We start from the raw sequence: 144179 nt of genomic DNA on the forward strand, positions 1-144179 counted from the left end.
TGTATAGTGTGTGTGTTTATATGTATATATGTGTGTATATGTATATGTATATGTAGTATGTGTGTGTATATATATATCTTTGAAATAAGTTTTTCGAGACATAAGTTAGGCACTTATAAGCTCGTTAGCTTCAGCCTCGACCTTTCCAGCCACTTTCTTCTTTTGTTGAATTATGATTGTTGTATATTTTGCTGATCGAAATAAACTAAATCATCAAAAACATGTAACCTGTTCTATTGTGACTCTGCTGTCAGTGTCTTTACTCTCCACATCACATCATCATCATGTAGTACTTTGGTCTCCAGAAGGATGGAGCTCTGTGTTGTGTGTGAACATGTTCTGAGGAGCTGACTACATGAGTTATTGTATCAGAGTGAAACATGGAGAGCACAGCTCCTCACATCTCTAACATGTCTCACATAGTTAGATAAGCCATATTCATTGTATTTGTACACACTTAAAGCTGATTCTTGCTGTGTTTATGAATATTTAACTTCCTGTAGTCACCACTGTCGCTAATGTGGTATTGTTCAATGTTACGCATAACAGTTGATTGACATGTATGTTTATCCAATAGGAAGCCCTATGTTGGTAGGCTGTGGACCAATAGGATGAGGGAGTGAATGTTGGGGGCGAGGGTCAGATACATAGTGAGCTGGGGAATAAACATGTCAACTTCAGTACACAGTTTGTCTCACGCGCATTACTAAGCGAACTCGACATGGTGTCAGAAGTGCTGTGTAGCTAAAGCAGGATATGTAACAGTTGTACTACTGTAGGGACGTCGGTCAAAGTTCGGAAGAAGAGTTCGGTGAAGTTTGATGAGTGATAACGAGCAGGACGGGGAGGCAGCTAACGTCAGCATGGCGGCTAACACACCCAGCGCTACGTTTAACATCCAGCCGCCGGAGCCCTTTGATTTTTCCAAGCCGAACGACTGGACAAAATGGATTCGAATTTGAGAGATTCCGTCAGGCAAGCAACCTGTCAGCAAGCTCCGAAGTCAACCAGGTGAACACCTTGATATACTGCATGGGAGATGACGCAGATGACGTCTTGAGAGGCTTAAAACTAAGCGCTCCAGACCAGCAAGTATACGCAAAAGTGAGAGATGGATTTGAATCTTTCTTCATTGTTAGAAAGAACATTGTATATGAGCGCGCGCGTTTTAACATGCGCAAACAGGAGGCAAATGAAACAGTGGACGTTTTTGTAACTGCCTTACACGCATTAGCAGAACACTGCAATTATGGGACATTGCATGACGAGCTAATCAGAGATCGCTGAACAATCTTCAGCCACTCACACTGGTCCTTGAGATGTCGATGAGGCCTTTGAGTCCATCTTTTGAACAGGTCCAGACCTTCCCATTACAGATTAAAATGAAATTGTACAGACTTTGGAAGATGCCAAATAGAAGTGTTTATTCAAAAAAGAACATATTTCTCCCTTTAGAACTCTAAACATTTGAAGAAAAGAAAAAACATCTGGCCAGGGGCTAGAACCAATTAAAAAGCACAGACAATAACAACTTTAGACACACAAAAAACATCAGCGACAATTTCTCCTTGAGATGTCGATATGAGGCTGACGGTTGTGGCAGATTATTCACTGCATTGTCCAGCAGTACACTTGTATCAGGGCACTGCAGAGCAAATTCCCTCACTGCAGCTTCCTGGTCCTGTGAACTTGGAAATGGGTTGGTGCCAAAGTCTGACACTCTGTCAGTGAGCCCACTTCCTGGTCGTACCAGTCTGCAGCCACAGATGCATTTGGCAAAAGGTCTGTCGACAGCTTCTTTGGGCATCCATCTCTGGCCAAGTAATTTGGGATCCCCCTCCCTGTAATAATAATTCAATGTGGCTGTCACAACCATGCCATGTATTGCAACATGCTCCTTCTAGTATTTGATTAAACATGTTTAAGAAACATTCAATCGTAAAACATTTTGAAAATAATTATTCAGATTAAAAAAGGCTTGAAAGACCAACCCGAAGACATACCAGGAATCCTGTGTGCATTCCATGCTTGCACAGGTCGGTTAACACCGATCTGGGCCAACTGGCATGTCAAAGATGACACACAGAACCGAGTCATCTGGTCCTCCATGTCCAGCTCCTCCTGATCCACCAGTTGGACCAATGCAGCTTTCAATGGGTAGTTAACCCGGTTGTTGATTTCTGGCCAGATTCTCTCGATTCTGTGATTCTGTCATTGCAAAATAGAGACATTTTCAGATTCTTGATAAACAAATATTTTTCCCCGCCCCCCCAGACTAACTTACTTTCACACATTTCAATATCTTCAGTGAACCATTCTGAATAAGTAATGAAAGTGTGAAATAATTATCTAATTACATGTTGATTGACTTTATAATCAGCAAAACCATTGTATGTTGATCACCTTTGTCGATGGTGTTTGGAGATATGGTGGCCTTTCAGTGTTGTGGCGGTGGCTGGCCAACTTCTCCTGCATGAAAAGAGTGAGGTAGAACTCCTTTCCATGATCCACTCTGACCTGGTCCCACATCCCATATTCCATTACTGCACTCCTGCAAGAAAACATAACATTGGCAGACAGCAGTATGGAGGGTAAGGCTAATGGTGTCAGATACATTTACAAAATGTGTAGTAGGTTTTGTGTTATCAGGTACTGATGAGGTGAGATGAGTTTTAACTTGCTGCTTAAAAAGGGTTTCTGTAGTTTTCAATAAGTTTAATTTAAGTCATTTTTTAGACCAATATGAATGCAATTTAATACGTTGATTCAAATCCAAACTAAAAATATATATATTATGCAGGTTTTCACATGTACCCTAAACATTACAAATCATCCACATTTTATGAGGTGTTTGAACAGGGTGTCTGTGGGTCCTTAAAAACAAAAAAATGCATTTAAAATTAAATATCTTACAATTTCTTGAATACCATTTTGTCAGCTCTGAAAAATGTACTTGATTAGGAAGAGACGCACATTTTCGAAACTGGATTTCAATTCAATATGAAGCATTAATGTATGAAAGAAATGCTCAATTTTGGCATTTTCTTTTCAGCATGCGATTCAAAAGCATATAATCCTAATCAATCAAGCTTTTCAAGAGCTGACAAATATTCAATTATTCAAGAATGTGTTAATATTAAATGCATTTTTTTTTTTTAAGCCACTGACACCCTGTTCAAACACCTCATAAAATGGATGATTTGTAATGTTTAGGTACAAGGACAACAGTCTTTCAATTACCTGTAAACGTCATTGTAGATGGTGAGGTTGTTCTTTACAGGCATAGTAGCTTGTCCAACAATTTTGCTGGAGAAGCCATCTATTGCCAGCACATGAGTCACGCCAAACATGACAATCTTCTCATTTTGGTCCATGTGGATTTTGTGACCCACATAGGCTGCATGGTAAGGAAGAGGGTTGAGGTTCCTTGCTCCCTTAAACACAGACAAAAAAGAACATCATGACCTTATTGAATAGCACAACATATTCTAATTTGAGAAAGAAAAAAAAAACCTGGCATCGTGCCTTATGGTAAGGTGGGTGAATGTTGCGCAAAACAGCTCCAACACGACCCTCTGATGCGAAGACAGCTGCAGCTGCAAGACTCCCAGTCATCATTTTCCTGCCATAGGTAGGACCACCCTGAAGATAAAGAAAGGAATACATGTTGCATTGTAATGTTAAGCCATGAAATGTCAACTTCAACTCCAATTAAATTACAATTAATTGTTAAGTGTTTTGAATTATAGATGATTATGAAAACTAGTTGCAGTTTAAACATATTTTACTCGATACATTTTCATAGTTGTAAGAGACAAATTTAATTAGCAGTAGGCTACATTATTTAGTTGGATTCAGATGTTGACCTTTAATCAGATCTGTGTCTAACTTTAATGTTAAAAGATGTCGTTATCATTTGTTATTGTAATAAATACAAGCAAGTTACAGAATGACGTCACATGGATCACACTTTACGGCAGGTATTTGCGGCTGGAGCTGCGTGGAGCTGCACAGTTTTTGGACCGTGTTACAATAACTATATAACTACTAAATACAATAGCTATTATGGAGTCCCCCCCTCTTTGTAAATGTGGGACAGTCTTTCTTACCATCTGTTTGTATGAACCATCTATATCAGGGGTGCTCACACTTTTTCAGCATGCAAGCTACTTATTATTATTCTCTCTGGCTCTCTCCGAGAAAGGTGCATTTTTCTCTCCCCCCTTCCCATGACCTTCCCTTCCCTGCTTGGCTTCTCTCGTCATGTCTTGTCTGTCTCTATACTGGAGAGACTCTCTACGCATCGCTCTTCGAACTAAAAACCATGGGCGTAATCAACTGGTCCTTAAGCGCAATTGACACCATCTTCTCGGCGAAGCTCGGGTTCGGGGAACCTGCCTGTCCTGCTGGGACGAATGTTGCTGGATACACGATGGGGCGAGCGTGGGCGAAGTGGCGGGTCTTGTGCCTAGCACCACTCTCCGTGGAGGGCGTGAAGACATCTACCTATTCGGAACTATGATTACAGGATTTCTGCTGTTTGGATTTGGCGCTGCCCTGGCTTATCGGAAAATTAAAGAAGCGGTGACAGCTGTAAAAGCCCCCTAAGGCTGCCGACATGATTAAATAGCGTTGGGTAGAGTTGTTGGCACTCAGACTGTGGCATTAAACGCCAGAATGATAACATCGTGGAGAAGCTGACGGCTCTGCAAATGAAAGTGGATCGATTTGAAATCCTATTGGCAAGCGGGAGGAAGATGGAGGAATAGTGGTTGCAAAATTGAAATGCAGCTACTGGAAGACCAAACAATCCCAATCTTATCTGCTTTCGGCTCCCCCTTACCAGACGGGCCCTTGCCCAAGGCCGTTACTGGAACAACAACTCCCGAAGATCACTGAAACGAGAATCTCTCTCATTCCTTCCCCCTATCCACAGACACCTGTGGTTGTTTTCTCCCCAGGACCCTTCAAGGCTATCTCCATGGCAACGACCATCTTGCGGACTGAGAACGTTGTCTGTTGTGGCCTGGGGGAGGACGACATAACAGGCCACGCTCTAACTTAACATACACTGAAATGTATTCACTACCCCTCCCCATCCCACGCCTTCGTCTGCTTGTCCCCCAGTGTGACAGGACGGGCCTGTGATCAGCTGTAATGGCTGAAGGACCGGGCTGGCTGCTTGTCGGTGCTGGTCACCTCCTGCCCCAATGGCTGGGCTTAGATCACCCAGTCTTTGACTTACCTCCCTCCCCTTCCTACTCGTTGCAATTTATGTTTAAGATGTATGTGCTTATGTGCTAAGGTGTTTTTTTCCTGCTCCCACACTGTACCCCTAGGGGCATAGTCGGGGGGTTGTTTTTTTCTCTCTTCCCTCATGTTATGCTGTAATCTTCCATCCCCTTTCTTTTCAATTTCGTTGCTTCTGTACCTGTACTCTATGCAATGACAATAAAACCCATATCATATCATATCATATCATATCATATCATCATATCACAAGTCAAGGCGATCGACCGACAGGGCTAGTGCTAGTGCTTTTTTTTTGCTCCGTCCCGATGCGCGCAAACTGGTGTCGGAGCTCTGCGGCGCACGAGACGGCGGGCAGAGGACTGTTAACGCGACACGTAGAGAGAAATGACGTGCTTCTGCTGTAATGTGGCGCTAAAGAGAAAGTGACAGGGGGGCGGGCCAATTTTTTTTAATATCATGCGATCTACCACACTACGCCGCGATCGACCGGCAGGTCGCGTCGACGATCGATCGCGATCGTATTGAGTACCCCTGATCTTTTTCCTGCCTGTGTGACCATCACCCCACGAGAACCACACTTTACAAATGTTTCTCATTTCCCCCCTAAATACACCTTTATTGGACATGGGACACTAAGGTAAGGCTTTCTTTCATGTCTCTCCTAATAAATATGGTGCTCTAGTACTTCTAATAGACTGGGTGACTGAGAGTGACACACACCCTGTTCAGGGCTCTCAAGTTTTGAAGACAGGCAAGAGTGACATTTCCATCAGCACCCATCAGCATAATTTATGCATATCAACACTATAAATGAACATAACTAAAGTTTACTTTCAGTACAAATCCTTTATGACTCATTTGGCTTGATTTTTAGTGGGTGGGTCATTATGACCCTGAACACAGGTGTCTCATCTCTATTTATCTACATCACCCCATGACATTTTTTTACTAAATGCTAATAAAATGTAGGAGAATATACATGTTATAGTAAACTCATGCAATTTAATTTAGATTTAGATTTTTTCAATGTACCTAAAAAATTGTTTGAACATGTATTTTTCATAAAATCTATGGAGGGGTGAATAACTCAATTCCACTTAAAACTGATTGGATTGTTCGTAATGGTGTTGGTGATGAGGTACAAACTATAGTTATTAGGATTTTTTTGTTTCTGACCACTTTTGGGTCAAACTGACCCGGGAGCATGTGACTGTATGTAAGAAACGAACATAACAGGAGGGTTAAAGTATAACATACTAACCTTACACACACTTATAGTTTCGTTGTATGCATTTTTTCGCGCAAATAAATTAACTGCACCCTACCTGTGTTATTGCATTGGAGACTGCAGCTTCAAGTTGTTGGTCCGTCACTCGATCGCTGTCTTTTTAACCTGTGGTCTTTACAAAACTTCCGAATATTGGCCACGGACGCTCCTCTACGCAAGCCACATTCAAATATCAAGTGTTTTTTTATGTCCACATCACTACAGCCACTATGCATCATTTGTTGTACAATATCTAAGTAAGGTAACAGGCTGGAGTCCATCTTGCGTGCTTCAGTGCAAAAGGGTATATATAGCAGTGGCAAACCTAAACACGTCTACTGCGGGAGATAAACACAGAATAAACTCAGTTACCCAAAATGCAACCCTTTGTAGTGTCAACTACATTTAACCCTCCTGTTATGTTGCGGGTCAAATTGACCATTTGTTTCTTTGTAAATGTGGGACAGTCTTTCTTGCTCCCTCCAACCATATGTTTCAAAACACACACACACACACACCCCGACACACACTCACACATCTTCTCACTTTCCCCCTACTTTATAAGTATTGCTTATTAACCAACCAGGCAGTGTTGCCAGGTCCGCGGTTTACCCGCGGAATTGGGCTACTTTTGAAGTGTTGCCGCGGGTTGAATTTTTTGTCCGCTGGTTCGGGTAGACCTATTTTGCATGCAAATTACATGAATATCTTGAAATAAAAATCCATATTTTAAGTTAAACAAACTAACAAAACGTACACGGACCGATGGGTCCGTGTACGTTTTGTTAGTTTTTTCGTTTCATTCCAAATACGGAATACGGAAATCACGTGGTTTTTTCGTTTTCCGTTTGAAAACCAAAAACGGAAAAACGGAATACCACCTCCGTATTTCGTTTCTGCCATCTGAAACCAAAAACGACAGATCGGAAGTGCTTAAAATGAAAGTCAAAATAAAAGCCAGTGATACATATTCGTATTAACATTAGAAGAATATTAATTAATCAATATAAAGAATAAATAATTAAACGGGGATATTTTAACGATGCAAAGACATAGCAGAAGAATATTTATTAGTCAATATAAATAATAAATAATTAAACCTGGATATTTTAGCGACAGTGGTGACTACAGGAAGTTTAATATTCATGTACACAGCAAGAATCAACTTGTCACTTAATCGTTGCATTGTTTAATGCAACACAGTTCCTAATATAGATTAATCAAAGTAATTTGTCTGTGCAGAGTTGTTGCTGTTATCACATTTATATTTCCACCTCATTCTGCTGCTTCTTGGGCCAACACTGCAGAGCCTGTGTGAGGATACGCAGAGTAAAGGGTTCACCTTTATACCACTAGATGGCAGTAGACCTGTATGTAATACTAGGTTATTACCTTCGCATTGAAAATGCCGGAAGGTTATGTTTTGATCCCCGTGTATTTATTTATTCATTTATTTATTTATTTATTTGTATGCGTGTTATTCGCAAAACTCAAAAAGTATTGAACCGAATCGCATGAAATTTGGTGGGATGATTGTTTATTATCCGGGGACCAGTTGATTAGATTTTGGGATCGATCGGGTCAAAGGTCAAGGTCAAAGGTCATGAACAGGTCAAATCTTCGCAGAACTCAAAAATATAGAACCAGAATCGCATGAAATTTGGTGGGATGATTGTTTATTATCCGGGACCAGTTGATTAGATTTTGGGATCGATCGGGTCAAGGTCAAGGTCAAAGGTCACGAACAGGTCAAAATCTTTCGCAGAACTCAAAAGTATTGAACCGAATACATGAAATTTGGTGGGATGATTGTTTATTATCCGGGACCAGTTGATTAGATTTTGGGATCGATCGGGTCAAGGTCAGGGTCATGAACAGGTCAAAATGTTCTTGAATCGCATGAAATTTGGTGGGATGATTGGTTATTATCCAGGGACCATTTGATTAGATTTTGGGATCAATCGGGTCAAAGGTCAAGGTCAAGGTCATGGAAAGGTCAAACTCTTTTTTTACCATAGCACGATACATTTTTGTCCAATTGGCATGCAACTAATGCCAAAATGTTCATAATTCAATGCCCAATCTTGTGATATGCGAAGGTATGCGCTCTACCGAGTGCCCATTCTAGTTGATACATATGTATTTAATGCCGTTTATTTCCTCTGATATTGAATGTTCATGGTTAACTTCCAGCATAGTTGTATACATCATGTATTTACTTGTTTTATTTGTCATTTTGGAACTAAACATTCCTACATGGATGAGTGAGGATATGATGATTACCAGGCAATACATATTGCCAATTGAAAAATATAGAGACAGTTGATTTATTCTTATTAAGCAGCCTTCAGTTAGCACCCAGTCACAACACCACCTGTGCTTCACCTGTAACCTTCATTACTACTGTCATCATCATCATGTGACCTGTTCTGTTGTGACTCTGCTGTCAGTGTCTTACCACATCACATCATCATAATGTAGTACTTTGGTCTCCAGAAGGATGGAGCTGTGTCGTGTGTGAACACTGTTTTGAAGAGTTGACTACATGAGTTATTGAATCAGACTGAAACATGGAGAGCACAGCTACTCTCACATTTCTAAGATGACAAGTTAATGCAACGATTAAGTGACAAGTTGATTCTTGCTGTGTCCATGAATATTTAACTTCCTGTAGTCACCACTGTCGCTAACATATCCAGGTTTATTGATTTATTATTTATATTGATTAATTAATATTCTTCTAACGTTACCCTGCTATGTGTTTGCATCATATCCATCCATCCATTCTCATCCGCTTATTCCGGGTCGGGTCATGGGGCAGCAGACCCAGCAGGTTGACCCAGACTTCCCTCTCGCCCACAACATTTTCCAGCTCATTCTGGGGGATCCCGAGGCGTTCCCAGGCCAGCCGGGAGATGTAATCCGTCCAGCGTGTCCTGGGTCTTCCCCGGGGTCTCCTCCCAGTTGGACGTGCCTGGAAAACCTCTAACGGGAGTCGTCCAGAAGGCATCCGAATCAGATGCCCGACCCACCTCACCTGACTCCTTTCGATGCGGAGTAGCGGCTCGACTCCAAGCTCCCTCCTGATGTCCGAGCTCCTTACCCTATCTCTAAGGCTGAGCCCGGCCACCCTACGGAGGAAACTCATTTCGGCCACTTGTATTCGCGACCTCGTTCTTTCGGTCACTACCCACAGTTTGTGACCATAGGTGAGGATTTGAACGTAGACCGACCAGTAAATTGAGAGCTTCGCCTTTCGGCTCAGCTCTCTCTTCACCAAGACGGACCGGTGCAGCGCCTGTTTTACTGCTGCAGCTGCACCGATCCGCCTGTCGATCTCCCGCTCCATCTTAGCCTCACTCGTGAACAAGACCCCGAGATACTTGAACTCCTTCGCTTGGGGCAGGCACTCTGTTCCCACCTGGAGGGAGCAATCCACAAGTTTCCGGCAAAGCACCATGGCCTCACTCACCTGTCGGCCGCTTCCACAATAGAGGATTTGAACATGGTCCACTCGGATTGCATGTCCCCAACCTCCCTCGGGATGTGTGAGAAGTTCATCCGGCGGTGGGAGTTGAAGACCTCCCGGACAGGGTCCTCGACCAGACGTTCCCAGTTCACCCGCACTACACGTTTGAGCTTGCCAGGTCTTTCTGGCCGACTCCCCTGCCATCTGATCCAACTCGCCACCAGGTGGTGATCAGTTGACAGCTCTGCTCCTCTCTTCACCCGAGTGTCCAAGACATACAGCCGCAGATCGATGATACGATTATAAAGTCGATCATTGATCTCCGGCCTAAGGTGTTCTGGTACCAAGTACACTTATGAGCCACCTTATGTTCGAACTAGTGCTGTGAAAAATAACGCGTTAACTCAGTTAATTCAATTACAGGTTTAACTAGTTGTTTTTTTAAAACGCATTTAACGCATGCGCAGAATGAGCTTCCAATCCGTCTGTTGTTGGTCGTCGGTACGAAAAAAAGTCACTTGCAAAATGAGCTTCCAATACACCACTTCAATCTGAACTCTGTCCGCTCTCATGCAGACGGTCTGTTCATCGGTAATGATCCTTCCGCAGGTTCACCTACGGAAACCTTGTTTCAACTTTTACTTCCTGTAGATCAGGGTCTCAACACGTCGATCGCGACCTGCCAGTCGATCGCGGCGTAGTGTCGGTAGATCGCATGACATTAAAAAGATTGGCCCACCCCCTGACATGTTCTCTATAGCACGTCTTTGTTCTTTTATTAAACTAAACGTCTGTTGTTGATCGTATCTCCACAGCAGCATGTCATTTCTGTCTCTTCGCGTTGCGTTAACACTTATCGATCTCCGTCTCGCGCGCCGCAGAGCTCCGTGCGCGCATCGGGACCGAGCAAAAAAAAAGTCACTTGTCAATCTGTCCACCTGTCCGTGTCCGGGCCGGTGAGGTTTCAGCTTTGCAGCGGTGTCCCCGCCGTCCCTTTCATCACGGCCCAGTTCATGAAGAAAACCCACACAGTCAGTTTGCCTCAGCAGCTGCTAGAGGAAGACTAGAGGCCTTTAGATTGTATCATGGTGGAGTTAATGGTTGACAAACAAGAGGAAAATGTTCTGTTTAACCCTCCTGTTACCTTTACATTTACTAACATATTTTACCTTCGGGTTCAATTTGACCCCAGCAATTAAAACCTCCAGAAAATTATTAGAATTAATATTGCTTCCCAAGTTTAAGTGTGAGGTACTTTATGTTTGTTTGTTGACTACCTAAATAGCCCTTTAAATAAATAAAAAAGTTGATATTTCTTATATGTTTGACACAGTGAAAAACAGCCTGGGGTCAACTTGACCCCAAAGAACACCGACATTAAACATTGAATGGGGTCAAATTGACCCGAAAGGTAACAGGAGGGTTAAACATTCTGTTTAGGATGAAGATGTATTCATGTTCCATATGGAAGAAAACTGCTAAATAACTGCTGAGTTGCAGCACCATTGTATAGAAGAATGTATAAATGTATATATCCGTCTTTTGTCATAAATCTCTATGTTCTCACAAAATATACCGAGAATATCGGTAATATGTGATAAATCATGATTAATCCACAAAAACCTGTGATTAACCCGATTAAAAATTTTAATCGTTTCACAGCCCTAGTTCGAACTTGGTGCTCGTTATAGACAAGCCGTGGCTAGCACAGAAGTCCAATAACAGAACACCGCTCGGGTTCAGATCGGGCAAGCCGTTCCTCCCAATCACTCCCCGCCAGGTTTCTCTGTCATTGCCCACGTGAGCGTTGAAGTCTCCCAGGAGAACTATGGAGTCTGCAGGCGGTGCCCTCTCCAGGACCCCTCCCACCGACTCCAAGAAGGCCGGATACTCTGAACTGCAGTTTGGTGCATAAGCACAAACCGCAGTCAGAGCCTTACTCCCCGCGACCCGTATGTGCAGGGAGGCGACCCTCTCGTTCTCCGGGGCAAACTCCAACACAGCAGCGCTCAGCCGGGGGCTTGTGAGTATCCCCACTCCCGCCCGGCGCCTCTCACCCTGGGCAACTCCAGAAAAGAAGAAAGTCCAACCCTTCTCCAGGAGCTTGGTTCCAGAGCCAGCGCTGTGCGTGGAGGTGAGCCCAACTAGATCTAGTTGGTACTGCTCCACCTCCCGCACCAGCTCTGGCTCCTTCCCCGCTAGCGAGGTGACGTTCCACGTCCCTAGAGCTAGTCTATGCCGCCGGCGATCGGCGTGCCCAGGGTTGTTGAACCGCTCTTAGTCTGGACTCTCACCCGAGACCTGTTTGCCTTGGGAGACCCTACCAGGGTCTAATGCCCCGGACAACATAGCTCCCGGGATCACTGAGCCTCTCAAACTCCTCCACCACGTTAAGGTGGCGATCCACGGAGGAGTTTGCATCATAGACCACTGTAAATACGCCCTTCCTTTCCACAACATCAGCTCTCTTTGGAGTGAGGAGTTTGATGGGATCAAAGCCACATCTGTGATGTCACACAGTGAGGTCATCAGCTCTCAATTATCAAATTGAACGTGCACATTATTCAACAGAAAATATTTTCCAGAAGTTTAACATATTTTCTATTGAATAATGTGCACGTTCAATTTGATAATTTAATGACTTTTCCTGTAACTAAAAACATAATTTTTCTAACAAAGATATATTATAACATGTAGTAACTTGATATATTTGACAAAAATACATTTTGCTTGATACTTATTAGTGTTGAGTGATCTTCTGTCCCTGCGTTGGGCGTCTCTCGTTCATGCATGCTCTATCAGATCCTGAAACGAAAGGGACAAAATGCAGACAGCGTCCAGTCTCTGCAAGGAGAGTCATTCGTCCTGCTCTCAACACTGAAACGAAAGGGAAAAAGAACGTTGCAGTCAATGCTAGTTTGACCGTTGCGTGACAAGCCACAATAATGCCGGCCTTGACGTTGATGCGATCTTCTCTCCCTGCGTTGGGCGTCTCTCGTCCTGCACTCTGAACCTGATGATGTGGGTCCTACTTACACACTCTGAGAGTGAGTAGTGTGATGTCACTAACGACGTCAGCTCTCTTTGGAGTGAGCAGTTTGATGGGATCAAAGCCACATCGTTGATGTCACACAGTGAGGTCATCAGCTCTCAACCAATGAGTTTTAGTCAAAGGCTCACTGCTCCGTGTACGTTTTGTTCGTTTGTATTTTCGTTTCATTCAAAATACGGAATCCGGAAATAACGTGTTTTGTTCACTTCTGTATTTCGTTTCTGTCGTTTGAATCCAAAAACGATAGAACGGAAGTGCTTAAAATGAAATTCAAAATAAAAGCCAGTGATATGTATTCGTATATGCAGTGTTCTATGATGCAAACACATAGCAGGGTAACGTTAGAAGAATATTAATTAGTCAATAGAAAGAATAAATAATTCAACCTGGATATTTTAACGATGCAAACACATAGCAGGGTAACGCTAGAAGAATATTAATTAGTCAATATAAATATTACATTATTAGGTTTATTTATTTATTATTTATATTGATTAATTAATATTCTTCTAACGTTACCCTGCTATGTGTTTGCATCATAGAACACTGTAAATACGAATATATATCACTGGCTTTTATTTTGACTTTCATTTTAAGCACTTCCGTTCTGTCGTTTTTGGTTTCAGACAGAAACGGAATACGAAAGTGGTTTTCCGTTTCTGGTTTCAAACGGAATACAAAAAACCACGTTATTTCCGTATTCCGTATTTTGAATGAAACGAAAAAACAAACTAACAAAACGTACACGGACCCACATCTGGTCTCAAGCTGGAGCTGCCGGAGCAGTTCTCTTCTGCTGAGGACCTGAGCTTCAAGCGAGGATGGATCAGCCAATCAGAAACGAGAGGCGCTCCTGTAGGTCAGAGGCTGGATGCTTTACAACACAATATACATTTTGTAAAACATTATATCTGACATGAGGTCGAGTATACTTCATGATTGTTGGTCACTCACTGACATTTTTTATTTGCAGGGATCATAATGAACCAAAATTCCTATTGTTTGAAGACATTATACTATTTTACAATGGATAATAATCACCAATGTGATTTGATTATTATGTGAAATGTAATTTCATATTTTGTGTTTCTCCTGCAGACATTAAAGCAAATAATGGCCGCTTAAAGTAACTTCTAATCATATAATTAGAATGTATTTACAACTATGATAATTATATTTCACTATGATCCTTGCAAAAGAGAAATGTCAGTGTAGACCACCAATTATGAAGTATGACACTTGGCCTGATAATGAATTTTAGATATTGGCCTTATAGAAAGTGCTACCAATAAGAATTAAGAATATTTTCAAATTACTTTATTATGATTTATAAATACTGAATATTGAAAAGGGACAATGTGTATTTTTGTAACTGCTTTTTTATGCATATGTTGCGTTAATGCTCCAGAAATCATATTTGACTTGGTGTTTTTAGATAATAAAATGATATTGTCCTGGGTATGGGGACTTTGTAGAAACATCATGAGAAATATTACCCCCCCTCCCCCCAAAAAAAACCCCCTTTATGCAGTGGAGTTAACCCCGTCCATGAAATGCTGCTGAGGCGGGACTTCTCACACGAGCTCACACTGAAGAGGTCAGGCATGAAACTCAAGAGGTGAAGACAGAAAGAAGCGGATGCAGTCACACTAGGGTAGATTGTTTATTAGAATTTGCGATTAGCAATGTATAACATTCACCTACATGGCGCAAAAGGAAGTCATAAATATGCTAATATGCAAATATGCACGCCTTCACTGACATGAGCTCATCTCATCGGGGGATGATATATCCAGGGAGAAGTGGGTGAAACACCTCCACAGGGCTGAACAGGGGGGAATGACAGTAAACCAAAGTAGAAAATCAGCAACAGAGTTTATATCAAATAGTTAGTTACAAATTAAAAACACTTTTTTTTTTTAAAAGTCCAAAGAGCACTGGATATTCAGAGAGTGAGGTGAAAGGAAAAAGAAATGAAGAGCGTTATAATGCACCGCACCCGTAAGAGTCGTGTGTTTCTTTTCGTCCACGAGGAGCTATACAGTACTAAGTTGGCAGAAAAAGGTGCATGGCTTTTGTATTCAAATGAGTCTTCATCTGAAACAATACAGGGACATGATCACGTGAGGATGCATTTATTTTACAGTTATACACTTGTGAACCGATGAGTCCGACACACAACAGAACCCGGCGGTTACGAGGTCAGTTTATGAATAGGTGTCAAAAACTTGGCAATGTTGAGATTCTGTTCGAGGAAACAAAGAAACGAGAGTGTAAAGTATAAAAAAAGAACGATAACGTTGTATCCCTGTCCCAAAGTGGTGTTGTGATATTTATTAGCATGCCGTGCTCCATTAGCGAAGTCCCTTTTTAAACGTGGGAGAGGCCGTCCCACTCGTTTGACTATTCGGATGGCGGCCATTTTGGAGCTGGCCTGAGCTCGCCGTGTGGGAGGGGAGAGGGTGAGCTCAGCGAAAGGCAGTCGTCGTCGTCGGTGTGAGTACAATGATGTCGATGGTGAGGATCCATGGTTGATAAAGGTAAAGGATGGCAGGTCATGCAGCTCGGGGCCCGAGGAGAGGAGGGTTGGAAAAGAGATCCCCATCACGCGGCGGCCCCCGGCCCAGCGGCGCTTTAGGTAGGACACAAGACTGCAGGGGAACAACCGTGGACAAGGATACTGTTAAGTCTCTACTGGAAAAGAAATAACAACGTGACACCGATGTAATGGTGCTTGTTACAATGAGGAAGTTACATCTAGCAAGAAGTGGAAGCAGTAAGTTTCTTTGTTTTCTTTTTCTTTTTTCTTTTTCCTGTTCTGGGGTTTTGTTGTTGCTTGTACGAAATTGTATGTTTTGATCCATGTGTGTGTGTGTGTGTACTGTTTGTGTGCCTGTAGTAGTTGGGAGGGGCGGGGTTAAAGGGTTCGGGGCGGGGCCGTCCAACTCCTCATCTCAGAGGAGCCTACAGACCTCTGTCTTTGGACGGTCCTCCATTCGTACGTTGTTTTTGTTGTCAATGCCTGTCACTATGTACACGTTATGCCTATGCCTATACCTATGGAAAATAAATGACTTACTTACTTACTTAAATTGCAATGCAGGCGTCCAATCGGAGATGCTCAAACCGTCACATGATGCCCTGGTCTGTGCGGCTCTATATTCAAACCGATGTTGTTGTGTTTACCTTTCAATATGTAGTCGGTCAGCAGAGTAGGTACCTTCTCACTGTCCTCCTTCATGGCATAAAGAACTAGCAGGAAGAAAGAAGCACACGTTGTCAACTCCTTCCATTCAGTAATTATGACGAGTTGCACAAATACAAACCTTCTTACTTTTTGTGAGCATCTGCAGGTCGTCAACAGATGGAGGGGAGGCCTTCTTCTCGAATGGAATGACTGTGTTTAGATACTGAAAGCAGAAAAGTTCCACGTTGAGGCAAGTTCAGAGCTGCCGCCTTGGAGAAGCAGTTCATGCTTTTGAAGAGTGCGTCTTGAGTACCCCTGACCCACAGTAGGGGTTAGCAGGTTCAATCCCCACCCAAGTCGATGTGTCCTTGAGTAACATGATTGTAAGTCCCTTTGGATAAAAGCGTCAGCTAAATTAAATGTAATAATGTAATGTAAATGTGCACATTAACAGAACTTAAAAATACTGAACACAACATTCAAACCTGCTATCACTCCCAAACCTATTGATTGATCTTTTAAACCATAGTGGGTTATGTATTTTAGAAACCTTTTTTGGTCATATTTGTTTAAATCTCCCAACAGCAATCAATAAATTAAATAAATCTGTCCTGACAAAAATAAATAATCTAGCATATAATTGTTCCTTTTCTCTCCAATTACTACATCTAAGTTATAATGCTGGTTTAGTTACAGCTAGTAATGCCTGCAAAGACTGGAGCAAAAACACAAACTATATTCTCAACTATCTTCACACGAGAAACAAATAATGCCGAATTCATCAAACCTTTCCAAAAAGCAAAAACAGGGACATGTCTTGCAGTGTACGGTAGCCGCCATAACACTATCAACAGAGATCACATGACACACAGGAGACCAACCACCTCTGTATGACTTCATCTGTGCATTGCACTGGGGCAGTGGGGCACTTCTACGACTGCACTTAGGCTCGTTACCTTAAAGGGCCAGTGCACAGGCTGCCAGAGCACAGCTGGTACACGCCCCTTCCTGCTGTAACGGAGTTGCATCATGTTTATTATGTACCTTCAGACTGTCATGGAGGTACATGTGACCATAAGACTGCAACCACATTTTCAAATACATAAAGAGAGATATTTTGTTTTGTTTATTGTTTTATGTAAATATGTATGTGTGTGTGTGTATTTATGTATGTGTATGTGTATATGTATATATGTGTGTGTGAATATGTATGTATGTATATGTATGTACATGTGTATATGTATATATGTTTATGTTATGTATATGTATATGGTTCTCTGAAATAAGTTTTTTCGTGAAAGGTTAGGGCACTTATAAGCTTGATAGCTTCAGCCTCGACCCTTTCGGTCAGCCACTTTCTTCTTTTGTTGAATTTTGATTTTTTTATATTTTGCTGATCAAAATAAACTAAACTAAACTCAATCTTATTAATAAGTGACCTACGCAAGTTATTTAGAGAAATCATTTGTGAGGATGATTTTTTTTCTCTTTCATTAACTTCATGAAGTCGTGGAGTGATTGTTGGGAAACTCAGTTGTCCAAAGTCTTCATCATGTAACGTAACATGATGAACTATAGCGTTTGACCTTTGACCTCACCTGTTTCTCATTCCCTGTGCTCCCGAATGTCTGTCTGATGCCCGTCTGCAGGATGTTGGACAGTCCCTCCATGCTGAAACGCTGCAGACCAGGACACACACACAGGCCATGAATACAAGATGCAGATCACCGCCTCCTTCATGGAGCTGACCGACAGTTTAGCTCTCACAGTACCGACCTCGCAGCATCTTTATGGCTTATCTTGCATCTTCATCATTTAACCATCTGTACATTCATATTCATTTTCATCCATGCGGCTTCGGGTACCCAGCAGTCACCACATAAAAACACTGCCGCTGCAATGCATGGCGGGAAAGTCCATTAGATGGACTGGACTGTTACTTTATGCAGACGACCGGTCACTTGAGGATCTTTCCTGGAAGATACTCAAGAGGCTAATGGAGCTGAGATCCATTATGCAAACAGTCAGAGGGAGAGCTGTCGGGCACCGTGTCTTCACCTTTTCTCTAATTTACCTCGGTGAAAACAAACGCCGTCGTTGTGGCGTCGTTCACGTTGATGACAGGTTTGCAAAACTCTTCTGTCAAAGGACTTCAAGCTGTGGCACGCACACTCGCAGCCTATCAATAATTCAAAGGTGTGTGAAGCAGACAAGGCCACGCCTCCCCGCCTCTCACCTTGACGGGCATGCTGCTCGTCTTCTCCGCGTTGCCCGTGGCGACGGTGTTCCCTCCGTTCACGGGGGACATCGCCCCCCCCTGCAGGCTCAGGGCCTTGTCCCGGCGGCGGCGCTTGCTGCTGTCCCGTTGCTCCTTCTGCCTGTTCTGCACCTCCATCAGGGCCGTGATGAACGTGTTCTTCACCTCTTTATCGAACTCCAGCTCCTCGCGCCGAGCCAGCTGGCTGACCAGCTCCCCCGAGTACTCGAGGATGGCGGCCTCTACCCTCTGCAGCAGCTCGACGAGCATCGAGCTGGGCATCAGGCTCAGGCCTGCAGAGGAGGTGACGGGGGAGAGAGGGACGGACGGGTTTTATTTAAGTCTTACCCATCGGACATCAGACACAAGGCTGTAAATCATTGGAGCTAAAGGTTACTGTACGGAGTTCAGTTGGTAGATTAGAGCCAGCCGTCTATAGGCAGACTGAAGCAGGACTCAACAACAACTGTCTCTACGCACAACACGATGTGTCACCAATCGGACATCGTGGCATTACCATTCATTTGAAAGAAAGAGCCAGATGTTAGCAGCTGACTTCTTTTAGTTTGTCATTCCAAACTCTTTGTCACGTGTGACGATAAGAAACCGTGGTCTCTTTGTCACATATTATATGTTCTTCATTGTGGGCACTTCATTCACTGGGTGATTTCACCATTGCAGATTGTTTCATTAGAATACCTTTTTAAGGCCCCGCCTACAGGGTTTGATAAGGAGAGGACAATATTTGAGCTTTATCTTCTAACCCCTTGGAGGTTCCCAGCACCCAGATTGACAACCACATTATCAGGTAACAACAGCCACTTCATTAAAATTATATATTATTTTTTTATTATATTATTTATTATAAAAATAAATAAATACATCATCTAATTTAATCATATCTAATCATATTTATATATTATATTTTATATATATTATATTTATATATATATATATATATATATTCAGCTGCCATTCCCTCAGTGAGTCAGATGCAGGGACCACATGGATCTCCAATATGCTCATGGACAGGGCGCCTTATGGCGGATCACTAAGTCACAACCTGGCATGTGAAGCCGTCCTGGTGACTCAGGTGTTTGAAGTCACCATGAATACTGACACTTATCTGTTTAATCTCGACCCATAATTAAGACGTGGACACTGAATATGAGAGTAAACAACGTGTTACATAAAATGCATAGACATTGCAATGTGTGCGTGTTTGTCCTTGACCATGCTCGACCATTGTCCATGCACTCATCATGGCCTTCCTGTTGGATCTCCTTCAACAGGGATTCTTATGGCAGGACTCAGTTGAGGGGGGTCTCAACGTGTAGCCTAAAGGGTTAACCAAGCTGTTTCTTTGGCCAGAAACGATTCACCGAAGAATCTCTACAAGGAACAGTGTTTTAAAAAGAATGTAGCTGTTCACCTCCAGCTGAGAAAATGACCAAGTGTTAGTTCCGCATTAATACATTTGTAAAACAGTGACATCGATTTGATTTCATACCTTCGTAGGAGCAGTTGTTGTTGGAGGCCTGTGACAGCTGCCTGATCTCCTCCAGTAGGGAGGGGTTGGTCCTGGAGGAGCTGTGGCTGCTCTCCTCTTCATCCTCCTCCTCAGTTTCGCCGGGATCCGGAGAGTTCTCCATCATCTCGACTATCTCCTCAATGACCTTGTGGAGAGCGAGAGAGATGGAAGGATACAGAGGGACAGGCGAATGGACAGGAAAGAGGTTAGGAGACGGGGGTAAGGACACACATGCAGAACCATCCATGTGTACAGTCTTTCAGTGGCGTGTGGCCACCAACATGCCAGAAGGCTCCTGTATAAGTGGACAGATCACACTTACATCCAGTATTGATGTCTTCTCAGAGGCAGATGTAGATTTAGGCAGGTGTTGTCTAGCTCCTGTACCAGCGTGATGAAAGAGCAGTCCAACACGCTGTCCCTCTCTTAAAAAATGTATGCAGGCGATGAAGACTAAATCCAAATGGGAATACCACATCAGAGATGCAAAGTTTGTGTCTGGGGTCCCTCAGGGCTCTATTCTTGGTCTTTTTCCTTTCCCCCTTTTGTTATGCTCGTCCATGAGCCAAGATTAGGACCTTTCACTGTGTGATGGACACACTTTTTCTCAGGTCTTTGTCTCCAGCCCTCTAGAATACCAGAACTCCTTATCACCGGATAGAGAGACCCAGAAATCAGTGAACCTGCCAGCTTTTGCAAAATACAGCAGACATCTGGCACATTTGAGCATTCTGGCCTCACTGCACTGGTTCCCTGTGGTGTTGAGAATTGATTTTGTCCTGTATTATTGACCTTTCACCCCATTACACGCCCCCTCCCCCCTTGTCGTCTGCTGACCACCAATAATATGGATGGAAGAGGAAAAGTATGCCTCAAAGAAGATTAAGGTAATTCCAAAAAAGGAAATGACAGTAAACTAAAATGTGCAATGTGTGGGAAGTGGCAGGTAAAAGATGAAAAGGATCCATACAGCATTCAGCGTTTCAAGTTCCACCCTGGTTTCTTTTTTCTTATTATTAAAAACAGGACACGGACAAACTGCTGTTTGATCTTTAACACACACACTCTCTCAAACACACACACACACACATACACGCATACACACACAAACACACCTGATCAGCTGTGATGAGAGGCTCTTCCTTCAGGCAGTTGGCATTGTCATTCTTCTCATTCATCTCCTCCTCCTCTTTTTCGTGGATCTGCAGGATGTGACATGAAACATGTGAACAACAAACAGATTGTCTATGACAGCGTGTCTTACGAGGAAAATGAGGCTAACAAGAGCCATAAGCGGCCTATCTGCGTTGGATAAATAAATTAAATCCACAATCAAATTCTGATAGAACTATACGCTGGGAAGGAGAGATCAGTCACACTCATTTCAAAGTATCTTGCTTAAATATCTGAAAGGTTTTACATTATTTAATATCACTTAAAAAAACTATTTACTATTCCACTTGTAAAAGTGTTTAAATAGTTTATATCTTATGTATTAATTATTTGCAAAAGTGTGATAGTAAAGTTAACAGTATTGCCGATCCAGACGGACCCATTCATAGTTCCCAGACGATGTCCCTTAATAACTTTGACAAATGCCTGACCGCAGTAGTGGTCACACCCTGATGCCACCCATTGGTTGTTCACTTCGGGTTTAAAGCCTGGAGTTTGGCTTTTTTGTTGTTCGCCTCTTGTAGTTTTGCAGCCAGAAGTGACACGAGAGGGTCGAGCGAAGTACAACTGAACACTGAATAAGACGATGTTAGACCAAAATGTTACAATTAACTTCCATGAGCTTAGACACACTGTGAAAAAGTTACAGTGTAAGAAGAAAACACTGCCAACTCCTGGACAGCACCATGGTAGAGACCTGTTAATCACAAAGGCGTTATGGTCTATTCGACTCAAATTACATCATTCGCTAAATGAACATCATGCTGTATTGGTGAATACTTTAAACTAAAGATTGAGACCATACATTCATGTTCACGCCCTGTTCTGCGTCTCCTCTGTTTCTTCGCTGTGTCTCCTCTGTCTCCTTGATTGGTTAATTCCCTGCACCTGCCCTCAGCCACTCTCATCTCGTTAGTGTCTAATGCCGTACACCTGTTTCCCCCGCCTATATATTGTGCCAGTCTTTCTCTTGTCTCTTGCTGGATTGTTGTCTGTAGTTCTGTATTCCGTGATATTAGTGTGTATTCCTGACCTGCCTGTTCTGACCTCCGATTCTCTGCCTGCCCCTTTTTGGACTTGTTTACTTGTTGAAACCTTTAGCCTCAGTAAAGAGAGTTTTAGTTATTCGCATTGATTGCTGTCCTGTTCCTCTACGCATGAGCTCTTGCCCCTCGCCCCCAATGACACTAACAACTGAAATGTTTACTAAAATTGTGAGGTCCTGGGACAGGGATGTTGTATGTGTACAGTTTGTAAAGCCCTCTGAGGCAAATTTGTAATTTGTGATATACTATTTATAATAAATCGAATTTAATTTAATTTAAAATGTGGTCAAGTGATTCAGGTTTCTTTTAAGAGGAATTTAAATCGCAATTGTGATCCCACAACGTCCCGCAATCTAGCGCCATCATATGGTCAACATGACATTACAAAGATGACATTGTACTCCATATCAAAGATGGGGCAGAACAAAACTCTGGTATCTACTCCTTGTCTCCTCAGTGGGCGTGGTGTCAGTGTGTTGAACTCTCTCCGTCCCTCCACCTCATTTAAAGTGTTTCAAACAACACGTGGATGGATCAAAATACAGGAAGCTGACTCCACAGCAAAAATGCTGAACTAAGATGGTGAACATTAAAAAAATTATTCCTGCTAAGCATCAGCATGTAATGATAGGGATGTTACCAACGTTAGCATTTAGCTCACAGCATTGCTGCACCAAACTACGGCCTCAGAGGCTTTTGTCTTACATGGGAGTCCTGCTAATTATTGATTCAGCATGATAGTGAGAACGTATATTGAAAGATTTGCCTCTTGGTATTTGTAAAAAATATATAAATAAATAAAAGAAAGAAGAAGAAATAATAAAAAAGTGTGACTATCATCAGAGACCACTCTATCTCACTGACATCTTTCCTGGAAGCCTGTTTTGGTTTAATCCTTTTGAAACTCAACTGAAGGCAACATGATGCGTTCTCACGAAAGCCTCTGGGGCGGAAACGTCGGCTCTGGCCTTCACCAGCCCAAACATGGCCTTGACTGCTAAGTGCCTGCTGTCCAGTCGGATGTGACTGACAGCCAATCAAGGGAGGGGGGGGGGGGAAGAGGGAGGTCTCTGCTGAATGGCAGACCAGTCAAGGTTGGCCAAGCACTTCTTTAAGAGTCAGCCGGAGAGCAAGCCTCAGGAAGAAGGAACCAGCCTTCGACTAAAACAACAGTGACAAAAAAAAATATATGGCTAAAAGGGTAATACCCAAATGAAATGAATCTTTCCAAAATACATAAAGAATGCTACTTATGATTGGGGCTAATAGTAATAATAATTCAAACTTATATAGCGCTTTTCTAAAAACACAAAGATCTAAAGCATGGAAAGACGTGGTGTGACATGTACCTCTTGTTCAGAAAGATTGCCGTTGAGTCCCTCTGAGTCGGTGCCGTCCCAGGTGGAATTGTAGTTGTCAGTTAGAGCGTCCCACACACTGCAAGGCAATACACACACACATACATGGACACATGTGAGCTAGGACAAGAGAGGAATATAGAAAACAAGTATCCAGACACTGCTTTGGCCTCAACCCTAAAGGAGTGACGCTGCTGCATCCACACACACACACACACACACACACACACACGGTGTGGTAATGTAGTTATATAAGAGCATTAGGCTGGAGGTCGGTGTGTTGTTTCATCTCCGTGGCTAGAAGGAGGTTTACTCAGCCCTGTCTTCAGCAACATAGTCAATATTTCAACGTGGCAAGTCAATACACAGAGCTGGAGGCTGCAGAGGAACAATGCACAACAGAAAGAAAACAGCTTACTACTTAGTAAAAGGTATCCTCAGCAGAGATCTAGATAAAGCTTCTCACATCATTGTGCCAGTGGAGCCTGACTGCAACCCGGAGCCAGCGTCTGTCCGAGGACGAATGACTGAAACTGGGAGAGAAGTCTCCTTTGTGTTGTTCTTTCCTTCCCACTGAGAGGTTGGCTCAGGCCTGCCGCCCTGCTCCCAGTGGCACTGCCCACACTGGACACCATTCAGCCGACCGCTGACCTCACCAGCCATGCCTGCATGTCATTACTGTGTGCACCAGCAACACACTCAACTCTGAGGTGAAAATGAAGTTGTTGTTGTTGTTGTTGTTATTGTTGTTGTCCAGAATGCAAATAAAATGAATCTTATGAAAATATTTCCCTGTCAGATAATTCACTTTGTGCTTTGAATTTTATAATGTGTTGTATTGCTTTCTTACATGTTTATTCTCTGCAGCAGTTTGTATGCAACACAGATATGAAACCAAGTTTACACAAAGGTGAAGCAAAATAAAAATTATACGCAGACCAAAAATTATTTGTTTGTAATAAACCCTGTTGCTGCAGATTGCTCATAAGTCAGTTGTTCCTAACTTGTATCATCTTGAAAACAATGGGTATGCAAGATGTCATGGCTGGTAAGAGCAGAGCCAGGTGAGCTGTATCCTGTTTCTCGTTGCTATGCTAAGCTACGCTAACAGGCTGCCGACTGAAGTTCTGTGTAAGGAACAAAGATTAAATCTGTTTTTCATCTTACTGAGTGTATTTCAAACTTGTAACATTTTCAACTGAAGACCATAAATAAAGTGTCACTTGTCTCATTAAAAGACATAAAAAAATAATAATCTAATCGGTAACCACAACAACACACACACACACACACACACACACACACAGCTCATGCAGGCACAGGGATGTGTTTGGGCACATTTGCCAGCAGGAACTGGAACTCCTGCTGTATTTATTGGCCCACAGCCACTGGAGAGAAATCATCAACTGGGGATGAGGCCAAGATGCACGACAGAAAGTATTCAGCAAAACAGCAGATTTACATTTTGGATGATTATTCATGTGGGTCTAGAAGAGTCTTTCAACGGTGCCTTTAAATCAGACGAGATATGTTCCCTTTATGCCATCACGCAACACAATGTCCTTTGTGATATGAACGTCAGCACGCGTTTCTTAATTTCTATTCGAGAAATCATTGCATGGATTGTGAGAACGGTTATGAACGTGGAGGAACAGTGAGTCGCTGTTAATGGCGACGGTTGTTAATGCTTGACTGGGACGCATCTGCACTGGTTTCCGAATCAGTGCCACAACCAATCAGGGTCAGGCATCAGGTCCATGTCTCGTCATAACATGCAGATGACTGTCTGTGCTCAGTATTCATTCAAAGCTTGAGTCACCAACACCAACTCATATTAACAGCTATTTAATGTTCGACAAATCATGTGATTCTCATCCTGGAAGCTTTCTTTCCTCTTCCACCTACTGTCGGGCTATTTTTAGCACGATTCACATCCCCAGCGTGTGAAGTCGTGTGTGCTCCGCCTCAGAGCCGGCGAGCTGAGGAGGAGGATCCAAATGCAACCAAATGGGACATTTTATTGAACAGTTAAAATATTCTAACAGAAATTCTATAAACAAAAGTTATAAACTCAATTATCTGAGCCAAGGATTATGTTTCTGAAAAATCTAAAAAGGATTTCAGATATTTACCGCACATATATATATAATGTTGGATATTGTTTGTATTGCCAAGTTATATATTTCTAATCCAAGAATACTAATGCAGATGCTTTTTGTGCCAGTTGAGGTCAGAACGAACTGTATCAGATCAATTAACACCACAGTTGTGCACATTGTGGGCTTGAAAACAACATTGTAATGTACTGACGAATGCCACAAAACGCTCTGAATATTAGGAGTGACTCACTCTTCATCCTGCAGCTGCTCCTCATCCTCCTGGTTGTGCGACTGGTTGCGTATGGGCGCCAGGACCTCCGTCTTGGTGTTGTAATTGTGGAAGCACACATTGAGCTTCTCGTCGAACTCGTTCACCAGGTCCTCCATCGACTTGAAGCTCATCATCTCAGAGAAGTTCTCCAGCTCGGAGAAGTCTTCGCGGGTGATGGAGGCCATTGGGACGGTGGTGGTGGTGGAGTAAGAGGTGTGTTTGAGTGGGTAGTCCAGCTCGTCCATGCGGCAGGGCCGGAGGTCCTCAAACTCCTCATCCAAACACACGAGAGGGGCTTCCATGGTGTCCCCGTCTGTTAATTTCTGAGCCCTGCACACGGAGGGCGAGAGAGGGAGAGAGAAAGAAAGAAAGAGAGAGTGAGTGAGCAGGGAGCGTTAAAAGCACCTTTGTTTGCTCAAGTCAGCAAGGCTTATGCAACTAATGTTTCAAATGTCATTACCAGTTGTTTAATGAGAACTGTTGCAGCTCTGGGAATACACTTATGGGCAGTAAGCTGGGTGGGTTGATGAGGTCCAACAACGCATTGGGGGAACCAAACTGTAAGGTTCCCTTTGCTATTAGGTGCCTCAACAAGGCAAAGCCTTCTCATCCATGGATGGCATTGTTGGGGTAAAATTGTCAGTAGCACACCATATAACACAAATCTATTCCACATAAACTATAGAAAGATATTTATAAACTGTCCAAAATGTTCAATGAACTATTCACTCTTTTTTCTTTGGTATTTTTGTCACATGCATATTTGCGATGATGCTTACTGGGTATTAAGTATGTAGAAGTTGTCAATGACAAGTACGTGACCAGGGCCTGTTGTAGTGACGTAACACCACTGGCTAACCAATGGGGAAAGAGAAGAAGTCTCTATCTGTCCTCATCTGTTCGACACACCAACATCCCATAAGGGTGTATTTGGCATCTCCTAAATCATGCCTGCCTCACCTCATGTGGGATGGCACCAGGTTGTCGAGACAGAGGAAATGGAGGTGCCAGAAGGGGACCAGGTCCCAAAGGGGACCATACCAGTTGGCTATGCTGGTAAACCCAGTTAATTAAGTACATCTCTTAGGATTTAAACTGATGAGGTTTCCAAGATTCTGGGACATGAAAGTATAGGAACTGTCGGTGTATAATATATTACAGTCTTTAGTGCCTTTCAGGGGGTTTGATAAATATATATATATATATATATATATTTATTGCACTGATGAGATCTTTGTGGTAGAATATATTCACTATCTTGTAGGAACGTACTTACTACCATGTAAGAACATACTCACTACCATGTAAGAATGTACTTCCTACCATGTAAGAATGTACTCACTACCATGTAAGAATATACTCACTACCATGTAAGAATGTACTCACTACCATGTAAGAATGTACTCACTACCATGTAAGAACATACTCACTACCATGTAAGAATGTACTCACTATCATGTAAGAATGTACTCACTACCATGTAAGAATGTACTTACTACCATGTAAGAATGTACTCACTATCATGTAAGAATGTACTCACTACCATGTAATAATGTACTTACTATCATGTAAGAATGTACTTACTACCATGTAAGAATGTACTCACTACCATGTAAGAATGTACTCACTATCATGTAAGAATGTACTCACTACCATGTAAGAATGTACTCACTACCATGTAAGAATGTACTCACTACCATGTAAGAATGTACTCACTACCATGTAAGAATGTACTCACTATCATGTAAGAATGTACTCACTACCATGTAAGAATGTACTCACTATCATGTAAGAATGTACTCACTACCATGTAAGAATGTACTCACTACCATGTAAGAATGTACTCACTACCATGTAAGAACATACTCACTACCATGTAAGAATATACTCACTACCATGTAAGAATGTACTCACTACCATGTAAGAATGTACTCACTACCATGTAAGAATGTACTCACTACCATGTAAGAATGTACTCACTACCATGTAAGAATGTACTCACTACCATGTAAGAACATACTCACTACCATGTAAGAATATACTCACTATCATGTAAGAATGTACTCACTACCATGTAAGAATGTACTCACTACCATGTAAGAATGTACTCACTACCATGTAAGAATATACTCACTACCATGTAAGAATGTACTCACTACCATGTAAGAATGTACTCACTACCATGTAAGAACATACTCACTACCATGTAAGAATATACTCACTACCATGTAAGAATGTACTCACTACCATGTAAGAATGTACTCACTACCATGTAAGAACATACTCACTACCATGTAAGAATGTACTCACTACCATGTAAGAATGTACTCACTATCATGTAAGAACGTACTCACTACCATGTAATAATGTACTTACTATCATGTAAGAATGTACTCACTACCATGTAAGAATGTACTCACTACCATGTAAGAACATACTCACTACCATGTAATAATGTACTCACTATCATGTAAGAATGTACTCACTATCATGTAAGAACGTACTCACTACCATGTAATAATGTACTTACTATCATGTAAGAATATACTCACTATCATGTAAGAATGTACTCACTACCATGTAAGAATGTACTTACTACCATGTAAGAACATATTCACTACGATGATAGACTGCCTATCGTATATTGATATGCCCTGAAACACCTCTGTGAGCCATTCCTAATTGTAAATGAATATCTGACCGTATCAAACGGAATGCCTGGGTGTGAACCTGCTTCTTATGGAGGACTTTATGCTGCAGCCAGACCTCTTCGAGAAGTTGTCCCTCGGTCAGTTTGTCTGACGCAGCGTAATCACACCGTGAAGGCGAAACTTCCTCCTCTGTGCTTGGCTGGCCTAAGTGGGTGAGTACAGAGGAGCCCATTTAAAAAAGAGGCTTGTGCAAGCCTCTTCCTCATCACGGCACTCAGCAAAGTGCTGCCCAGTTTCCCTTTTTTATTGCGTCTGCTTCATCTTTGTCTCAGCATTTGTCTCCAATGTCTCTGCTGAGAAAGTCACTCCATGTTGAATACATCCTCTCAGCAGAGAAATTAATCATCTCAAAAGATCCAATTAAGGTTTTTGGGACTAGGAGCTGTCGCGGCGGACTCCAACCTTGCCACGGGGGCTCTTGGCATCGACGCACTGTTGCTTGAACATTTGACAGGGTGAAGAAGAAAAAACCACAAATTGAATTTCCTAACAGCCCTTTCCAGTCATGCTGCATCCTGTCTGTTTACTGCCAACTCCGTTGACTCTGGAATGTTTTCCTCCAGCTTAAAGTGAGGGTGTGAAACCACAGCGGCCACATGAAAGCAGACAGCAGCATGTGGGATTGAATATCTGCAATGGTGTGTGTTTTGGGACGTGTGTCAGCTTTCTTTATTTCTGGGGTTTGTGACCTTGGTGGTCTCAGGTGCTTTAAACGCACGCCGGTATGAAAAAGAGCCAATGGCACGTGCTCGTCAAAGGTCGTTTAATGGGATGGAGCCAAAACAGTGCCCGCGGGAGGGGTGACCACAACTACATGACCACACAACACATGACCACACAACACATCCAACATCTATTCCATTGCAGAGTTGGGAAGAATTGGTGACTCCGTCATGTTTGTTATATGCGGAAAGTCCATTTATTTGACACGTTGATTTCTTAAATTCAGAACGAGGACTCTTATTTTGTACAAGGACAATGCCGACACATTGCAAGTTCTATTTTAAACAATCTGCTGTGCATCATGATCGATTATGACCCCTGGCTTAACCCTAATCACGCTCATATTGAGAATGCCTGTGAAATCGTTCTGCCCCACTTATAAATCACTGAAACAGATTCCAATTTACATCATTATTCAGGCCGCTGTGGCAGAAATGGAAATCAAGCAAGTGCATGTCATCAGCTCATCAGAGGGAGGGGGAAGAAAAGAGAGAGTGGGGGAGGGAGAGAAGAGCGAGGACGGAGATGGAGGAAACCATGGTTACGAGGCAGGGATGGTGGAAGATGATGCACAAGGGGGACCTGAGGGAGGTCAGGGCTGGAACAAGGAACAGCGGGATGATGGTGGAGCGGGAGGGAAGATTACCTGCAGTCGATGCGCCGCTGTTGTTCTGGCTCGGTGTGTCGGCAGGACCTTCTCAGACGAGGAGAATCTGTGCCTGAGCCTCCCTCCACTGCAGAACCCACCGAGCAGCAGTCACAGTCATTCCAGGCCCAAAGCGAGAGAAACGGAATCGGGGAGGTGAAGACGGCAGAAGAGACGGCGAGAGCTTCGGTCTGTATCCCTTCCTTCTCCCGTTAGCCCACAGCCAGCCGTATCTGTCCTCCCACAGCCCGTTGTTTTCCAATCAATAGGCAGCCAGCTCGCACTGAGCATGCGCACTGCCAGGCCTCTGACGATGTGAGCTCAGCCCTCCCTCCCCTTCTCCCCTCTCTCCTCTCCTTCTCCCTTTGTCCCTGCCTCCTCCCTACAAGCATTAATTCCCCAATATTCATGAGGACAGAAGGAGGGGGTAGGAGGCAGGAGGTTTGGGGGAAGGAGATGTGTAGCAAGGCGGCATATTGTGTATCGCTGCTCCTCCTTCTACATTTACTCCTGGTTACGTTCCCCTCATCTTGTCCCCGATGTTCATCCTGCCACAGATCAGAGTGGACTGACGTCTCCAGAAGAGAATGTGTTCCTGTGAACCAGAACGGGACAAACATGAATCAATTCCACACTCTGAAGCAGTCAAGCCGAGCTTTGAAAATTAGGTGAAATAGAAAACAGATAGACTTTTTTTTAAATTCGCTTCTTATTTTGAACAAACAAAACAGAACGTGTCAGAAAACAACAAACATGAAAATATAAAATATATATATATTAAAGTCATAACCTAGAAATACTGCTTTAGGCATATAGGCTGCTGGGGGATGTTTTAGGATACATTGAGCACCTCTCTCATCTTCTCTCTCTACTTATGGATGAATGTTCATCCCTCCATCACACATTACACCATCAATTCAATTCAATTCAGTCTCAGAGGGTCCATTGGACCAATGTGTCTGACAAATTACAAATTTGCTGATGCTGATCAAGAATGTTCATAATGCTATTAGCCCTCCAATCTTTATGTATAATCTACATACGGATTATTAGCAATATATACTAAGAGTCAATGTCTTTTAACTTTTATAGATACACAAATAGAAGATTTAAGAATTGCAATGTGTTTCCCTCGGGGCTCTGATTGGGAGATCACACAAACAAAAACTAGCACAAGAGGAAAAAAAACCGGTATCAGATCCTCTTGAAATTAATTCAAATAGCAAAAAAGACAACATATAAAATGGATGATAATAAAAGAAACTGAAAATGTGTTCACAGCATCTGCATAATCCTGCGTTGTGTCTGTGTTTACACCTCCTGTCTGAAAGCCTCGGCCCTACGAGTGTAAACATGTGCAGTCACATGGTATTAACACTCATCAGTGCACTCTGGGAAATATTATAATATGTCTGGGACATCCAGCTCTCATATGTGAGCAGATTTGACAGATTAAGCTTTTTACACCCTGACGGATTTTAAATAATTAAGAAAATAAGCTGTTTGTGTCAGTGATTTTTCATGATCCAGACAATTCAGATTTTTAAACAGGAATTCAGATTGAAAAATGTGCCTCTAAAAATATATATTTTTAAATGCTACCGAAAGGTTTCTAAATACACTTTTGAATATACTCTGGTGTGGTCAGAACAACCTAACAGTGCCCCGCCTCACATATCCAACAGCACTGTGTGGTGAATGAGGTTCACCTGGTCCAACCCTTAGGTATGCTGCTATTGGCTTATAGGCTGCTTATGTGGCGTTTTAGGATACACTGAGCACCTCTCTCCTCGTCTCTCTCCCTATGGATGAATTTTCATCTCTCCATTGCACATTATTAACCCTGTCAGGAGACACATGGACCCCCATCAGGAGACACAGGGACACTGTCAGGAGACACGGGGACCATGTCAGGAGATGCAGGGACACTGTCAGGAGACACAGGGACCCTGTCAGGAGACACAGGGACACTGTCAGGAGACACAGGGACACTGTCAGGAGATGCAGGGACACTGTCAGGAGACACTTAATGAATTGCTCACCCACTTTGTCGACTGAAACAAGCTCTCCATCTTGTCCTGTCTTCACTCGTCCTTCTGGTCGGGTCGGCAGTGAGCGTTTCTTCTTCTTCGTCATGGAAACTCTGGAACACATCTTGTTGAAGTTGAAACTGCTAGGACATTAATGACAACTTTCAGAACTTGCCCTTTATGCATAGTGATGTGGAATCAGCATGAAGCTCTTTTAAATATATATATATATATATATATATATATGTATATATATATAATATGAGTAGACTAACAGTTGTATTAATGTCTGTATGTAACAATATTATTTGTCAGATTTCAAATTGGACTGGATGAACTATAAATAATACATAATCTAAAAATAAATAAATGTTTCAGCTAAAATAATGCATATGCGTTATATAGTAAAAACAATAACAATACAATAAAGTACTTCATTTTAGAAACAAACAATTGAACTGAATTGTCTTTGTTCTGCAGCTTTAAATTATGTTAATACATCTGTGAAAATAAGCCACGATATCCATATATTGTCATCTTCTAATAATAGAAACTTGCATCGGGACTTTATCTGATTATCAAACCTCTTGTTTCAGCTCCATTCTCCTCTCTGTTCACAGTGTTGGACAGTGAATTCATGAGTCAGGATTCTGATCATTTGGGGCTCTGAGGTTTATTTTCTGTGTCTTCATTTCAGATGTGAGTGGATACGTTGGCTCAAAAAAAAAATATATATATATATATATATGTGTGTATATATATATATATATGTATGTATGTATTTATAGCTCCCTTCTTCTGCTGTCTGCATCCCACTCTTGCTGGTGACATCATTCCTCCAGAGGTGCGGGTACCTACCTACTCAGATCTCACTGAACACAATACTTACACCTACACTACATATCTGAAAACTGCAGCGATGTGTGTGTGTGTGTGTGTGTGTGTGTGCATGTGTGTGTGTGTGTGTGTATGTGTGTACAGTCTCCACAGATCATGATTGTGACACATAAACAACCGGCCAACCAGCACCAACTGCATTAGCCTCTGCAAGCAGCCGCTTCTTCTCCTCACGGGAGAATGAAAGGAGGAGAAAAGGAGAGAAAGGAGATCTGGCCTGTCAGAGGCCTCCCATAACTACAGCAACGTAGCTCCCACAGCCCAGCATTGCACAGGCGGCGCTGGTTGCCATGGTTATACTGTGATTGCACAGGCGTCAGAGAGAGAGAGGTGTCAGAGGGGAATACGTAGCCCTTTTCTGCTCGCAGTAAAAGCCACCAGTTAGCATGAAAGGTGCTGGTTTCTACTTCAAACACGTCTACCTGTCTCTTGGACCCCATCCCGACGAGGCTGCTTAAAGACGTTTTGCCTTTAATTGGCAGCTCTCTATTAGATATTATCAATGTGTCTCTGCTAACAGGCCACGTACCACACTCCTTCAAAGTGGCTGTTATTAAACCTCTCCTGAAGAAGCCCACTCTGGATCCAGAGGTGTTGGCTAACTACAGACCGATCTCTAACCTCCCCTTCCTCTCCAAGAACCTTGAGAAAGTGGTCGCAAATCAGTTGTGCGACTTTCTACATCATAATAGTTTATTTGAGAAATTTCAATCAGGATTTAGAAAACACCACAGCACCGAGACGGCACTGGTGAAAATTACAAATGACCTCTTAAAGGCAGCAGATAAAGGACTCATCTCTGTCCTGGTCTTGTTAGACCTTAGTGCTGCATTCGACACCATTGACCATGACATCCTGTTACAGAGACTGGAGCAGTCGATTGGCATTTCAGGCACGGCACTAATTTGGTTTAAATCCTATTTATCAGATCGATCTCAGTTTGTATTTGTAAACGATGACGCCTCGATAACCACCAACGTTAATCACGGAGTTCCACAAGGTTCTGTGCTTGGACCAATTTTATTTACCTTATACATGCTTCCTTTGGGCAATATTATCAGGAAACACTCCATAAACTTTCATTGTTATGCAGATGATACTCAACTATATTTATCGATAAAACCAGAGGAGAGCAACCAACTCGGTAAAATTCAAGCATGTCTTAAAGACATAAAACCATGGATGACCTGCAACTTCTTGATGTTAAACTCAGACAAAACCGAAGTAATTTTAATCGGCCCTGAGCACCTCAGAGATCAATTATCTGGTGATGTGGTTTCTGTAGACGGCATTGCCCTGGCATCCAACACCACTGTAAAGAATCTTGGCGTTATCTTTGATCGGGACTTGTCCTTTAACTCCCACGTAAAGCAAATCTCAAGGACTGCATTCTTTCATCTACGTAATATTTCAAAAATCAGGCACATCTTGTCTCAAAAAGATGCAGAAAAATTGGTTCACGCGTTCGTTACTTCTAGACTAGATTACTGCAACTCCTTATCATCAGGCTGCTCTAATAAGTCTCTTAGGTCCCTCCAGTTAATCCAGAATGCTGCAGCTCGTGTTCTCACTAAAACTAAGAAAAGAGATCACATCACTCCTGCACTAGCTGCTCTGCACTGGCTCCCCGTAAAATCTAGAATCACTTTTAAAATTCTTCTCTTAACCTACAAAGCCTTGATTGGTGATGCACCATCATATCTTAAGGAGCTTGTAGTACCATATTGCCCCACTAGAGAGCTACGCTCACTAAATGCGGGACTACTTGTAGTTCCTAGAGTCTTAAAAAGTAGAATGGGAGCCAGAGCCTTTAGTTATCAAGCTCCTCTTTTATGGAACCAGCTTCCACCTTCAGTCCGGGAGGCAGACACAGTCACCTCATTTAAGAGTCGACTTAAGACTTTCCTCTTTGACAGAGCTTATAGTTAGGGCTGAATCAGGTTCACCTGGTCCAGCCCTTGATATGCTGCTATAGGCTTATAGCTGCCGCGGGACGTTTTAGGATGCACTGAGCACCTATCTCCTCTTTTTCTCTCCTTAAGGATGAATTTTCATCTCTCAATCACACGTTACTAACTCTGCTTTCTCCCCGGAGTCCTTTTGACTTCACGTCTCATGGGGTCATCGGACCCTATGAGACGACATAGATCCTATCTGCCTGATGGATCATCGAGGTCTGGGTCGTGGAATTCCTGCTCCTGACTACGCCACTGTCCTGTTGAGACTCCGCCCACTGTTGAGACTCCGCCCACTCCTCGTCCCCACCACCATCTGCCTGATGGATCGTGGAGGTCTCCATCGTGGAATATGCCTACTATGAACTATTCATACACTCTGTCACATTCATTGAATGTATTTAAACTCTAAATCTGTCTTTCTGTACACATGACATCTATTGCATCTGTCCATCCTGGAGAGGGATCCTCCTCTGTTGCTCTCCTGAAGGTTTCTTCCCTTTTTTTTTACCCCCTGAAGGGTTATTTGGGAGTTTTTCCTGGTCCGATGTGAGGTTTTGGGGCAGGGATGTCTATGTGTACAGATTGTAAAGCACTCTGAGACAAATTTGTAATTTGTGAAATTGGGCTATACAAATAAACTGAATTGAATTGAATTGGTTTCATTTGAGGAGATGGGACGTCGTGTGTGGCCGATTAGCTCTTAATGAAGAGCTAAATGCAGGCCATGTGTGGTCTGTACCAGCATGCTTGGTATGGAAACAGCTGAACTGCAGAAATAAAGTATAGCTGCATATTTTCAGTGACATTTTGATACAAACTCTCAGCATTTCGTGGTAACATTGACAGCTGTCAGAATTGGATGGAAAGAGCTTGAGTGTGCTCAGCCGCTCGTTCCCGAATGAGCACAGCGTCAACCCGCCGATGAGCTACAGTAGGAGAGAGGACACAGGGAACTTTTTGGCCCTGGATTTGGTCTTTAAAGGGCATCCTCTGCTGCATACACGTCTACATCCAGTATGGAGGACTGTAAAAAACAAAAACAAAATGCAAAGAATTATTTTTCAGAAAACGGAGGCCAGTTTGGAGGGTCACGTGACCACGACCCTAGAGTAAGGTCTGACCTGTATCTTCTATGGTTTTTAGCTGTCTTGTCTTAAGGAAGGAGAGCAGCTTCAGTGAGTCACAACTTGTCAAAGGAGGCGATGACAGGACTACAACTATGAGGATTAAAGAACACACTTTAGACTCTGGGAATATGAGACATTGATCATTGTTGATTCTGCAGCTCATGCAAATGCTTTCATTGGGTGAAAAAAATACATACACGTCCTTCAAAATATATAATGCTGAAAATAATATGGTTGGATAGCAACAATGTCTAGTCTGTACTTCACTGACATCTAGTGGTGATGCAGAGACATCACGTGAATAACCTACTCGAGACAAAAAGACGGCGATTTTCAAATATGCCACATAATATCATATTGTACATAATATGATCCTAGAATCAGAAGCGACAGACAATAAAGCTTTAACCCATGACCCCTGGGTGCCCTTACTGTCGGTGGCTCAACAGCAGAGGGCCCCAGTGCAGTTTCATATGCATTGTATTAGTCCTCTTGGAACTACCTGCTAATACAGGGGTGGCCAACCAGTCAGAGACTAAGAGCCACATTTTTTACTGTGTCACCGCAAAGAGCCACATCATACACATATGTGTGCGCGCGCACACGCACACACACACCTCTGATCAGCCAGATTTGTTGTAAATGTCACACACCAACATGATAATGACAGAAATGGACTCCTACAGTACTAAGACAACAGGTCTGTCATGTTCAACAATGAACATTGTGTACACTGTCTCACACACACACACACACACAAACACACATTATCTCAGTTCAACCAAGTCCACAAACAAAAATAGAATAATTTACAATAGCGTTTTTCTTTTACTATGCATGTTGCTTAGTGGGACTTATGGGATTCCTTGCCTTGAACAATCCTCTTCAAATCTGGCTTAATTCCGTTGTTGCCACTCGAAGCAATTCCTTCACATGGTGTCAATCAGAACAGGTGTCCGAAAATCGAACGGTGCACTTGCGCCATGAATGCCGCATTATGGGGGGCTGGAGTAATCAAACGCCCACCAATAAACCACTTTAGCCGAAGAGAGTGTTCGACATTCGGATGCGGTTCTCCGCAACGCTGCTCTTACACCGTGTCCGCTGAATTGAGGGCGGCTGGAGAAAGCGTCACCGTAAACTACTTTAGCCATAGTGCGGGACATCCAGCTGCCCATAATGCGGCGTTCATGGCGTAAGTGCAGTGTTTGATTTTCGGACACTTTCATTCGCGTAACCCACCGTAGAACGGCCCGCTCGACATTCGGATGTGGTCTTTCCGCGTTTGGCCCACGAGTTTGAGACCCGTGCCCTACTGGGAAACTTTGCGTTTTTTTCATCTCACGCATGCGCGTTTGACGAAAAATACCGTATTGAACTCAAGCGAAGCGAACACGCACATACAAAAAAACACAAACTTAGATATGAACGTAAGAGCCGCATGCTGCTCGCGAGCCGCGGGTTGGCCACCCCTGTGCTAATAAGACGTATTACTTCCATAAGGATCATAACAATGAAAGCTGGTTTCCCCTTTAATCCTCTCTCGGTATCAAAGCTGTGCTAGACTCCTCCCACAGTAGGGATCTCTCCACTATCACAACTCTGGTGCACACACACACTGCACTCAAATGTTTCTGATCAGTTTCTATTCTCGGACTGTTGATGCAATCAGGAAACACACGTGTTGTTGAAAAGGAACTTCCAGTTTATTCACAGCAGCTCTCTGTGGAGTCATAAAAGTCATGTACAAGTCGATAGAAACAAAGTAAATGACAAGCTAACCATAGAAAAAACCATAGAAGATACAGGTCAGACCTTACGTCTAGTCGTGGTCATGTGACCCTCCCTTCCAAATATGGTGTCAAACATGAATGCACAGAACTTTCTCAGAGAAGGACAATTCAACATACAATAGATCACATGATCAGTGGTTGAGTCCGGAATCAAACCGCAGCATAGAACCGCGTCTTTCCTCTTTCTTTAAATAAATACAGTTGTGTTATAAGACACAGCAGTGTCTCCTGTCGTCACTCCTTTCTCTCTGCATACTGAAAGTCATGAGGAATGTGTTGGGAAGGAACCTGTTCATATTTGAAATGATATTCCACGTAGTTGGATGTGTATTCCTACCTATGTGCTGAATAATGTTTTTCTATGATTCTGTATTAAAAGTCCCTTCTAAATAATCCCCAAATCAGATGTTAACTTCATTATTATGATCGTCAAAGGAGTTTACAATATTGTTTTTATGGCGATATATCAATAGAAATTGCAAAACATGTATTACGCAATTTAATTACACCGTAAAGTGTAGGGAGACACTGTAACTGTACAAAGACGTGACTTAAGAGGCGGTGCATTACTGAGACCAATATCACCATATGTGCATAGTTCAAATGCTTTCATATTTCATTTTTTCATATCACGATCAATGTCTTCCCGAACATGATTAAGTATAGAGTGACAGCTATTTCCTTTCCGATTGGCCGATGTTTACGATGATCGAAGGCGTAAAACCTTTCACCTGCTCGTCACGTCAGGTTATGTGGTCATGAGTGTTTTCTCATTTCAAATGATGTCAAATATGTCAGACGGTTTATGAGATATCGCCGTACATGAAGGTCGTTATCTTCTCACAGGGTTGTCGACCCTGAAGCCCCCCCCAGTGAAGTGAGGCTTGCTGCTCAGCTGAGGCAGCAGTTCCAGCTGCTCCGCGGTGGTCCTGGTCCGCTGCTCGCTGAGGACACACACACACACACACACACACACTAATGTGACCTGCATCAAAAGAACACATCAATAACACTTCATTAAGATGACAAAGATCAACTCACCTGTGAAGCTTTTTCTGGCTGAGGTATTTCTTCTTTGTGTTTGCCAGCTCATTGGCTAATCTTTGATTCTCACTTTTGTACTCGTTCATCTTCGAGTCGAGCATTCTTAGCTCTGCTATCAACGCCTGTGGAGTCAGAAAAAGGTGACATCATCCTGTGTTAGAATGTGTATATATACACTACCGTACAAAAGTTTGGGGTCACTGAGAAATGTCTTTATTTTTCAAAGAAAAGCACTGTTTTTTCAATAAAGATAACATTAATCAAAAATACACTCGATACATTGTTAATGTGGTAAATGAATATTCTAGGTGGAAACGTCTGGTTTCTAATGAAATATCTCCATAGGTGTATAGAGGCCCATTTCCATCAACTATCACTCCAGTGTTCTAATGGTACATTGTGTTTGCTAATCGCCTTAGAAGACTAATATCTGATTAGAAAACCCTTGTGCAATTATGTTAGCACAGCTGAAAACAGTTATGCTGGTGATATAAGCTATACAACTGGCCTTCCTTTGAGCTTGAAGAACAAAATTAATACTTCAAATATTAATCATTATTTCTAACCTTGTCAATGTCTTGACTATGTTCTATTCAATTTTCAATTCATTTGATAAATAAAAGTGAGTTTTCATGGAAGACACGAAATTGTCTGAATGACTCCAAACTTTTGAACAGTAGTGTATATATATATATATATTAAATATACATATATATATATATACATGTATGTATATGCGTGTCACGTCTTAAGATACGCATGGACAGTTAAATAGTGTTTTCGTGAAGATCACTTTATACGTTGATACAATTTGTTCTACGTGATCAAAATAATTTAACCAACATTCAATAAGAATCCTTCATCCCAACAGAAACCTGTTGGAGCTTTTCATTCTGATGAAGGCCTTCGTTCAGGTCATTTATTTATTATATGTACACAGCGAGACAACACCTCCAGTCTTTATGACACAGAGGGTTTACAAGAGGCCTGAATGCATGTAAGGAGAAAAGAAAGAAAAAAAAGTCTGATCGAAATAGTTGTCTCTCCTGTGTTTATGACTTAAAATGAGAACATTAAAAGATTTGCCTAAATAATGTTTTTGAGTTACTTTTTTCACATCTGTAAAAAGAGGTGATAGAAAGGTTTTGGCAGGTAATTTGTTGTTTTTCATACTAATTGTGCACCACTATACCCCATGTTCTGAATAAGGTTAGTTTTTATTTTGCATAACTTGCTAACACACAATAAGTGTAGCTGGTGTTTCGAGTGCATGGAGAAATTAAGATAACATGAATGATTTTCGTCTGATTTCGACCACGGGGTAGTGCAACAACAACAAACTATTTCTTTTCATCTGTTCTTAAGTCAGATCAGTTAGAAGATGCAATTATTGATCTTGCCTCTCAAGGCTGGTAGGATTGTGAGGGAATGAGGAAGATATAGTTGATTTGAGAAAACCAGAACCTAATTGGGTCAAATACAAAAATGCTAAAACATGAAGGCGTGGGAACAAGAAACACAACACAAAGCCATCGGTCTGCTTCGGCTAGCACAAAAGGGGCGTGTGTGTGATGACCTTGAGCTTCTTAGTTCTCTCTCTGACGGTCCACTGGCACTGCTGGAGCTGCTCGGCTGCCTCTGGACCCGGCTGCCGGACCATGATGTGCTTCAGCTCCACATACAGCTTCTCCTTTTCCTTGATGGGGAAAAGAGGGAAGGGGATCCAACAGATGATGGAGAGGAAGAATGAGTGAGTGAGAGAGTGAGCGAGTGAGCGAGCCTACATGCTTTTCATAGTCTGTTTGTTTTGAGGGTTTACCTGCAGCAGCAGCTCGTGCTCCTCCAGCTCCTGGGTCTTATTGATCAGTCGTTTTTGTAAGGACTGAATCTTCTGGATGAGCTCGTATTTGCCGGGATCACTGCCCTGCAGAGGGAGAGTCGTTTCTATGTTATTCCTCTTGGAGTGATGACATGTTTGAAGCTTGAAGTGTGTGGATGGTGAGTATAAAAACCCTAACTGCTGATGTCACTGACGGGAGAGAACAGACCGAGTGGTTGGGTTCTATCGGCTAAGCTATTCCACTCAGACTCTATTCACCTCCAGTCGCCTCCATCGGTGAATATTTATGGGCTTCAGCGATTCCTCCAGGACGCTGTTCCTCGTCCTCTCTCTCAGCAGCAACCTCTGCAGGTGGAACAACTCTCGCCTGCGACACAACAACTCGGGTTTCACACGGTTCTCATGTGCGACATTATCCAAACGAGTGGCACACGATTCTGAGTTTAGTCGTGCAGCCAGCTCAACACGCGCCTGAATTAAGGCCTGCGGAGCATCTGAGCTTCTCACAAATATTCACTGATAAATGCAATATTGACATGCCTGAGGATTTCACAAAGAAGGCCAATTAGAAACAGGAGGTCTTAAAAAAATCTAGATTTGAGTACATTTTTAATTTTGAATTTTTGCTTTTTTATACTGCATATAACACTCGACTTCTTTCTTTCCACGGCTCATAAAGAGGCAATAAAGTATCCATGAATATGAGGTATGAGTTTACAGTTAATAACAATCCCTCCTCAGCATTGTGGTGGTTGGTTATTGCCTTCTTCGCAGTTCATTAAATAATAATAATAATAATAATAATAATAATAATGATATTATTATTATTTTGTCAACAAAATAAATAAGCTCTTTATTAAAAATATTGTTGGGACACTAGAATAAATGTGCATGAACACATTTTATTTTGTTGTGAACTGGTTGTAATATATTTTGTGACGTCAGTGACCTTTGACCTCTACATTCTCATCACGTCACCCTTGAGTCTGAGTGGATATTTGTGCCAAATGTAAAGATCATCCCTTGATCTCGAGGACTCCTCAGATGTTTCCGTCAACTAAAATCATAATGCCTCTGGTTACGGCTACTGCCGACACCGGGGCATAACATGACATCAGAACATGTACGTAAGAACAACAACAGGCTCACTCACGTTATGGAAGCTAGAAGTCCAAACGAAGTCCTTCCTACCTCTGGATCTCTCTCCGAGCTTAATCTTTCTCTCAATCGTTCACTTCTACTCTCAACACTGCTCTTCGTGGGTCACCTCCTTCTGCCTCCATCCTGTCCTCCTTCTCTCCTCCTTCACTGCTGACTGTCTCTGCTCGAGGACCTCCACTTGTCTTTATCCTCCCCTCTCTTTTACCTCAGGTCGTCTGTGTTGGGAATAGTCTTGTCCAGGATGCTCTTCTTGCGCCGGAGCCTCTTGATCTCCAGCCTGAGCAGGCGGATGTCCTCCAGCTGCTGCTTGTAGTGGAAGTCCCCCTTGCTCAGGATGGATTGCTGGATCCTGATCTTCTCATAGAGCAGCGCACGCTCGTCGTTGCGCTGCAGCAGCTGTTTGCCCAGATTGTCCCGCTCCCTGAACACCTGAGAGAAGTTATGCAGACAAAGAAATCAGATTTCCTTTGTCTACTCGTCCTCCTGTGTCCCTACTCCTACTTGTCTACCTCCTTCTCTTTGTCTACCTGGTCCATTTGTTTCTTCTGTTGGACCTGCTCAGCTTCGCCGTCGGCTATAATCTTCTGCAGCTTCTGCTGCTCTGCTTTCTGAGTGTCGACGCGCTGCTTTGTTTCTTCAAGCTGGAGCTTCATCAGCTGCAGCTCCCCCTGTAGCGGGACACAGAGATGCACACATGCACATCACTTCACCAGCCATGGTTAATGGCTGGTTAATCGGTAGATACGAAGTGGGTTCAATGTTCCCAGTGCCCGCCATCCACAAACTTTCAACAAATTAAAATATTAGTCGTAAATACGTACATAGTATTCATTCATTGCTTGGGTTTTTGTTGTTAAAGGAAAAGTTTAAGTGTGAGAGGAGCTCTGGTGTTGTGTAGTTTGTTTGACTGACATCAATACCTTCCCCTTTATACCCCCTAATTCATTTAATCAATGTGTTCATTGTTTAATCTGAAAACAACAACAACAAAAACATAAAAAGTTAGTAAACATAAAACTTGAAAACAATATTAATTCTAATAATTCTTAAATTTTAATTGTTACTGGCCAAAAGTTGAAAAGGGTAAAAATATGTTAGTAAATATAAAGGTAAACAGGGAGGTGAAACATTGAATCGGGGTCAAAAAAGGCCAGGCCGCGGGGAGGGTGTAATATTGATTCGAAAAAAATGCCCTAAAACGCTAGGGGTTAGGGTGGTGTCTAGAAGGCAGGTAGCCTACCTCCTGACTTAACCTCTCCTCACACCTCTCCAAGCCGGTTGGGAGGAGAACTACGGAGGCTAGGGTGGGGCTAGGCTTTTATTTCGTCAAACAAAATTTTGCTACTTTTATTTTTTCAAACAAATACATTCTGAACAGGATGAGATGTTAATTCAGTTATTTTGAAAATATATTGTTTCTAGACCAGCAACGTCACCATTTAAAGGAATTAATATTTCACTGGAAACAAATCTACAATGTCAATAAAATAAATGGCATTTCTGAGTGAAGTTTCTAAATGAAATGGATTGTACTTGCATAGATCTTTTCTAGTCTTGCGACCACTCAAAGCTCTTTAACACTACGCATCATTCACTGATTGGACGGGACACCATGCAAGGTGCCACCTGCCCGTAAGGACTATGTGACATTCATGCAACATTCACACAACATATGCACAGCTGGGGGAGCAATTTGGGGTGAAGGACACATAAAGATGGACTAGGGAATCGAACCACCGATCCTCTGATTTAAGGACGACCCTCAGCTCAGCCACAGTTGCCAGCAATGAAGAACACAGACTTTAGACAGAAGTCATTATTCCTGTCTGCTGTCTTCCTATCGTGTGTGTGTGTGTGTGTGTGTGTGTGTGTGTGTGTGTGTGTGTGTGTGTGTGTGTGTAAGCACTGATGCCCGTTTCGAGTATTGTACGCATCCCTACCTTTCGGTAATTTAAAAACACCAAAGGCTCTCCCTAGAGCCGGTGTTCATTAGTGTTTGTCCGTTCTCGGTTGCCGTAGAAACATGACAGTGCCGAAAGTGCAGAATTCGTGGAAGAGATAGAAATGTATTTTGCTAAGCTAACAAAAACATAATTATCTTTAGTGTCTAGTGTTTATACACTTATATGTGTTAGTGTATTTATTTTCAATTGAAGCCGATTAATCTCCCAACATGTTACACACAGTTTGTTTAAATGATGACGAGGAACCCCAAACCACAGCGCACTATGAACCGAGGAGGCAGGCTGCCATACCTTGAGGGCCTCATTATCCTTCTCCAAACGCCTGTGCTCCTGCTGGTCCTTGGAAAGGGCGAGCTCCTTCCCAGTGATCTCATCTCTCAGTCGGGTGACCTGGTTGTTCATGGTCTTCATCTTCCTCCTCATCTCGGCAATCTCTTCCTGAGAAGACGAGACGGGTAGTGAAAGTGGGGGCGGGAAAGAAAGAAAGAAACCAAAAGACAATTTGATCCTATTTTTATTTCTCTGAAATTGTCATAACTATTCAATTTAATTCAGTTCATTTGTATAGCCCATTTTCACAAATTACAAATTTGTCTCAGAGTGCTTTACAATCTGTACACATAGACATCCCTGTCCCAAAACCTAACATCAGATCAGGAAAAACTCCCAAACAACTCTTCACTGGGAAAAAAGGGAAGAAACCTTTAGGAGAGCAACAGAGGAGGATCCCTCTCCAGGATGGACAGGTGTAATAGATGTAATGTGTACAGAAGGAATTATTATACACAAATTAAAACAGAGTAACAACACAATCAATGAATCTGACAGAGTGTATGAATAGTTGGTAGTAGGCATATTCCAGGATCGAGACCTCCACGATCCATCAGGCAGATGGAGGTAGAGAGGAGGAGTGGGCGGAGTCTCAACAGGGCCATGGCATAGTTGGTAGTCATATTCCACGATCCAGACCTCGATGATCCATCAGGCAGACAGGATCTATGCCATCTCATAGGGTCATCGATGACCCTATGAGACGTGACGTCAAAAGGACTCCGGGGAGAAAACAGAGTTAGTAATGTGCAATAGAGATGAAAATTCATCCACAAGGAGGGAGAAAATAGCAGATAGGTGCTCAGTGTATCCTAAACGTCCCCCAGCAGCCTATAAGCCTATAGCAGCATATCAAGGGGCTGGACCAGGTGAACCTGATTCAGCCCTAACTATAAGCTCTGTCAAAGAGGAAAGTCTTAAGTCTACTCTTAAACGAGGTGACTGTGTCTGCCTCCAGGACTGAAGGTGGAAGCTGGATCCATAAAAGAGGAGCTTGATAACTGAAGGCTCTGACTTTCATCCTACTTTTTAAGACTCTCGGGACCACAAGTAGCCCCGCATTTAGAGAGCTGCGCTCTCTAGTGTCTAACTCGCATATAAAGGTCACAGTGACCTTTGACCAGCAAATTAAAATCAGTTCATCTGACGTTTGTGCCAAACTTGAAGAAATTCCTTCCATCGTGTTCACGATGGATAACCTGAAAACCTGTGGTCACAACAGTCGCCGGGTGGAGGCATATTAATATCACTCATACATTTTCCATTTCCTGGTAACTATGATGTAATGCACACTTTGACAGGTGGACAGGAGGAGCCGGGGATGGAACCACCAACCCTGTTGATGAAGCTGTGTCCCTCCTGTGATCGGCGTACCTGAGCCTCGATGAGGTTTTTGCTGTAGAGGTTCCTTTCAGACACGAGCGACTCCAGCAGGTTCTCTTGCTGTTTGAGCTTGCACTCCGCCTCGGTGACCTTCTTCCGCCAATCAAAGATTTCCGTCTCTCTTACTTCGACGTCACTCATTTTTTGTTGCACCTGAGGACCAGAGGAGGGTTCCCTTCAGACAGACACACAAACACTGATGGCAGGTTCCCCAAGCGTGTGATGATGAACAGATTAACATCATTGGGTGACACTGACAATACGTCCAAGTGATGAAATGCAGTGAGTCAGCTCTCTTCTGCATCACTTGCCTTCTGCATGAGGTTGCTGGTCTCGTTGATGTGGCGGTCGCGCTCCTTCTCCAGCTGCTGGATGATCTTGCGCTGCTTCTGGGCCTCCTGGCGGTAGCCGCTGATCTCGTGCTCCAGGGTCTTCTTGTCCTGCTCCAGGAGCTTCACGAGGTTCTGCTGTTTCTCAGTGGACTGCGCGGCTTTGATGGTGTTCTATTGAATGGGATCATGCACACCGATACAGGAGCATAAGGAGGAACACTGTAGATAACCGGATGAATACCCTGTGGGTCACTGCTGTTCTCCAGATACAGATCAGTACATCAGTGCCTCTGGTACCTTATTCAAGATGTCTCTCTCCCGGATTAGCTCGTCGATGGCTTTCTTGTCCGTTTCAACTTGCTTTTGGGAAGATTCAAGATCTGTGGAGGGAGACAGGTGGGACCAGTTTGTATCGATGGCCAACGCTAATAGTGTCAACTCATTTTCATATGAACTAGTTGTGTCTGATACCACCATGGCCGTGGTAACACTTTTCAATGCGACCTTTGTCATGCGTTCATACCCGGACGGAGGAACTGTCAAGTCTGAAGGCGTCAAGATAAGATCTCACTGGCATTGGGATCTGATCAACCAGACCACGTGTCGAGGTGACCCGCCTCACGGGAAGTTAGGATCTCAGTGAGGCGGAAACAGCATGAAGACACAATCCAGACAATTTGAGGGAAATGGGTTAGGGGTAGAGGAGAGCAAAGGGAAGAGAGGAGGAAAAGGGGTTAGGGGTAGGAGGAGAGCAAAGGGAAGAGAGGAGGAAAAGGGGTTAGGGGTAGAGGAGAGCAAAGGGAAGAGAGGAGGAGAAGGGGTTAGGGGTAGAGGAGAGCAAAGGGAAGAGAGGAGGAAAAGGGGTTAGGGGTAGAGGAGAGCAAAGGGAAGAGAGGAGGAAAAGGGGTTAGGGGTAGAGGAGAGCAAAGGGAAGAGAGGAGGAAAAGGGGTTAGGGGTAGAGGAGAGCAAAGGGAAGAGAGGAGGAAAAAGGGTTAGGGGTCGAGGAGAGCAAAGGGAAGAGAGGAGGAATAACCTGGAGCCTCGCTGCCTTAGTCCCGTTAAGGTACTGCTGATGAAATGCAGCAACAGTTTCCTCATGTTGCTACTTCAACAAGCTTTGTTGTGAAGAATTTATGGGAAAATGTGTTGATCACCACATTAGCGGAACTTTCTTGGCGGCTTTTCAGGCTCACAGCCAGGGACCAAGACAGAGCTGCACCGAGCGAGAGAGAGAGAGAGGAGGACGTGTGAAGTGTGTGCGTGATTCGCCGTGGCCCTCTACCTTTCTCCAGACCAGCGATCTGAGCTCTCAGTGTCTCCTTCTGCACGTCCACGTCAGCTTTCTGATCCTCCATCTGGTGGAGCTTCTTCTGGGTGGCTTCCCTCATCTTTGCTTGTTTGGCAATCTCCTGACGCATCTGACCCACCTCCTCTTCTCTCATCTGTTGTATTACAAAGAAGTTGGGGAGTGGGGAACAAGAAGCTACTGTGAGTTAAGGGCCAGAAGTCAAAGGTGGCCTGTCTCTCTGACCACACCCCCTCACACTTTTCTAAATAGTTCAGATGATATACAGTACACTACCATTCAAAAGTTTGCGGTCACTTAGAAATGTCTTTATTTTTCAAAGAAAAGCACTGTTTTTTCAATAAAGATAACATTAATCAAAAATACACACTATACATTGTTAATGTGGTAAATGACTATTCTAGGTGGAAACATCTGGTTTCTAATGAAATATCTCCATAGGTGTATAGAGGCCCATTTCCATCAACTATCACTCCAGTGTTCTAATGGTACATTGTGTTTGCTAATCGCCTTAGAAGACTAATGTCTGATTAGAAAACCCTTGTGCAATTATGTTAGCACAGCTGAAAACAGTTATGCTGGTGATATAAGCTATACAACTGGCCTTCCTTTGAGCTTGAAGTTTGAAGAACAAAATTAATACTTCAAATATTAATCATTATTTCTAACCTTGTCAATGTCTTGACTATATGTTCTATTCAATTTTCAATTCATTTGATAAATAAAAGTGGGTTTTCATGGAAGACACGAAATTGTCTGGATGACCCTAAACTTTTGAACGGTAGTGTACATCATAACCCTTCCCCTTTTTTGGAGGATATAGAGCACACACAGTGGACCGGTTTCTGATATACTCAGAGTAGTGCCCTCTTGTGGTTCTATAGGACAGACTACTTTCTACTGTGTGTAGGCTTAGAACATATTGTGAATGAGGAGTTAGTAAGTCTCGCTGTTCACTCCGCATGAAGGATGTCTGCCAAGCATGTCTGGTTCCAGAGTAAAGAAGTGAGTTGAGGAAGATTTCTAAAACAAAAGGTGTCATTAGGAAAATATCAAATAATATTCATTATTACCTCCAAAAATATATATATTTATTTGTTTTTATATGGTATTTGCCAAAGTAAGCTGCCTATAAAAGCATGTGTGGACTAACAGCTCACGCTCGCATATCCATGTGGTATGACTCAGTGTCAACTCTCTATCACTTCTCTTACTCCACCCCTCTCTCTATGCTATTCACAATCCCAGTCATACACACACACACACACACACTGTGCTACTACACACAACCCACCAGGCTTATGTCTTTCTATCCTCCTGTTGTCTGTCTTCCTGTCGTGTGAGTGTGTGTGTGTGTGTGTGTGTGTGTGTGTGTGTGTGTGTGTGTGTGTAGGCTCCATTGATCATAAGTGAGACGGGTCATGTGTGTGTGTGAGCAACATGTACCTTGAGCTCATTTGCGTTCTGCTGACTTTCCAGGGAGAGATGCTCTTTGACTGAAGAGAGCTGCTCACACTCCTGCAGCAGCCGGTTGTTCTTCCCCTGCGTCTGCTCCAGCTCCCTGGTGCATCGCTCATTCAAGATCTGCAGTGGGAAGAAAATGATGCTTATTATCTATCCATGGGATGTTATTAACCATGGAATTTCATGGAAAGTTCGTTTTACAGTGTTGGGGTCAACCATCCTGAATAAAACATTGTATACAAAAGATTCCCAAAGTGTCCTTTAGTACATTTGAGTTTGATTTGATTTATTTTTTTATATATGTATATATACATACATATAATATATAAATATACGCGTATGATTAAATTACAGGATTAATTTCTCCGATTCGGCGTGCGCGCACATCGGACGAAAAATAATATATATATATATATATATATATATATATATATATATATGGAATCATAGGTTAGGCACTTATAAGCTGGTGATTCTGCAAAAAACTCCCACCCGTTGGAGGTCGGCGATTCATAATCATACTCGCCGATGAATCGAGCGCTTAGATGTCACGTGACAATGTTTGTGAAAGCAGGATAAGGAGGTGAAATATATATATATATATAATATATATATTTACATTAATCATGATTAATCCACTAATATATATATATAAGTATGTATATATATGTACTTGTTAACAAATTAATAATAAAACTCCAGACAGGACACAAGGTTATTACATTTTATGCATTAAGCATTTACCAGACCTCAGATTGGATATCAATATAATAGCAGTTAGTTCCTTAAAACAAGACATATTAAAGCGTATGCGTCCCACTCCTTGACTCACCTTAAACTCTTTCAGCTGCTGCTCCAGTCTCTGCTGCTCCTCTTTGGCCCGTTGGCCCTGCAGACTCAGGGCCTTGATGTCCCCCATCTTGGCCTCTGTGTCGACGTGCAGCTGCTTCACCTCGTTCTCCAGCTTTTCCTTCAACCTCCTCTCCCGTGAAATCTCATTCTGTTGCACCTGGAGCTCCTGCTGGAGCTGGATGTTGACGCTCAGAGGAGCAAACAGGATGTAACTTCACGTTCAGCAATGTGTACTCATACTATATACATTATGGTCACCTGCAGACTCAGTGATGTGGGACAAATATTGCCAAAAACAAGGAACACAAGTTAAAACTACCTTCAGAAGATTGGCATTGAATTATGAACATTTTGGCATTAGTCGCATGCCAATTGGATAAAAATTTACCGCGCTATGGTAAAAAGAAGATTTTGACTTTTTCATGACCCTGACTTTGAGCTTTGACCCGATCAATCCCAAAATCTAATCAGATGGTCCCCGGATAATAACCAATCATCCCATCCAATTTCATGCGATTCGGTTTAATACTTTTTGAGTTATGCGAGTAACACGCATACAAATAAATAAATAAATACACAGCGATCAAAACATAACCTTCCGCATTTTCAATGCGAAGGTAATTACAAATCAGATTATCCTTAACTTCGCCACACTGATCACCATCTGATGTACTGTTGCAAAATATGGTATAGTTAAGGCAATCTGTTCATGAATTCAAATGTCAAAAGATCATTTTCTTGCAGTCAAGGGCAGAGTCTCCATCACAGAGAACTCCTTGTGTCTCCACGAAGGTCGAGCAACACCGTCTCTGAGTCTCACCTGAGAGATATTCTCTGAGGCACGATCTCGTTGGGCCTCTATCTCCTGCTGGGATGCGATGGCCTTGTTTAGTTTTTCTCTCAGGCTCTCCACGGTCGACAGCAATCCGTCCCTCTCCTCCGACAACTCCTCATTCATTTTTAGTAGATTGCTGAAAAAAAACAGACTTCAGTTGGTTCCATCCACACAATAAACGATTAAGAGCACGGGGGTCGGGAACACATCACCTCTGCTCTCTGTCCACAGAGGAGCCGGTTTGATGCTCAGCCATTTTCATCAGTTTGGAAACTTCTTCTTTCAAATCCCTGATGCTCTCTTTGTCTCTTCTCTCTTTATCATGAGCGGCGTCGACCATTTTCCAGCCTTTATCCAGCTCCTACGGTGAAATGTACGGACCATTTTTAGCACAACAATTCAGAGTTATGGCATCTAAAGGCGTCCAGAAGAGTGTTGAATGATAAACCTTCATGATTAAAATGAAATATAACTTTCTACAGCACACAGAATTCCATCAATTTGCATTCCTGGTCCTTTATTTCATACACTATTTGTGACATAACCTCCATATTTCAAATTGCATCAAATCAGGGACATAAACAAAGCAATAATTGGCACACAGTGCACAGCAATATACCCTCTTTAGAGAAGCAATCGTTGTCTCGTCTTCCTGGGACAGTTTCAGGGCCGCTGCTACTTTAGTGGAGGTGGACACAACTTCTGCATTCAGCTCCCTGCATTTGGACATCAGCCTCTTCTCGTTCTCTCTGGACTTCTTCAGAGCATGGACGAGCTTCTCGTACTCCACCCGGACCTTGTCCATGCTCTTGTCCTGCACCAGCTCATTGAGGATCATGTGAAACTCCTCCAGGGACTCAAACATGTCCTCTCCTGCTGGTCTGGTCTCCTGGGAAATGCAGCAGTCACAGACCGCAGGTTACAATGAATGGGAGAAAAGTAAGTTTATGATATTTTAAAGTTATTACACCAGGTGGTAAATTTAGACATGTATTTGACACTGTAACTTCAAGTCGTAGCAGCTAGCAAATAGAACTAGGCTGAAGCCTTCATCCCCCAGCGTGGCTAACGGCAGGTGTCATGTCGAAGTCTGCTCCCCCGGCGAATGGTGTCTCCCCCGTGTTCATTGGCTGGTGGTCCGGGGTGGGTCGGTTCCTTGTGGTTGGTGCAGTGTAACGCAGGAGGTGGAGACACGTATCGACGGGGGGACTGTATTCGACACACCACCGGGTGAGAAGACTGCCCGAAACAACGGAACTTACGTTAGCTAACTAGTTGGCTCAAACAAGAAGTGTGTAACGGATCCCTGTATATGAATTGGCGTGAAGACCTACTGCTGGTGAAACTCCTTTATTTGATCTCTTTAGGTGAATAAACGTGAATTAAAACTCGTAAACAATCACCACCTTGTCACCACCGTAGAGTGGGTTAATTACACGTTGTATAAAATGCGCATTTGTCCAGTCGTAGCCATATCGTCCAGTTTGCATTTTCACATACAATAAAAGTGCGCTTCCTTTTAACCTATCAAAATAAAAGTCCTATTTAACTATTTAGAGGAAGTAGATTAAAACGTCTATAATTATTCAAACAATACAAGATAAAAGGCATACATCACAAACAATAAGGCAGATACAAAAACAGGCAATCAACACAAAACAATAAACCTAGTATGGGGTTATTTACAAAGTGAGTCTTTCTTCTTATTGCTTCCCTATTTGTATCCCCCTGTTCCGGTCTCAACACGCACACACACACGCGCACTCACACACACACACGCACGCGCATGCACACAGACGATTAGTTGCCTTGTAAAATTGTTTGGTGCGAAGGCATAGGAATAGCGCTTACCTCCATTATACGAATTGAAAAGTCAATATATATAGCTATATAACTACTGGGTAATGTGTGACTATTCCTTACAACCAGCGTTGCAATGGCGTTAGTGTTATCAATGGGGATGTTGTCTTCGGTCGCTAAGCAACGCACTTCTCGCGTGAAAAGGAGCTCTGGTCAGCTGGGTCTGAGAACAACACGATGAAGTAATAATGTAGCTACAGTTAGCCATCATACTGAATGCAACCCGGTCTGGGACATAGGATTATATATTTCACAAAATATTGTTAAACAGAGGATGATCGTTGCATTCATTCCTTGGGAACCATGAATTAATTCAAAGGTAAAGTGAGCTTTTATTTGGGTTCACACATGTATGAGGTTAGTGCTCATATGGAGCTAATTGGTACACAACCCACATATTTTAGGCCGAATAAAAGAATAGATACATATGACATTTGACAAACATACATTCATCACCACAATACCATTATCAAAGAGTCAAAACATCATAGTAAAGGCAAATATATTAAAAGAGGACTCTGGGTCCGATCAAATTTAGTCATTCTATCCAATATAATAATATAATGATAACAATGTGGGACTTTCCCAGTTCCAACACCTGTTTAATATTTTGCAATGGTCCCCAATTTCTGTGAAATTGCCTAAAAGAAACAACTATATTTACACATCTTGAAAACACAGCAGAATGTTTGTTGACTCCTAAACTCATCCTCTACCCTCCACCATATTATGTTGCTTTGCTATATAGAAACTGCATTTCTACTTCCCCATGTCACTATCAATCCACTTCTTCACAACATATCCAACAGCGAATGGGTCAGTAAAAACAAACCACATGTCTCTATATTTCTCAGTTATGATTTATTGCAAACAATCAACACATGCTTAATCTACCATGTATGTGTGGGACTGAAATCAAATGAAATACAAGGTAAATACATGTTGTATATAACTAGGTATCACAAGCATCACATACCAACTTAAATCTAAAGCATTAAATACTTCTGTATCAATAACCTGTTGAAAGGCATGGAATGTCTGCTATAAACAGGCTCACACTGCCATCTACTGGTCGAGCGGGGCATCACTCCCTCTGCGTCTTCTACAGGCTGTGCAACAACTCTACATACAATGATTACTAAGATTAAATGAAGAACTGTATTGAATCAAACAATCTCTTTCTGTGTATATGAATATATGCACAATATTGCACGTTAAAGTAGTTATCTAAATTGTATAACATTATCATTTCCCCTTATTTTTGTATTATTTGTTTATCTTGTTATGTTGAGACATGTATGTCTGTGGTTTCTTGACATCTACGATTATGTTTCATATTTGTCTATTTGTCTATTATCTGGATGTATGTGTGCAAAGAAAACAATCTAAATTTACAAGAAAAACAAATATTAAACCATGCACTTGTATTAATGTTATAAGATCTTCTTCTACCCTCCCTGTGCAGGACCAGAGGTGGATTGCCAACACCCTCTTTCCCTCCGGCAAACTGCGGACAGATTTGAAACCGCCTCCTTTGAAAATGTAACTAATCACTGCAACAAAGGAAAATAAACACTTTTTTGTCAAATGTATTTGTAAATTCATAAATACAGGTGAACAGTGTCCTGACGGTGCAGGAGGGGCCGGGACTGGACGTGATGGTCTCCGGAGTGTTCGTGTTGGATGCGTACCCTAGAACTCGCAGGAATACAGGACTGGTGCCTCTGTAGTATCCTTAAGAGAGGCAGCGGCCCCCGAGGGCCACCAGTGTGTACGATTCCCGTCAACATACTGTAGCCTTGTGTCCGGGTCGAGCTGGCGGGACTCGGGGGGAGTTGGCCGAACTTCACGTTGATCCACATCTCCGGTGGATGACGAATCTCAAAAAACGTGCACGGGTTCTTATTTTCTCCTCCTCCCCCTTTAAGGTGGTGGAGGAGTCTGAGTCGCTTGCTCCTTGACCCCGAGCCAATGAGCGGTTCAATTGTGTTTAGATTAGAATAGAATAAAATAGAATATAGAATAGAATATAGACTAGAATATAGAATAGATAGGTAGGTATTCCTTTATTAGTCCCACAGTGGGGAAATTTCAAAATCCCACAAGTTTAGAATGAATTATTTTGTATGTGTTGCATCTTCAAATTCACTCTGATTCTTCTTTCAGTTTTCTAAATCACGCTTTGGTGGGTCAAAGTCGTGCGATCTACCAATACTACGCCGCGATCAACTGGTAGATCGCGATCGACGTATTGGGCACCCCTGGTTTAAATCAACCAATTGTACTAAACTTTAGTTGTGAACTCATTTGCATGCGGACTAATAGCCGTATCTTTGTTCTGAAAGTTAGAGTTTTACTGGGGGAGGAGGACAGACTGTCTCAAGAGCTCCTGGTTGAGGAGCTGATTCAGACTGTCGTCTCCACCCTCATTCCAACTCCACGATTGTGACATTAATTGTCTATCATCTTTGCCATTAAATATTGTTAAATTCTAAATCATTGGATCATGAATTTTCCTGCGGCCACAGGATTTTAGCATATTGATTAATTTACTTGTCTTTCACTGTACAACTTGTGCTGTGCTTTCAGTGGTAACAATAGCAACAACACGTCCACTCATGGTAATCAAGATGTTGTTGAGATGGAAATGTGAAAGGATTTGGTTTAATCAACAGCATGCTTATTTGTTACTAAGTCTAATTTGAATTATGTATCGTAGGAGTAAATTGAATGAATGTTGAGTTGGCACAAAATAAAAAAGCATAAATACATTATGATCAGAGAGCCACCTTACGTTACGTAAAGACTCAAAGAGCACAGAGTAAATAATACAAGAAACCTGAGAAATGTTTCAAATTGTATTTAAGTGTAAAATTGAAATACCCTCCATCAACTGGGCTTTTCTCTGTCTGCCCCTAAAAATACTATACTAAAACTAAAATAGGAATTTACATTATTTCACAAAATTTTACAAAGTAACAGCTTCACTTCATTTCGTCAACATTAGAGACAATATCACACATCATAGAGTAGCATTTCTGAGGGTGATTTATTTTCTTTAAAACCACATTATCTGTAATTTCTTAATCTTAAAAAAAAAAGAACCATGTTGTTTGGTGATGATTTTGAATTGAGCATAAGAACAGTATAATTATACATGTATCGTTGCATCTTTCTTACCCCACCTCAGCTTCATGCCGGCTCTGTGCCCGTTCCAAAATGTTTGATTTTGTAGTTCCAACAACATTATTGTTGTTGTAACCAACAACAATAATGGCGTTTAATGGTAAACTGAAATAGAGACTTCAACTTGTCTGAAGTCACACAGCCTTTATAGTAAATGCTGTGCTTGACTTTGACTTTAAGCAACCTATATTTAAGTTACAGTTTACTTTCATAAAATCATATCAACATTATTGTAAAACCCCAGATCCTGAAACCGATCTCCCAAACTCTGGGCCGATGTGCAAGGAGTTGCCAGCCAGTGTCAGGAGCAGCACACAGGACTGACCTCCCACCTGCTGCTCGAGAGGAGCGTTTAAGCTGATGGGCTTTCAGGTACACCTGTGGGACGAGTGGGCAGGGAATCCATTAGACTGGGTCCGAGATTCTGTGTCGTTGGGGTAACTGTTGCAGCACGGAGGGTTGTCAAGTTCAGAAGAAGGAGATCCAAGACTGTTGCTGGATGAGTCGTCCATTGAGGGATCCTGCAAAACAGGACAACTTCAGTCCAAAAACATTCTCTGCAAAAGAATGATTCAGCTTTAATAAATCGCTTATCAGCAACAGTTAATTGGATTGGTCTTAGTTTAGCGATCGAGCTCTATGAGGTCGTTAAGAAGCAGGCGTTCAGTGAGCAGAGAAGTTGTACCGGGTGAAGACGCTGCTTGTGTGTGTAGGCAGTTTAGAGAAGCGGATATTATATGAAGGCAGTTTGTATCCTGCTAAAATCCAAGCCGCCACACCAGGAAGTGTGTCCAATACGGTCCTGACAATTGGTTTTAGATGACTTATTTTTGAGTGATGTCTACAGATTCCACACCTTTATTACCTTCGCAGAATGCGGAAGGTTATGTTTTGATCGCTGTGTATTTATTTATTTGTATGCGTGTTACTCGCATAACTCAAAAAGTCTTAAACCGAATCGCATGATATTTGGTGATATGATTGGTTATTATCCGGGGACCATTTGATTAGATTTTGGGATTGATCGGGTCAAAGGTCAAGGTCAAGGTCATGAAAAGGTCAAAATCTTCTTTTTACCATAGCGCGGTCAATTTGTATCCAATTGGCATGCAACTAATGCCAAAATGTTCACATGCCATCAAGCTCCCCACACTCTCATGCCAAGTACCAAAAAAGTGGCTGCGGCGAAGGTATGCTCTCTAACGAGTGCACGTTCTAGTTTCATGTGTGAATCTGACTTCCTTTTAGATCATGATTTATGATTTTGTTGTAAAATACCTTCCTTTCAGATACATCTGAAACCAGTAAACCAGGCAAACACATTTTGGGGGGAAAATGGCTGTATCTTTAAATATCTAATATTTATTTGTGTTTGTTTTAAACCCATATGAATAAAACTATTTCTAAAGAGGATGCATTAATAATGTATGCTAATGTATGTACGATATATTTTTAGTTATGGTATGAAAGGCAATATATTGATATATGTCTGTTTATTGTTCAATAAGAGAAAATGATATCCATCCCCTCACCCAGTAAATGCTCAAATGGCTCTTGAATCCTTGTGTTTTAATGGGCAAACCAGCTAGAACTCCATGGCCCACTCAACCTTATATTTCAAAATCAGGCAATTGTAATCTAATTTACGTCATGAGTTAATTACAGTCAGTACATCACAGTCTTTTTTTCAATAGTGTTATTGCAGATTTTAATCTTGCCGAGTCACATCATTTTGATACTATCATCGTGATGATAAGAGAGATACCTTTTGCTGCAGGATGTAAAGTGTAGTTATAGCATTGATTCCATTATGCTCTGTCCTTTTTGGAAGCACATCGGCTGTGGCAAAGCATACAACATTGGATGGTCATTTACACACATCGTGGAATATTTATTTATTTAGTATAACTATACTCTACCTGTTTGAATGATTGGTGAGCAATCAAACGGTTCATAAACGCTGGAGAGAGGCTTTGTAGCTGGATGTCTTCGCCTAACAAAGACACAAGGGCATTTATGTTATGTGATAATGTTTGTATTTTTGCACTCCAGACTTGTCTTTCTTAAAATCAGTCTTGTGCAATTGAATTGGTTGATTTAAAATTCCTACTAACTCCTACTTTTTGGAAGGCGTCCAGCAGGCACACACTGTCACCAAGGTGATGAGGAGGAATATGGCCCCAGTGGTAAGGATGATATAGAGGGAACTTCTTCCTGGTATGATATGCACAGAGACAGTCTAAGAAAACAAACAGAATACGGAAAAATACAAAAAAGTATTTTACAGAATATGATTGTTGAATATCTGAGAATTAATTAATTAATTAAATATGTCCAAATCTATTTGACTCATGGTTAACCAACATGTGTTTACATCTTATAATTTTTTTTTTTTAACTACTCATTGGATTGCCAAGAAGTATGCCCTGCAATAGTAAAAGGGTTGACATTTGATTACCTGTTATTTCATTTACATATAAATTGGTACCCATGTATACTCAAGCCTTCTGTAATTCTGTAAATGAACTCGGACCTAATTCTCCAAGTCATAGCCATGTCTGTTGCCCCAAAAACCTGTAACATTATCAGAGGCCACTAGTCTTTTTTTAAAAATGGGTACATCTAATGTATTCAAATAATGTATATGAATTGCTTATTATCATTTTGAATTTCAGATACGTTTCTGTATAATCTGACAGATAAAAAGAGAGAGATGAAGGACCAGAGAGGAGGATGCTTTGACAGGTTCTCATGGCTGTGACTCTGAGCTGCGAGTTACAAAGTTTCTAAGTCAAGTTTCCTCGCCTCTCCTCTGGAACCATTCGATTATACTTTACAAGTCCAGCATAAAACTGTTGATTAAATATGAAAACATGAAATATCATGACATTTGGGCTACATTGGCCTCCAGTGACTCTTCAACATATTTGCTTCATGTGTTTCATTGCGTCGAGCATGATGTGTTTGACACTTGTTGTCTCGTATCACTTACTGTAGACGGTCAGTCTGATTGGCAGGCTTGTCATATTGCCCACAGGATTCTCCACTGTGCAGCTATAGATGTCATCATCTGCCATCAACACCCGTGCGATGGTCAAGAGCTTTTGGTCGGGTGACAACAGGTATCTCGTCACATTGGTCAGTGGCTTCCCACCTTTGAACCACCTGTATGCAGTCCTGGTCCCGTTGTCATGGGAGCAGTTGAGGATGACGTTTTCGCTGCGCTCCAGTACTGATGAACCTTCCATGTGGATATAGGGCCTGGATATCGACTCTGGATGAATGCGACAGTAGATTCGATAGTTTTTAATATGTAAATAGACACAAAAGAGCAGGAAAAGCTGTCAAATGCAAGGGGTGCCGATGGACTGAAGCGTCAACATGGGAAACAATTTGTCTCAGTACCCTCAGGCCAACCTTTATTCAGGTTCTTTCAAAGAAATTGACTTCTCCCACTTTAGTTAACTTCTCAACTTGTCTCTACATTTAGTTTCTATGTCAGATATTTTCACTATATTATGAATTTTTGTATCATCGTTATACCTTTTTCATAGTATCTGGCATTATAGTTGTTGTCTTTAGAGAAGTAGTTTTCAGGGTGACTTATGATGCATATTTTCACATTGTTTATTTACACATATTTTTTACCACATTGCCCGTAAATATTTTCATTTTTGATTAAATGTCTCTTGTCTATTTTCATTATGTGTGCATTTTTACAGTATATGTTGGCACATATTTGTGATATTTTCACTATCATTGACCTACATTTATTATTGAATGTTTTTTGCGAGTACATGTGTGAGTTTGTTAAAATATTAGTTTGCACTAATTTTCACTTTATTTCTTGTAAGTAGTCTCTTGGTTAACGTTTTGATGAGGTTTAACTTCACCTCAAACCAACTGTACAGCAAGCTAGTGCTGCTGTTCACATAACTGAACAGTTATTATTGCCTCAAACCTTTTAAACTTAGCTTCAGTAAACCTAAACTCAAAGTAGACCGAGATTGTAAGTTTGTTTTGAAAAGAGGCGTCTGTATTTGATGAGTTGGGAGTGAGACTGCGCGGTTAGAAATGGTAACGGTGTGTCCGCCGTCGCATAAAAGTTTAGAAAGAATTAGCAGCATTTCTACCACCTGCTGCTGTGATGGTCAGCAGAGACATTGTCAGACCGACCACGTCCTATGCTTCTTGCACTGCATTTAACCAGGTGTCCTTGCTTTAATGAGCATCACCTGTGTGGTTATGTAAGGCCTCAACATGAGTCAAGTAAGTTGGCTGACTTTTCAAAGTTTGGACAATGTCTTAAAAGGCATTCCATCATGTTAAGTTGTGTTTTTTTTGTGCCACCCTGAGTCAGAGGAGAGTCAATCATGAATTTCCTCTTGATGAATGCACATTTGCAGCTTTCCCTGCATCCTGTCTTGGGTAAACATATCCTTGTCCCCTTTACTCACACTCAGCAAAGGTGAAATGGTTTAGTACGTAGTATCCATCCAGGTAATCTGGGGCCTTTACCTAAAACATATCTCTGGAAGCTGCCATCATCCTTACTCGGCTCAACTAAGACTTCAATTTGACTTGAGTCTTTGTCAAAGACAGAAGTATTCTTTCTGCTTGACACCAACAAGAACTTGGTGTGATTCTTTGCGGTTACATTCATTTCACAAGTCACACAACAGAGCTGGTTTTCTTACCATCCACAGTGAGCGTGATGCTGCCCTCTCCTGTGAAGGTGTCATCTGTGATGGAGATCTCCACGTCATAAGTTCCGTCATCAGAGAGAATAAGGTTGTGGAGAAGCAGAGTCCCATTTTCAAATACCAGGATGCGGTCACGATACTCAGGCCTCAAGGTCCCAATGATGTCAGTTCCAATCGACTGGACAACAGTGACAGACTTTTCCCTCTTGAGCTGCCACTTAATGACCGGCAGGTCGAGGCTAAAGCTACTATAGCTGACAGATAGCAAGGCCTCGCCCCCGACTGCACCTCTAATGAGAGTGTTGGGGATGGTTATATTCACTGCCAGTACCCCACCTGCAGAGAAACAAAGAGAGGTCAAAAATGTATTATTTACAGTCCAGCTTAAAGGAAATGAATGTATATATATATTTATAAGTATTTATGTGTCCAAGTGCAATTTACATGTATACCAATAATAATGTATAGTAATTGTATTGTTATTTCATAATAGACAAAGTGAGACCAAGAGTAATCTACCTACCATAGTTATCAGAGATGTGTACAGCTGTTACAGCAACAACCATTTACAATTTGACATAGTTCAACTATTTAAAGATCATGTTGCTAAGAATCATAAATCTGCAGTAACGATGTGGCATGTTCACTCATACAGCCCCCTTCAACATCAAGACATTTCATTGCCAAAGTTTAGTTTCTGAAACAAATAAGCGAAAGTGGACAAGAGTACAAATCTCCATATTTTTTACATTAAAAAAATATATATATTTATGTAATACACGGTAAAAAATAACAAAACATAAATTGTCGGTCCTCAGTGTGATGCAAATTTGATCAACTGCTATGAGTTCAGATAAGTTACACACACACACACACACACACAGCACCCTGACCTCTTAAATTCTGTCTTGCCTCCATAAAGGATCCACAACTTCCTGCATTGACACTGAATGTTAGATGGACATGAGTAGGCCCTACATTGTATACAGTGGAATCATTGAATTTCAATATCATTTTTCGGGAAACCGCTTTCTATTGCGTAGCTAAAGGCTTGTGTGGGCATCACGCCCCATCTCTGCTGTGTACTGAATCCAGTCTGCATGGCGGATCTACATTACCATGGCAACAACTGTCAATTCTTGGGATGGGCCAACAAAAGTGGGGATTGTTTGTTCAAATGTCCTTCTTGGCAGTTCATGAAAAGAACACTGGGAGCAGTCCAGATGTCATGCTAGCTTTGCAGAAGCAGAACAACTCAGTAACTCTGCTGCTAACCACAACAATAGCAGAGCAGTGATGGGACACAGCTGAATGTTACTGAGTAGCTGAAGACATTGGTTCAGCCTGAAGTCAAAATGACTGTATTCACTTCATGGGCTCAAGAATGTAAAGGCACCCACACAGTTTATTGCAATCCAATACTCCGACAACAAATACTACCTTTGTGACGTCCACAATGATCAGTTTTTTTGTTTTACAGCGCTCACAATTTAACAATATTATGCACAGCTCTGCAAACATAACCACAGACCTCTGGTCATAACATATTGCGTCAAACCCTCTCCATGTTTCATTTATATCCATAAAAAATACGCAACTTTAAAATCAAAATCCTGTCGGCTCCTTTTTGTTCTATTTTCTTCCTGAATCCAGATGGTTTTGTGTAAGAACAGCATAAATAAATAACACATAACATGTAAGTGTTTCGGTACATAAGAAGGACCCTGCGAACTGCTTCATCAAGCAAGTTGCTGTTAACTCACTGCATTACAAAAAATGTTTTTTTGGATTCCCTGATTCTGACAACACAAATGAAAAAAACGAATGAAAAAGCAGACTTTCTTATTTGCTACAATGTAAACTATGAAACAACTTAAACCTTTCCAAAACTCAAAAACTTGCAAGTGACCATTGTTCGACGAATCGTGAGCAAATCCTAAAGTAGAACATGTGACATACCTGAATTGAAGAAACCGAGATACACAAGCATTACAATCTGGGAAATTATTTTAGCTTTTGAAGGAGCCTCCTTCTCTGTCTTCATCTTGGGTCTAAAGCTCTGTTTTCCTCCCAGACAACCAGCATGATCTGTGACTGGGCAGAACAGAGAACACAGTCATTCATTCACGCTCTGCTGGGACTGAGTACATGTTGTTCTCAAACGCAGGACAAAAGTGTGTGTGTGTATCTGGACGTCCTTTTCGTTTGCTTAATGTTTTAACGCAACGGTAACCGATATGTTAATTAACAGAACAATAGTCAGTTCATCACCTTTCTAAATGAGTGTATCATTGTCGTTGAAGCACACTTGATTTTGCTCGTCTTTCAGCCTTGACCAGTGGTGGGGCTGGACTTGTAAAGTATAATCGAATGGCTCCAGAGGAGAGGCGAGGAAACTTGACTTAGAAACTTTGTAACTCGCAGCTCAGAGTCACAGCCATGAAAACCTGTCAAAGCATCCTCCTCTCTGGTCCTTCATCTCTCTCTTTTTGTCCGTCAGATCATACAGAAACAGCTGGTCGATGCAGCAATTGAACTTCAGGATGAAAGTATCTTAGCTTTACTCCTGCTCTTCAATAACTTAGCCATCAGTGAAAGCTCCTCCTCACATCTTATTATTATGTCTATCTATTCTAGGTACCTTGGATATCACGCCCCCCACCAAAGTGGTACACTTGTTGTAAATACAGAGCTCAACCGACCACAGTGTTTCAGATGGGAGTGGTCCTGTTTGAAACACTGCACAGAGATGACTTTGTGACCACCAAGTTCATCACAAACTGTCAGAGAATAAGCAAGACTCCGTTCGAAGATAAGAAAAATATACACAGACATGTTGGCACACACAAATCTGTTGATTTTAGTTGATATTCTGCTCCTTCTTTCTCTCCAGATTGCTAGGATTTCTTGCAAAGTTGTTTCACTGAAGACCCCGATCAGCGTCTGACCCTGGAGCAACTCAGAAGTCACTCCCCACAAACACACACACACACATGTATTTAAAATGTATAAACCTGTACAACACCAAACTTGTCACCCAAATCTGAATGCCACTCCCACTTGGACAGGAAGGAGAGGACTCAACAAGGCATTGGCATTTTGGAGCACAAAGCTATACTACACAAGAACATCCGGTTAGTCATTGGAATTATTATATTAATATCATCCAATCATATGCACAAGTGTAATTTAAATACCCTCTTTGACAACGGCTGTTTTTTGCAGACAGTAGCAAAACCAGCCGTCCGAGGAGAAGGGATCTCTCTTTGAATTCCCTGTCCTGAGGTTTCTTCCCAATGTCCTGTCTCTGCTATTAGGATTTTTGCGATTTTTTGCTCTTGGACTGGGTCAAATGATCCAGTACATGTAATACTGAGCAATAAGTAATAAACTTGAGTTCAAAATGTAATAACTGACACTTTCATTTACATGTGTGGAAGAAAAATTAATGAGTTATTGACATCGTCGAAAAATGGGTACTTGTGACTTTAAGAAATCTACATCATCACCAACCACCAATGGGGGAAGTGACTCGGTGCTTAGCAACCGAGCCCAAACATAGCAGGTATGCTCTTTGAAAATAACTTAATGTGCTCAAAGAAAAGATGCTCGCTCACGTTAATGATTTACATTTGTTTCTGGCTAATTATTCCTTCCTGCGATGGCTGAAATCAGCATGTCTGAGCCATTTGAGCTCTTCAATCTCCTCAACCAGTGCAGCGGTGTGTCAAAGCTGGCAGAGATCAACTACCTCTGTTTGATTGGTGAGAAATGGACTCTAGCTCGGTGTGAATACTCAATATGAGTTGGATTTTGCTTGATTGCTCTGATGTAAATCAATTTATCTTTCGTGGTTTTTTTCCTCGTACGTCTCCTTTTTAGATGCTCGAGAAACCCATGACTACAGAATGAGTCACATCATTACAGCAAAACATGCCAAAATGGTAGGGATGTCATTGTATCCACAGTTTTGTGATTCATGCCTGTTTGTCCAAACAGTCTGGGTCTGATTGGTACAAATAGGTGTAATTACCTTCGCATTGAAAATGCGGAAGGTAATGTTTTGATCGGCGTGTATTTGTATGCGTGCGTGCGTGTTATTCACATAAATCAAAAAGTATTAAACCGAATCGCATAAAATTTGGTGGGATGATTGGTTATTATCCGGGGACCATTTGATTAGATTTTGGGATCGATCGGGTCAAAGGTCAAGGTCATGAAAAGGTCAAAATCTTCTTTGAATCGCATGAAATTTGGTGGGATGATTGGTTATTATCTGGAGACCATTTGATTAGATTTTGGGATCGATCGTGTCAAAGGTCAAGGTCATGAAAAGGTCAAAATCTTCTTTTTACCATAGCACGGTCAATTTTTATCCAATTGGCATGCAACTAATGCCAAAATGTTCATAATTCAATGCCCAATCTTGTGATATGCGAAGGTATGCGCTCTACCGAGTGCTCGTTCTAGTTGGGCAATGGGTTGGTTGCTGTATGGTTCACAGAAGCATAGTATTATCATTCATAGATTGCAGCTTAATTCCTTCTCATTTTTGTTTTGCGTCAAATACATCAACACATTTTCCAGGATTCAAAGAGGACGTTTTTCTTGCCAGAGGCTGTGGAGGTTGACAGTATGCAGCATGTGGTGGTATATGACAGCAACACAAGCACCTTACAGGAACAAGGTAACATGCTTCTTCAAAGTAACACTGGCATTTGTTTTTTGTCCACGAGCCCCTTAAACTGTTTAAGCAGTGCTGCCAAAGTGCATTTCAGCCACAACTGTGTACATTGATGTTCATCAGTTTGCCTCTGACTGTGATTGCAGACAGAGCGGTTCAATGTGCCCAGGAACTGGCCAAAGCGAGCCTCTGTCCGGTCCACATAGTGACAGGAGGCTTTCAGAGATTCTCGGCTCTGTACCCTTTTTTAAGGACTGAGAAAATCATTTACACCATCATGGTAAGACTATATTTCTCACACACCTTCACACTGTTACATATTCTACGTTCAGGGTTAGATATCATGCATAATACATTGAACATTCTGGAGGATTTTTGTTTTCTGTATTTTCTTTGATTTATAGACAATGTGGCGGCTATTTTCACTCCACAGGGAGGTAAAAAGTAATGTTGCTTGAACACCTCCCAAAAGTGGAATCCTGGTAGTTGAGATGCAAATCATACAATAATCGCATACCCTTCTTAACCTTAAAAGTAATATCTAAATTAAATGCATTATTATTATTATTATTATTAATAATAATAAGTAGGCGTTTATGTGATATTACAGCTTATATTGACACATATTTTGTAATGTTACACTGTTATTTTCACTGTTATTGAACTTCATTTGTGATTTAATATATTTTCTTCTCATTTAGCCATATGTATGTGCGATTCAGTTACAGTACACCTTTTATTTTTAAGTTTAAATCAGCAGTGCTCTCATGTAAGTTTAAAAAAAATCTAAACACCTGTCTTTATAACATGTTATACCCAAGTAAATACTGAAAGATTTTAAACTCAAAATCCGAGTGCTTGAGATATGTTTCAAACTTCAAAAGTTGTGACAAATTCCCAACTGCAAATTTGCAATTAATAAATTGACCGGGACACATAGATAACCTGTGATTTAGTGATACAGCCGTACAATCTTTAAAAAATGTTTTTCTCTCGAATAAGGTTGTTGATTCAGTTTTATTTTGATACAATTTATTATATTTCTGGCGGGTCTCAGGAACTGGAAAATCTGAAGGCCTTTCCAGTGGAAATCATCGCAACCCTGCTGTATATGGGCGATGAGAAACACAGCGTGGACTCCAGCATCCTCAAAGACCTGAACGTCTTTGCTGTCATCAGCATCTCGGAGAGTAACGCTCTGGAGTAAGACAGGATCGGATGTTTGAAGTATCATCAGAGAAAACTCTGAGTGTCATGGCTGTTAAATTTGTTCTTAATTTTCTTTCGGACTAGATCCTTACAGGAGAACCAGATCATCGCTCACGTCCCTGTGGCGGACTCAGTGGTAGCTGATTTATTTTCAAGTTTTGAAAGGATTTGCAGCTTTATTGGTAAGTTGTGCTTTACCTGATTCAATTCTTACAAGTATTTAGGGTTTTGTATATAGAAGCAGGAAATCTACGAATCAAGGTTTTTCTCACTGTAAACTGCAACGAGGACGGTTTTTTTAGATGAATGTGAAGTGAAGTAGGGTGTTTCAGTTCAGGTTAAACTCCGACATGTATTTTATATTTCCAAGATCTGAAATTGTTAAATCAACAGCATATCGGCATTCAGAAATGTTTTGTGACTTTGAATATGAAAATAGTACGGCTGACAGAAATGTGGGGTTTATTTTATTTTACAATCTGTGAAGAGACGCATGTATTACATGCAGATATTTGATTGTTGAAATAAAAATTTATAACATTGAAATGTGAATGGGGGGGGGGGGGATGCAACACTAGATTCAAGGTTTTAGGAAAAGCTAATTATTTAAGATTTTGCCGTTTTATATTCCACATTATATGAGATTGTTCGAGCTTAAGGTTGTTGCCATTTCAACCGTAAAAAATACTGTTGAATAGAATGACATTCTGTTGCTCTCAGGCCCAGGGAATAAAAAACAACAGGGCATAAAACAACAATTTATGGGTGCTTTTAAGTGTAAAGGTTTTGCGATTCAATCAAAACATTTTAAAACTTCACCTCAATTTAAACCTTTTGAGCTTTATAAACAAAACTTAATCGGAGCAGAAAAATAACTGACGGAATAAATAACTAATGTGTATTTGCTAGATTTGTTAGCTATTTGTAGTAGCTATTACTGCCGATGGATTGGATTGATGCTGCTTCCACAAATAGACGTCTTGTTTTCAGATTCACATATCAACGTGGGCTCTCGTGTGCTGATAGTTTCCAGGCATGGCAGGAGCCGCTGCAGTGCTGTCGCCATTGCCTTTCTCATGCACCACTTCAAATACACACTGGAGGCAAGTGGGGTTCATTCAGTTTGGTTTATTGTGTGAGAAATGCAGAAAGCGCTGTGCAACTTGTAGTCCTGGTTCCACTGTTATATTGAGATGGTAACAAGTACCTGAGTATTTTTATTATACTCTAAGACTGTCTTTAAATGCTTTTTGGGCCTTTTGTTCCAAATCAAAATAAGAGGCAGAATGTTTTTCCAAGCCTCGGATATGCAACCAGCCAGCATTTAGTTTGTTTACAGCATGAATAATCAATGTAAAAATGAGTTGTTTCTTCTGGAGTCATGTGTTGTAACTGTGACAATTTAACAAGAAACTGCACGTTTAATAAGAAGGCTCTAGAGGTGATTGAACGGAGCCAGATTCGCTGTTTTCCCTGCTTCCATTGTCAAAGTTAAGCTTTGCTAATTATGTCTAGACTCCAGGTCCATACTTACAGAAATAGTGAAACATTTTTGTGAGTTCTGTATCAATCTTCTCAAAAGGATGAACTATTTAAACACACAGGCATGAGATAAGCTATTGATCACAAAAAAGCAGCACGTGCATATACAATATAACGTATGTATTTGCAGTTTATATTTGTATTTCTGTGACTTTCTTTCAGGAGGCCTGGAAATACGTGCTCAAATGCAAACCCAACATGAGACCAAACACCGGGTTTTTACAGCAGCTGTCTGACTGGGAGCTTCACACCACGGGAACGAAAGTGACTGAAATCTCTGGACCTAATTTTTAACTAAGGATGATGTAATGGGTAGAAGTTGTGTATTTGGTACAGATAATACATAAATAAACCCAATGATTTAAGGTAATATTAGCTCAAAATAAAAGATAGAAGATTGAACAGTGACACCTAGTGGGGTTATTTTGTACTTCACTTTTGTAAAGGTCTTTTCTTGTTTTGTATTCATAAAGAAAGTTCTTAATGGATAACTCGATGGATAACTGCACTAAGTCCTTAAATGGCTCTGCTAGAGGTGCTCACAATATTGGCTAAAGCTTCCCCCCTCTAGAGTTACGCAACATAACCTCTAAAAATACAACCCACATGTCATTAAAAGAGATATATATTGTGCTGAGAGAATCCTTGATATCACATGTCACTGAAATGTCTTATTGGAGTTGAGTTTTGGGAAGGGCGTTATCGTTAGCCATGTTAAAACCGGACGTTTTTACTTGGGCTTCAAAAATTAAAGCACAACAATTATGATCGAAATGTGTTTTGTACAGTAAACTAGTTGATATAACCATATACTGTATATAAGAAAGGTTTAAAGCCAACTTTAGGCCTAATTTATATTTTGCTAAGTGGTCTCATCCAGTCATTCCCAAAGACTGGGTTGGGACCACACACAAGGCGGTTGCAGGACATGTTATTTATATTAAAAATATTTCCCGAATTTCTACGATAGTCTTTTATTCAACATTTACATCTGCAGTATACTGTTCGAGCCAAAAGAGGGAGCCTGGATGCTCACAATGGTCTTTTAACTGCAGGCTACTTTTGACATTGAGTTGCAATTGTTTGTCTTTCTTTTTTTTCAAGGTTCCCAGAAAAGAAATATTGGAAAACACTGATTCAATACCTAGTATTATATCATAATTTACAGGTTAATACTATTTGTTTAATAATCCGAATGAACTAAAACATTTTTTTAAAGAAAATGTAGTGGATTAAAAAGTAAAATACTTCCCTCAGAATTGTAGTGGAGTAGATAAGTAGCAGAAGATGAAATTACTTGAGTAAAATACTAGTACTTCAAAATTGTACATAAATGTATATTTGTTACTTTCAACTGCTGTCAACAACAACTTTCACATGTTTAAAAAACAAGTAAACGAAAAGAACAGTCTCCTAAAATAGTATCATGCAATATTTTCTCGGAATTAATCAAACAATAGAAATACAAAATAAAAAACAGTAATATACTAACAGTAGACACACATCAGGCTCTTATCGTGAAGCGCACCACCGGAAGTCGCACTTCTTCGTTGGTTTGGCTTTGACACTGACAGCGGCACAACTGTTGCTCAGCGGAGATTGAACGTCACCCAGAACCAAGAGTGGAACATGTTGTCCAGTCCAACGGGTTACACAGAATGCTTACGCGAATGGGAGGATTTCGAGAAGAACTACCAACAGATTCAGGTGGGTGAAAGCGGCTAAACTTGCCTCGGCTACACCCGCGGGAGGGTGCCCTGCCCCGGGGAGGCTAACGGTGGGAGTGTGCAGGTCAGAGGTGGTCGCGATCGTGAAAAACAAAACACAAGTCAGATTGAGTTCAAGCAGGTTTAGATTACTACGTGGCGAACTGCCTCCGATGATACATTGTTGTTCCACCAAATAACATTTAAAGTGCATGCTTCTATACTTCTTACTTGTATACACGTTACATTTCAGAGGGAGATAATGTACTTTGTTTACTCCATCTGTCACCTTTACTGGTTATTATTGGGTCAAGCCCTCCACATGATCAATATGACCACACAGCTAAATGTGCAGCAGCTGTCATCGTAGGTCACGTCCTTAGTGGAAAAACAATGGTATCACAAATTTGACATGCATTAAAGATCAACAAGTTACAGTGAAGAATAGGACACAATTGATATTGTGCCACACACATTTAGACAAACCTAACAATACACATACACATAACCAGAGACATACAAACAAATATATTGTGTAACACAATGATATGTGTGTATACGTAGGTCCGTAAACACACACACTTGAAACAAACCCTCATATAGACATATATATAATACATACTGTATAGTGTTAACTACCCCCCTCCCACTATTGGTGATGCTCACCCTCTAATACATCTCATGATACAATTATATAAATTGTTGAATTTTGATTAAAGCTCAAGACCAGGATAAAGTAGTTATTTGTTTAGCACCATGTTATTGAACATGTCATGTTCACAAGAATGAGCATTATTATATGAATATAACAAAAACGGTCCCACCATTTCTATTGAACATGCCCTGACAGGATTAAATCAGTGGGGAGATGTAATCATGTAAAATATCAATATAATTAAATGATGGAAAAGAAAAACCATAACCAAAAATATGAAAAAGCTGCATCCTCATTATTGTGCATTGATCAAATTCAGTCATTTGTGGCTGTTATAAGAACAGGAATTGCAGAAAATAAGTATGTTTGGTTGATTTTCAAACGTTTTTTTATTGGATTCAGAGAGATTAACCTGCTTTAAAATGCTTAAAAGAATTGTATAGTTGTTCTGGTGCTGGTATAGAAGTAAATAATATACAAGTTGATTGGTTTACTTCTCCCCTTGGTCTGAAACAAGGTCATATGTCAACGACTTTGTTCTTGAAATTGAAGAACTTTAAATTTGGGATTTGTTGTAAATAGATGATATTGCTCTACCAGCTGAATCTTTGTGCACTTTGTGTATTTGTGTTTTGTCCAGGACAGCCATCGCTTATACAAACAGAAACTCGAGGAAGTGACGAAACTGCAGGCCAGCTGCTCCAGTGCCATAGCGCGTCAGAGGAAGAAACTGAAAGAGCTCACTGCATCACTAAAAGGGTTTGTATTGATCAACGATTCAGTGAGTACAGCAGGTGAATTTCAACATCTGGGTCTGTCGCATGATGCCATGGGGCCCAGAAAGACGATTACAGATTGACTTGCATCATTTGAAACTCGGCGGATCATTTTTTTGTGGTGAATCAACTTTACAGTGAGAAAATGTCATTAAAGTTGTGTTAATTTGTGCAGATTGTCTTGCTGGACAAAACTTGTGAGTACCATAAACATGTGTTTGCCACAGAGTTTATTTTCGGCTACTGTTTTTAAATTTTTTTGGATACCCTGGTTTACTGCCCAAGCATACACAGAACCGAAATGTAACAACGGATCGTAATTATGTGTGCAACTCTGTGCTGTCTTATAACCATGTCATAACGTTTTCTTCCATTTTTAGATGCAAAGATAATCATCCAATGGCCAAATTTAATCCAGAGTACGTGGATGCCATCGCTGAAATGGAGGACTCCATCAAAGACAGAGCAGATGCTTTCTCTGAAATGGAAGCGTTTCTGCCAAAGAAGAACGGGTGGGATTTTTGTCATTATGATTTACTGCGTTTAAATAAATGACACAGAGGAGAGTTTCATGTTAACTGTCAGTATTTATTTAGCAAACATGGAAAATGCCAAATCGTTGAAAGTACTTGAAGTAGTAGTAGTTGGTAGTAGCAGAGTAGTAGGCTACTCGCATAGTGCATTACTATGAACAGCATAGATACCAGCTAACGAAGCCCCACATTTTATTGGAATATATTCAGAATATAAAAAAACAAAATCCAAATATTGAAGATATCTGCATTGTCATTGACTGGCATCTATTCCTGTTTAGGTTATACTTGGCTCTTGTTTTAGGAAATGTCAACGTAATACTCCTCAACAAACAGTCAAAGTAAGTTCCGCTCACGTTAAGTCTTCTTACAACCCTTAAAAAAAAATTTAAAAAACGTCACATTAACATAATTTCATCATTTTAGATTTGCCTACAAAGATGAATACGAGAAATTTAAACTGGTCTTCACGGTCCTCCTCTTTGTGTTCTCCTTCACGTGTCGCTTCGTGTTCAGCTCCAGGTGAGGTTGCAAATTGCGGAAAAATTTCAGCATGACAGGAAATTAATGACGGTGCCCATGTTTATCGGGATAAAGTGCAACGATGTTAAGTTATTGTACCTAAGGAAATGTCCAAACAAAATGATTGATTCACACCCTATGTCCTTATTCGGTCAACGAAATAAAACCATGGTACATGATGTTGTTGTTGTCTATCTTTCCTGTTTAAATAGATTTATTAGAGGTTGTGCATCTTTTAAAGGCCTATATAATAATAACGATACCATAGCTGTCGATTACATCGTTGTGATGTGTTTACAATGGCCGTTGCGATATCCTGTGGTTTATGACTGCAGGACGAAGTTTGTTGCGCGTCGGCTTGTACATGCCGCTCTTACGAAGCCATTAATGTCCACGCATTTTCCCGTGGTGAGGAGGATCCCAAAACTTGCGTTTTCATTTCATGAATAATAAATTACATGGCCGGATTATTTGGAAGAAAGAACTTTCCGAATTGGTAAGTAAATTAAAGTGATAGCTGAATGTTTTCTCTTCCTCCCTGTCTGCTTGTTTCGTGTCCAAAGAGCTAAAGAGTTTCATTACGTATCCGAGGGATTGCTTTAGGGACTGCAAATCTGTCAGATATCGTGTCAAAACGCAAAATCAGCTGTTCGCCACAACGATTTCTAACATATCGCCAGGGAGATTAATCCTTCGAACGTTTGTGGAGAATTGCTTTTTGAAAAAAATCTCAAAACATACAATATCTAGATAATATACACATTTGTATGTAAGTAAGTCCAAATAGATGAAAGAGTGACTTTGTTGAATGACTTCCTTTTATTTGTGACTTTGGTCGTGTTTAACTTCTTTATGTGCCTTTTTTGTTTCAGAGTACTGGATGCCATGTTTAACTTCCTGTTGGTGTGGTACTACTGCACACTCACCATCCGAGAGAGTGTCCTCATCAGCAACGGCTCCAGGTCTGCCACACATTCACTTTCTTCACTCTTTTTATCGTAATGATGAATAGATAACCCGAGGCTCTGCTCTATGTTTACTTCCTGTTCGCCAAAAATAATGTAGAACAGCTACTAGCTCTACTCCGACAAGCACAAGGAGAAGCGATCCACACGGGCATGAATGAGCACACATTATGTCAGCCTGATGGGTCCAGCGGGTAGACCAGCCATGAAACCAACACGACTCCGAGCATAACATCCTGCTGGTCTGGCAGTTCTCCGTACGGTTCTGTTCAGTTTCAGTCCTCCATGTTGTTTCAGGATCAAAGGTTGGTGGGTTTTCCATCACTACGTGTCAACCTTCCAGTCAGGCGTCATGCTCACATGGTGAGTGATGTTATCCACTTTTCTGTTAGAGGGTGGGTTTTTTAAGCCTTCATACCTGCACACAATTGTATATAATGATATATTGACTTGTATGACTTTTAACCTCGATGTTGTGAAGGTTTGGGTTCAAACTCCATTCTCACCTAATGTGTTTGTTGGCAGGCCTGACGGGGCTCTCTACCAGATGTTTAGGAATCAGTTCCTAACTTACTGTCTATACCAAAGTAAGAGATTCAAATGTCATGACTCATTTTTATTCTTTTGCAAACACTAGATACAAAATAACGTCTATGTATAGAGGACATTTTAGTGTGCAAGGCTTTAAATCACAAGAAAGCTACCACCAGTTTAAAAAGGAAAGCAGATGTTCTCTAAATACTATTACTTTTTACTTTTTACATATTACTCACTTACACATTGCCAGTGTTGCAGCATAACCTACTTAAAACTTGGTAAAAATGGTCCTCCACATGAATTTGTCCGTTTCTCCGAGACAACTTACACATAGCACTCTGGACTGGCCACAACTATCAACTTCCTCTTTTTTTTTGTTCTCCGAAATGTAGGCTTTATCCAGTTCCTCCAGTACTACTACCAGAGTGGCTGTTTGTACAGACTCAGAGCTCTGGGAGAAAAACACAACATGGACATTACAGTCGGTGAGTGCACTCTAAACCGCTGTCGGACGTTATCTTGTTGAATGGCTGAACTAATTCAAGGAGAAGAGGCCCAAGTACACGGACGTCCTCGGATGATGAATCCTAAAGACTTTGGTGATTCCCTGACTTTTCATCTAGCGCAGGTTCCCATTTTTTGGTTTTGAGTGAAATATCTCCTCAGCTGTTGGATGAACTTGTCACAAAATGTGTTTCAGATGCTCACGTCCACCCTCTGGACGAATTGAAATAACTTGATGATCTACTGGCCATTCGCGTATTGCTATCATCGGGTCAAGATTTATATTTGTCCAATACTTTGGGTTATTCACCAAATACCTGAAAAAATATCTTGTATTAAACATGGTAAACATGTCACCTGCTAAATATCAGCGTGTTAGAATTTAGAAACTGTGTGCTGAGTACAGCCTAACAGAGCCTAACTGGCTCGCTCGCTCCACCATAGTTTTAATTTATTTCAGAGATTCCGGTCCAAAAAAATTATTATGTGTTTATTTTATATTCTACGATCTATTGGATTTCACTGATCTTAATTATAATAATAATACACTTTTATTAATCCCCAAGGGGAAATTAGTTCTCTGCATTTAACCCATCCTTAGTTATTAAGGAGCAGTGGGCTGCAGTGATGCGCCCGGGAAGCAACTGGGGGTTCAGTGCCTTGCTCAAGGACACTTCGACTTGCAACTAATGGGGAGAGCCGGGATCGAACCGACAACCTTGGGGTTGCAGGACGACCCTCTTACCCCACTGAGCTACAGCCGCCCTGATTACATTTTTCAAATATCTACTTCACATATGAGTAATGATAAAGATATATATGAATAATATTAATCTCCTCTCCTGGTGTTTAGAGGGTTTCCAGTCCTGGATGTGGAGAGGATTGACCTTCCTGCTTCCTTTCTTGTTCTTTGGTCACGTGAGTAGCTTCTCTCTTAGTCGTGCTCACTGCCTAATTACACCTTGGGCTCATTATGCATTGCTTGTTCTGAAAATGAAAAACTGCTGAAAGAAATCGGTGAAAGAATCTCAGTTTAGGAATGCGAAATTATAAACTAGAAACTTTTCTTATTCCAATTTTGTCTTTTCACGACTATTGACTGTTCCTCGTCTTCCAGTTCTTGCAGCTCTACAACAGCATAACACTGTTTCAGATGGTTCAGCTCCCAGAGTGTAAAGAGTGGCAGGTTTGTACACCGGAGAGCTTTGATGTTCTAATACGCCGTTTTATAAACTTCTCTAATTGTGTGCACAACCGTCTTTGTGCAACACAGCCCGAATATATATATTTTTTATCACAAGCACCAACTTAACAAAAACACAGAACCTGCATTTAAATTAAAAACAATTCTGGCTTGTATTTTCCGCCTTGTTAAAACCTTTTCTTCCATTTCCACTATTCCTTAACATCAGGACCAATAACATGCACATAGCTTTTATTTAGACTCAGTGGAGACTGATCAACTACTGATATAAATCCTGTATACAGATATGCTATTTCTTTTGGTGTGAATACAGATAGTTGCTTTTATAACACCATATCTTTTTTAAGGTAAATAAAAATGTGTGCCTCTAAGCATTTTCCCCCCGTTGCTGTGATGTAGGTTGTGATGTGCGGCTGCTCTTACATGGTGCTCTTCATGGGAAACGTCCTCACCACACTGGGAGTGGTTTACCAGAAGTACATGAACAACCAGGACAAGGCCAAGACCTTATAAGAAAGATAATCACTCAAAAAAAATCTGTTTCTGGAATGTGCAAATTTACCATCAGCTCTAATATTGTTTTTAGGGCTCTTTATCGATGGCATGATTGTTGTCCTTTTGGACCATTTAAATGTACTGCTACTTTTATCAATATCCTTTGGATTTTTGTGTCAATGAGCAATATGTTTTACGAGATCCTGTTGATCTGTCAATAAAATACATCGGAAAGATGTTTCTGCAGGACTTTCTGTGTTAATTGTACACCTCCGAGAAGTAAATGTTACTGAATATGGAAATAACTAAGCTGCTTGCATCATGGTCGTTATGGGGAACTGTATTTCAGAAAGTGCCAATAAAACACTCAAAACCCCCATGTGACTTTGGTTTTACTGCCACTATTTATCGCAGTTATGCGACTTACGCTACAATTTCGTAAGTGTTGTGCTGTAACTTATTAAATGCTGCCCCCAAATTACTTTCATCAACAATGTTTCACTAGCTTGGTTCTTTTTGTTGCCATTTTTTCACTGATTCAAGGAAACACCAAGGTAGTAATTTATATAGAAGTGATCATGTTGTGGGTGAAGTATTCCTTTAAAGGGGACATATTATGAAAATTCCACTTTTTTAGTGCTTCTATACGTTAATTTGGGTATCTGGCATGTCTCCCAACACAAAAACGCTGGAAAAAAACTCACGCGGCTTGTTGTGGTTCCTCTGTCAGAAACGATATGCTTGAGTGCGTCCAAGGGATCACCAACAACGTCTACGTAGATTTTGAAGTACGCCCATGTAGGGAGTCTGGCTACATGGCCTTGGACCGCCCCCCACCACAATTTTGCAGGTAAAGTTTATTTGAAAGTTGTGTTCATATTACAGACATGCGTCGTCAAATAAGTCATAAGTCATCAAATACAACGATTTAATAAGTAAACAAGGTTTAAACGCTAATTAATGGAGGTAAAAACGTTACCCCCGCCCCTGCTTGGTCACTTCCTGTTGTCAGGTAACACTTTAGTTTACAGATGGAACTTTACTCATGTAGCATTTATATATTTATGGCGTTCCCGTTACTTGCATTTACACAAACACTTTCACAAACAGTAACTTACATAAACACACTGTATTTGCTACATACTCATACATGCACAAACTATTCACGTACTCTAATCTCTAGCACCACTATGCTCTCAAAACCGCTAACAAGACACCTTAGCCAATGTACAAACAAACAAAAATGTAGAAGTGCCATTCAGAAACGTCCTGTTGAGCCCTAACTTCTCGAACTTGTTCGGGAGCCTCTTCTTGTTCAGGGTCTGACTCTGGTTCAAAACGATATGGTTGCACGACGCAATCTTCATCTGCAGTAGCCATATTTCTACAAAGGTAGCTGGGCAGGCAGCAGCTAGGCGAGCGCATCTCAGGGGGGAGGGGGGAGCTGGCTCATTAGCATTTAAAGGAACAGGCACTCAAAACAGGTTAATCTGTGGGGAGGTGTTTTTGACAGGGTAAAACGGGTGCTGTTTGAAATGATTCTTGTGGTATTTTGACCAAAATATGTTACAAACATTTCATTAAGACCCCAAGGAACCATATCAACTTGTGGAAAAATGGGCATAATATGGGTCCTTTAAAGCCTGGCCATAATCAAAAGTCTCGCGTTTTTATGAAGATTTACGCAGGTTCACTTGTTGCATAACGTGGTTGTGGATAACATCTACCATCCTTGTTCCATCTAATAATGTTTTAAAACGTGATTGTTTATATTATTTAAAGTTTTAAAAACTGTTTATGATTGCATTACATAAAAATGACCACAAGGTGGAGACATTGAATTTCATTAGCTCACCCTGGTTCTGCTGTTAATGTAAACACACTGAGTAGAATGTCTTTATTTTTGGACAAACATCATCACACTTTTCTTTATCTAAGGTCTCGTTTAATTTAAGACAAGGTGTCAGTGACGGAAGCTCCCAGATGGATCACATCTCTTGAGGGTGATCACAGTGCACCATCTGGCGCTACAGGACTCTGAAGAAGATGAGGAGGTGTTGAATGGAAGTGCTTATTGTTCATATGCCAACAAGATCAATCATCAATTTCCCTGAGTGAATGTTACTAATCAGTGAGTGGTTCTGCTGCAGTTTGAACAAGACAATTAGAAGGCCTCACTCATTGGGAAGACTCACGACTCAAGGGCCACATTTAGAGTCGGTACTGGTAGATCCCCCCCCCCCCCCCATTTAAAATGTCAATCTGGCCTCTTTTCTTACTACTCGTCAACATGTTGCCAGTTTTTAAGAAGGACTGTGGTCCCACTGCGGTGGCAGCCCCCCTTGGAGTTCCTGTAGTTGAGAGGGATTATGGGACATAAGTGACTAATTGTAACGTTTAGTGGTCTCCTTACCAGCTGCGACAGTGACACCTGTCATGTTTTTACCCTTTCAGTCAGAGGGTGTGTGTGTGTGTGTGTGTGTGTGTGTGTATGTTTGTCATCGTGACAGAATGTGTAGAAACCTACTGTTTCTAAGTCTGCCCCTGGACAGATTTTGTTACCATGATAACACCTTTACAGGTTGAGATCAAAATGAAGGTCGAGGTCGAAGATTCAGTTGAGTTCAGTTTATTTTATACAGCCCAATATCACAAATTATGAATTTTCCTCAGCAGGCTTTACAATCTTACACATACGACATCCCTGTCCCAGGACCGCACATCGGATCAGGAAAAATTCCCAAGAAATAGAAAAAAAACTTTCACGGGGGAAAAAAGGGAAGAAACCTTCAGGAGAGCAACAGAGGAGGATCCCTCTCCCCGGATTGGAAGAAGCAATGGATGTCATGTGTACAAAATAATCTATATATCGACATAATGAACAGTATGGCAACATTTATGACATTAATATTGTCTCACAGTATCATCATATTGCTCATCTTTTGTGCACAAAGTATACCACTATAGTTAACCACCTTTGTATCCTGTCATAGAGCTTCATGGCATTACATCTAGAATATAATGAACATAGTTGTCACTAATAAAACAACCAAGAGAACTCTGAAATACAAACTAAAAATGGTTTCTACGTTTTAATGTATTTCTGTGTTTGTCTCAACAGCTTGAAATAGAGGGATAGGTGATCTATTAATTAATCAGGTCATATTTATAGGCATGACACAGTAATGAAATCTCTATGAACACTGTTATCGATGAAGCTCATGAGAAAAGAAACTATTTCAATAAAGCTTGTTCTTTATGATGCTTCATGATTTAAATATCTACAGTAGAACACAAATAAATGGAAACAAATGCATGCATAAGATCAGAGTGAATACCACCTAACAAATGTAAATAGGAAACCACCTTCACTCCCAGTTTATCACAGTGTAACTTCCCCCACCCCGGCAAAAAGTCTTGGAGGAGTTAGTGCTGGAGGGCCAGTGAGAGCGAGGCAGGGCTGAACAAACGGGACGAAGAGCAACGTGAATGGGGCGGTAGAAGGGGAAGAGTGGGAGGAGGGCTGGGTATTCTCCCAGCCTGCACCTCTTTCATCTTTCTCATTAAAGCATGGAGCAGTGGGGGCTGTCAAAAATGAGCCCAAGGACGTGGGGATCGGGGACTGAGTCTGAGCCTCGTATCAGGAGGTGGGGAAGGGAAGGAGGGAAAACCCACAGCAAGCAGCCCGGCCGCCACTGTCAAAACCTTCACCTTAAACTTAACCCACCTTCCCTCTGGGACCCAGATAAATACCTCTTATCTGTACTCAGCTTCTCCACCTCCTGTAGGGGGGTTTCTTTGCTTGAGTGGGGCCGAAATACAATAAGCTTTATCTCGGAAAGGGTGTATGAAAGAGAAAAGGCAGCTTCCATCTGGGACAGACTGATTAAAAGAGAGGCGAGTAGAGGAAGTATCTCATAATAGAAGATATGTGATTCTGGCTAAAGAGGCTGATCCAGTAGTGGTCTGTAAGTTGTGGTGTTTTTGCTCTAACATTCAGGTTGATTGTTCAAGATCTTCAAATATTGCTTTATTGCACTTTGTTTAGGTTCCAGTACAGTTTTCTCAAGAAATATAGAAATAGTTGAGCGTTGAATTTGCCACATGCTGACACCAAAGTAGTTTGACATTTTGGAAAATACGGTAATTCATTGTCTAACTGAGGATTGCAAGAGAAGATAAATACCACTCTAATGTCTGAACAATAAATAATAAAATGGTGAGATTGTTTTAGCACAGCGACAGGAAAAACGCAAGAATATTATTTGGTCATATGAGGAAATTGGTTAACCCATAACTTCACCCATATTAAAGCTTATCATGGGTCAATGTTGTGTTTACATTTAGCTTCTACTGCTCTCAAGAGGCAACAAACTGTTGATGTAATGTGAGATAAGAGGGAAAGTAGATGTTGAAGGGTTATTGTTTATTGTCAGCTATCATGGTTAATATTAGTTGGTAGGTAATTTTAGCTCACGTTATTCCATAATTTCTGCTGCCGGCTGCCTGCTCAAGTTTGCCCAATTTCAAGCTTTAAAATAAGTCACATGTAGTGACAGAGAAGTCAGTCAGTGGACGCATCAGTCGCCTGTCATCCTGAAACACGGATATCCCGTTTGCACAGGACATTAAAGTGTATTTTAGTGACGGATGTTCAAATGAGTGTCTTCTTCACCAAGGAACAGTTCAATATTTAAACATTCGACCACACTGATGCTATTTTATATCTGCCCAAATGATTCAAATTAAAGGCGTACATCCTGAGAGGTTTGGATCGATCCAAGCAAGTCTGGATAAGTCTTAGGCCCTCACCATGTGACAGAAATCGGGCCCATCAACTTTCACATATCCTGCAGTCTCTCTAGCGTAGCGTGAGAGCCACAATCCAGGCCAACGTCAGCCAACAGTGTATCTCGCCAATCAATGGAGAGAAAGTCAAATAAATCCATGCAATTGAAGTAAATGATTCAACGAAATATGAGTCAAAAAGAAGAAGAAAACCAGCTCTGTGCTCTTGCTGCAGTGATGTTCAGATCTTTCCCCTCATTAGCAGAGTGAGTCCCACGACAGCCACTCCTTCACCTCTTTGGAAATATGAACTGAGTGGCAAATTAAATATGCATATTTAATAAGAGGGGAGCGTGATTACATCCACTTGTTAAATGAGAGTATGACGGATGAGGAAAGAAATCTGAGAGAGAGAGATAGAGAGAGAGGAGAGAGAGAGAGAGACAGATCTTCATGGCCTGCAGAGTTTGAAAGAAAAAAGGGAATTCATCTTTATTTTAACACAGCTCTTTGGGAGTAACCCTAGCAGGACTTCCCCCCACTCTGTCGAGCTGATTACACACATTCTGGCTTTCTGGGGGTTTGAACTGTGGGTTACTATAGCAACCACAAAAAGCAGACTGTAAGGAGTAGGCTTGCTTGCCATGCGCCTCAACAGTTTTACCTTCTTCTTCACCATCAAGCAGCATTTTGGAACAGTCGATGTGCTGCCATGCGTGTTCTCCTCCTCCTCAAAGTATGCCTTTGTCAGATTCAAGTGCAGTGTTGATGAAAAGAGGACAATGTAGAGATACGGTTCTCCTTTTATGAATACATGATTCTTTTATTCTGTGTTGTAAATATCTCGCAGATCTTTTTTTGTATATAAATTATAACATCATTTAAAGAAGTATTTGATGATGGTGATACAAAACTGGTTAAAAACCGGCAATGCATCTCTTTACATGAAGATGATGAAATCGGGTGACATATGTATGTGTATCGATTCAAAGCATTTCCAATTTTTAATAGACTTGGCAGTGTAACGTCATGCTAGCAGCTTTGTGAGGCTGTAATTATAGGCACAGCAGGAATTTGAGCTAAAAGCTGATGTCAGCATTCTCACAATGAAAATGCTAACATGCATGTTAGTATTGGTAGAGTATAGTATAGTATTGGGAACGTTAAATGTTTGTCCTGATGGTGGCGCTCGATTCTGCTTTAAAGCATTGATTCAACAATAACACAGTACATGTTTGGAACTGACTTTTAAAGGTTGGCCCACATTACCAACAGCCAGACAAACATATTTTCTCTTTTCCCCTTCTTGGCATCCAACGAGTTAGTTTTATTCGTCCAACATGTAAGATTTCTGCCTCTGCAAGCATTTAGTTTGTGGTTTTGCATTTGTGCTTAAATTGCTCAAAGCAATGAAGAATTACATTTAAATATTCAGCAGCAAAATATCTTTCCAGAAACAGCGTCTTACTCTGCATAATCCACAGAGCTCACTCAAAACAGTTTTTATTGGAACCTTTTTTGTTTTTTTAACTAAAATATAGTCCCTATGCTGACGCTTAGTGTATCCAGAGTAACACACTCTACGAAGTGTGTGACTCACAAAGTGTCGGGACCTTTAAAGCAAACGGCTGATGCCCGCAGGTCGACTGTACCTGTACTGTCCTGAGGAAATAGAAGATCTATCAGTTGTGTTTTGGACACGCTGGCAGTGAAGGAGTTGTGTTGGACTGATACAGGAACACATACAGCTGCAGTTAACAAGAGAGGATTCTACAAGTCTTTTAAAACAGCCAATCTAATTCCTTCATATATTCTGATACCAATTGTATCATTAATCTTCCTTAACATAAAAAGAAAAGTATTTTTTTTTAAAGCGTGTTCTGGACAGAGCAGTGAAGGCCTTTTAGCAACACTTTTTTTACCAGCCATTGAATTGTAGTTTAGAGACATGCTAGCTTTGATATCTGTGTCCAACCCTGTATCACGGAAAATTACGTTCCTCCAGAACTAAAACGTAATTTGCAATTACGTTACGTTTGACTGAAACGTATTTCTCCCCAGATTACAGTTGTATTTGACGTATTACAAATCGGTTTCTAATCAACGTATCTTTGCCATTTGTTGTCTCGCTTTTTAACAAAGCTGTTATTAATTGGAAAAAGTGTACTCTACTCTTATTTATTATTATTTTATATGTTTTATAGCCTGCATATTATGACAGAAATAGGCGTGTTTACTTCTCATAAAACAAAAAAGCAGGTAGGCCTCGTTGATAAAACATGATATAAAACTTGATTTAAAGAGAAATGATGGCGCTATGAACTTGTTTTTCGGTCCATCCCGTTCCTGGGACATGTGAGTCTTGTGATACAGGGTTGCTGTGTGCCAGTTGTGTCTCCAGTCAGCTGTTTGTCCTCCCAGCACTTCTGGGCAGCAGCTACAGATACGGTCGATGACAGAAGTTCTGGTTTTGGTTAAACCTGGCATTTATGTACAGATGAAATGAACAATGTACAACATGTTAATTAGTGAGTGTCAGATGGGTTGATTGACTGTTTGTGTGCCCTGCTTCTAGAGTCAACACGTGCTGACTCCAGCACTCCAGTTCTTTTATAAAGAAACCAAATCATTTTATTTTTCAAAATATTGTTCCCGGGATGAAAGTGCATGTTGGACAAGGGTTATGAGAGAATTTTGAGTTACGAAGGGTGTGTAAAAATGCTAAAACCCATGTCAATTAGATTTTAGATTTAAGTTAATGTTATACAAAGATTCTTGAACACTTTGTATGTCCTCCTCGGTGTGACCACTAGCTATCCAAATGATATTGCATTTTAAAATCAAAGTGAAACCATATATTTAAGGCAGACAAGAAAGAAAAATGTATATCCCACAGCAACAATTAAAAACATTGCAGTCCCATATATCCATATATGCACATCTACATTTACAAACACAACCATACACAACTGCATCCCACAAAGCCCTTGACCCACATATAGGTAATATTCATCCCTGAGGGGCCAAAGCATGAACAATGAAGTGGGTCAGTGGGCCCACTCCCACACACACGGTGTGCTCTGTATGCCAGATGGCCAATCTAGTCTGAGGCCAAGAGAAAATTAATCTCAACACATTTTGTTCTCCATCTGATTGAATACAATCACCCTGCGCTGTGCTGAAAGAAAACAGCCTACTGCAGAGCACAGGCAGCACGGCAGGTGCAGCAAATTCATTGAACACGGACATACATGGTAGTCCATAGTGAATCACAGGAGGAAACACTGTCTCGTGTTGTAATCTAATTCTTTTTACGAGTGTGTGTACTAAATTTCCTTAAACATATGCAACTTTTTTTTTAAGGCAGTTTATGCCTGAAATTGTTGTCACTATTGGCATTTTACATAAACAGCAGCAGCACTGGAGGTGCACCAGGCTGGCTACCGAGACAATGTCTGGCAAAATATGAAATAATTGGATGTAAAATTAAAAACGTAATATTTGAATTCACCCAATTTGCCCCAGAACAGCATCACCGCTCTTTGGCAAACATTCTCCGTCTGCATTAATTCATTTATCCGTTCAATTCTGTTTTCTGTAAATGTTATTTTTCTCATGAAGGTCTAAATTCTTGTTCAATGTCGCCTCTACGCCACCAGGAATATAATTGTGGAGGAGAGACACTTTTCTATATTTTAATCGAAAAGCCTTTACCTAAAGACAGACAAATGTGATGATAATATGTAGTCTAAAATAAATAAATCAGTCAGAAACAACTTGTTGAACCCCAGACTTCCCAGAAACAGGTCATGACTTGCATAATACATCTTTAATGAGGATGAATTGGTAGTTCTCCAATGCACTGAAGTTAGGAAGCAAAGAAGTTGGTCATATACTTCCTCTAGTCCAGAAACTAAATGTGAGCAGGTACTTACAATCCCGGGGACTCTCGGAGAACAAGCGGTTGCAGGACATTGCACATATTGTTCATGCACAAGCTCACCCAGTGAGACAGGTTTATCATATCAAATCTCTACTTGTGTTGCCTTGAGGAAAAGCTTTCCTTCCCAACATCATATGTATTGCCTTTGTTAACATCTTTTCAGCACAACACATAGTAAAAGAAAAAAGGTTTCATCCGCCTCCATATGGAATGGCCATATGCCCATTCTGTGATTGTTACTTTCGCTGCAGCATTGTTGGTGAACGCTGGTCCCCTGGTTACGATTTCCCTTTTATACGATCGTTTTGCCCCCACGCTGAGCTGAGGCATAAACAAAAAACAACAACAAAGCTGCAGTGAGTAAACACAGATGACGGTTCATGGCTAACAGAATCGAGAGAGTTGTTTAGTTCGTGCACAGCAGGTCAGCTGTCAAGTTTTAGAGCCAAAAAAAGAACTCAACATACTGTATATGAAGAATGACATTTCATATCATAAATACACAAGTTAAAATTCACTACGATGTTAAAAAAGGGAGAAAAATACAATATCTTTTTGACTAATTATCACCAAATTAAATATTTCTTGGAAACATCCTTGGAAATGTTTACACAATGTATTGGCAACCTTGTATGCACAGTTGACCTTTTTGGATGTAATAACTGGAAAGAGTGTCCAAATTGGAAACAATGGGGGCAGGGGGAAAACATTTCTCCCAGTTAATGTAACAGTTTAGCTCCACGCCTTCCTTTTTGTAATAGTTGTTTTCATCCTGTCACACCATCTCGTCAATCCAACTCCCCTCACCTGCCTCTGATCACCTCGTTAGTCCCTCATTCCCTTCACCTGGTCCTCACGCCCTTCTCACCTGCAGCCCATCCCCTCATTAGTCCCTCACTATTTAGCTCCCTCACTTCCACTTGTCCTCTGCCAGATTGTCTTGTGTTTTCGTGCCAAGTTCTCCAGCGTTATTAGAGTATATTCCTGACCTGCCTGTTCTGACCTCTGATTCTCTGCCCCGCCCCTTTTTGGACTTGTTTGTTTTTTGACTGATCTCCTGGTTTTGACCCAGCCTGTTTCCAACCAAAGACAGTAATCTCTGTTACTCCTGTCTGAGTCGTGCTTTTGGGTCCACTCTAATAGCACCGTGACATTAAAAACAACTATTACAAAAAGGAAGGCGTGGAGCTAAACTGTTACAGTTAATCTCACGGCAATTGACCCATTAGAAGATAATATTTCTTTTACAAGTGGATTATTTGTCCTCAGGACAGGTCCTGAAAGTCTAGCAGGTTACCAGAAACATCAGGATTTATCTTCTTGGGGGCTGATTTAGGATTACCGCAGCAAATTTAAAGGCGGTGTGTTACTTAGTTGTCTTGCTCTGGATTAAGATATCGAACGGACAGGAAGGACAATACCATCAGTATTGGACAAGTCTGCAAAACCTTACATTACATGAGAGAGGGACAATATTTGTAAAGATGCTCACATTCTTCAACATCTGCTTGTAAAAACTACAGTATTATAAAGGTAAGGAAAAGATTATGGTTACAATCATGTTTGGTTAAGGTCAGGCAACTCCAACACTTGGTCAAGGTTCAGGAAAAGTAATAAAAAGGCAAAGTACAGGTTTTGCTCTCCCGTTTGAACGTCAAATGACCTCCACACCTTTTTGCCTTGCTGCATAAAGGATACACGACTTCTCGCATTGGCACTTGACATTGGTTCTGGTCATAAATTATGAGGTGCAGGGATGTGATTCCCAGGGATGTGTCCGTCACTAAATTTAAAGGCCAACTGACAGCAAAAAGTTAGGAAATCTGCGAAAGCAAGGCTCACTCCCCATAACTTCACGCAACCAAAACTGTGGAGACAAAAAAGAGAAATCTGGCAGCTGCAAGATGTGTCACGCTATAAAAAACACAATGGCCGATGCAACCATCGGGCCACTGCGGTGTCATGGCTGTCAGTGGGGCACAGGAGGGATAACATAAAAGGTGCTGCAACACTGAACACAGTTTAACAAGAAAACATCACAAAACAACAACAGAAATCAAGAATAAAAGCTTCTTTCAGCCAACTCAATAAGACCTAACCTTAACCCTAATAAACGGTTTGCTTGTTGCAGGAATATACAGAATAACATAGTGGAATGCGTTTAATACAGTTTTGTTGTGCACATTGACGGCAACCCTATACCCTGACATTGACCCGCTGATTTTAGAATGCTGCAAGTGTGTTCACAGCAAATAGTTAGCACCATTGGGAATACCTCACACTTGACTTTTTTATGTGATTGAATGATTGATTAGGTTAAGGTTAATAGTGTTAGCCGCTGCACTTGGAGTTGTCAGTCATGTTGCAGGGGGCCAGTTTCAAGGGGCCAATCTCGACCCTCTGTGACTTACCTTCCAAGGCATAAACAATAAACAGTACAGTCCCATACATTAGTATGTGGGAAGTTAAAAAGTCTGTCAACAGGCCTGTTGAAGACGTTGCTAACATTTAGTAAACTCTATTTTAAATTGCAGTGAAGCTTTTGTCTGTGGAGCTGTAGACCGCTTAAAGGGCTGCGGTCATTATGTGGCAGAGGAGGGGGAGTTTAAAGCCGCCTTATCAGAGCTGCCGGAAGGCTCTGAATCAAATTTCTCCGCGATTACTGAACACACATGAAGATTCAAGAGCCACATCAGTAAAAGACGCTGTGTTTATTGTTTGAGAGAAATGTTCAGAAAGCTTTTAATTATAACTGTCTTTGTTTTGTAGGATGATGTTTTTTTATGTTGGACTTTAGAAAGTTGTGTTAAATAAAATGTTACAAATAAAAAAACGTGACACCTTCATAATGTGATATATTTGATAATGACATTAACAATGACGACTATAGTGCTGAACCCACTGAGAATTGACATCCAACTCTGTTGCTGATGCTGTTTTTAGCTTTACCCATGGTGGTAACAACATATGTAAAACAATGTAAATCCCTTCCCACTGGTCTGTCTTGAGGTTACACTTAAGGACCCCATTTCCACCGTGATATTAACATGTGATCTGTATCTATGTTATCTGGAAGACCTTTGCATTTACACTCGGTATTAGGAAGCTTTTTCTTGTTATCTAAATTCTGCCAGCTTTGTTGTTGCATCTCAGTATACAAATGTAGATCGGTGGAGGTAGCTAAGGGGTCAAGTAATTATTTGCAGCGTCTCTGGCTATCATGTGGGTTGTGTGATGCAGATGCTAATCACGGTTTTCAGGATATGTCTTCGGCATGATGGTACTGTCAAACTTGCTGGGATGACAAAACTTCAGGATACACAGTAATTGCACCTGGCCGCCAATAGTCCCCTAAAAAACACAAATTGTAATGTTTACATATTTAATATGAATAGCGAATGAATGAGTGGGCTTTAACCCTTGTGTTGCCTTCGGGTCAATTTGACCCGATTCAATGTTTCACCCTCCTGTCGCCTTCGGGTCAATATGACCCGATTCAATGTTTAACCCTCCTGTTACCTTTATATTTACTAACATATTTTACCCTTGAGGTCAATATGACCCCAGCTATTAAAATCACCAGAAAATTATTAGAATTAATATTGTTTCCAAGTTTAAGTGTGAGGTACTTCATGTTTGTTTGTTGACTCCCGAAAGAACACCGACATTAAACATTGAATCGGGTCAAATTGACCCGAAGGCGACAGGAGGGTTCAATATTGAATCGGGTCAAAATGACCCGAAGGCAACACAAGGGTTAAAGGTGTTGGAAGGTATTTTATTTTCACTTTTAACCGATCCAAGCTAGCCGCGTAACTCTGCTTTCAGACTTTATGCTAAGCTAAGCTAGGCTAACGACAACCCTGAAAGCAGCACATACAAAAGAATGGTAGCAATCCTTTCATCGTACTCTCAGAAAGAAAGCAAACAAGCTTATTATTTTCCAAAATTGAACTATTTTCTTCATTGTTGGATATAAAATCTCTCACAAGTCAAGGAAGATCTCCACATGCCGCATGCAGAACACACAAAGGTGTTTACAGTCTCTCCATTAAGTGAGTAGAAAATAGACGACACAGTCCTAAACGTCTTGTTAATGTAATCAGAGAGGAATGGATGTGAAGTGCGCTGTCTGCTGGTGATTAAGAGCTGCCCTGACTAAATTTGGATTCACTACATTTGGGAACAATTGGCCACCTGGGTCCCTTCAACTGCTTTAAACCAAACCCTGCTTTGTGTCTACATGGAGCCTTGACCCCGCCCCGTCCTTCCCTCAACGAGACACTGACGCGTCTGAGCCGAGGTGTGCCAGGGTGATTCATTAGTTCATTAAGGCGTCTTGTGGCCATGGCAACAATCGTTCCACGGGGTCAATGGCAACATGACAGTCCCCTTCAGGGCAAACCCTGTCGCAGGATCTGAGCGATGGCAGGAGGTTCAATCAGTTGCCCCTCCCCCTAAACATTGAGAGGTCCCATAACCCATTTATGCCCTCTGCTTACAAATAAAACACACATAATTGTACACACAAACACAAGCACACACACACAAAGACACACACAGATATACACAGTGCACAATGCTCCTATAAACTATAATCTAATCAGAAAATGTTGTTCCAGTAAGCCTCCAGCTCAGCAAACTTCACTACTGCTAACGAGAGGTGAAGGTGCACGGTTTCTTTTTTTTTTTTCAGCAGGATGAATTCTGACTGTATCTGCTGCTTAGTGAGGTAGATAAAAATAATTAAGTTATGTTAGTTTAAGTGAAAAGGAATGCCTGCCTTTAAAAAAATATATTTATTCTTCAAATATTGAACACATCATACATTTCAATGCATGAATAAATACAAGAATAAATAAATAAATGCTAAAGTAAATGTATAAAAAATAAATATCTCTATTTATGTCCACACACGTATTTCTTCATTTATTATGTGTGACATTACGTGTCCGTATATTCAAATGAGCTGGGGTCCCGACCTCAGGAGCAAGACAGAAGCATCGATCCCTAACTTGGACCTGTAGACGAACAGCGTTTGTCCTGCTCGCGGGACCAGTGAGCCGGGCGCTCTCGCGTTGTGGTGGCCGCCGAGAAGCTGAGCCTGGCAGGACTTTTTTTTTTGCTCGCTGGCTCTGGACGTCTCCGTAGCGGCTAAAAAGAGCACAACGAGTTTATTATTTACTAAAGGAGGGTTAAGATCATAATTTCATATGTAGCGACCCTGGGGTCAGGAAGCTACGACGTTGTATATATATATTATCGTTTATTCAGCCCCCGCCAAACAACAGTGGACACCACACACACATTTGACGTCACAAGACCAGAAAGACTGTCCTCGTCCTCTCGAGAGTCTGACCCAAAACCAAATTCTGCTAACGGTGAGCTGAGCGAGTCAACTCCAGCCAGGCAGAAGTAGTAGAGCACAACACACCAGGTGGATTTCTCCTGTGACCAATCATGCTTTAGACAGAGGTCGGACCGCCCCCCCTCATTTTTGAATATACGATACATGTCACAACACATAATGAAAAAAAAAATGGAAAATACGTGATAAATAGAAATCATATTCATATTCAAGTTAATGCATTAAATAATTAGGCAGTTGCAACTTTTTTCCTCAATTGTGTTAATGCAACAACCAAATATCCCAATAAATACAATGTATATATTTACTTATATTTAGTACGAAAGGTATATTCTATTCTATTTTTCAGTAAGTAACATCTCAACATTAATTTCTTCAAAAGAGTTCATTTCTTCAACAAGAGTCGCATGCTGTGATCGACTTATGTGCTCACATGTTACTTAATATGGAAATGTGTCTCACAATATTAGAGTTTTACAGTACACATGAGGCATCAGGATGAACTGAAACAAAATAATACAAATACAGAGCCTGAGGTTTATTATTTATTTATTTATCATGATATTTAACAAGTTAATAATTTCTACTTTGAATCGCTTAATTTGTGCATTGAAATTGCTTCCATTAGTTGTTGTGTTGACATGACAAAATGGATATTGTTAAATTACTTAATTGATTCTTCCTTTTGTGTTCTTGCTGTGCAGCAGGGTACACACATAAAGCCAATAATGCAGCACAAAATAAACTGTGAAAAAGAAAAGAAATGCACGTCCCACTCGAAGCTTTTCTGAAAGGGATAACTCTTTGCCACTGTTAAATAATGCACTACTTGAGTATGGCCAATTTCATCAATAAAAGTATAATTTAACATTGATGAGGCCATCACATCACAGGTTCTTTTTTACTTTGCTATTATCACTGCAGTAGTAAATGGGATGGGAATATACCGTATAATCAAAGGCCCAGTCAGGCAGCTCTGAGCTGCAGCAAGATGAGCTTTGCTTGCACCATTTGGAAAATGTTGAATCAGCGAAACATTGTCGACCTGATAAGGGAGAGTTTAACCAAACGGTTTAAATTGCGATGTTCCTATTGCGGTTAAAAGCATAGTGATGCAGTGAGTACACTTTTTGACATTACGCTGACCGAATAACTGCATCTAAAATGCACTTATATTGCCACTGTGCAGTCAACAGTGCTACAGAAGGCCAAGTGGCAGCGAGGCTGACTTTGGGCTCTCCTTTAGACCCCCATGCTTGAAACCCATGGATCTACATGCAACCAAAACTGAACCATTTGAATCCCTCGCTTTTCTTTTTTTCCCAATGACCATATCAATCTGAATAACCATTCAAGCAGTAAATGCACAGAATATATCCAATGAGCAGAGAAATCCTCCTGTTCACATTTAGAGGCGTGGTACTGTGATTGCTGTAATTTTCTAAAACGTTACAGACATAAATCTTCTTATTTTTTTATCAGAATAAACAAGTTATCAAAATCCTGTTTCTCAAATAAGAGAGCATGCCTCTTGAAGCCCCCCCCCCCCCTTATTTATTTTCTAAATGGCGTCTCTTCTTACATTCACACCACTTCCTCTGACAGAGTCTGTTCAAACCATTGCTCTTTGACTTTGTCTGGCATCCCTGTGGTGAAACACTCTGCCCTCAATCTGTGTGAGCAGAGCAGCCGGTGTGTGGGCCTAAGTACAATTTCCTAAAACTACTTCAAATATTTCGTTATACCATTCTGGATGATAACCCTAGTGTTGGCCAACACAAGGCACAGTCTGTATTCCTTTTTTTTTTTTTACAATTACAGATGTGTATAATTTATGGAGAGGCTACAACTCATATACATGAAATCCTCTCCTGAGGAGTGTGTTGTAAAAGGCTCATGTTTAATTTTTTTTTAAACAACCGACATTTGGACTGCCATCATTATTTCAAGATTTGAAATTATAGTAGTGAGGTTAAAGAGGCACTCGATTTGACACATATAGGTCAGGCAGAGAGGGTCTATCATGGGAAATGTATCGTCTCATTTCTCCATCTTGTGCCTTCTCTTCAGGACTGGGGAGGTTTGCCGGAGGAGCTATGGGCGAGGAATGCAATCGTGTCTCCTTTAAGGAAGTCTTTTTCGCACCTGTGACATATAAAAGATGCGCAACACAAAACTGTTGTTGCCGTTCGTTACGCTCACCTGTCGGTTATAGTTAAATGCAACAGTAAAAAACTAAACAATGGACAGATGACGCAGCTGTGCCACGCGCCATATTTAATTGACGTTGCTATAAAATGACAGCTTCAGAGCACGGATGTCTCATTTTGTCGAATGCCTGTTGACTCCACTCACTGTGAGTGTCTTCCTTCTTGCTGTCATCGCTTGGGGAAGTGGGAAGGCGTGAAAAAAGGAAACAAAGATAGAAAATAAGTATGCACAAACTGATAAATGAAAAGAGCCCATTGTCTCCAGACACTTTTTTTATTTCCCCTTAGGGCCCCTGAATTGTTCTCCATCCATCCACCAAATGCCCTCAGACTTTGTCCTCTGATCTCAGTCATCTGCTCACCTGTTTCCACTTTCCCTAATCAGCTGCCAGGTTGACAATGCCTTCCTTTCCAGCTGTATGTTCTGGACCTGGACCTCCTGTGAACTAATGAATCTAAACACCTCATTTAAGAGTAGACTTAAGACTTTCCTCGTTGATAGTGCTTATAGTTAGGGCTGAATCAGGTTTCCCCTGGTCCAGCCCCTAGAGATGCTGCTATAGGCTTATAAGCTGCTGGGGGACGTGTTAGGATACACTGAGTACCTACCTCCTCTTCTCTCTCTCCTTATGGATGAATTTTCATCTCTCCATCACACATTACTAACTGTGCTTCTTCCCCAGAGTCTCTGTGACTTCACGTCTCAAAGGGTCCACTGGACCTGGCTGGGTCTGATGTCTCCTGCTTGGTGGTCCAGCCTCCTGTCATGGCCCTGCTGGAGTTTTTCCTGATCCGATGTGAGGTCCTGGGACAGGGATGTCGTATGTGTACAGATTGTAAAGCCTGCTCAGGCAAATTCGTAATTTGTGATATTGGCCTATATAAAATAAACTGAATTGAATTGAATCCACTCTGTGTTACCCAGCCCTCACCTGCCCGACAGATCTAGTGCTTCTGGAGTGTGATCCAGGTCTAAAAGGCAGGATGTCTCTGCTGCATCAATTTAGCCTATATTCTTTCTTTTCTGTTTGAATGATCTCAAGCAATAATAAACTCTTGGAGTAGCTCCTTTAAGATTATGTGTGGTCCTGCTCATGTTCCCTTCCATCTTCTGGTTTTGGAGAAATTATTAAACGCTTGTAGGATAAAGGACAGACACTTGCTGTCTCATAAATCACAAAATTAAGATGTAATCCTTACAATTTCAGTCAAGGTTGTTTTTGTGATCCTTGGGTTTACTGGTGGTAACCGCTTGTGGCTTAATACTACATTTCCCTCAATTACTCGGGAGGCAATCATTTCTTGAGCAACTACTTTATCAGAAATTCAACAGAAGAGTTACTCGGGGAAACTTTATTCTCTTCTTTTTGTTTGACAGTGAAGCAAAAAATAAATCCACATTATTTTTTAATGAAGTAAGTGAATTGGCTGTTTTTTTCCATAATGTCACGCAGAGTGCAGTAAAAGGAGTTTGTTTTCGTGCTGTTTGAAAATCATGATGAAGAATTCTTCATGAAGAAGAAGAAAGACCTTTATAATCATATTACATATCGTTATATACATATATGTATTGTATTCTCTGCATTTAACCCATCCTCATTAAGGAGCAGTGAACTGGGGGTTCAGTGCCTTGCTCATGGACACTTCGACATGCAGCTAATGGGGATAGCGGGGATCTAATCGACTACCTTGCAGTTGCAGGACGACCACTCTCCCCCCTGAGCTACAACCGCCATTTGAAGTGTGGAGGTGTGCATTGTCGGCAGCCCGTCAACTAAACCTTTTGTTCCATTTCTCCATGCAATATTTAAAACTGATCTGGTGCAAAATACATTATGTTTCCAGGAAGTCATATTTAAATTAGGGGTTGATTTCATTAATATTGAGGATTCAAACTTTAAGTCAAGATCACATATGCATTATTGGATTCTTAGCTGTTTTATACAAGCTCAAAACTAAATGAATGGTTACGAACACCGTGAGGTATCTTGGTATAACAACAAAGGTTCATCTGTGCATGGCAGAAAGCACGGCATATGGTTGGAATGAAGAGAAATGAGGTGCGAGAAAAAAGCGAGGGGGTGGGATTTAATAAAGAGGCACAGCTGATTTAGAAATATATTTGAAAAAAGATTTGGCAGAAGGGAATTGTCATTATGCCCTCTCCTGACTCTCCTCTCCATTTCAGGGGAAAAGAGAGATTTCAGATGGGGCCTGGGATTTCTGCCCACTTCAAAGCCTTTTTTCACCCAAGCTTTTTACTTTCTTTCCACTCACGCGATATTTTTGTGGCCCAATTTTCCCAAATGTGAGCCAAGAGTTATGATGACAAATATAAATTTTTCCTACAATATTACATACAATAATGGCTGATAAAACATGACACACATGATCACTTTTTTCTGCTGAGTTTTATATGTTTAGTAAATATTATTTATAACATTCAACTTGGGTGTATTCATTTGTCTGTAATACTTATATCACTAACTCTGACTGTATGACTAATAATAATGATTTTGCTTCTAACACAGTATAATATATACAACCAAAATCATTATTAGAAAAGAGAAAAAAGATAATATGAAACTATAGCGCAATAAATAATAAGACATACTGTAGATGTACTACATTTTTCAAAACAATTTAAGAAATAGATTAGAGACAGGGCTTTTAAAGGAGATTGGGTTGATCTTCAAAGTTGAGTTATGAGAGCTCATGGTTGGTCAGAGCGCCTGCACAGATGGGGGGGGGGGGGTGGTCGTGAGATCTTTGAGAGCGTAGCATGAGTTTCCGGCATGTTTTGTCGCTTGTGAAGTTTCTCTCCTACTTTATGTGGCAGGTGAAGAGTAGAAGAGGCTGGTCGTACCATCTGTCATGGAAGTAGCACATGCCTGTCCACACCCTCCGCAGTAGAGTTAGCAGGGAAATAACTGTACTGAGTGGTGTGGGGAGGGTAATAAGGCACTCTAAATTGAAGAGAAAATGGGGTGTGAAAAGAAGCCAAACACAATTCAAACAAAGAGATGTAGGAATCAGAATCAGAGTGACCGTGCTCTCTTAACATTACTGCAGTTCGACACCTGGGAACAGTGTGATTTAAGATCTGTCCACTCAGGATTCTTTAACCAAGGCCTTCTTCTGGCTGAGGTGGAAGGAGCCAGTGGACAGTGAGCTTCTTTAACAAAGGAGTTGAATGTGTGGGCCAACCCTGGGGGGGAACAGTTGTAGGAGAAGCCTGGTTAGAATCATGTCTAATGAGTAAGAGGGAGATAGATTTCACGCGAGAAATGGTTTCCGCTTGAGTGGAGAGAGAATTTGGCTCAAATCCAAACCAAATATTCCTCGATATGAGGTGCAAGATACCCTTTTACACATGTGTGCAGCTGCTGCTGGAGTCCTTTCAGCATGAAGCTTATATTAGGTTTATTTTGAGTAGACAAAGGCTGATTTGTTTTTTCATTCAGGTATATAGTTAAAAAATCAAGAAATATGGGTCAGATTTGATGTTTAGTGCTCAGTCACAAAATGATGTACTTTCCTTTTTACATTTCTCTAATTTTTCTGGATCCTTTAACCACTTCAGGCCTCAACAAATCCTTCCCCCACAAAAGCTATCTTCTATATCTATTACATCTCTTTCCATCCAGAGAGAGACATCCCTCCTCAGTTACTTTTTTGAGGATTCTTCCATTTTCTACCGTTATTTTTTTTTTTACTGATCCGAATTACTCTGAGGACAGAGTGTCATATGTTGTACAAATGAAGATGAAGGTGAATTTAATTAATGTTATATATTACTTGAAGTTTTATTGTTTTATAAAACATAATTATTTATTAGTTAATTTATATTCTGTATTCTTAATCTGTACTTGTAACTAAAGTTATGAAATTAATGAGGTGAAGGTAACATTTATATAAATAATAATTTCCCTCTGAAATAGAGAAAAGTAGCATAGAATCCAAATACTTAAGTAAAATAGAAGTATCTCAAGGTTGTTCATAAGTACAGCACTTGAGTAAACATACTTTCTCCCCCATGCTCTTTAAATCTGAGCCGCATTTTAAATTAAAATCTTATTCAAGATGGTTTTCAATCACAGCTGTGCTAGATATAGTTTAATTTAATTAAATGTTTCAATAATAATGCTTATCTCTTTTATGATTATTTGAAATCATAATGAAATTAATGTAGTATTTATTCAAGGTGTTGGTGCTTTACCTTGAGAAATGATAATGTGCAAAGTGATCATAAAAGGTATTGTAAGTTTGCATTATCATCTTACGCATCATTTTTTTGTTTTTTGAAAAATTAATAGTCTGTCAGAGTGTCACAACAGAGATCTCTTGTAAGTATGTAGTAGGCCGTACGTGTTCTGGAACCACAAAATGTCCATCTAGTACCTGTGGTGTGTCCACAGCTGCAGGCTTGTGCATGACGGGACTGGACAGCTGGGTGACCGACTCCAGGAAGCTCTTCTGCTGCAGCTGTCAGACAAGTTGACCCAACAGTCGGAGACTAAAACACGAGGAGCCCGCTCACTTTACTGGAGGAAGTCAAATGTATCTAACCTTTGCTCGACCCTCACTCTGAATGAATACCGCTGTGTGCATCGCAACACTTAATTTTGTTCCTCGATTACGCCCATGTTGAAAGATACGCTTATAATAATATTATTCTGGTGTGATAAGAATAATATTAATTAGACCATATATTTCCAGGAGTACATACGTGGACGAGCTAGGAACATCTGGAAGTATACAACATTTAAATGGTTACAGTGTTTATCACTGCTAGATAGTCCAATGTGGTGGCTTCCTGATTTATAACTTACCGTACGAGTTTGTGGAAGAACGACATTTTTATGATTAAAAAGTAAACATAAGTTAAGTTTATTTACGTTTTATGGAGTAATGTATTCGGTGCTTCACAATAAGAGACATAATTAAAACATTTAATGAAAGTGACACATAGCATAGAGTAAAAACTAAACAACGGGATGTCCGCAATGTCTACAGATCTATAGTCCAAAGGGTTTAAACTCCAGAAGTGAAGAAGCCTTTAAATGCTGGCCAGGACTGCAGTAGTTGCAATTTGGATGTTTAAAAAGATATATGATTATCATAATCATACTTTTACTGCGATCGTATGTTTGGAAGTAAATCTTAATATGTTTGTAGATGTGAAAAAATGTAGATACAACAAAACAATAATGTTGTATGTTTTGGAAGGACTTATTTGCTTTTCTGGCTCTAGATGAGAAGATTGATATTGCACATTTTTGCAGGATTTTGATGCCACAACACTTATCTTAGCTTACCACAAAGAGGGGAATGCACCATGCATGTCTCTGTCTGAATACAATCCGCCAGCAGCACCTCCAAATCCATTTTATTGTCAAGTTAAACTTCCCATTTCAAGATGTCTGTCTTTCGTTATGCAGAGCCAGGCTCGCCGTTTACCCAGGTTTCCAGTTTTTATGCTAAGTTACATTGGTGAAACATCACTGAGTAAATTCAGCAAATGTTTCCATCGTACCTGTTGTTCTTATCAATCGAGATCGTTTTTGTGTTAGACAAAACATATAGTTCTTATGACTTCAGGACGACCTCGGTCATGAACCAAAGTTCCGCTGATTTGTTAAATTGGTTGCTGATCCATTAATCCAAATGTCAAAATTAATTCAGGTATTTCTCGTTTTACCAGCCACCTGCTTCCGTTTGGTCTTCTCGGTGCTCTCGATCCATTTCATTTCTTCTCCTGGTTCTGTGTTCTCAGGGCCTTTTATCAAAACTATTGTTTGGCCTTCTCTCACAAGAGTGTCAGGCCCCCTAAATCTATAGCATCAGTGTCAGTGTAATCTGGGCTCTTTTGCAGTTGTTAATTTAGCGAGCTGTCTGCAACTTTCAACTTTTGCTTCGCTACATCTATATCTGAAAGCTTTAGACCTAGTTACTTTACAAATTAAGATTTTTGAGCACAAAACGTTCAAACAATGAGTTTGTATACCACAGTTTATACAAGGACATTTGAAACGTATAGGCGATTAATCAATTAGCCAATAGACAGAAGATTAAAAATGTTTTAATGGTTCCAGGTTCACACATGTGAAGATTAGCTGATTTCCCTTTGTATTAATGTTAGTATTTTTAATAATGTTTGAGGTTTGGACTGTTGGACAAAACAAACATTATGAAGGTGTCACTTTGGGCTTTAATATGTTTACAAAGCAAAACAATCAATTCATTAATGGAGACAATAATAAGCAGATTCATCTATAACAATTCTGTGTTTACATGTATAATAATCAGTCTAATGACATAATATGACACTATTTTTCTGCTTAGAATTCTTAAATTATATTTTCTTGATTATTTTGAATGTGTGGTATAGTACTTTGAAGTAATTCATCTGGATGTACCCCCCCACCCCTGCTAAACTACACTAACCTTCCGCGGCTGTAAATGTGTGACCTTTATCGAGCTCATCTAAAGAGCATTGTAAGCGCATATTCCCCCAAATGTAGTGAATTACTTTGCAATTGAATTGTAAAAGGGATTATCACTTCCGTCCACCATTGTGGAAATGCAAATACCGTGTCCCAGTTGAGCTGAATTCAGCCGTGTGATTTAGGCTAAAAGGTGTGCAGGAGTGATAAGGTATGCTTGTTATTGTGACCTTGGGGACTTTCTAACTCATAAAAAGGAGAAGAAAAAACGTCTGTGTGAATTAGGAGTTGGACGTAGCAGAAGAAAACACTGATAAGCTGCTTCTTCCACACACACACACACGCACGCACACAACGCCTCCACAATAGGAGGACCCAGCCAGACTGAGACTTTAATTGAGCCCCCTCCGTTCTCCACCTCCTCCTCCTCCTCCTCCTCCTCCTCCTCCTCAGTCTCCCCTCTCTCGGGCTGCTGCTTGGCTTCAACTTCTCGTCGACACACCACTTCAGATTATTTCAGGCTGGATACGACAAGCAGCTTTTACAAGAACATGGCTCTCCTGTGCAGAACATTCGCAACCTTGTTTCTTCACCTCTGCCTCCTCAACTGGACCGGTGAGTTCTAACTGAAACTAAACACGCCATTTTTCTCCTTTTTTAAAACGGGACAAGTTTTGAGTGAAGGTGGACAGCCGTTGAGTTTGAATGAAACTACAACGTGTGCCTTTTTCTTGAACTCTCCTATGAAATGTTTGGGACATTTTCAAAAGATTTTAAGTTGAATTACTAGAGCACCGTCTGTTCTATTTAAAAGTGTGTTTTTCTTGTGGTTAATTAGCCGCTCGCTTATTAACGAGTCCTAGCTTCGTCACATGCAACGTTAGTGGAATATGCACATGTTGAATTTGTGTGGGTTTCCACTAATTTGAGTGTTTGCCTCAAATCTTGCTCCTCATTTTCGGTTGTTTTCAGTCGAATAAAATGAATAAAGTTGTAATTAATTACTGCGTAGTTAACGGGCCAATTAAGCCAAGGTTAGGTTAGCTCTGCTGTGCGTTTGCGCATACGTCTGCACGTGACACGATTTTCTCTTTATTTTAAATGTTTCTGTCATAAATAAACTGCGACAGAAACCGGTTAAGTTATTACAGGATTAACAAGACTGTTGTAAAAACATCTGAAGAACCACAGACTGCAGGACCAAACTTTGTTCTCTCTTCACGACACGATGAGGGTTGAGTCGTTGTTATTCATCAGCCAAAAACCAGCCAGCAATATGATGTGATGTGAGCAGGCAGGTTTTTAGACACAGGACAGCAGTGGGATAATGATAACCAGTCTGAGTTCATTTTAAGATTATGGATATGTTTCCTCTCAATGACCTTTTAGGGTCAGGAGTTGTATATTGAGTCATTTCTGAAACTATGTGAAGCTACTGGCTTGATTTAAAGGGCCAGTGTTAAGCATTTATCAGTGTATAATCACCCAAAACTAAGAATAGTTTTGCCATGGTGCACAGACAGGTTTCTACAGCCCAGAACAGACACAACCAAACAATGGTGATAGCAAGAGCCTTTTGCATCTTTCTGAAGGCCACCGTAGTTGTCTGATACGCTTGTGAAGCTGAGGTAACGTGGACCACAGAGTGCAAAACTGTGGTTGTCGTCAGCCGCCACCTGACCTCTGTTGCTCCGAGAGCAGTGTTGTTATGGTGGCCTCTGAGCGAGGCATTTTGCATTTGGTGGCAGAGCAGTTGGTTGCAATCTGCAACCACCCCACTAGATGCTACCAAATCCAACACCCTTTAACAGTGCGTCCGAGTCTGTGAGAGCCCAAGGTCACATCCTCAAATGTCTTGTTTTTTCAGACCTAGACTCCCAAAATCCAAACGAAAGCAATTTACTAAGATGTAAAACAGAGAATGCAGTGAGTCTTTTCAGTTGAGTAGCTGGAACCGTGCTGATTGATTCAATTTATTAATTGACTAATTGTTTCAACTTTAATTATAGTCCATGTCAAAGTAATGGAAAATAAGGAAACATTAAGGTATGGGTTTAGGCTATACTGTAGGACTGGCATCTAATTGGAACTGAACGAATTAGTCAAACAACAGATTCGTGGGTTAATTAATTGGATGTACAAAATTAGATTCTAAAAATAATTTGATCAATTTTGAGAATAATAAAACGTACAAATTCTTCTGTGGATCTGTTTCTTCACAAGTGCTTCTCTTAAAGGCTGACATAATTTTCCCCGACAGATTTCTTACAGACAGAATTCAATTTAAAACCTTCTTCTCCATGTAGCATCTCGCAACAGGACAACACTCACTGTGTCCCGACCTTAAACCTTTTTTTCTCTTAAATCCCTTTTTTTTTTACTCTATCAGCCTTGTCTTAATTGGGTTACCGCTATTTAATCCTCATCTCCTCTGGACCTCCTCTGGAGACAGAGTAAAGCTGTCTGTTTTTGGATTAGGTTGTTGGTTAGTGATAGAGACCCCAGCCCTCGAAAGAGCTTCCAAAACAGACTGTCAAAACTGACCCCTGAATGGACCTTGAAGGGCACTTTATCGCATACAATTTGTGGCTAAAAGCATCTCTCCTGCATGAAAATGAACCCCTCCTGAGTATGACCAGAAACCATAACATGTCCCATAGCTGATGTATTGTACACCCACCTCCTTATTGATCTGACGGACCAGTGTTCATCAGTATGATGGGCATGTTGTGTTACAGGAAGGGCCAAGTGATCCGGGCAGTGTGGCTGTGCAGTAAATCAGATCAGTGGCAGAGCTTTTACGAGGTCATTCACAGAACAGACAGTAGATACACGCTTGCTTGTTTGTTTATTATCCTTCAATATGTTTCAAAGCTCTGAGGGATCCTTGAAAGCTTTGTTGTGTAAAATATCCTTTTATGCGTTCCCAAAATGGTATGTTAAAAGTGAAACTAATAGATCTATCTCAGACTTTTTAATAAATAAATAAGATTCTCAATCCGATGCACGAATGATGCAGATATTGTTTGTGAGATGCCCTCTTTATTGTTATTAAATCCCATTAAAAGCTTTGAATTGGTTGTATTAACAAGTGATGTCGATGTAAAGCCTGATCTCAGCCTTTTGTAACATAGAGCTCCATCTAACTATGAAAAACACATCACTAAGCCACACTGTTGCTCTGGGTGACACGTTCCTTCATTACCATAAACTAGGGATGGAACAAGACCAGAACAAGGAGTTGATACTAATATCTGTGAGATCCTCAATAGGCAATTCGAAAATCGAATTGATTAACAATAGTGTTAGTGCTTTCATACTGCAAACGTCTATTGTATTCATACAAGCAAAATAAAAAAATCTTCAACTAATGTGACCCAGCATCATAGAATATGACGAGAGACATTTGAAGGTGCTTTCGAAAACCTATTTCCTTGTGTGTCGGCTTCTCACCATTACAAGCCAATTCAACTGCAATACTTTACCAGTCTTTATTTTCGCTATCTATGCAATATTTTTTTTGTTTGGGCATTATGCTTTGAGACCAAGTTAATCAGTCAATATCCATGTTGTTGTGTATGAACAGAATTATTAATTTGTAATTTGTGAGAATGGGCGATACAAAATAAACTGAATTGAATTGAATTATGACACCTCCGTAAATATCTACTGTTAGCTGAGCAAAAGTCAATATTTTGTTTGTGGGGTTGTTTCACAAAAACAAACAAGCTGAGGGGAAACAACCCACATTGAAAACCACGCTGTTTTGGAAAAGTTACTTAACTTATAGTACCTTTATTAAATTAATTTAGCCTGCTGATATCGGGACAGATTGACATTTTAATGGCGTTTTGACTCACACCATTTTACACAGCTTTGGCGTCAGTCATATCCAAAGCATGGTGAATGTCACGTGAAGACATTTCAGCAGCTTTCCTTAATTGATGACCACACATTGGTTTTCTTGGAGCCAAGGCATATGGTGGCTCACCACTCTTGTTCAGTGAAGCCTCCAAGAGACAACTCACTTCCTTCTTGATGGAGAGCTCTCTGATTTTAACTGAAGTTATTTTCTAAGTTATTCTTGCCAAGTGTGGAGTTTTTCACCGTGGAACAAAGTGCTCAGAGTTTACACAATTGATCAGGTTGTTGTTAAGACACATGTGATCTCGCTAATTACTGACTTAGAGAACAACAGTTGTGATGATAGATACATTTTTTTTTTTATTACGTAAAAGGCAAAACTACATATTTTTTAGATGCTCAAATGTTAGAATTTGCTGCTTTTCTTGTTAATTTCATAATATATCATCTGTTAAATATCTTTGTTTTTTTAAGACATTACCTTGTTAATGTTAAAGACACAATGTGTTTGACATTTGATTAATTTGAAATAATGGTCAGTTTAATAAACCATGAGAATAAACACTAAAATTAAATACATTAAAAAAATAGGCTATGGCAGCAATTCCTTTAACTATTTTGATTTACATGCCCTTTGATATTATTTCATTACATTCAGAATAATACATTTAATTCAATGAAAACCCTCAAGCTACCAATCGTATAATTGACATATTTAAATTGTTTTCGACCACAAGGTAAGACTACATGAAGACGCAACGACAATTCAATATGCAAATACATTTGAAAACCAAGTTTACATCGACTATCCAACACCGTCAATCGATGAAAGTTTCGTCCAATTTGTTTGCCTCCTTCACTCATTCTATGATATGATTATTTATTCATGCATTATATTAAGGAATACTTCCTGCTTGACTGTGAGTGCTAATACATCATCAATCATTCAATATAAGCCAGATAAGAAATGTGTCTTTGTATTAAGCAAAGTAGTATCCAAACATGAGTCATACGGTATCCCAGTGAGCCAATCTCTTGGTGTAAATAACGGCTGATCTCCCTGACCTCTTCTTCATCCTGGCTGAGTGCCTAAGAATACCTTCACTCTGTTGTCGGGCTCGTCTGGGTGTAAGCAGGAAGTGTGCAGCTGTTGGCTGCAGTTGTTCATGTGGGATTAGTGCATTTGCCTGAATGATGTCCAGGCATGACAGCCATATAATCTAATGTATTGGCTCATTGTTTTCATTAAAGAGAGTGTGCCGTTTGATCCCTGTGGTATTATATTGGGGCCTTGCTGTAGAATTGGGCATATTTAAGCTAATTCAACTAACATGCGTGTCAGCACGGTGAACAATCAAACACCAAGCATCCTAGTGGGTTCACTCTTTTCAGTACTTTCACAGATTATTCCAGCTCGTGGGCTTTTGTCTCCTTGGACAGAACCAGATTTAACAGCGGCAAAGGTTCACAACCTTTGTCCCATGTTGTGTTAGTGTCAGGCTATTAAAACACTTGTTTAAGGAGATATGGTGTTTTTCGTTAACATATTCCTCCAACAAAAATCAAGTTCTTTTGATTTGGCAAAAACAACAAAAAGATTTTGTCTGTATATTTCCCGATTCTGTCGATAGAAAATTTAAATCTGCATTGTATTTACTGCCAAACAATGCACAAATGAAGCACATTTGTTGTTCATGAATAGGATTTTTAGGGAGACGAGGTACATTGAGGCGAGCATGATTTAGTCATAAAACAGCAGACATGGATTTCTCTGAAAAAGGCTTGTTTGCCATTCTTTGACACAACCTCTGCATGCTCTAAAGATCCAAGACATGTTTGTCGAAAGTCAAAGCCGAAGCTGTTTAGTTGGCAGGAGCCGTGCTGAAATCCTCCCTAAAGCCCAAATTAAAGGGTTGGCAGGAGCCTTGTCTGGCATGTGTAGAGCAACTCTGAAGTGAGTAGAGCGTTGATGTTTGAGAGGGAATTTATATCCAACAGCTGCCTCTGGAGTTTGATCCCTGGCCTTCTGGGAGGGAATCTCTCCTTTATCGAGTACCTCTCAAGAACTGGCCAAGACATCCATGACTGCTGTGCTATTCAAAGCACATCATTCAACTGAGTGAACAATCTATACAGCGAACGGTCCGCCTTCGAGGAGAGGGGACATGTCTCAGGAGGGGAGACGGTTGTTTTAGACATACTCATCAAAAAGAGGCATGCAGGAAATTACTCATGAGAGGGAGCAACATCCACATGCATTCGGTAGTGCCGGAGCGCTGAACTTTAATCTGCAGCGTGATTGTATCCAGCACCAAACTTACCTTTTTTTTTTCATTTTGTATTTTTAATAAGCATTGAAAGTGCTGCAGGCTTTCACATCTTGAGAGCGTTGAGACGGAGATGTGACAGATCCCAAAACCGGCTGCACCACTTTGTTTGATGGTTTTTTAAATCTTTGGTTTACTGTTTCAAAGCCACAGGATGGGGTATTTGGATGTATGGAACACCAACAGTGAAAGTGGAAATAAAATAAATGGTTTGGTGCATGAGAAAAGTCAAATGGCACAGATGATGGTCCAGTCCAATGTGCCCAAATGCACATTTTAGAGACCTCGTCTAAATTCTCATTACTAAAAACCCTGCAAACTATTGTTCTGCTTTATTTTTTCTGAGTCATACTTTGCAGAGAGTCTGTTCACAAGTTGTGTTATTATCTGGGTGATTGTCGGCCTTTGCTGTGCATCCATCCAGGAGATATTCATCCTGAAACAAGTGCTTTTTATTCTAATCGAACCTGAAACTTCTATTTTCATCGAAGTTTCATCTTCATTTATTCTTAACCAGTAACATATATACTAATATTTACACATCTGAACAAAAGCTCACATGTGTTGCCTTTATTATAGCACCAACATTATCAAAATAGCTTTTGTGGTTGCAGAGCCACAAGCTTTTTAGTTTGGCTATGTCATTTCGAGCAGAAACCTCAAAAATCGGTCAGGAGGTTAAAAGCCTCTTTGAATCCCAAATATTGGTTTTGCCTGCACTGCTTGCACTGGATTGATTATTTGTGTTCAGGATTGTAAAAGCAGTATGATGAATGTAGAGGAATATTTTTTGCTCTGGCTGAAAAGCCCACAGTCCAGCTTGTAAAATAGACAACCAGTCTGTCTAGGTTGCCTAAATTGTTCCTGAGACTTAATATTGATGTAGAAATCGGTCTGGATTTTTTGGAGGTAAAAAGCACAAAGTAACATCAAATTAAAATCCTCAATTAATGTGCTCAGAATTGTTCTTCATTAAATGTACATACTATGACTATATACTTCCACCAATCGGGTTTTGCACCATGTGGAAACTGAATCGGACAACACAGGATCATAAAAAGACTCCCACCTAGTTAAGCAAAAGCTATGTAGCAGTCTGCATGAATTATATCCACACTAAAAGCATGCAACTGATTCATTGCCGTCAGTCAGTTGTGTGATGGGATCATTGTCACCTCAGCTAAATCAAGTCGATCCTGATGTGTCTTGTGAGTCATGAGATGGTGGCACACGATGTTTCACCTCTGCTCTTTTTCTCAAGGTCTTTAAACAACAATGGTGTGTAAGAAAAACTGTTCAAGATAAGTACACAACGGGGTTGAGTAAAGCATATCAAAAGAGAAGCAATCTGTCAGCTAAATCATCATAAGATGAGTGTTTTTGTATTTAAGTTGTTTAACACTACCGACTCTGTTGTTGCTCAATATCAGGCTTAATATACCTTAATAATATACTCCATTGAAATGCACACATGCAGTATGTTAAACAATGCATATGTTTATGAACAAGACCGTCCTGCTTTCTTTGTTGTAAAAGAAGACATTCATATTCTTTCTGTCTGGAGCAGTTGTGACTAGTTGTCCCTGACCTCTTCTCAACCCAAATTGGCCATCTGCACATGGCGTCCCTTCATATTCAGCAGTTCCATCTGTGGGACACATGGCCCTCTCTCGGGCCACAATCCAAGTCTTGGCAGCAGTCCCATCAGTGCCAGAGGGAGAGACAACAACAACAACAAAAAACTCCAGTATTGCCCTATTTAGAAGCCTTTCATTCCTTCTCTTCCCACTTGTCGGCCTCTCTGGTCGGCACACAGAGCTTAACCAGCAGCTGCGCACACCTGACGCCCGATCCATCGGACATTCTTCTGTGGGGGCAACAAGCGAGGGCTCACGTTACAGAGAAATTGTACACCACAATGGTCTTTGCCTCCTTCCCGCCTTTTCTAAACCGTGTCCTCCCCCCGCCCCTCTTCCATCCCGTGTCTCCTCTCACCCCTCTCTCATGCCCCCCTATTGTTTTTCTCTATTGGAGTGCAGTGGATGGAGCTTGGGAGTGTTTACTTTGCTGTTGTTGTCAACATTTCCGACTGAAAGAGCAGGCGCAAACAGAGAAGAGATGCACTTAGAATAAGCAGTGGGATGTTGGTTCTGCAGCGACAGTGAACACCATCATAAGTCTGTTTATTTTTCGAGCCCTGTAATCTTATTTAGCATTGCTGAGATTCTTTGCATACAATTTAGGTTACGTTAGTCCTCCACGTTGATCAGCTAAATCCAGATCTTTGTCGTGAGCTACACACATTTGTAATTTTCATTAGTTTCAACCTTATTTTTCACAAAATGTACATTTTTAATACAATATTAGGATAATGGCTTTTGGAGGCTGATACTTCATATCTATATTTTGTGGTTATAGATTCTGACAGCTCTTTTCATTTATTATGATCTATTTGGTTATTTAAGGACTATTATATTAACTTTAGAATTAAGGTTTTTCGTCCTGCTGAGAGTTAGATGAGAAGATCGATACCATTAACATGTCGGTACCAGAGACTGTAGAGCAGTGGTCACCAACCTTTTTGAGCCCAAGATCCCTGACCTCCGCCTTCATGACCGGCAAGATCTACCTATTGAGGCGTTGAGAGAAAACGACGGTCCAGACTGGACTTACAACTTTTTATTTGGCCTAATTGTCATTTTGGTCCAGCGTTCAAATTGATGGGACCAGGAACACAGAATTTAAGTGTAATATAACAAGTAAGATATTTGTTAACCGCACACAATATGAACAAGAAAAAACACATTTGCAATGAGCAGCTGGATGAACTACCAATATAAATGTTGTATTTATTTACATTTCGTTGCCTCTGTACCTGTACTCTAGCAATGACAATAAATTGAATCCAATCCAATTACAGCATGACACTGACAACATGATCAGTCAGTGCAACTCATGTAAGTTCAGCTCTCATCATAATGCCATCAAGCCATGTGACTCAAGTCAGTGTGATGCTGTGACTGAACTCTGTCTGTGAGCTTGTAGTTAGTTCATAATCACAGACAGCCAGTCTGAGGCTGTCTGTCAGCTGTGTCAGTAATCCAGCTCCTGGTCTTTGATTTGGTGATTTTCTCAACTCCACTGACGAGTTTTTCGGGGCAAATTTGGTATTCATGGAAGTTTTCTCATCTGGGATTGATTCTGAACTCAGACCGTTGGTGAATACATTCACATCAACTCAACAGACATCCTCAGATTTAAATAATTATCATAATAATAAATATGAGAATCACCATTTGTGACTCCTGCATCTGTCCCTTTTCAAATAATAGAATAAATGCAATTGCAATCACTTTCAAGTAAACCAGATTGCTCTATCAGACAAGAAAAAAAGCTCAATGTTGAGCTTTTGTTTTGAAGGACAACAGCAGAAAAGCCCAACTCACGGAGGTAAGACCTGGCAAGTCGCCAAGAATCTCGGCTGTCGCGCATGCGCAGGCGTAACCTGTTAATGCCGTAACGTAAACATGTACACGAAGGTACAGGCATTTCAACATTTATTTATTGATGACTTAGTTTTATGTCGGTGTACTTTGAGCTTGTGTAATATGTGAAGTTATCAATCAAGGTCTTTCTGCATTTCCCCCTGCGCCTCACCTGTAGTGGTACGTTCCCCTCTTTCAGGAGCACAGCTGACAACACGGCTGTGTAAGCGAACCCGTTTTCAGGCGTTCATGAATCAGGCGGAGATGTTTTCTGACGTCAATCTTCCAGTCAGAAAGAAAACATTTCAGAAGACACTTCAGAAAATGTTCGAAAACAAGGAACAATGTGTTTCTGAATTTATTTTCATTTTATTTTGGAGATCGACAGGGAACGTCTCCGAGATCGACCGGTCGATCGCGATCGACGGGTTGGCGACCACTGCTGTAGAGAATATGGACGTTTCTGATGAGCTGTTGTGAAGCTCAATGTGGCTCAGGCCATTGAGGGTGAGAGGTGCAGCACAGTGAGGAGGGTCGCAGTAATTCAATTCAATTCAGTTTATTTGTATAGCCCAATTTCACAAATTACAAATTTGTCTCAAAGGGCTTTACAATCTGTACACGTAGACATCCCAAAACCTCACATCGGACCAGGAAAAACTCCCAAATAACTCTTCAGGGGGGATAAAGGGAAGAAACCTTCAGGAGAGCAACAGAGGAGGATCCCTCTCCAGGATGGACAGGTGCAATAGATGTCATGTGTACAGAAGGACAGATTTAGAGTTAAAATACATTCAATGAATATGACAGAGTGTATGAATAGTTCATAGTAGGCATATTCCACATATTCCATAGTAACACAGCAGAAGAGTCAGCAAGCAGCTAGACTACACCAACCTTGTCGCCCACTGTTAATTGTGCATAACTTTAAGTCTTAATATCATTTAAACAGGTGAGTTATATTAATTCAACCCATGTACAGTGCAATTTGCTATATTTATCTATGCTCTAAAGTTGTGTATTTCAGCATGGGGGTTCATGGGGATTGACTTGGTTTTAGGGACATCTGGGGCCGTCTGGGGATCTGCAGTGTTTGGCTCTTATGCTTTGGCTTTATTTTTCAGCACCAGAGGTTGCCGCTTACTCTGTACGCTAAAATCTAAAGCCACCGCCGGCAGCTGGTTAGCTTAGGTTTCACTTAAAATTAGATAAGAGGATATTCCCTAAATGTTGAAGTAGCATTGTAAACAAAAATCTGTCGTGAGTGGACATTCTACATTCAAAAGTAACTGGAACAACTGTGACCGAAGTCTCATTAACTTCAACATATACTTGGTGTTCATACTGCAGTTTCTTGTAGCCTGTCAGGTGAAATATAAGCAATTGCTCATTGTTTATGCGTAATCGCTGCAAATAATATAGCTGCTGTCAATAATATCTTTCCCTGCAATTTATCTTGACTTCTAATTCTGACAAGCGTGGTCCAAGAGCTGGATTAGACTTAAACTGTTTAGAAATGTATTTATTTGAAGGGTTTCAACAAAACATCATTGGTAAAATATTTCAGCATGGAGTCGGTAAAGTTATATTTTGAGTTATATTTTGGTGTCACAGGGTCCATAGTGTGTGGAAAGCACAGATTCCCCCTTTAAATCCTGAGGGGTTTAGGTGTGTGTGTAATGTGACCACAGCACTATGTCACTGGTTAGAGATTTCAATTGCATCTTGCAGTCTGTTCACTGGAAATAGATAGGAGATATGTTTCTTTCTGGAACAATGCAGAAGCCACAAACGTGTCAGTATTTGCTCAAGGCTTCCCCTAAAACCCACTCATTGTTCCGTGGAATTCCAAGTCCTCTGATATCTTTTGCTCTTAAGGTTTACGGACGTCAAACTGCCAACCCAAAGTGTCAGTGTCACGTCCGAGAAAATGCCTGAAGAGCCTGCAGAAATCTACTTAGTGTGGCAACCAGCTCGTCACCAGGATGAAGTTCTCAAGTGATATCATGAGTGTATATATGTTTACACCTGATGGTAAAAGTGATTTATTATGACAACAACCACAAATATCTTCATGTTTCAGAGTCATATCTTTTTCAAACAAACACAACATCCGTGTAGATATTAGTGATAAAATAGTATCTTATTCTAAAACATAAGCCACCATCAACGGTTTCAACTCACGATGTTTTGTACTTTTGTTTGTTTCAACAAATCCCATGAAAATATGGAAAGTTAGGAGAAAAACCTAAACATTGTTGGTTTTGTGGACACTAATTAAATATAGATGAATACAACAACTCAAGCCTTACCCCCTCTGAGCAACTGGAAGAAAAAAGAATAGTATAGTGGAAGGGATCACCAGAATCAGAACAACAGAGTTGTGCGGTAACAAACTAACTAACCGATCAAGGCAGCGAAGAACCAGCAACCCTTGTGTTCTGTGAAGGAACATTTTTTGTTTTTATCAAATAAGTCTGATGGCTTTGAAGAGAGCATAGACGATGTCTTCAGATCCCTAAGAAAGGGCTTTCTGATGTCAAGTGAACAATGAAATTGTATGTATTGTGTATACTTACACAGATCTTTTTTTTCTAAAACACGTTTTCCTGCTTTCCTTCAACACTATATTGCTTTGGTTCTGAGCTGGTACTCTTCGTTTGCTTCTCTCAACTGGGGGCGTGTTGATTTCCTGTAGGAAATGCAACAACTATAGATAACTAGAATGGTCACTCAGTAGAGCGCATACCTTCGCATATCACAAGATAGGGCATTGAATTATGAACATTTTGGCATTAGTTTCATGCCAATTGGATAAAAATTGACCGTGCTATGGTAAAAAGAAGATTTTTACCTTTTCATGACCTTGACCTTTGACCCGATTGATCCCAAAATCGAATCAAATGGTCCCCGGATAATAACCAATCATCCCATCAAATGTCATGCGATTCGGTTTAATACTTTTTGTGTTATGCGAGTAACACGCATACAAATAAATAAATAAATACACAGCGATCAAAACATAACCTTCCGCATTTTCAATGCGAAGGTAATTTCCTCATACAACCACATTTTAAGATGCAAGCATCTGGGAACCTTGGATTTCTGAAACAAATGTCGTGCCAACCTCTCCAATGAGATATCAGAGTGGTGGACCAACATCCTTCGAGCCACACTGCAAGCACGGCAACTGAAAATGAACTTCATTTCATGGAATGCATTTACGATCGCATCGCATTACTATAGACACGACCTCATGATGTCTGGCACGGTGCCAGTCAGTTTCCTGTCACACGAGCTTGCATTCACATCTGTCGTCAAATTAAAATGAAGTCTGTTTAAAGTCCAGATCGACTTTGATGGTGAAAAGACATCTCGGTACATGTGCGTATGAATATTCATGAGGACCTCGGGTCTAACCAGAGAGGCTTTCATGGTGTTTGCCTCTTGTGCTAATGGGCTGTGCCATGGCGTGGCGATGGCATGCATCTGGCACTGTTTTTTTCTTCTTCTTCGTCTGTTCATTACTATAAACTAATCAAGTAGCTATAGCTTTTAATTAGTTGTGCTCTGTCTCACATACGCTGGTTGTAACTGAAACTTTTCATATTTTTAGGTTCTCTTAGTTACATTTTAGCCTCTGCACAGCTGAAATCCTCAATACCCTTTAGTTTAAACGTTCAACAGAATGCACTTTTTAAATAACCTTTTATATGAAGGGAATGAAGGCGATGTCCGTGTATCATATCATGCATCGTGCAGGATTAGAGAGTCTCGTGTCAGTGCTGTCTGTAAATGTTATTCCAGCCCCTGAGGCTCAACCAACAGTGCAGTGGTAGAGGGCCAGCTTTTACTCAGATGTCATGCTTTGTGTGGGACGACCCTTCTGAGCTGATTCATAGTGCAGGCCTAATTATTTTTACTTTTTTACTGTTCAGTTAGTGGTTGCGGGGCATTTGTTTGGCAGATTCCCCAGAGGCCTCATCTCTTTGTTTAAGTGTCCCAGGAGAAGCAAGAGAGGCAGAAAATAAGCTGGTGTAGGAAAACCAGCAGCAACTGTTGATCGGACAGTGGAATCCGTCTAGAATATCTCCAGTTCGTTCTCTGCCTCACTGTAACTGTGAAGAACTGCACTTATTGATAGTATTATGTTAGAATAAACTGAATTCCATTGCTTGGTCCATGGTTCAGAAAATGGTGATAAACACCTATCACAATTTCCAAAACCCAAAATATATTTTAGTTTATTATCATAACGAACTATTTAAAAGATGGAACCAGCTAATTGTTGTTGTTTTTTGCTTAAAAACGACTTGAAAGTTTCAATTACATTTTATTAAATTCAGTTTGTTTTGTATAGCCCAATATCACAAATTACAAATTTGACTCAGAGGGCTTTACAATCTGTACACATATGACATCCCTGTCCCAGGACCTCACATCTGGTTCGGAAAAACTCCCAAGAAATAGAAAAAACCCTTTCACAGGGGAAAAAAGGGAAGATCAATCTTATTGTCTAAATAGTTTACACGTTTGTCAATCAACTAATTGATTAATTGTTTCAGCCCTTAACACAAGTATAACATATCTAAATCTGTAGTGTGTGATATAATTATTAAAAAGGCTGGATGTCGTTTTTCTTAACAAATATAAATATTAGGGCTGCAACAACGAATCGATAAAAATCGATTATTAAAATAGTTGGCAACGAATTTCATTATCGATTCGTTGTGTCGCGCGATTATTACGGCGCTCAATAAGTCACGGAGTATAAACAAAGTTGAGTTGAGCGCAGAGCGGCGCAGGAGAAACACAAGCGGAGCGGAGAGACGGAACGCTGCGTTGTGAGAGCCAATCAGCGCTGAGCTGCTCCTCTGTTGATGAATCTAATTGGCTGCTGCTGCTCACGTGGCGCTGGATGCGGAAGTCATTCACGTAGTCTGAGACATTCACGGAGCTGTGTGCGCCTACGGGTGACGTTATGAACCCCGACACGACGTGTGTGGCATTTCCACAAGAGTATAACGTAGAAAACGTGGTTATTTATTCCGTGGCGGATAGCGGAAAATATTTTTCCACAGAGAAAGGCAACGGAAATAAGCCACGACGCCACTGTGAGCGCTGCGCTGCGCGTGCAGACAACATTTAACGGAGCGGAGCAGCGCGTGAGCTCTGATCGTGCGCTCTTTTAATGAAGTATCGATACTAAAAATATGCTAAATCACATCGTTTTTAACGTACGGGTACTTTGTTAGTATCGCTACACCGTGCAGCGTGACAGCAACAGATGTAGCGGGCTAACATTCAAGCTAACCTAACTTTCCAAACGCTGTCGACATCTGAACGCTGATTGGCCGAGACTCGACACGTCCCATCAAAGATGTTTTATTGCGAAGAGCACCACTTCACATTTTTTCCGCGTCTCACTGCAATCTCAACGGCAGCGGGCCAGGTAAAAAAAATTATAAATCGGAAGGCGTCTCTGATATTGTTCAGGGGGCCACATGGGGACCACTGCTCAGGAGAGGAAAGCTGTCAGTCTGTTTGTGACGGTTCATCACCATGGTGACCAGTGGATCTCCAGGATCTTTCCATGACTTTAAACCACATTTCCATGATTAAACATTTTGTGAAAACTCTGTCTATACGTGACAAAGTGAGAAGATGTAGTATTTAAACTAACAATGAGAATTCCAAAGCATACCGTATATATACCGTGTAAATTAACATTTGAATAAAACAAATTCGCATTACTTTTCCAAATATTTTGGGATTTTATTTTTTTCAATTACTTTTCTAGGCCTGCTGATAGCCATTTAAAAACTCCATGACTTTTCCAGGTTTTCCATGACCGTACGGACCCTGTTTTGAATAAAGGGTTGAAAATGAATTTAAAAAAAAAAAATTTATCCGATTAATCGATTAATCGATAAAATAATCAACCGATTAATCGATTATCAAAATAATCGTTAGTTGCAGCCCTAATCAATATAATACATGTAATTAGACAGGTAATACAAATTACTTACCTACTCCTAAATCTAAACACAAGCAGCATACAATAACTGTCTTTTGCCAACTACAATATTGTAACTTAAAATCTCAATCTATGAAATGAAAGAATACGTAAACAAGATCATTGATCTGTCCAGATACAGCCGTCGGCATGTGTCAAACTTGGGACAGATCGACTGGTATTTAGAAGGAAAAAAAGATATTTTAAACAAGAATCTTATCTTATCTCAATCCTCTTCGTTCCTAATGGGACATAAGGCTTCGACGATCTGCCTCCATCTGGACCTGTCTTGTGCCGCATGCTGTGCCTCGCCCCAGGTTAGGTTTATCTCCTTCAGCTTCGCTGTCACCGTTCGCCGCCAGGTGTTCTTGGGCAACAAGAATGAGATACTTTAAATCTGTATGCATTTAGTCAAACTTCATCCAGCCAAGCAGACGTGTGAGAGATATTTTAGACAAATGCCTGGCAAGTAAAGATCAAACAAATGAGTTCCTTTCGAACTGTGAAAGTCTTTGGACTCCACAGTATGCAGATAAAATAAAAAGAGATCTTCTTCCAAGTAGCAGTTTGGTGCTAGAGTATGCAGAGGGATTGTTTTCCCGTAGTTCAGAAATGTCACATAGCTTGATGTGGGAGGTGCTAACAGACTTTGTTCACAGATAAGAATCAAGACACTGAAGAGTGATGTCCAAGTCACAGACAGAATTTATTAAAAAGCCATGGTGCCGCGTTGACTTTTGGGGGCAATTTAGTGGCTGCCAGACACTGCCTGTGTCTGTTGAAGACGTGTCTGATGAAAGCTGTAATGTGATCCACCTCCACAGCTCAGCTTTAAGGTCCGGAATCTGCCCTGTGGCGCTTCTTCTACAAGTGAAATGTCAGAATAAAGACGTGTCAAGGCTTCAAACTGACTCCTACCCATGCACTTGAAACTGCTGGATTGAACACTCAACCATCTCTCATTGTTTATTTGTATTATTTGTTTTTTTAGGTCTACTATGATTTACAAATACAAAAAGTATAGTCCGAGGAAGTTCTCAGCTGACAATATAAAAAGCACAATTTGATAAAGCTGAACGAAAACCTTGTTTTGTGGCTGGAAAAATAAAAAACTTGAATCTCAACCAGATGAAGACATCATGCTCACCACAATGGATTATCTAGCTATGTGGAAGCCAGCATAATGCTCTAAACTAATTCTAATTATTGTGTGTGTGTGTGTGTGCATGTTTGTGTTGTCACAGGCGGAATTGATCGTGCGACCAACAAACACCCCAACCACATTTGAATTTTATTAAGAGATGCAACAATTTATGACTAATCGTTAAGTTAAAGTATTTTGTGAATGGATCAATTGTTACTGTAACCGTTTTTTTCTGTCCATGCTTATGAAAATATGTGATGATTAATAATTGTTTGATTACAACTGAATGATTAATTAACATCAGCGACATTGCAATGAAAGAGAAGGCAGGTCGTACGATTAAATAAAGTGTTGTTTTTTAACTTTTAATGCTCCAGTCTAAGTCAAGTCAAGTCAGTTTATTTGTATAGCCCATTTTCACAAATTAAAAATTTGTCTCATAGTGCTTTACAATCTGTACATATAGGCATCCCAGTCCCAAAACCTCACATGGGATCAGGAAAAACTCCCAAACAACCCTTCACGGGGAAAAAGAAGGGAAGAAACCTTCAGGAGAGCAACAGAGGAGGATCCCTCTCCAGGATGGACAGGTGTAATATAGGCCATGTGTACAGAAGGAATCATTATACACAAATTAAAACACAGTACCAACACAATCAATGAATTTGACAGAGTGTATGAATAGTTGGTAGTAGGCATATTCCACGATCCAGACCTCGATGATCCATCAGGCAGATGGGATCTATTACGTCTCATAGGGTCCATGAGACGTCATACAAGTCAAAAGGACTCCGGGGAGAAATCAGAGTTAGTAATGTGCAATAGAGATGACAATTCATCCATAAGTAGAGAGAAAATAGGAGAGAGGTGCTCAGTGTATCCTAAACGTCCCCCAGCAGCAGCATATCAAGGGGCTGGACCAGGTGAACCTGATTCAGCCCTATAACTATAAGCTCTGTCAAAGAGGAAAGTCTTAAGTCTACTCTTAAATGAGGTGACTGTGTCTGCCTCCCGGACTGAAATTGGAAGCTGGTTCCATAAAAGAGGAGCTTGATAACTAAAGGCTCTGGCTCCCATTCTACTTTTTAAGACTAGGAACTACAAGTAGCCACGCATTTAGTGAGCGCAGCTCTCTAGTGGGGCAATATGGTACTACAAGCTCCTTAAGATATGATGGTGCATCACCAATCAAGGCGTTGTAGGTTAAGAGAAGAATTGCTTGAATTTTACTCAGCTGGTTGCTCTCCTCTGGTTTGATCGATAGATATAGTTGAGTATCATCTGCATAACAATGAAAGTTTATGGAGTGTTTCCTGATAATATTGCCCAAAGGAAGCATGTATAAAGTAAATAAAATTGGCCCAAGCACAGAACCTTGTGGAACTCTGTGACTAACGTTGGTGGTTATCGAGGCATCATCGTTTACAAATACAAACTGAGATCGATCTGATCAATAGGATTTAAACCAACTTAGTGCGGTGCCTGAAATGCCAACCGACTGATCCAGTCTCTGTAACAGGATGTCATGGTCAATGGTGTCAAACGCAGCACTAAGGTCTAACAAGACCAGGACAGAGATGAGTCCTTTATCTGATGCCATTAGGAGGTCATTTTTTATTTTCACCAGTGCCGTCTTGGTGCTGTGATGTTTTCTAAATTCTGACTGAAACTCCTCAAATAAACTATTATGATGTAGAAAGTCACACAACTGATTTGCAACTACTTTCTCAAGGATCTTGGAGAGGAAGGGGAGGTTAGAGATCGGTCTTTAGTTAGCCAACACCTCTGGATCCAGAGTGGGCTTCTTCAGGAGAGGTTTAATAACAGCCACTTTGAAGGAGTGTGGTACGTGGCCTGTTAGCAGAGACACATTGATAATATCTAATAGAGAGCTGCCAATTAAAGGCAGAATGTCTTTAAGCAGCCTCGTCGGGATGGGGTCCAAGAGACAGGTAGATGGTTTAGAAGTAGAAACCATTGAAGATAATTGGTCACGGTTGATGGGAGAAAAGCCCTCCAAATATACACCAGAACATACAGCGGTTTCCAAGGCCACTCCACTTGAGGACAGATTGGCACTGGTTAAGGGCAAGAGATTATTAATCTTGCCTCTAATAGTTCAAATCTTTTCATTAAAGATGTTCATAAAGTCATTTCCACTAAGGTCTATGGGAATACACGGCTCCACAGAGCTGTGCCTGGCTACAGAGCTAAAGAGAAACCTGGGGTTGTTCTTATTTTTCTCTAATACTGATGAGTAATAGGCTGCTCTGTGCATCGCTAATGGCCAGATTGCCCTGAAGTGTTTCCGTGGATATTTAAGGATGGCCGTTTTCTATTTTGGATACCAACCTTTTCACGTCACCAACATTTTCAAATTTCAAATTTCACATCTCATGAAGCAGCGAGCAGGACTTGCGTGGGGGCTGTTCTGCTGAATGAAGTGAGAAATCTCTGCAGCTAGAGGGCCTTTAAACTCAAGACAATTTGGAGTAAACCACAAAGCCTCCCAGCATCCCTCAAGGCGAAGACGAGAACTAATCTTATCTTTGCCAAGGTTTTCCTGCAGTTCTTCGGACATCATCAGTGGGTGACAGACAGTAACAGAACCTGGTGTCAGATCGGAGTCATTCAAGGTGGTTTGGGCATCTGGTATGGAAACCACCCATGAAGAGACTTGTAGGAGGAGCTGGATGGAGTTGCCGGTGAAACAGACGCCTGGGCTGCTCTGCATGCCGTGTTGTGAAAGTGACTTTGATCTGGATAAGTGACCAACAACGTGCTACACTGTTAATATATTGAATGGGGAAATTGGTCTGTAGTGTGTTTTAACCATATTACTTTATTGCAGTAAGTCTACATGTTAGGGTTATTAAACCATGCTGTAGCACAAAATTACAATTTAAATACTATATTATTTCCTTTTTATGTAGTATAGTACTATATTATAGCAGTAATGGCCATGTTCATTTCTTTCATGCTTACTCTTCCTGGAAGAATGTACAAGATATCTCAAAGATCGCAGTAACTGCTACTTAAAGTGTGTTTGTTCACCAAAAGGAATACTTCACCGTCTAAAAGATAATTTGTCAGTGTGACCCTGATGACTCCACGGTGAACAAAAAGAAAAGTCCTGAAGAATTGAAGTGAAATGAGGGCAACATTAACAACAGCAAAACCATGCCAAAACATCCGTTCACGCAACTCGTCCAGTACAATCTAATCTCTCAAGACTTTCCTCTGTTTTTCTTTTCTTCTCGTTTACCGTGGATGCAGACTAGATTAATTTATCTAACACTGGGTGAGTAACTGATATACAAATGATCATTTTGGAGGCGAGGTTTCCCTTTAAGACTGCGGCAGAGATTAGCCTGTTGTTTATGTTGCAGCATATGTTCTACTTATCTAATATGCACTCCTATTGACACAAAAGACCCCATCTGAAGTGCCATTTAATAAGTGATGGCTCCCGAGGTGCTGCATAGGCATCACCTGCTTGACTGTGTCTGTTACTGTTTACCTACTGTATAGCTGTTAGCTACACACATTAAGTAAAAAAACTAAGTCAATTAGTAATTAGAGGTTGTTTTCTTTTGGAGACCACGTCCAGAAATACCCATGTGTGGTTGTCAGCAAACCAGGGGAAGAGATCTGTGACTCTGCGAAGCCCCCCGCGGGGCCGGAGAAGTCACGTCGCCATGGGCTTCCTCCACCTCCAGCCAGCTTGGCATCTGCTGCCCAGCAGAGACCAGGAACAGGGATATCGACAGGCCTGAAAAAAACATGCTTGTGCTTGTTAAAAGGGCATAAGACAAAGCAGCTACGAGTGGAGGAGCTAGAAATGCAGTCATGTTATGGAGAGTTTAAAGCCAAGTCTGATCACCTGTTCTTTATTTCTCGCCACCTACTGGGATTGTCATTCTTAATGACTGAGACACATCCAAGCAGCACTTGTTACGCAGCGGCAAAAACATTGTGACAACAACATTCATCTCCGAAACCACCTTGCTGACCTCTTCTGCTAAGCACTCTGCACATTATCTATATTGTGAGTTTCTTTCTGACTTTCTGATTTTCAGTGCTACTCAAACTACTAGTGAAAGATAATTCTAACCCTGAGTTTGAGAAGAGTGAGTGACACAGAGTGAGAGATTAGCCTTCAGCAAACAGAACAAAATCATGTTTCAAATCACCCTAGGTTGCTTCTTACATTAAAGCATTAATACACCCCAAAACATGTTATATCGTGATAAGCACCCTAGGCTCTCTATGGAAGGAAGCATATCGCTGTAAACAGACTTTGATGGGGGCAAAACAAACGCAAAAACAAAAATGTTTATAAAACGTCTGAAAACATTTCTGAAATAACTTGGTTCAGCAATAGATAAAAATAGTTGTTTTGGATATTCATTACCCCACAAATAGATAATAGACACTTGAATATCGCTTGGCAGGCAAGTTTTCCTGATGTTTATTGTTTTTTGGCATTCGTTGGATTAATGCAGGCATGATGTTGTTGGGTTGTAGTTCCCATTTTTCACAATATCTCATGATATGGATGTAAACTAACATGTAAACTAGCTAAACTTTTTTGAATACTTAATCGATTTATGAACATAGAACAGGTGAGGACTGGGCAATTACCACACAATCAGTGAAATAGAAGAAAAAAGAAAAAACATAGGCCCAGGTACTATGTACAGTTTTTAAAAAATGAGTCTTTTTGAAGCGTGAGTAATTTTCTCTATTGAACTAACACAGTTCATTTTGTGGACATTATTATTATGGGCATTAGAGGGCGAGTTTACTTGCGGCTCTAAACATTTTTAAAGGGTGTGTGGCGCTTTTAATGAGCCACAGATTTTTTTTCTTCATATTTGTTAGGCAACAGTTGATATCTATGAGCCATATTAGGATTTGGCGTCATAGAAAATAGGATCACTAGGATCAATTTATCATTGGGTTCAGCCTGTTAATGACATGATTGACAGTAAGAAAAGCATTGAATATTACCAGACATAAACTTTAATACCTCTATATTTTGCCATATTAAATTGGGGCTGCAGTGTAGTTAGTGGACCTGTAAGAGACGGAAGTATGGTAGAAATCGAAGAAGGACGAAATATCCTGACTTATGAACTCGAGAACCTACACTCCCCATGATGCCCCCAGACTGGTCTTTAAACATGGTCTCGAAACCCGAGCTGAGAGCCACAAAAGACATTGTGTAACTGCTTCCACAGCCTGAGTCGTTCCCTCCACAGTGAGAAAACGGATCCTCGTGTGTAAAATCAGAAGAGTGCCCCTTCAATAAGAGGCAGTCATGCTGTCAAGGGGGCTGACGTGTTCTTAGTGATGATGATGATGACCAAAAGAAATTAGATCATACTTTGAAACTTGACTTTAACCTACTTCACAACTATTTTAATTTCAGTGAATAAAAGCATTTTTTCAACTTTATTCAGTTCTGATATTTCCAGGCTCATATTGCCTCCATGTTCTCTTGTCTATCCCCTTATGTATTCCTATATAGGCAATCCCCATCATTCAGTGGACTAAGTCTTCCATAAGCATTTGCTGTAAGCTTTTGATCACCATATTATCTAAATGTCAACCGATGGGTCCCGTAAGTGTCTCACTGAGCTGAATCGATTTCCAATTTTGTGGGAGGGAAGCAGTCGTATCTGTTGCTTGAAGCTCCAAAAGTAGTTTTGTATCAAAAGTAATCATAGCTTTAAAATAACATAAAATAAATGACATTATGATTTCGAAACAATTATAACTCGTCATGAATGACACACTATAATGTTGTTGTATGCACCATTGAAAACATTTAAAAGTTGTTATTAATGTAAAGTATTTATCAACATTCAAAACCCCTCCTATGAAGAGCTATTTTACAATAATACAACGTTGTTTGTATTATTGTAAAGATGACAAGGCATGCAAACTTGTCATTTTTGGGGGGAAATTCTGAATTTCTAACTATTTTTCTTTGTCAAATACCTCTCGATATTGTAATAACATTAATGAGTTGACTGGTGCTTTCACAAAATAAGTACATAATGAGATTTCTGATAAATAATCATCAGTAATGTGGATATAATGACTATGTAGCTAAAGGTAAACAACAGAACAGCTAGAACAGTCTGATAAATTAGAAAAGGACATCGCTTTATAAACAACTTCCAAAGTCACTAATATCTGTAAAACAATACTAATCTCAGAGCTACAGTCCAGTATATGGTAAATATGTCATAAAAGTAAAGTGGTACGATAACCATAAAGGTGAACATTATAATAATGCCTCTAATCTATCTTTGGCTTATCCGTGTTATTTTTCGGTGCGTTGCCATTTTTGGCTCCAGTTCAGCAGGACATCAGGCTCTGTTTGGCTCTAATTGAACTGGCAGTGCTTCATTCACTGGCACGATACTCAGAATCGTAGAGCAGCACATCCATCCCACCCCTTTATTATCGACATCAAAACCTTTTCATATTTGTCTTTAAAAAAGCGAAAGGACCAAATGCGCTGCGGTGGTATGAGAGACTGCTTGGGAAAGTGTCCTAATTTAATAAGTACAATTCAATGAGAAAAAGCTCAAAACACACAATGAGCATTTCATTACAGTGAAAACATTGCTCCATTAAGCAGGTCAGACCAGAGCACGAGGAACACACATCAAACGCCTGTTTGCAGACTTTAATATAATCACGGTTAATAACGCTCCATGTGTGCCGTCCTGGGACTCACGGCAGAGCCGTAGTCGTCTCTGCCGTGTTGGGAGTTGCCGGGTAATTCTCCGCGTCGTCTTAGCTCACAGATCAAGGCCGCCGGTCTGGATCTTTGAACTTGACATTTCAAAAGGCAGAGGATAAAGAGATGCTTAAATATCAAATCCTCCCCCACGCCCTCAGCCCTGCTATTGGACGCTGTTAAAAGATCAACCGTCTAATCAAAGAACAGCGTTCTGAGCAGAGGATTGTCTCGGTGTGTCTGTCTGTGGAAGTTAAATGTACGTTTCAGCATAAAACTGGGTGTCACGAGTGTTTGTGTGGACGGATTCTTGTTATGTATCACGCTGTTATCTCTGCCACAATTGTTGACTAATAATGTGCCTTTTTAGTCTGAGTGGTAGATGTTTAGTGAGAATATGGTTAAAAACCCTCAGTCAGGGACACCGTGGTCCCTCTAAAACAGTACTCAAAAAGATCATTCCTAAATTCTGGGAACATTGCGACATACCCCGAAATGAGTCGATTGGCTCAAGAAACACGAGCAGTCAACAATCAGACAGCTTTAAAGAGGTTAGGCAAACTTATTATGTAGAGAAAACTATATTACTTATAAAATTCAAGGCAAGCTTTAATATTGTTACCCATATTGAGCTTTTGTAAACAACCAACACAGTTTACAGACCAACATTGAACTCTAACATACTAACAACACATTAGATATTAGGCTGAGCAGTTGCTTTGTTTACAAGCTCTCTGGTTTTTTGTCCCTTCTGACTTTTTTTGTCCTCAGATCTCACAATATTATCCGAACCGATAACAATGATGATACTACTATGACATTTTTTTTTGTCCCTTAGAAATGTGCTTGTATATGGAGTTTCTTTTTTTAAACGACAGAAAAACTGTAAAAAACGGGCGAGAGACTTTTTGTACCTTTTTTATACTAAAGAAATATAGGAATGTCTTACTTTTCTGGCAGCACTTAAACATGGTATACGTTGGAGATGGCATTGAGGTAGCGCAAGTTAAAAAAAACTTTTATTTATAGATGCACAGGTGTGTTTGGAGGGAAATCAACATTGTGTGTGGTCCGGACATAATACTCTTTTAAGTTACCCCTACACCGCTTACACACACACACACACACACACACACACACCCCTATTCACCCTCCGTTTCTCTCTTCTCTCTGCTTCTACACTTCAACCCATTTATCAAGTGATTTGTGGGAAGCTCACAGGTGTTGATGGAGCCCTCCCCTCCCCAGCTGCCCCTGTCCTCGACAGCATGGGAATGGGGGGCCGAGTTACTATTGTTCACAGCTGCTTGTGGCAATGTGAACCCCACCTCCTCCATCCTCTCCAGCCCAGAAGGACAGAGTGCCACCCGACGACTGGGAATCCAGTCATAACCACAACCCTGGCTCAAGGTCTTGGCACATTGTGGCCGAGCAAATACAACAAGCGCCGGATATTGTCTGCTGAGCCCTGAGAACTGGAGTCTTCCATTCTAGAGATCAAGATAAAGTCGGAGTTGAGCTGCTCGCTGTTCTCATATGCAGCTGATTATGAGCGCTGAATACAAATATATCATTGTGTTTGACATTGTGTCTGACCGACGGCAGGCATGTGACTCCCACTGGAGTACAATAAGAAAGTGTTTATTACTTCCTGGGGCCAAGCGCTGTGTTTTGATGTGAAATACAGGCCAGGTTTGTTGTGAAAATACACACGTTTTATATCTGAGAGACGTGTCGATAAAGCTGCTGTAAAGGTGAACATGTTTCGAACCTTTAACTCTCACAGACTGTGTTTACATGCACACAACAAACCCTGGGTCATTGGGAGAGAACACAATCTAAAGTACTGAAAATATTGTCAAGCTAAAGCCCACATGTGCTTTGTTCGCTCCCCCATCTCCTCCACGAGTTTCCCTCCCCCACCCGACAATGTCTTCCACTGTCAGCGCCGCACTCTCCTTAACCTGTGTGTTCTTGCCCTTCACCCAGCCTCAGAACATCTTCAAAGGAAACCAATAATTGACTGATCGCGTAGACAAAACATTGACTTCCAAAAGTCTAATCTGATCCTAAAATCTCTAAAAGTGATTTTGCGGATACAAACCCAGTCCAGGATTACATTCACTGACCCACACAAACACATCAGTGCTTTTTAATCTTTTTCTCCTATCAAAACAACTGTGTGCATGCCCACTCAAACACTGCAGTCATTGCAAGTGAAACACCATTTTTAGCAAGAACTTTGCATCGATGCTAGTGGGATAAAACCAAAGAAGTAACCAAATTACCGACTTCTTAAATCTCATGTGAACAAGAAACTTGGTTTTCTCAAAGAAACGTGTACGATTTTCGGGGACCTTATGGGAGGAATGGAATATGATGTCAGTACATTTTTTTTTATAAGTGTATAATCATCTGAAAATAAGAATTATTGTTCCATCATTGTCCTTAAAATGTAATTAAATTAAATTCAGTTTATTTTGTACAGCCCATTATCACAAATTAAAAATGTGCCTCAAAGGGCTTTACAATCTGTACACATTCGACATCCCTTTCCTAGGACCTCACATCGGATCAGGAAAAAAAACCCCAAAAATAGAAAAAACCCTTTCACAGGGAAAGATGAACAAAATATATCTACATATGGAGCTCCAAAAGTACCTAAATCTAGCGAGAAAGTCTGCAACACTGACAGTCCGTCCCTTCAGGCCTCCATCCAAAGCCACTCTCCCAAAACTGTTTCTCATAAACGTAAACAACGGACAAACATGTTTTCTGTTTGTCCTCGGAGCTTCATAAGCTAGTGGAGGACTCCGGTGTTGCGCAATATGTGCACCGGGTCGATCGACAGTCAGCGGATTTGACACAAATATATCTAACGACAGCTTGTTGAATTCATGCTCTAAAACCTCCCGTAAATGTGAGGTTTTCAAGCATTAATAATGCCTCACATTTACTGGTTCTATTTATCCAAATGTGTGCTTTTGTGGCCTTTCTCTGTCTTATGCAATACTACATGGAATATCTTTGATTTGTTTGTTGGACAAAATAAGCAATTTAAAGTTTCCCCCTGGAAGATCTTGTGAACACTTTTTTTGTTTGTATGAACGATAATTCAAGAATTTCATTGGCAGGTTGATTGGCGGTTCAAATAATTGTGATACGCAGGCTGAGACAGCAGCACAATCAGATTCCAAGTTGCTTGGGGGGGGGGGGGGGGGGGGTATTCTACCTGAATGTTTTTCAGGTCCAGTTGGATTTGATCCAGGTTTTTGTCACACCGCCTCGCATCACTGTCAGTGTCAACACAGTTGGGATCACATGGATCCGTTGTAGAAACATTAATTTGGAGACAACAGTCTGTGAGGTGATTGGAGCTCTGCCCGTTGTCACACCTGGCTAGTCGCCGTGGAAAAGCAGGTGTGGTTATTGAACTGTGGGTTTCAGATGGGTTTTGATGAAGGTCTGCCATTAGAATTGACATTATTATTTAATAATATACAACACTGCTTTAAAATCGTGTGTGTTTGGGAGGTTTAGTATGACCGGCCTGGGCACAGGGAGTAGCCTCTCCTCCTCATTAACACAGCAGTGCACCTGTGATCACTCCGATATTCTCTTTGAGAGCATTAAGGTTCTCAGCAGGGGATTTGGGGAGGGGGCTGGGGGTTCGCCATTTTGATCCCGGTAAATTAGGTGTGGCACGCTCGCCTCATGTCTGGTAGATGGGATAAAAGGAGAGCGAGTGCTCAAATAGGCCTTTGTTGTGGGACAGGCGCAGCTATAATGCTAATACAGTCACACACAGACTGACAGACCCACAAAAAAATATGAATACACACGTTGGCAATGATGGAGGTTTTTGTGTGTATGTGTGTGTGTAAAAGAGAGAGAGAGAGGTGTAGCTCACAATCTCCATCAAAGCTAATTGTGTATGATAAAAAAAAATAAAAAAAATAAGCCAGATAATCAAACACAATGTGAGGCTGTACCAGAGAACATTCTCACAAAATAGATCCAGCTTGTTTTTATAAATAATTGTGGTCCTGATGCAGAACAGAGGAATTAATCATCCATCTTATCGTTTTTGTCGACTTTCTTGCTGCAGTTCCAGTGTTGCACCCTTTGACATTATCAACCAATTAATTGTTTTCCGGAAATGTTTACTTTCATTGATTGAAGCCCATATAAAGATACGGGATGCCACCAGAATGCCGAAAGCCTGCCGCGAAAGGAGAAGCAAACTCTCAGTTAAATGTCCTGAAACATCCTGAATGTAGTTGACGTGGCGATGGGGAGCTGGTTAACAGGGAATGACAGAATGGCAATGATCCGAGAACTGATTGGCTCAAGGGATGCTGGCAGGAAGATGATCAGGTAAAGTGATGTCAGATGAAGTGATGTCAAAATTGTGAATGTAAGAACTTTGAAATTTGTGTAAGTGGTTTAAAAGAGAACATGTATTCCTTATTTATCTTTTACCAGAGAGCCATTACATTTAACAAGAGTGGATCATGATGTTTTCTTGAAATAACTTAAACACCAGAAACATGTTGCACTTTTTCAAAGGGACAGATGAAATAAATCCTCGGTGAGAGATTGTGTCGAGTTACAGAAGCGAGTGGAACAGGAGCTTCATCCAGATGTGATGTTAGGAGTTTGTCTGTCTACAAAATAATTGTCTGTATTACTCAAATACAGTAATTGTTTCACTGGGTCCTATGAGTCATGATTAGTTAGTCACAAGCCGATCAGTTTCCTGTAGTCGTAAGTAAATAGTTTTAAGAATGCTGCAGGATGTACAGAATGCATATAAAGCTGCTCAGTGGAGTAGCTTTATATGCATTCTGTACATTTTATTTTGCATGGATCAAAATACCTGCAAACACAGTTAATTATTGTTGTTCGGTGGTTAGAAGATAAATTAAACCCATTTTAGTGGTACCTAAAAAGGGGTCCTTTTAGGGGGCTAGAGATTTAAGACGCATATTATATAACATAGTTTGATTCTAGATTGAGCTATCTATACTTCATGTCATAACCTTCACTCTTCGGTTAACTCCAACACTCCTGACCTCTTTTTAACCCTAACGACTTACATGACTCACGATACTAACGAGTCGACTCAAGTTACAAAATGCCAACTTTAACTTCTAATTTCAAACGAACAGCCGATTCCTGGACTAAGGTCCTGTGTTTGTTGTTGTTCTATTGTGGACTTTACGCGGAGTCAGTTGCTCTTTGCTTCTAATAATTCTGTAGGTGGGTTGACATTGGTGTGAGCTGAAACCCCGGTGCCTCACGTACAGATACTAAAGGGTGCATGGGTCTGATGCTCTTACAGCTGCAGTATCTCCCATTCCATTAAAATAACTAGCACCCTATTTTAAAAACTGAAAGTTAAAATTTAAAGTCTCGTGGCGTCTGGAAATTGAAATAGAAGTGATTATCTCAGGCCGGGCTTTTCTGCTGGATAGTTGAGGGTAAGCTGATTTTGTTGGCACCTAGTTTGTAGCGCTAGAGGATTGTCAGCACAGTGATGATGACCACAGCGGCTGGGATAAGAAGGCCTTTGTTGGAGTTCAGCAGCGAGTCAGCGTGCTGTTGTCAGAGGTTTGATTGGAAAGAAGGTCTCCTATTTATAGTGTTAAAATAACAGCAGAGGCCTCATACCTGGCTCCTCTTACCATCATTTCTCATCTTTCACACACTTTAATATAAAATGAAAAGGGAATCAGTGCTGTTTCCAGATTATGTCTCCCTCGAAATGTCATTTCGTCCTCCATCAGTGCTGCGGGATCACTCGACATGTTGTTGAACGTGATATTATTCAGTGGTTCCGAAGCAGGACGTCCGGACGTGCTCCATATTTGTGGTTCCCGTTTTGTCCAAACATACCTAATTTCATTGAGGAAATTGAAATCATGTACAGACTTGAATTTATATTTATGTTTGAAATGGAAACCAAACTGAATTATCCTTGAGCATTTCCCCCAGAACTGCAGCATTGTGGTCAGGGGTATTTCCTGAAATCTCGTTCCCAGTTCAAGCATTAGTTTGAAACTGTTCCTGTATTCAGGCACTATCCACTTATTACATGCGGAGCAGTCCACAGTTGTTATAGTTGGATGGCAAGCAGAATGACTCGAAAATGTATTTATTAGTATTTCCATGTGTTTGGTTTAGTTTTCAGTTTCTAGCATCTTGGTACGCACATCTGCGTAATGACTTTTTAGGAAAATGTGTTAACATAGGCTTGTTTTTGTTTTGCTGACAGCTAAAGGAAACCCCCCTCTATGTAGACACAGTGTTTAGCCTACTGACCTTTAATTAGCCATCCTGTGGCTGCGGAGCAACCTGCATACCTGAGCCCAGCAGCTCTGGAGGGGGTCTTTTAATAGGGAGTGGATGCAGAGGAACAAGCCACACTCACTGCTGAACATCAGATACAAGCATCAATAAAACATTCATGTTGCTCCTTTAATGAATTCTCACCCAACGGGTGTGAGGATAAAAAATTAATGCTGCTGCTGCTGAGGAAGTTGCTAACCAGCGGGGATGATTTGTAATTCTCGAAAAAGCCAGTGTTAGCGGACTGTTTTTTGGAGGTTGGAAGGATCCTTGAAACCATTAGAGAAACATTCCCAGCATGATAACATGTTTCGAGAGTCATGTACATATGCAGTCATTTATTTTTCAGCATAGTCTCAAGAGATTTATTTACACGAGCATAAACTCACAAAAACACAGATTCCATTTTGTTGACACATTCAATTTAAAGATGTTGATTTTCAGATGGCTTGCCTTATTAAAACAGAAGAGGACAGAAAGAGAGCCGTGGTGCCGTAACTACGCTTTGAGCAAAGGGAAACAAAATACATCCATGTTTTTGCTTTTATTTTTTAAAAGGCTGTGTTTTAGGCAGCATTAAAAGTTGCGAGTCTGTAAAAAAGAGGTGGTCTGTGCAGGAAGAAAACTCCATCACAATCATGCCAAATTAGTACTCAAATTGCACTCCATAAACACTCCGTCTTCCTTGCTGCTTGTGAGATTGTTTGGAGTCTGGACATTACAAAACAGGGGCAAGTGCAAACAATCAAAAACTGCCTGATGAAAATGTAAGTTTGGAAAAAGCAAAGTGTCGTGAATAGAAGGTCAGTGTCAGCCTCATGTGTTTCTAATAGTATGGATTGAGAGTGAGACCTAAGTGAGTCCAACTGGACAGTGATCATGGAGGGCTCCGTGCAAGGTGCTGACCTGGAGCTGTGATGAAAGAGGGAGGCACAGGTGCATAAAGAGGGGGGGGGCTTTGAGGAGATTTGCAGCACTACCTTATCTCTAAATGTGAAAGAATAAATCCTGGACCCTTAACAGTACTAACTGTCACCCAGGGAACAGGCTGCAGGGAGATGTGTGCCAGATGCTGCCTCTGAAAGCACAGACAAGGACACGCAGCTCTCTTCTCCACTGCAGGGCTGTGTGCTTTCACTGTGTGTCTCTTTGATGTTGGGCAGGACACAGTGTTCCCCAGGTGGTCGACACTACACCGGGGTTTGCGTGTTGAGAAACCTACTGCCTGTCATCCACATTTTCATGCTAACTTTTTACACCCTCCACTCTCTGAGGGACTCTGTGTCCACTCACAACTTGTATTCAGAGAAAGTCTGAAACGCTGGTTTGCTCTCACATTTCCTCACACGTACACTAGCGTTCAAAAGTTTGGGGTCACTTAGAAATGTCTTCATTTTTCAAAGAAAAGCACTTTTTTCAATAAAGATAACATTAAATTAATCAAAAATACACTCTATACATTGTTAATGTGGTAAATTAATATTCAAGGTGGAAGTGTCTGGTTTCTAATGAAATATCTCCATAGGTGTATAGAGGTCCATTTCCATCAACTATCACTCCAGTGTTCTAATGGTACATTGTGTTTGCTAATAGACTAATATCTGATTAGAAAACCCGTGCAATTATGCTAGCACAGCTGAAAACAGTTATGCTGGTGATATAAGCTATACAACTGGCCTTCCTTTGAGCTTGAAGTTTGTAGAACAAAATTAATACTTCAAATATTAATCATTATTTCTAACCTTGTCAATGTCTTGACTACATTTTATATTCATTTGATAAATAAAAGTGATTTTTCATGGAAGACACGAAATTGTCTGGGTGACCCCAAACTTTTGAAGGAAGTATATGGTAAATGTACAAACGTATGCGGAAGGTAGTGTATCTGCTTCTATGATACTCATATTTTAATATTCATTCAGTCACCAGGTTTTTTTTCTCTTGAGGCTTCAGCGTTACATCAAATTAAAATATTCCAGATTTTCCGACGATTTTCGGCTCATCTCTCCAAAAATCTGAATGACGTGTTTCGTGGACATAAGGGTTTATAGATAATGTATTACTTGATGTTTTAATGTCCTCAGAAGCATTCAGTCTCATTTCATGGCCCACCAGGCATGTGAGGGATTAGGGTGAGTAAATGAGCCTGGTTTCTTGTGTCAGAGTGATTTGGACTCCTTATCAGTGGTGGAGCTGCAGACCGACTGAGACTTAAGCTGACAGCCTTAATCGAATGGGAAAGCCAATAATGGTGACCACTGTAGTTAACGTCTGAGGGTATTGTCTCTGTGTAAGGCAGATAATGAGTGACTGTATGCAGAAGCTGTCCTGGAAGTATCCCCCTTCTGTTGTTGTCTAATTTGCATCGAGTGAGTCTGTCTCCATTTGCCTTTAATGGACAGAAAACTGATTTTTCTTTATTCTCTCAATTCTTTCTGTCAACCTTCAAACATGCTCCATCTCCTCTCTAAACATTTTAGAGGTGTTAAAAGTACTATGTAGCAGCATTAACATGATTATATGAATGTTAAGACTCCACAGTAATCACTCTAAACAAATGAGATCCTTCCCAATAATTCATGTTTGACAGCAGGTGCTATCTGTCATTCAATCAACTGTAGGGCTGCAACGAATGATTATTTTGAGAATCGATAAATATGTTGACTATTTTTTCGATTAATCGTATTTTAAAAAAAAAAGTCATTTTCAACCCTTTAATTCAAAACAGGGTTCGTACGGTTATGGAAAACCTGGAAAAGTCATGGAATTTTAAAATGGTTATTTTCAGACCTGGAAAAGTCATTGAAAAAAATAAAATGCAATCCGAATTTTGAGAAGTATAATGTCTTTTCTCTTACCTCTTTTACCAGAGAATGTGAGGAAAGAAAGGGAGGAATGTGATAAAAGTGAACAGTAATTGGTCAGCATCCACATCATCTCAATACCACGAATGTCTGAACACAATTTTGTGCTAATCCAACCAGTAGACCAGTAGTTATTTTACAAATTAAGATAAAGGAAACTTTGACCATATGATGTGCATGAGAAAAAGTCAGGGGATCACTCAAATCAGCACGCTTCATCCTCTGGGGAACATGAATGCCTGTATAGAAATTCATCGCAATCCATCCAATGTGTTTTGAGAAATATCAGTCTGGACCAAAGTGGTGGACTAACTGACCGACTGACGAGTGACATCCATAGAGCCATGCTGCTACCATGGCTAAAGGTAACAAGTACTGAAAGCTGGCCTTTCACTTCTTTACTTGGTCCTCAATCATGATTTGGCCAGTTCCAGCAGAAAACATATCTGTATTCCTCGACACAAGTTCTAAAAAAAAAAGTACACAGGCACAAGACGGACGATTCCAAGTCCTGCTGTGACGACGAGACGGCGGCACTGAAATGTGGTTTACAAAAGAAAGAGGGATGGATCCTTAGATTTGAAAGGAAAGACGAGCATTCAAACATTAGCTTTAACTGTGATTAAACACAACCATGCTGGAGATAGCGATCATGATATGGTTAAACTCTTTCAACTTCATAGTTACATCATTATGATTGTGTAATAAATAATGTTGCAGCTGAGTTTTGTGACCAGTTGGTAGAGGAGTTACTCTTCCTTTTGAAACGTCATTGTGTTTGTTGTGAAGCTGGTAACGTCTCTGTCTGTGCCCCCTGCTGTCCTTCACCCCTCCAACAGACCAGTCATTTGAGGTCTTGTCACTGATCCTGTCAACACGTCGAAATATTCTGGAGTGGTGTGTTTTTTTATGAATTAATGAGCTCTGTATCATCCAGACACAGACTGCAGACAGCCACACATGTATCGACACGCCCACGCCCACAGGCAGCCGTTTGGTCGTCACGGTCCATAGATCATGGGTCATGTGTACTTGTGCTTTAGTCCATGCAGTATGAAGTCACAACAGGAACAGATGAGACCAGTCCCAGGTTGGCTTCGGAAGCCAAATCCCTAGCAACCCCCCTGTGCTAATCGGATTAGCTGAAAAGTTAGCGGCGCGGCCCCAAAGAGACGCAACATTTTTCACATTGACTTCTGTGACATCCTTTTCTCTCCAGCCCCCTTAATCTGCCGATTGTCTTAAAGCCGTCTCACATCGTCTTCGTCACAGAAATAACAATTCCGGTACGCGATGAACTGTTTTTAACCTTTGGTTTAGGATGGACACATATATTTGGGCTGACTTGTGTGCGGGGTATATGTATCTGTGTGTGAGAGGGATCTGGTCCACCCAGGTGGGGGAACAATGGCATGCCCGTTGTCTTAAAAGGAATGGTTGGGTGAGCATCGACAGAGGAGGGAGAAACAGGAGGAAAAAGAAGAAGATGATTGGTGCTGAGGTGGGGGGAGGAGTCAGGCTGGTGATGGGGAAGCAGCCGGCTGAATGGGGGCAGCAGGGTGGCAACTGGTCTCTTAAAGCTCTTTTCATGCTTGGTCTGTTTCAACAAACGCTGAGGACACTTCAGTCTAGCCCTTGCTATTTGTTTTTTTATCTATTTTTGAAAACTATTGAATCGTCAAAAATAAAAAAACTGGGATTTTGTAGTTTCTTTTGCCTTTCTCCAAGTGTTTGCTTGCACCAAATTAACAGCATATTTTCTTCTTAATACAGCTGCACAGTGAACCTTAAATTCGATACACAGTAATCAGTAAAAACAATAAAATTGCTAAAAGTTTATATATTTTTGGCCTTAAGAAAATGAAGCTTGTTTCATGGTTTACCGTTCTATGGTAAAACAAAAAACCTAGACTGTAAGTTCAAGTACTGTACTTGAAAATGTATGGAACATTTAGACAATTCTAAATTGATGCAGCACAATTGAGAAAGAGTTTCTTTTTATTATTATATTATTAGTCTTTGTCAAAACCTGCCTCCTACGTTACCCACAATGCAACCCTAACTGCCGACAGTTCGTCAGAGATTCGTGAGTGTCACGTCCGTGTCACGTGAGTAGCGGCTAACGTAGCTAGCCTCAAGCAGGCTCCAGAGGTCTGGTGAGATTGCCTCTTTTTTAACATCGCGCCTCTACATTTTTATATTTCCAAACTTGTAGTCTTCCCTTCACCCATTTCTCTTTTTGGTCTCTCACAACACATTATGGAATAAATCCACTCAATGTCCCACTGTAACACCTGACGGTGTAAGTATCCTATACCATCTTGCATGACAGCTCAAATATAACTGAGAAAATAGACTTGTTGTGCCATCTTGTTCTTCTTTGTCAGTGTTGTGAACTGGCCCCCCCTCGAACAGCAGCCAACACCAAGATGGCTAAAAAACCACTTGGCTCTTTGAGTCAACAGCCCAGTGTCAGGCTGGCCTTCTCATGCCTGCATTCCCCCAACCATGCCTAGGGAACTGGTTTTCTGGCCAAGATGTGGTTTTATGGTGACAGTCAGCCAGGCAGAAGGGAGCTGACAATTATGCCATTTGGACAAGAGGCCTTTTCTTTTGTGTTCTGCTAACATGGCAGAATGAAGACATTCAGTCATCTGCCAAACACAATGCAGTTTAGAATTACATTCGACTTAAGGGTCAAAATTAGAATAAGAAAACAGACATGGTGAAATGCCATTTTTATGTTGAGTTTAATACTGTTTTATGGCTTAAGTGGTTTATGAATAAAATAGGACCATGGCAGAGCACCTGCAGAAAGCATGACGTTGATTTATGTGCATGTCTGTGTGTTTTTCAGCGTGGGCCAAGGTAGAGCTGACTATGCATAAGGCTGTTGAGGTGTACCTGGGTGAGTCGGCTCAGATCCCCTGCCAGTACAACTTCACTGATGCCGACAACGAGCCCGGCTTTGTCATGATCCAATGGTTTGTGGTAAGTACTGCTGAACCCATTGCTGAAACTGGCACTGCCTTTCTGTTACTATCCAACTGTGAATGGACGGAGTAGGGCTTAAAGTTAATCATTTGATTCATAGTCACGGAGCATCTGAAAAATAATTATAGATAAGAATTGTAAAACTCAGTGACGTAATGATCAAATATGGTTACAAGGACTTCCTGATTGTAGGTATTGTTGCCTCTTTCTCAGAGAGGATTTTAATAAAGTCCTTGCTTGTGACATACACATCTCATAACATTGCATATAAGCATGCATGCTCGTCATGCAGTTAAATTTTGTATTGTATGGACCAATTAATTGTAGGTCATAATGACGGTGCAAGGAGGGCGACCGACTGTCTGCAAAACAAATGAGTGAACATCTGATTCAGATCACATTCTTTTTAGATTATCTTCAATACAAAACAGTCCATAGTGACAATAAAACGACCCTTCAAGTGAATAATGTCTCCATTGAAGTAAGGATTGAATGATGTGCTTTGGGCAATAAGAAATGACGCTGATAGTCATGTTTTAGTTGTCCTGTTGTCCTCCCTTTGGACGGGACCTCATATATCAATTTATTGTATTTCCTTTTTAAAATTCATGCTAATGAGTGATGTTGAGAAAAGATATGCAGTTGTATATGATGTTTACATAAATACCAACAAGTTTAGGCTGGTTTGAAAGGGTTATGAGGAAAAAATAAGAACAAAAATCAAAAAGTTAGGCTCCACACATTTGTATTGGCCAGCTAGCAGCTAGCTTCCAGCAAGTAAACTGGAAAGTCTTCCCACACACAAATCAAAGTTAGTGCATAATTAATTAAGATATCCCGCATGATATAATAATGCACCCTCTTTACCGCAATGACAAACTGATAACAACACTAAGCGTGTCCAGATCTGTCTGATTCAGGTCAGCAGGTGACGGAGATTGTCTGATGAATGCTAGACTGTCCTTCTGTACACATGACATCTATTGCGTCTGTCCATCCTGGAGAGGGATCCTCCTCTGTTGCTCTCCTGAAGGTTTCTTCCCTTTTTCCCCCCTGAAGGGTTATTTGGGAGTTTTTCCTGATCCGATGTGAGGTTTTGGGGCAGGGATGTCTATGTGTACAGATTGTAAAGCACTCCGAGACAAATTTGTAATTTGTGAAATTGGGCTATACAAATAAACTGAATTGAATTGAAAATGTAATACCTGTCAGAAAAACTGCCCAATATCAACCAAATACATGAGCCAAGGTTTTCACTGATTTAACCTGAACTGTGTTCTCCCGCAGACAGCTGCAGGGAACAGCGCACGGAAACGGATCTTCTACGGCGATGGCAGTCAGCAGATAGTAGACAATAACACAGACTACAGCGGTCGCATCGAGGTGACCCCAGACCAGCAGGTTACTCGACTCACCATCAATGATGTCCAGCTCCATGATGAGAGAGAATTCTTCTGCCAGGTTAATGGGCTGGCTGCCGGGAACGCTGAGGGAAAGACCCACCTCAGAGTGTTTGGTAAGAAGGGCTCACAGCACAAGTTCTCTGTGTCAGACAAAGCATTGTTTAAAGGAACATTCACAGTCATTAGATTGTTTCATGATGTATTTATTTAGAACCAACTGAAGTCAATATTTTCATGATTCAGCTCCTCCAGAGGCTCCAGTGATCGAGGGTGTCCTGACTGGAATATCCATGACCAACGAGGGTCCATCTAAGGTGGGTCCCTTCTAATTGTAGACGCTGAGATTAAGAAGAACAAAATAGAAGAAACAAAAATATATATATATAATAATAATAACTTTACGGAAAACAATAGGTTCCTCTACGACGAAGTCGTCACGAGGAACCTAATAATACTAATAATGTATACAGTATTTGTAGATTGCTGAAATCACCAACTTCAAGATAATACATATTTCTCAATGTGATTCTCCATCCAGGTTGCTTCATGTGAGGTTCGCAACGGCTTCCCTAAACCCAACATCACATGGTACAAGAACGCCACGCCACTGGTGTCTGCTCCAGGACGTAAGTGCAAACACTAGATAAGCCATTGTCAGCTATACAATATATACTGTATATTTGAATATTGATTATGAATACATTTAATCTGTCATTTTTACATATCTACATTGTCTTTTCCAGATGTAAACGTGTTGATCCTGGTAACCCAGCAGTCAAGTAGCTTATTCTCCGTTCAGAGCACACTGGAGTACAAGGTGGTTAAGGAAGACAAGGATTCCCTTTTCTCCTGTGAGGTCAGCTTTTTGTCCCTGGAGCCATCAGGACAGTAGAGTCCAACAGCATCAACATCACTGTCCACTGTGAGTTAACGTTGATCCTCTTTACACTTATTAGGTTCCTCTTCTTCTTCTTCTTCTTCTTCTTCTTCTTCTCTCGCAACGAACTGGTGAAGAATTTGATATTTCAGAGGTCTCGCATTTGGGTAAAAGAAAATTGCTCTATAGCGCCCCCTTGCAGTAGAAAGGCTGTCATTTTTGAAAACTATGACCGATTATTCTGAAATTTGGTAGACATGTTCACTTGGACCTGCTCTACAAATAACTTAATGGTGGCCAATAAATGCGCCTACTTTGATTTTTCGCCATTTTTGATTTTGTAAAAAAACATTTTTTGTTTTTTCTCCAAAACGCTTTGTCCGATTCAAACGAAAATGTCTGTGGTCCATTATTGGTTCAATGTCATCATGAGTAGTGACAATCTTGTTGATATCCTATTGCGTTCAGAGGATATGGACCAATGAACATTTAAGGGGTGTGGCCTGATATTTGAAGTCACACAACTTCTAAATTATTTGGCCTATCCACATCAAATTGCCAGCCTATGTCCAAATGGCATCCCTTAACGTACCCTATTTTTTCATAATATTTGAACATTAGGGGGCGCTGCAATTAATCCCTCAATATCTGAATTTTTTGCCATTTTTAGCCTTTTTTCATGTTTTGGGCACTTGTAAAACAGTTAACTCTTCCTAGAGCTTATACCCGATTCATTTCAAACTTGGCCATTATGATCTTGAGACCTTTGCCGTGGAAAATCTTTGAAAGATTTAAAAAATATTAAACTATGTGCGGTGGGTCGAACATCAAAAAACACCATCTAAAGGGTGTGGTCTAATATGTTTCTGTTTACATTTTTCTTTACATTGTTGGTATTTTTTATGAGCCCATTTAGACACTTACAAAATGCTGCATAAGAATTTTCACATTATTTTTGCTCGGCCTCCATCAAAGTCTATTTGCACTGATACGTTTCATTTTTCAGTCGCGCCGCTCCCCTTAATGCTATTCGATAGCGAACCTTTTCTAGGACCATATAAAAAATGTGATCTGTGTTTTGGGTGAAGAATACCTTTAAGGTTTAAGAAGCCCTGTTTTTTTGTCAAAAGCACAATTTTGCCAATTTGCTCAAACTGCGAATAAAAGTCATGTAGTTATGGAGAAAAGCTGGCACTGCCAGGTTCATGTCCTTGCCGACAGTATTTGATAATAGGCAACTCCTTGTCTCCTTCACTTGTCAGGCTAACTACAGCTGGTCCCTTTAAAGGGCCTGTGTAGCATTTAAGCGCTCGGATTGGCCAGGCGTCCATGCTCGCCGAGGTGCTGGTAACCTGGTTTGTTCAGGTTTTATGCCCTGACCAATGGGCTGTGCTGAACTGCTCAAGGCCCATGCCTAATCATAACTAATTATATCTGCCTCAATCAGCTACGCAGGACAGGTTTGCAAAGAGATTCATAATTACGCAAATGTTACCATTATCTTTATTATTTGTCTTGATATATTAATTGCTGAAATACCCATTTAATTCTTGTTATTGTCAATAATGCATTTTAACAGTCATTATTTGTCTGTTCCATTGTTCCAACAGTTTATTCGTGATACTGGGGCGGGCAAAGAGCCACAGTCTCTACTGTCAGCATTATGGAAATGGCCTTGTCGAGAGACTACAGCAGCCCGCTGAATAAGCCTTCTTAATTTGATTGTGTGTCTGTGTGTCCAGACCCCACCACCATGGTGGAGCTGTGGAAGGAGTCGCCCCAGGGCTTGGTCAAAGAGGGGGATACTGTGGGGCTGCGTTGCCAGGGGGATGGCAACCCCCCGCCGTCCTTCATTTTCAACAGAGAACAAGTAAGAATAGGAGGCATTTTCTCACCCTTAATGTCCCCAAGAGAGAATGGGTGACATGCAGGAGACATGTAGGGAATGTTTTTGATATGCAGAGCTCACAGGGCCCCCATGTAGACATGAGTGTGCACAGTCTGTGAAGGCCCTGTCAGCTCTGACCCTGCAGATCCAGGCCAGGGTCTGAGACCGGAGGCCACACTGACAGGGCTCATGGGTAGGACTCATTCCCATGCCAGACACTCAGCCATTGTATGCATGGGCAACAAAACCTCAGCTGACTGCCTTTAATGTTTACTAACTAGGCAGTCAGTTTAGACAAATTTCCCCTTGGGGATTAATAAAGTATTTATCTATCTATCTATCTGTCATGTGCATTTGGTTAGCGGTTGTTGTGAACATGGGAGGTAAAACTATTTAAGACACTTAAGGATAATTGTTTTATAATCTAGGTTTTCTACAGTTTGCCATCATCCTATGTCACAATATTAACAAAATTGTTGCTGAGATCTGAAACAATTGAGAACATTTTCAAAGTGATTACTCAAAATGTAATTTGTGTACGTACATACGATTTATTTGTGTTTCAGCAAAGACCAAATATACTCACCATAGTTGTGAAATTAACTAATAATTTTTACTTTCAAGGAAGTGGGTTTGGATGTTACCCGTAAACATTTAGGATGGTTTAAATTCTGACTGTGATTCCACTTGTGTTTCTCGACCTCATGGACTCTATAAATAGTGGCTGCCAAAAATATTATTGTATATTCTGTAAGCTACATCAACCTTTGACAATAAACTGTCAGATGCTTTTTATTAACAAAGTTAAAAGTGATGTAAACTGGCAACCAAAGCAGGATTTTGAGCTTGCCTTTGGTCTCTCACTAAGAGGACTCGTACCAGTTGGCAGGTCTGATTAATCATCTGTTTTCCACCCACTAACTCTTTCTGCCAAATACAACGAAAGGAATTCAGTCATCTTTTCAATGTACTGCTTCAATCTGCAACTGTCCCCCATAGGAATACACTCTGTGACAAATCAGATGCTAATTTCCATATATATTGGAAATATAAGTATGTTTTTGCCCTAAAAGCACATATGTCGTGACAATCACATCACAACATGGGGTTTGATTACAAATGATCTGTTGCAGGAGCTGGATGTGGACTTGGAGAGCAACAAGGCTGATGTGTTGATGCTGTCACCTGTGTCACGAAAAGACAGTGGCATCTACCAGTGTCGCCCTCTGGACACCGACGACTCCTCCGAAGTCAAAGGAGAAATGCAGCTCACTGTGCACTGTGAGGACCCGCCACACAAACACACAGCAAAACATAATAAGAACATATATTTAAAACAGGCTTCGAGACAGAAATGACAAAGGAGGTCAAACGTGTGAGGCAAATGTTTTCACTTTGAACAGACCACCACGCTGTTTCCCCTTGCCTCCACTTGTTATGCTAAGCTAACCACATTCTGACTGCAGCTCTGTAATTAATGCACAGGCATAAAATGGACATAATCTCATCTCAATCTTAGAAAGAAAGCGAATAAACACACATGAATGACACCTCTAATTGAACTCTTTCATCGCAACCTTGTGTTCCTGTGTTTTGTCCGTGTTCGTCGTGTTCAGATTTGGACCCAGCTGTGGTGGTACCTAAAGACTCAGAGCTCATGCTCAAAGGAGAGGATCTGACTGCAACCTGCAACGCTCTGTCTTCACTGAAAACAGCCACTGTCTGGTATAAGGTACGTATACATTTAGACGCTAGTACAGATTTGTCTCGATTGAAAATATTGCCGGCACAAAGAAAAGGAAACGTGTCGGCGAGCTGAATGCTCGTGAATTTTTGCATCTTTTATCATCATGACATTTATTGCTTCTGTCCATCCTATCTCCTGAAGGTTTCTTCCCTTTTTTCCCCGTGAAAGGGTTTTTTCTATTTCTTGGGAGTTTTTCCTGATCCGATGTGAGATCCTGGGACAGGGATGTCGTATGTGTACAGATTGTAAAGCCCTCTGAGGAAAATTTGTAATTTGTGGTGTTGGGCTATATAAAATAAACTGTATTGAAAATGAATTGAATTGAATCATATAACCAGAACAGTATTTAATCACTACGATGACTTTTGCAAGTTGGTGGTCTGTTTTCAATGCAGAGCACAGTCCAAAACACTTCACATCTGTAATTCAGAATCAAACCCTAATTTAAGTATATTCCAGTAAATGATACTGTAAAACTAAAAAAGTTTAAGGATGCCAAGCCTTGAACGACAGTAGCAGTCTCATCATCCGCTGCAGACCTGACAAACAAAAATTGAACCACCTACGTGAGGCTGTTCTTTGAGTTAAATGTTAACATTAGCATGCTAATATGCTCTCAATATTATACGGTCAATATTAATATTACAATACTAACATGCTGATGTTTCCCATGGTTACTGTTTTACTGTGGCATATTAGCAGGCTAACTTTTTCTAATTACCAGTGTGTGTGTGTGTGTGTGTAGAATGGGAAGCAGGTGGGTAAGGGGAACACATTGCATCTGAAGGATGCCACCTATGATGCAACAGGAGAGTACATATGTGAGGTGACCGTTCCCTCTCTGCCCGCCCTGCACACCAGCGGCTCCGTTCACATCATCGTCCAAGGTCAGTCCTCCCAAACACCACTTCACCAACCTCAATAGTCTCTAAGTATATTTTTAATCTGTATTTCTTTAGTTTGTTCCTGCTGGATTTCCGATATGTGGCCATGGTTTTTGTTGTAGGTCTTTTTTTATTCTGAACAGGCTCTGCCGTGAACTCTGACTTTTAACACGCTCCTCTGTTACTAAAAGGGTCAGTCAGGTGAAGTTTGCATTTGTCGATCTTTATAGCGTAACATTTTTTATTTTTTTATTCAAACCCGTACCAAGAAAGTGGAGGATTTTTCCCCTGTAAAGCCACTGGAGGCCTTTTTTAAATATGAAGCATCTGTGGAGTGTCAAATTCAATTTGACAGTAACTTAACATCGAATGAAAACTGACTGGAATGTATTAGTGAATTCACTAATACATTTCAAACAGACACACAACAGTACTTCTGCCAAAAGAAAGCAGCAGCAGAGTGGTGAATATGACTCCAATATTGTACTCTACAATATGAGTCCTGTGGGAATGCATTTTATCCTGTAAAGCAAAACAGGCTTGTAACTAAATATGATGGAATATACTTATAAATGGTGTGCGTGCATGCATGCATGTGTGTGTGTGTGTGTGTGTGTAGGTGGTCCCCAGTTGGTGGGAGTGGAGCAGGAGGTGCGGTTGGAGGAGGCAACAGGCAGGATGGTGAACCTTAGCTGTGAAGCTCAAGGCCATCCGCTGCCCAGCATCTCCTGGAACATAATCGGCAGCCAGGTATTTAGTCTGACTTGCAGTAATTGATCATGCAATGAACTAACAGACCCAAACTTTTTGTTTTGTAGTGTGATACTGATAAACCGTTGACATGTGAAGATGATGAGACGGTGGAGGAGTCAAACCAAATGCCCTACACTGACAGTGAAAGCACAGATGTTTGGGTTGACTATAGTTATTGTAGTTTATTTTCTCCCATTTCTTCCTCCTGTATTTTCCTGAACAGAGGAACAATAGTACATTTAGCTGCTTTATTAGACTTTATCTCAGAGTTGTGCATTTTTATTCGCACCTGTCTAATTTTTCTTGTATTTGGGGTTTGTGGCAGCTTTATATTGAGCTAAATCCACAAAATGATAAGTCAGACACTTAGTTTGTGCTGAAACCATACATGTGGTGCAAAATAATAAAATTCTGTGTAGAAAGTTGGCGGGAAAAAAAAATGTTCTGAGTGCTATTATTATGAAGACTAATATGATCATAATGTATATAGCACCTTTCAAAACAAAGTTTTAAAGTGCTAAACATAAAAAACAAATAATAAAAATAGATTAAATGCGAAAAGGGTTGTCAATATATTTTATATTAAGCACAAGGAAAATATACAAAAGGAAACATGAAATTATTATACAAAGACGAAGGACAGAATTCAGTGTAACAATGATGAAAATGAAGCTACAACACAATCGCTCACAAACAAAGAATAGTGGTACAGTTATCCTGAAAATCACTAGAGAAACAAGATTACTTTCTAAAAACAAGCAGCAACAAAAAAGACATGCAGATTAATGACGAGGACGAAGGTAAGAGACAATTTAAAAGCAAGGTTTTGCAGGTTGACGAGTGAGGCGACACCGCAGTGATGGCGGCGTGTTTGCCTTCGCCTATCGGTGATTATAGTCTTCATATATTTGCTCGTTGTGAGGGCCAGGGGTATTTTGGGATTGTGCTTAATTTTGCAAACACTCTATGCCCACTGATGTAGAGATGAAAATGTGCATCAACAAAGCGCATTTGTTTGTGTGTGTCCACAGAACTGGAACGAGGTGGTGAGCAAGGCAAACGAGCACATGACTCGCAGCGTGGTGTCAGTCAAAGTCACCTCAGATATCAGCGCTTCGTGCAACGCTTCCAACGACATGGGGACGGAGATCAAGGCGTTCATCATCAAAGCCAGTAAGAGCCGATCTCCCACTTGTACTGGAAAGTCTGTATGAGTGCAGTGGAAGTGTGGGGCTGAGAGGGAAGCACATTCAGGCCTTGAAATAGTCACAAACCATGATCTTTTTAATCTTCCGAAATAGGCTCTAACATTTGCATTCAAACAGTGCTAATTTGGAGGGCCATGTTCAAAGACCATTCTTCATCTTTTAGCACATTTAATCCCGATCTGTATTCCAACCTGGCCATGATGTGTCTTCATTCAGGGAGCTGCACCGAGTTATCGGTGCAACTTGAGGGAATATCTTCACAAAGGTCCTTTTGGACTCAAGGATGACCTGAGTTAGCATTTGGTGGTCAAAGGTCAAAGGTCACTTTGACATCTCAAAACATAGTTGGCCATAACTCAAAAATGTATTTGCTTATTATGACAATTTCACACAATTGTCTAATAGGATAATATGATGAAAACCAGCAGCTTGACTGGTTAATAGCGGCAAACAACCACAAGGCGGTCATTCAAATCTTATGTCAAATTGATATTTTTAGATTCCTTTAATGACCGACCTCATGGCAGCAGTATTGTAACGTATTCTGTTACACAAGTGTGTAGTGTGTGTGTGTGTGTCTGTTGGTGGGCCCACTAAGTGCACTTTTTCTTGTTCACAGTTCCCAGAGTTACTTCAGCTGCTCCCTTCTCTCCTGGTAAGATTGTTGCTCTTCTTGTTTCACTTTTGCTCAGTTTCTTCTTAAGTTCTGTCCTTTACAATGAATGGGTTGGAGAACCCTGTGCATTATTTATAATTTTCATATGGGCACTCCAAACCAGGACTGTCTAGTTTGCTGGCAGATCTTTGGGATGGCCTGTGGGCATATGAAAAATTCTGTTTGATACAGAGAGAAAAATCACAACACCAGCAAATTCAAGCGCCAACACCCAGAATGATATGTGGACCAAACATTCTGCAGAGGCAAAACACATTATTCGTAAACCCCTAAATAAACATAAATAAATTGTGTCCTACTTTCACCAACTTTTTTTTCCAGACAATCTTGTGTTTTATAGTTTGTTTTTAAACACCAGGTGAAATTGAAAGTGGCATTATTATGGGGGCAATTTTCTGAGTTTATCTCAGCAGTCACATTACAACTTTAACTTGCCTGTAGGGAATACAATTGGGAAAAATAACATTAAAGAGATCAACCTCCCTCACCCACAACCATTAAAAACAACAGTGTCAAAATAAATAGTGAGTAGAGTGCTGTGTTTCTCCCAGCAGGTTCTAAATATTTGGTCGCTCACTCCTCTTAATTGTTTGAGTTTAATAGGGGCCACATTCTTGCGCATGCCCTCCATATAGAAGCTTCCTAACCACTAAACAAGGAATGGAACATCTCATTTAAGAATGAATGACATCACTGTCAAGTCAAACATGATTTTATAGAAAAAGATATAAAAACTAAGAAAAAT

General features: G+C 40.8%; 7 protein-coding genes across 9 annotated transcripts in view; 3 read left to right on the forward strand and 4 right to left on the reverse strand.

The window, feature by feature from the left end:
- Positions 1 to 1596: 1596 nt before the first annotated feature.
- LOC130191385 (uncharacterized) lies at positions 1597 to 9325 on the reverse strand. Of its 2 annotated transcripts, none has more exons than XM_056411038.1 (6): positions 9271 to 9325; positions 3526 to 3642; positions 3241 to 3434; positions 2404 to 2551; positions 2004 to 2208; positions 1597 to 1841 (listed from the first exon to the last, which is right to left on the reverse strand). In XM_056411038.1, the coding sequence occupies exons 1-6, from the start codon at positions 9295 to 9297 to the stop codon at positions 1663 to 1665; spliced, it is 870 nt and encodes a 289-aa protein (XP_056267013.1). In that variant the 5' UTR covers positions 9298 to 9325; the 3' UTR covers positions 1597 to 1662. The 2 variants fall into 2 exon arrangements, with proteins under 2 accessions (XP_056267013.1, XP_056267012.1); XM_056411037.1 differs by having other exon boundaries at positions 3514 to 3642.
- A 5363-nt stretch (positions 9326 to 14688) lies between these two features.
- fez1 (fasciculation and elongation protein zeta 1 (zygin I)) lies at positions 14689 to 30237 on the reverse strand. Of its 2 annotated transcripts, none has more exons than XM_056409280.1 (10): positions 30044 to 30237; positions 25943 to 26293; positions 23585 to 23672; positions 21132 to 21218; positions 19996 to 20161; positions 18465 to 18778; positions 17827 to 17907; positions 16376 to 16451; positions 16228 to 16293; positions 14689 to 15692 (listed from the first exon to the last, which is right to left on the reverse strand). In XM_056409280.1, the coding sequence occupies exons 2-10, from the start codon at positions 26263 to 26265 to the stop codon at positions 15676 to 15678; spliced, it is 1218 nt and encodes a 405-aa protein (XP_056265255.1). In that variant the 5' UTR covers positions 26266 to 26293; positions 30044 to 30237; the 3' UTR covers positions 14689 to 15675. The 2 variants fall into 2 exon arrangements, with proteins under 2 accessions (XP_056265255.1, XP_056265247.1); XM_056409272.1 differs by having other exon boundaries at positions 15654 to 15692; positions 16129 to 16293.
- A 7518-nt stretch (positions 30238 to 37755) lies between these two features.
- On the reverse strand, positions 37756 to 52217 carry cfap58 (cilia and flagella associated protein 58). The gene is made up of 18 exons (XM_056411411.1): positions 52212 to 52217; positions 50980 to 51249; positions 50573 to 50721; positions 50346 to 50496; positions 49506 to 49700; positions 48656 to 48793; positions 47186 to 47345; positions 46200 to 46282; positions 45882 to 46073; positions 45562 to 45723; positions 44149 to 44295; positions 42421 to 42561; positions 42099 to 42322; positions 40991 to 41099; positions 40712 to 40816; positions 40469 to 40588; positions 38890 to 39014; positions 37756 to 38792 (listed from the first exon to the last, which is right to left on the reverse strand). The coding sequence occupies exons 1-18, from the start codon at positions 52215 to 52217 to the stop codon at positions 38681 to 38683; spliced, it is 2589 nt and encodes an 862-aa protein (XP_056267386.1). The 3' UTR covers positions 37756 to 38680.
- Positions 52218 to 55252: 3035 nt separating this feature from the next.
- Positions 55253 to 62153, reverse strand: LOC130191656 (hepatic and glial cell adhesion molecule-like). Its single transcript, XM_056411311.1, has 7 exons — positions 62069 to 62153; positions 60104 to 60445; positions 58399 to 58680; positions 57527 to 57620; positions 57326 to 57399; positions 57172 to 57245; positions 55253 to 55927 (listed from the first exon to the last, which is right to left on the reverse strand). The coding sequence occupies exons 1-7, from the start codon at positions 62151 to 62153 to the stop codon at positions 55775 to 55777; spliced, it is 1104 nt and encodes a 367-aa protein (XP_056267286.1). The 3' UTR covers positions 55253 to 55774.
- A 1617-nt stretch (positions 62154 to 63770) lies between these two features.
- On the forward strand, positions 63771 to 67838 carry styxl1 (serine/threonine/tyrosine interacting-like 1). Its single transcript, XM_056411882.1, has 8 exons — positions 63771 to 63873; positions 63992 to 64053; positions 64697 to 64796; positions 64940 to 65073; positions 65851 to 65996; positions 66087 to 66184; positions 66993 to 67105; positions 67707 to 67838. The coding sequence occupies exons 1-8, from the start codon at positions 63771 to 63773 to the stop codon at positions 67836 to 67838; spliced, it is 888 nt and encodes a 295-aa protein (XP_056267857.1).
- A 1271-nt stretch (positions 67839 to 69109) lies between these two features.
- On the forward strand, positions 69110 to 75818 carry tmem120aa (transmembrane protein 120Aa). Its single transcript, XM_056411528.1, has 12 exons — positions 69110 to 69251; positions 70546 to 70664; positions 71062 to 71193; positions 71496 to 71555; positions 71641 to 71736; positions 72609 to 72698; positions 72999 to 73064; positions 73227 to 73288; positions 73631 to 73723; positions 74596 to 74660; positions 74860 to 74928; positions 75346 to 75818. Exons 1-12 carry the CDS (start codon positions 69174 to 69176, stop codon positions 75457 to 75459), a joined length of 1044 nt encoding a protein of 347 aa, XP_056267503.1. The 5' UTR covers positions 69110 to 69173; the 3' UTR covers positions 75460 to 75818.
- A 22861-nt stretch (positions 75819 to 98679) lies between these two features.
- Positions 98680 to 144179, forward strand: part of LOC130191989 (cell surface glycoprotein MUC18-like) — a 51080-nt gene continuing 5580 nt past the window's right edge. The window contains 14 exon segments of the mRNA XM_056411801.1: positions 98680 to 98811; positions 133862 to 133995; positions 135286 to 135514; positions 135645 to 135715; positions 135940 to 136027; positions 136145 to 136261; positions 136264 to 136323; positions 138021 to 138148; positions 139300 to 139447; positions 139783 to 139898; positions 140659 to 140800; positions 141417 to 141547; positions 142582 to 142723; positions 143378 to 143413. Coding sequence (XP_056267776.1) covers positions 98748 to 98811; positions 133862 to 133995; positions 135286 to 135514; positions 135645 to 135715; positions 135940 to 136027; positions 136145 to 136261; positions 136264 to 136323; positions 138021 to 138148; positions 139300 to 139447; positions 139783 to 139898; positions 140659 to 140800; positions 141417 to 141547; positions 142582 to 142723; positions 143378 to 143413 — 1606 coding nt within the window. The 5' untranslated portion in view covers positions 98680 to 98747.

The sequence above is a fragment of the Pseudoliparis swirei genome, chromosome 3, assembly GCF_029220125.1.
Source record: "Pseudoliparis swirei isolate HS2019 ecotype Mariana Trench chromosome 3, NWPU_hadal_v1, whole genome shotgun sequence".
Lineage (NCBI taxonomy): Eukaryota > Metazoa > Chordata > Actinopteri > Perciformes > Liparidae > Pseudoliparis > Pseudoliparis swirei.

Excerpts from the sequence above, each read along its gene's own strand:
- fez1 (XM_056409272.1), bottom strand. The coding sequence starts at position 26,265 with ATGGAAGCCCCTCTCGTGTGTTTGGATGAGGAGTTTGAGGACCTCCGG. Across the intron at positions 16,452-17,826 it reads GCACAGGGAATGAGAAACAG|TATCTAAACACAGTCATTCC; the intron begins GTGAGGTCAAAG and ends TTCTGCTTTCAG. Across the intron at positions 16,294-16,375 it reads CCTGCAGATGCTCACAAAAA|TTCTTTATGCCATGAAGGAG; the intron begins GTAAGAAGGTTT and ends TCTTCCTGCTAG.
- LOC130191656 (XM_056411311.1), bottom strand. The coding sequence starts at position 62,153 with ATGAAGACAGAGAAGGAGGCTCCTTCAAAAGCTAAAATAATTTCCCAG. Across the intron at positions 60,446-62,068 it reads TCTCGGTTTCTTCAATTCAG|GTGGGGTACTGGCAGTGAAT; the intron begins GTATGTCACATG and ends GTTTCTCTGCAG. Across the intron at positions 57,400-57,526 it reads TGCTGGACGCCTTCCAAAAA|GCGAAGACATCCAGCTACAA; the intron begins GTAGGAGTTAGT and ends TGTCTTTGTTAG.
- tmem120aa (XM_056411528.1), top strand. The coding sequence starts at position 69,174 with ATGTTGTCCAGTCCAACGGGTTACACAGAATGCTTACGCGAATGGGAG. Across the intron at positions 71,194-71,495 it reads TTTCTGCCAAAGAAGAACGG|GTTATACTTGGCTCTTGTTT; the intron begins GTGGGATTTTTG and ends ATTCCTGTTTAG. Across the intron at positions 73,065-73,226 it reads TCAGGCGTCATGCTCACATG|GCCTGACGGGGCTCTCTACC; the intron begins GTGAGTGATGTT and ends GTTTGTTGGCAG.
- styxl1 (XM_056411882.1), top strand. The coding sequence starts at position 63,771 with ATGGCTGAAATCAGCATGTCTGAGCCATTTGAGCTCTTCAATCTCCTC. Across the intron at positions 63,874-63,991 it reads CAACTACCTCTGTTTGATTG|ATGCTCGAGAAACCCATGAC; the intron begins GTGAGAAATGGA and ends TCTCCTTTTTAG. Across the intron at positions 67,106-67,706 it reads ACTTCAAATACACACTGGAG|GAGGCCTGGAAATACGTGCT; the intron begins GCAAGTGGGGTT and ends ACTTTCTTTCAG.
- LOC130191385 (XM_056411037.1), bottom strand. The coding sequence starts at position 9,297 with ATGGATATGATGCAAACACATAGCAGG. Across the intron at positions 3,435-3,513 it reads ACCATAAGGCACGATGCCAG|GGAGCAAGGAACCTCAACCC; the intron begins GTTTTTTTTTTC and ends TCTGTGTTTAAG. Across the intron at positions 1,842-2,003 it reads GAATGCACACAGGATTCCTG|GGAGGGGGATCCCAAATTAC; the intron begins GTATGTCTTCGG and ends TTATTATTACAG.
- cfap58 (XM_056411411.1), bottom strand. Across the intron at positions 48,794-49,505 it reads AGCAGCTGAAAGAGTTTAAG|ATCTTGAATGAGCGATGCAC; the intron begins GTGAGTCAAGGA and ends TTCCCACTGCAG. Across the intron at positions 44,296-45,561 it reads AAAACCTCATCGAGGCTCAG|GAAGAGATTGCCGAGATGAG; the intron begins GTACGCCGATCA and ends TCGTCTTCTCAG.